General features: G+C 44.1%; 2 protein-coding genes across 3 annotated transcripts; one reads left to right on the top strand and one right to left on the bottom strand.

The window, feature by feature from the left end:
- Positions 1–24,852: 24,852 nt before the first annotated feature.
- Positions 24,853–122,246, bottom strand: CRACR2A (calcium release activated channel regulator 2A). Of its 2 annotated transcripts, none has more exons than XM_005307822.5 (18): positions 122,018–122,246; positions 94,361–94,591; positions 91,392–91,503; positions 90,869–91,043; positions 83,163–83,309; positions 73,376–73,466; positions 69,470–69,565; positions 55,842–56,029; positions 52,151–52,222; positions 50,361–50,406; positions 49,364–49,455; positions 47,365–47,692; positions 41,131–41,263; positions 39,638–39,719; positions 38,025–38,139; positions 35,305–35,406; positions 28,183–28,259; positions 24,853–27,043 (listed from the first exon to the last, which is right to left on the bottom strand). In XM_005307822.5, exons 2-18 carry the CDS (start codon positions 94,559–94,561, stop codon positions 26,953–26,955), a joined length of 2,148 nt encoding a protein of 715 aa, XP_005307879.1. In that variant the 5' UTR covers positions 94,562–94,591; positions 122,018–122,246; the 3' UTR covers positions 24,853–26,952. The 2 variants fall into 2 exon arrangements, with proteins under 2 accessions (XP_005307879.1, XP_042699102.1); XM_042843168.2 differs by lacking the exon at positions 122,018–122,246 and adding an exon at positions 121,781–121,964.
- On the top strand, positions 98,953–101,194 carry LOC135976303 (SRRM2 protein homolog rsr-2-like). Its single transcript, XM_065571351.1, has 2 exons — positions 98,953–99,671; positions 100,623–101,194. The coding sequence occupies exons 1-2, from the start codon at positions 99,092–99,094 to the stop codon at positions 101,069–101,071; spliced, it is 1,029 nt and encodes a 342-aa protein (XP_065427423.1). The 5' UTR covers positions 98,953–99,091; the 3' UTR covers positions 101,072–101,194.
- Positions 122,247–123,351: the final 1,105 nt, after the last annotated feature.

The following is a 123,351-nucleotide window of genomic DNA, read 5'->3' as shown; positions in this document are numbered from 1 at the left end:
ATGAAATTCAATAGTGCACAGTGTAAGGTCATGCACGTAGGCCTAATAATGAGAATTTATGCTACAAGCTGGGGGCTCAGCTGTTGGAAGTGACAGAGGAGGAGAGAGACCTGGGTGAGTGGATCCATCACAGGATGACTATGAACCACCAATGTGATGCGGCTGTGAAAAAGGCAAATGCAATCCTAAGATTTTTTTTTAAGCAAGGCATTTCCAGTAGAGATAGAGAAGTATTAATGCCATTGTACAAGGCCCTGTAAAACCTCACCTGGAGTACTTTGTACAGTTCTGGTCACCCATATTCAAGAAATATTAATTCAAACTAGAACAGGTGCAGAGAAGAGCTGTGACAAGGATTAGAGGAATTGAGGGGCTATCCTATGAGAGCACACTGGAGGAGCTTGTCTTAGTTAGTATCACAAAAAGATGGCAGAGAGGGAATATGATTGCTCTCTATAAATACATTAGGGGGTAAATACCAGGGAGGGTGAAGAGCTATTTAAACTAAAGGACAATCTTGGCACAAGAACAAATGGATAGAAACTGGTCATGAACAAATTCAGGCTAGAAATTAGAAGACGGTTTCTTCCCATCACAGGGATGAAGTTCTGGAACAATCTTCCAATAGGAGTTGTGGTGGCAAACAACTTAAGAGACAGTTGGACAAATTTATGAGTGCAATTGTATGATGGGGTTGCTTGTGATGGTGTGGGGCAGGGCTCAGCAGCCCTGGGGCTGGAGATGGGACACTGGGCAGTGTAGCGGGGTGATCACCCTGCTCCTGTCCTGAGGGGGTTAAAGCAGCCCTGGAGAGGGCTGTGGCAGAGAAATGCCAGGCTGATTGGTGGAAGCAGCCACAGGTGGGGCCATGCCCCAATTAGGCCACAGCTGGCCCTATAAGAGGGCTGAGGGCCTGTAGCGGGGTGGACACCCGCTCCTGCCAGGGAGGGCTGGAAAACAGCCCTGGAGAGGGCTGCAGCTCTAAAAGCTGGGCTGATTGGGGAAGCCGCCGCAGCTGGGCCACACCCCAATCAGGCCACAGCTGGCCTGTATAAAAAGGCCAGGGAAGCCAGGAGCAAGTGGTCTCTCTGCACTCAGAGAGAGATTGGCTAGAGACTAGGGTGACCAGATCACCCAAGACAAATATCGGGACACGGAGGGAGCGGGGGGGGGGGGGCGGGGCCAAAAAAAAAAAAAAAAAAACCTTCCTCCGCAAGTGCTGGAGGGAGGCCCAGGAGACTCAGGGGAAGCGCGGGGGCGGGGTGAGTAACAGTCCGGCCTGGCCCCGAGCAGGCAGGACTCAGTTGGGAGGTAGGGCGAGGAGGGGGGCGGCCCGCGGGGCCAGGCGGCGGCTGTTCTCCCCCCCCGGGCAGCGGGACTCGGGAGCAGCCGCTGCTGCAGCTCCCACTGCCGCGGGGGAGGAAGCGGCCATGGCGCTCGGCGGCTGCGGCTCTGGCGCCCCCGAACCCCCCGAGCCGGGGCCTGCTGCGGGGACCCAGCAGCACGTACGCTGGGCCCAGCCCCTGGCCAGGCGCGTCTGGGCTGCTGCCCAGCTGGTGCTATCCTGCGGCGGCCCCGGAGTGGGGGCAGCAGGCCCCAGCCCCCCCGTCCCGCAGGGGAACGAACGGGGCTGGGCTGCCGATGCCTCCACCCCGGGGCCGCCGCGGGATAGCACCAGCTGGGCAGCAGCCCAGACGCGCCTGGCCAGGGGCTGCAAGAAATAGGGCAGGCAATCCCCAGAGCCGGTGGTTTACTCTGTAATTAGATTCACCAAACCAGTAACAAAAGAGCTTCTGTAGCACCACACTGGTTAACCAGAAGCCAAACACAGTCCCCTTTAAGCATTCCAGTCCTTGACTCCCATCCAGGTTATTGAAAACCCATTTCACCATATGTGGAGGTTCTTTCTAATCCCAAAGGATCAGATGCATATCCCCAGGTCAGTATGAATCTCAGATCTTACCAAAATATCATACTGTCAGCCAATCTTTAGTAACTAAGCAAAGATTAATAAAAGAAAATAAGAGAGTTATAAATGGTTAATAGATCACATCCATACAAATAATTGCGAAGTCCTTATATCAGATTTGTAGCAGTGATGGAATGGACTGTTGGCTTGTGAAGTCTCTCTAGTAATTTCCAAAAGACTGGAAGGTCCTCAGTCCAAGATACTCCTTTTAGTTGTAAATCCACAGTCCAGAGAATCAGAGCAGGAAAGAGGCAACATGGAGATGTTTTAGGTGTCTTTTTATATCTTCTGCCATGTGCTTGGAAATTTACTGTCCTAAATAAAGCCCACAGCTCCGGTGAATGGAAATTTACTGGCCAAAGATGGAGTCCAGCATCTCATGAGCATATCACATGTCCTTACATGGTTTGCTGAATCACAGGAGGTAGCCATTGGCTCCTTGCTGTCTGAGGCATCCACAGGAAGACCTACTGGGTGGGATGAGTTTCTTCAATGGCCCATTGTGAGAGTGGAGTGTCCTTGATAGGCCATCCACACATAGCTGGGGGGACATGGATCAGTGTTCATGTCGTCCTCCCTGTCAGTACCCGGCCCGGGCCAGAGAAACTAATGATCCAACCAGCGGACCAAATTCAATGATGAATTCTGTGGATGCCACCTGAGGCATGTTGCGCATATGCTATGAAGACCATAACCTTAATGTAAATTCTATTGGGGGTGAGGGGGTGTGTTACCCAGGAATACCACATAGGTTTAAGATACAAGTACATAGCTAATTTTCATAACTTCAGATACAAAGATGATATATGCATAGAAACAGGATAAGCATGCTTAGCAAATCATAAATTTACCATTGACAACTTACATGACATACTTTGTATAAGATCTGTTGCAATTGTATAGCAGTGGTAACAATCATACAAATGGTCATCTTTAATCACACAGCTTCACAATGGTATTGTTATGTAAAGATTGCTCAGTACAAAAAAAGATCTTACAAAGTACTGTATTTCTCATTTCAAAATTAATTTTAACTCTTAATCCAATTTACAAGTCTAGATTTACTTGTAAATGCTCAAAATATTAATTCTTCACTCAGAGAGTGTGTTAAGATTGGTGAGGACATTATATTCTCCATACATAACAAAGAAATCAAATCCCTATTTTAATTACACAGCTCAATTCCACCTTAACAAAAGAGTCACGATCAGCACTTCCACAATAGCATCATTTTTTTAAAGGTTTATTGTGCCAAAACTGACATTTTCACTCAGTACAACTACATTTAATGATTTCACAGTTATTGCAGATTATCAGAGTATAGTTTATACATTCTTACTGAAAATGTCATGGGTTGTAGTTTCACTAGTACTACAGGTCTGATTCTAATCTTCCTTACATTGGTGTAAGATAAAGTCAGTAGGGCCTGATTCTGGTTTACACTAAGGCACCTTTTACAATTGTAAATCAGCTTTAAGGTAAATGAGAACAAGGCTCAATGCAGTTCTATTGGTGTAAACCCAATGTGCCTGAGAGGAGAATCAGTCCTTGTCACATAATCAATACACTCAATTATTTTCTATACTTGCACTGGAATTTTTTTTCATGATCAGAAATAAAGATGAACATATATTTCAATGGAGATGATCTAGCAATCAAAACAACTCAATATTATGCTTACTATCAAAATACTCTACACCTTTTAAAAAAAAACTACATGTTGGAAACTCTGGAAATTAACCTTCAAAAGTTTCTGGCAGTTCTCCCCTGCTGTATTATCTTTCATCATTCACTATCCTCCCACCTGCCTTATTCTATCAATCTGATCTTAATTTTGCTACCTTGTTTTTCCTGTAATGGAAATGTGCTGCTGGATGTAAACTGTTGATTTTATATATCTGTAACTCTTCTGCCAGGTGTTGTTGGCAGCAATAAAAGTTTGGTTCAACATCTAGTGGTTCCTCTTAAGAGTACAAAGAAAATAATTCAGGAAAACAGAACACCAATGACTCAAAAGTATGCAAATAATAAGTAGGTCACCCACCCCACAATATCTCGGGCAGTAGTCCTTTGCTTCAGTTTCCCCACCTTTTGGTGTGAAAATCCAGTGGACAAATATCCCTTTAATATGCCTCTATATCCTTCCTTTCACTGCACCCCACTCACAGATTGTTGTCAGATGTGAGCAAAGTCCCAGAGTCCTTGGGTGCATTCAGGTGGGTTCACCTCCAGTCCCCGGGGAGGAGGATGAGTGTGCTTGGCTCCTGTGAAGAGATGCTTTGCTGCCATTTTCTCATTGACCACTGGCACCTCTCATCATGCCACCTGGAGGAACTCAAATATGAAATTGCAGAACTACTAACTGACATATGTAACCTTCCATTTAAATCTGCTTCTGTACCAAATGACTGGAGGATAGCTAATGGGACACCAATTTTTTAAACAAGGTGCCCGAGGCGATCCTGGCAACTACAGGCCAAAAAGCCCAACTTCAGTTCCCAGCAAATCATTTGAAACTATAGTAAAGAATAGAATTGTCAGACACATAGATGAACATGATTTGTTGGAGAAATTTTTGTAAAGTGAAAACATGCCTCACCAATCTACTAGAATTCTTTGAGGGGTCAACACACATGTGGGAAAGGGTGATCCAGCGGATATAGTGTACTTGGACTTTCAGAAAGTCTTTGGTAAGGTCACTCACCAAAGGCTCTTAAGCAAAATACGCAGTCATGGGATGAGAGGGACAGTCCTGTCATGGATCAGTAACAGGTTAAAAGATAGGAAACAAAAGGTAGGAATAAATGGTCAGTTTACAGAATGGAGAGCAGTAAATAGGGATCTGTACTGGAACCAGTGAGGTTCAACATATTCATAAATGATCTGGGAAAAAGGGATAAACAGGGAGATGGCAAAGTTTGCAGACAATACAAAATTACTCAGGATAGTTAAGTCCAAAGCTGACTATGAGATCACACAAAACTAAGTGACTGGACAACAAAATGGCAGATGAAATTCAATGTTGATAAATGCAAAGTAATGCACATTTTAAAACTAATCCCAACTATACATACAAAATGATGTGAATAGCTCTTTGAAAACATCCACTCAATGTGCAGTGACAGTCAAAAACATTAACAGAATGTTAGGAACCAATAGGAAAGGGCTAGTTAATAAGCTGGAAAATATCATAATGCTACTATATAAATCCATGATACACCCACATCTTGAATGCTGCATGCAGTTCTGGTCCCCCCATCTCAAAAAAGATATATTAGAATTGGAAAAGGTACAGAAAAGGGCAACAAAGATGATTAAGAGGAGAGATTAAAAAGACACAGATTTTTCAGCTTGGAAAAGAGTCGTCTAAGGAGGGTATCGTAGAGGTTTATAAAATCATTAATGGTGTGGAGAAAGTGAATAAGGAGGAGTTATTTACTCCTTCACATAACACAAGAACCAATGAAATTAATAGGCAACAGGGCCAGCTCCAGGGTTTGGGCCGCCCCAAGCAGCCAAAAAAACCCAAAAAACCCGCAATCGCGATTGCGATCTGCGGCGGCAATTCGGTGGGAGGTCCTTTACTCTGAGCGGGCGTGAGGGACCATCCGCCGAATTGCTGCTGAATAGCTGGACTTGCCGCCCCTCTCCGGAGCGGCCGCCCCAAGTACCTGCTTGCCAGGCTGGTGCCTGGAGCCGGCCCTGATAGGCAACAGGTTTAAAACAAACCAAAGGAAGTACTTGCCAGGGGAACTGTGGAACTCCTTGCCAGGGGATGTGAAGGCCAAAATTATAACAGGGTTCAATAAAGAACTAGATAAGTTCCTGGAAGATAGGTCCATCAACGGCTATTGGGTGTCCCTAGCCTCTGATTGCCAGAAGCTGGGAGTGGACATTAGGGAATGGATCATGCAATAATTCCCCTGTTCTGTTCATTCTCTCTGAAGCACCTGGCATTGGCCACTGTCATAAGACAAGATACTGGGCTAGATGGACCATTCTTATGTTCACTTCTTGCTGCTGCAGCTGCTGCTACCATTACTTTTTGGCATCTCTCAACTCTTACTCTGCCTGTCTACTCTGGTCATACAGTCCATGAGCACCTACCTCAGCTATTAGAAATCATAGCTGTAAGATTGCTAAATAATGGTTGCCTCTCACCACTACCTCTTTGGGTGGTCTTTCATCATAGTGATTACAGTTCTAGGGATTTCCCTGGGTAGGAGAGAACCTCTCTGCTTCCTTTTCTATGCTATATTTCACCACAACACTATCTACATACCAAGTCTAAGGTTCTACTCTCTGGAACAGCTATTAGTGATTTCAGCTGTAATAATCACTGGGCCAAGAAAGGAACTCTCAGATGAGTCTGTTGAACTCTATCTTTAAATTCTGTTGAGAGGGTTTAAATAACATATATAACCCTTAACTAAAATCCACATCAACAAACAGAAGCACCGGTCTCTGCTTTCTTTCAATTGGATTTTGGCTCATTACCCAGTGCTTTGAAATTGAGGTATACATTATGGAGACCCCACAATCAGGGCACATTACATACAGTTCTGCTTCTCTTTGGGCACACAGTAGGGATAGCAACATTTCATTACTCATATATCCAAGACTGAAGTTAATTTTAACCCCAAATGGCGAAAAATGATTACCCCGGCACAGTGGATGTTGCCTTTGCAAATGAGGTTGGTTTATGAGGTATTTTCTTCTGCTCATCAATAGATGGCAGCAGAGAGCTCACTGAGACCATTGGCTTACGTACTTTATATCAAACGTTTAGTAAGGATTTTACAAATAATATAACCCCAGGGTTCAGTAATTAAGGCAGAGTCTATGGACTCTCATAGTACATTGTGTTGGTGGATTAGAAGAAAGTTGTTATGAGTAATCAATCTGTTTGGGGTATGAAATGTGTTGTTCATAAGTTGGTGTAGGTTTTGTACAAGTGCATGTAGTTTACTAATTTGTCTATTTAACTATATCATAACCTACCTGTATATAGGAGTTGGGTATTTTCTTTTAATATGTAAGGTGAAATCCATGTTAGTGTTATACTATAATAGATCCTCTGCACAAGAAGTATGATTTTATGTTTTTTTCCCTTCTGCATGTATTGTTTCAAATTTAGTGGACAAAGTCAATAATGGGTGGAATGGTGTAAGCGGGATGAGGTAATGTGATGATAGGCAGGAAGGAATAGGATGGATCCCTTAATGATTTCCAGACTTTGGAATATTTGAGTTTTTTAAAAGATGCATACTTTTTGTTCTGTAATATTTTTTCTTAGTTATCTGGTTCCCACTCAAACATACTTTCAACCTTAACTCTATTTTAACAAAGTTTGTGTTTATGAATTTTCCCATTTCTTTTTTTGTAACCAAACGTGAGCATTTTAAGTTAGGTTGCCATATAAGAACAACTTAATTTCCTAAGTTCCTTCTGTGCTGTTACAGACGTAAAGATGCCATAAAAGGGCAACTAGGGGGTTCCCCAGGACATAGGCATTTCTGCATAAGGTGAGGAAAGAGCATCACAGGGGCGCAAGTGGCAAGGCTGACGTGCGCTGCCTTCTATCAGCCTTGAGCAAGTTCTTCTCCTGGCCAGTCCTGGTCCTGTGGGAAGAACAAAGATGGCATAGGAGGCCATAGAAGCAGAGCTGCATTTCTCCAGAAGTTAGCAGATCTATAGGGAGTGTGTGGTGATGGGAGTTATGCCTGGATCAAATAAGGAGGTACTGATGGTGAAGGGAAATGAAGGAGAAAGGAAGTTTTTAACTACATGAATAATTTTAAGCACTCTGATCCACATCCTCAAAAGTAAAATTTAGGTCCCTATCCCATTGATAAGGCCCTACCAAATTCACGGGTCCATTTTGATCAATTTCACAGTCAGAGGGTTTTTTAATTGGTCAGTTTTGTGTTTTCAGATGTTCAGGGCCACCCATTCAGGGGGCCTGGGGCAAAGCAAATTCGGGGGCCCCTTCCATAAAAAAAAGTTGCAATACTATAGAATACTATATTCTCATGGGGGCCCCTGTGGGGCCCGGGGCAAATTGCCCCACTTGCCCCCTCCGCCCCCCGGGCAGCCCTGCAGATGTTTACATCTGAAATTTCAGTGTTATAACCCTGGGGGTCCCTTTTCTCGCAGCAGGGACTCGCAGCTAGGGGCCCCCGAGCTGGAGCACTTCCAGCAGCAGGGGGAGATCGGACCCACATCCACAAGCCTCCTCTAGTTGCAGGAACCTTCAGGGCTGTTGCCCAGCAGGGGGAGGCACTTGAAGGTGGGTCTGATCTCCCCGCTCCTGACCCTTGAGAGTTGCCATGCAAAGTAAGGACAAGTCCTGTCCCACCCCAGCTGGGTGGGGACTTGTAGCTAGGAGCCCCCTGGCTAGGGCACTCCAAGCAGCAAGGGGGAGATCAGATTTCATGGGGAAGGGCTTATTTCACGGTCCGTGACACGTTTTTCACGGTCATGAAATTGGTAGGGCCCTACCCATGGATTTGAATGGGAATTAAGAACCAGATTATCAAAGGTATTATGACTCCTAACTTCCATAGAAATCAATGGAAGTTAGGATCTAAATACCTTTAGGATCTGGGCCTCTGCCAGTCCATACTTTTGTCTCCTAAGGTCCACTGCACACAACCCTGCCCCCATATTAACCGTCTATCTCCTTGGGCCCCTCTTCCATGTCCTTTCTTTTTGTCTGATTTTTACCTAATTTTCCAAAAAGACTGCACACTAGAATGAGAAGTGGCATGAAAAATGTGAAGATACAGTTCTTTGGGGGAAGTTTGGAGGTGTAGTGGATGTGTATGAAAATAGGGCTTATGATGTAGTGATAGCTACAAATGTAATTATGAGATGACTACGTCCGCTCTCCCATGAAATCTTTAATTCTCAGAAAACACCCCATTTTGGGTCACAGCTCCATGATTCTGTCTGGAATTGCCAGTCTGTCACCTTTCTGGAGCACAAAATTATTTAAAATCGAGGCTGAGAAACTGATGATCTTTTTTTCAGTTGTGCTGTGGAAGGCAGCCATTACACCCTGTTCTGTCTTGGCAATTCAGTGCTGTACTTTCATCTCTGGTCCAGGTTCCTCTTTCACTTATACCTGTGTGAATCAGGAGTCACTCCAGTGTAAAACTGGCATGAGCTCAGAAGCAGACCCTTTGGATTACCCTCTCCACTGTACTTTAATCGTCAACTATACTTGACTCATCATTTTGTTGCAGAAATATGAAATGTCAGTCCAGAAAAAACACATGTAATTCATTAGATGAGCCATCATTTATCATGCTGATCAGTGAGCAGAAATATTTTAACATCAAACAGTAGCACATTTTTCACATTTATTGGCATGACAGATCAGTGATTAACTAATGAGGCCTGATTAAAGCAAACTGCTATTTACTTCCATATTCAACTGATTATCCCATAATTGCTGTTATCACACCACCACCACAGCATCTCAATGAGAGGAAACAAATCACTATTTTTTTTTAAATGGACATTTGCGTTGTGTGAAGCTGAGGTAGTGCGGTGTGACGTGTGGCACCTCTGGGCCAACAATGTGCACTTGCAACATGACTCTGGGTTTTAAGTAGCAAAATGAAGTCTCTTATTTAGTACATGGGTGTGGCAGAAAGTGCAACTGGTGTCCTCCACAAATCAGGATGTGAAGATCACTAACATGACAGAAAAGCTTCTCAGAATATGTAGCATATGTTTTAGAGAGAAAAGTTGGGAGAGGTAATATCTTTTACTGGATGTCTGTTGGTGAGAGAGAGAAGCTTTTGAGCTTACACAAAGCTCCCCTTCAAGTATCTTCAGCATATCTTTTGACAGGCTACCCACAGACAGTAAGTCCAGATGAGCCAATAAGATGTAATGAATCATCTGTCTGACATTTTCTGTGAGCTGTGTTGGTTAACTGTGACTGGTCAGATATGTCACATGGTATTACTTCTGTTTTTTGATTGGATGAGTGCACAGGCATTTCCAACATAAATGCTCACGTGTGAATGTAAAATTCATTTTCTTTGGCTACTTTTCTTTTTCTTTGAGTCTATCACTATAAATCATATTTTCCAATCCTTTAATTATTCTTGTAGCTCTTCTCTGAACCTGCTCCAGCTCACCAACATCCTTCTTGAATTGTAGACACAAGGCCTGGGCACAACATTTGGTAACAGTTGCACTTGTGCCAAATACAGAGGTAAAATAACCTCTCTACTTGTACTCAAGATTCCCCTGTTTATGCACCCAAGGATTGCATTAGCTTTTGTGGTCACAGTGTCACCCTGGGAGCTCATATTCAGCTGATTATCCACCATGACCTCCAACTCTTTTTCAGAATAACCACTTCCCAGGATAGAGAACATAACATAAGAACGGCCATACTGGGTCAGACCAAAGGTCCATCCAGCCCAGTATCCTGTCTACTGGCAGTGGCCAATCTCAGGTGCCCCAGAGGAAGTGAACCTAACAGGTAATGATCAAGTGATCTCTCTCCTGCCATCCATCTCCATCCTCTGACAAACAGAGGCTAGGGACATCATTCCTCACCCATCCTGGCTAATAGCCATTAATGGACTTACCCTCCATGAATTTATCCAGTTCTCTTTTAAATGCTGTTATAGTCCTAGCCTTCACAACCTCCTCAGGCAAGGAGTTCCACAGGTCGACTGTGCACTGTGTGAAGAAGAACTTCCTTTTATTTGTTTTAAGCCTGCTGCCCATTAATTTCATTTGGTGGCTCCTAGTTCTTATATTATGGGAACAAGTAAATAACTTTTCCTTATTCACGTTCTCCACACCACTCATGATTTTATATACCTCTATCATATCCCCCTTTAGTCTCCTCTTTTCCAAGCTGAAAAGTCCTAGCCTCTTTAATCTCTCCTCATATGGGACCCGTTCCAAACCTCTAATCATTTTAGTTGCCCTTCTCTGAACCTTTTTCTAATGCCAATATGTCTTTTTTGAGATGAGACCACATCTGTATGCAGTATTCAAGATGTGAGCATACCATGGATTTATATAAAGGCAATAAGATATTCTCCATCTTATTTTCTATCCATTTTTTAATGATTCCTAACATCCTGTTTCCTTTTTTGACTGCCGCTGCACACTGCGTGGACGTCTTCGGAGAACTATCCACGATGACTCCAAGATCGTAGCTAAATTAGTTTCCTATCCTGTAAGCATGGCCTATGTTCTTTGATTCTAGATGTATGACATTCAGCCATATTAAAATGGCTATTCTTTGCTTACAGCAGCTTACCAACTGATCCAGATTGCTCTGTGTCACTGTCCTATCCTCTTTATTATTTACCATTCCTCCATCTGCAAACTTTGTGTCAGTTGCAAACTTTATCAGTAATGATTTTATATTTTCTTCCAGGTGACTAATAAAAATGTTAAATAGTTAAAGGCCCTGTGGGAACTCCCCCTAGAAAAAAAACCATTTGATGATAATTCTCCATTTACAATTATGTTCTGAGATTTGTCAATTATCCAGTTTTTAATCCTGGCTATGTTAATTTTGTATTGTTCTAGTTTCTTAATCAGTGTCATGCAGTACCCAGTCAAGTGCCTTACAGAAATCTAAGTATATTACATCAACACTATTACATTTATCAACCAAACTTGTAAACTTATCAAAAAAGAACAGGGACTATCTTTATTGTGTGTGCAGTACAGCATTGAGCACGTTGTTGGTGCTGAACAAATGCTACTACTAAATCATGCCTTTGAAATTTCATTTCCCTTAGTATTGGTGCCAGTAATACTCAATCACCTGAATGCTCAGGGGAAGCACACCCCAAAGGGGGCACAAACATGGCAGAAATTAAGACATTTAAAAATTGGAGTGAATATTTGCAGGATATTTTTTGCACTATTCACCCAGCTCTAGCAAATCATCAGAGGCCACTTGCTTTTACCATAGGGCAAGGTTGCAGGACTGATATGAAATTTGAAACCTAAAAGGCAATATCCCCAAACTAAACTTGGTTTAGCCATAGATTTCAAAGTGCCTTACAAAGGAGGGTAAGTACCACTATCTCCATTTGACACAGGAGGAAACTGAGACACGGAGAGTTCAAGTGATTTGCCCAATGTCACACACACTTAATCAGTGGCAGAGCTGGGAATAACATCCAGAACTGAAATCCTGACCCCATTGAAGTCAATGGCAAAATTCCCACTAACTTCAGTGGGGCCAGGAATTCCCACAAGGTCTCTTCTTAGTTTGGTACTCTCTGCATCAGGTTATCCAGAGACAGCTCCAGGCACCAGCCAACTAAGCATGTGCTTGGGGCGGCACCTGGTAAGGGGCGGCCAATCTTGGGGTGGCGGGGGTCTCAGGGTTTTTTTTTGGGGGGGAGGTTTGGTCAGGTGGCGCTCGGGGTGGGTTTGTTTTTGTTTCAGCGACTGGGCATGCGGGGGGCGCTGGGAGGGGGGATTCGGCAGCGGTGCTCCGCAGGGGGTGGTGTGGTGGCACGGCGGGGCGCTCTGCGGGGGGGGGGGGGTGTTTGGCAGTGCAGCTCGGCGGTGGGGATGTTTGGCGGCGCGGTGCTCGGCTGGAGGTGTGTGTGGCAGCTGGGGGGTTCGGCAGCGCGGCGCTCAGCGGCGGGGTTCAGCAGTGCGGCATGGCGCTCCGCGGGGGGGGGGTGTTCGGTGGCGCTTGGCAGGGGGCTTCGGCAGCACGGCATTCGGCAGCGCTCCGCGGGGGGGGGTTCAGCTGCGCGGCGCTCCGTGGGGGGCTTCAGCAGCACGGCATTCGGTGGCGCTCTGCGGGGGGTGAGGGGAGTTCGGCTGCGCGGTGCTCCGCGGGAGGCTGGGGGGTTCGGCGGGGGGGTTCAGCGGTGCGGCGCTCCACGGAGGGCTGCGGGGTTTGGCGGCGCTCTGCAGGGGGCTGGGGAGGTTCGGCGGGGGGGTTCGGCGGCGTGGCACTCCGCGGGGGCGGGGTGGCGTCACAGTGCTGAGGGTGTGTGTTATGGCAACGCTATGGAGGGCAGCACTCTTTTTTTTTTGCTTGGGGCAGCAAAAAAGTTAGAGCGGCCCTGAGGTTATGTACTGAACTGCTGTCACTGTGTCGAGTATGCCTGTCTGGGGACTTTACCCAAAGCCCCAATGATCCAAAACCACCAGCCCTGCCACCTGAGCTTAACAAAAGTAGGGGTTCATCATTAAATTGATGCCCTTCACCATTATGCAAAGTGGCTCAAATGTGAGGTTATAAATAGTAATGCTTAATAGGGGAGCTGTGAGGCCAGCTCAGTTCCACCCCAGCATCCTCTCTCTTTCTGTGATCAGAGAACTGGCTAAATACAAGTCAATGTCTTTATTCAGATCATACTGAAGGAAGCCCTGTCACAGAAGAGCTATTTTAGTGATTTATGCCATGTGTCAAAGAGATGAGCACTGGCATTATTGCAGATCCCAAATGTGTGTGCATGTGATACTGGGTTGCTATGGCAATTGCTGATTGTTAATAGTTTTGAGTCAAAGGGCCTGTCTCTCTTCTGCCATGCACCTTGTACAGTGCGGTCTTTTCAATCTGGACAGAGCGAGTGGAAAACACTAGTAAATCAGAATGGTAGCATTTCCCATTCACTTGGCACAGCACACAAGGCTTTTGACTGAGCTATTCCTGGTGATCCCCTGCAGCTGTTTTGATCCCTTTAGGCCATTAGCAACTGGTGTAACTTGGAGCACCATTCAAGCTGTCACACCCTAGACCAGCTATTCCCAGATCAGGGAGGGCAAAGATGAGTTTTATGCCCCCTTTGTACACTTTCCCTTGACGCTTGCTGGATGTCCTTCAGCCATCACGCAGGATATTTTAAAAGTTCATGGTGTTCCTTTTTTGATTAACCATTACTATTGTTTGAAGGAAAAAAAAGCAAGGACTGGGGTGAGAGGATTAACAAAGAGGACCAGGACAATTCCAATAAAATAAGAATAGCAAATCATGCTCTGAAAACATACTGAGAAAAATACCAAAACCAAAGCAAAGAGGATAGAGAAACAAGAAAGAGTAAACAAGGGCAAGGTGATACAACATTGCATGGCAGAGAAAAATGTCACAGAGACCCAGCTAAATGCAATGGCATTTATCTGTAATATTTGTTTCTGCTCTAAATCTTCTTTAAATCTCCCAGGAAAGTTAGTTGCTTCTAAATGTAGGGCTCTTACAGGATTTTAAGGCCTTTCTCCTAATGGCACTGTCTGTATAAAAGGAGTCTAGCCCAATACAGAACTCAGGTGGTCTAGTGAGGTAATACAGTATGGCCCAATGGATAGAGTACAAACCTACAAGGTAGGACAACTGGGTTTAATTCACAGTTCTCCTACAGACAAGGTCATGTACAGCACTAGGGACAAGTAATAGTCTGTCATAGTAAGTGCAGAGATAGAGGCACAGTCAGAAGAGCAGATCCCCTTCTGGGGTAAAACGCTCCACTTGTTTAGGAGGACTGAAGCCATCTCTGGTAAACGACTGGTGGACTTTAGGTTCTGTCTACACACAAAGTTGCACTACGTGAATTAAATGCATGTTTTTAAGCCTTGAGTGGATTCTCTTAAACTGATTTCAACCTAACTGATATCAGTTTAGGTTAATTTGGTTATTAACCAATTTAAGCTAAGATGACATAAATAATTTCAAACTGATTTAAATGTCCACAATGGGCTTTGCAGTGGTTTAACGTAAATCAATTTAAAAAGTAATTGTAGTTAAACAGTGCAATGTTGTATAGAGACCAGGCTGCAGAATGGCATTACACCAGGACACCAGAGTTTACAACTGTACTCTTAGGCAAAGTGACAAGTAATCTTTAATGACCACAAATGGTCAGCCGGACCTTGCTTTAATCTCTCTCTCAAAATACTGCACCTCCTAGCACTTATGCTAGGGCACTGCTTTAATACATAAGGCCAGATTCCACTCATGTGTGGTGCTGTGTTGCAAATCGAGAGTAACTTCAATGAGTTCAGTCATTACCCCAGATTACTTTGGTGTAAATGGGAGAGAAGAACTTGGTCCTTAGGAAGTAAAGTGTTCCCATCTTTACCACTTGCTGCACCGCATAGGTTTTCCTATAGCAGTCTGCTTTCAGAGGAAAGATGATGCTTTACTGTAGAATCTAGCATCATCACAGATGGAGGTGGTGCAGGTGCAGAAGCAACATTGTATTCTAGTCACCTTGTCAGAGGGTATGTCTACACTACGAAATTAGGTCGAATTTATAGAAGCCGGTTTTATAGAAATCAGTTTTATACAGTCGATTGTGTGTGTCCCCACATAAAATGCTCTAAGTGCATTAAATCGGCGGACCGTGTCCACAGTACTGAGGCTAGCATCGACTTCCGGAGCGTTGCACTGTGGGTAGCTATCCCACAGTTCCCGCAGTCTCCGCTGCCCATTGGAATTCTGGGTTGAGATCCCAATGCCTGATGATGCAAAAACAGTGTCGCGGGGGGTTCTGGGTACATGTCATCAGGCCCCTCCCCCTCCATCAGAGCAACGGCAGACAATCAATTCGCGCCTTTTTATCTGGGTTACCTGTGCAGACAACATACCACGGCAAGCATGGAGCCCGCTCAGCTCAGCTCAGCTCAGCTCACTGTCACCATATGTCATCTGGGTGCCGGCAGACTTGGTACTGCATTGCTACACAGCAGCAGCTAATTGCCTTTTGGCAGTAGACGGTGCAGTATGACTGGTAGCCGTCATCGGCGATCTGGGTGCTGGCAGACGTGGGGCTGCATTGCTATTCAGCAGCAGCTCCTTGCCTTTTGGCAGTGGATCGTGTATTACGATTGATATCCATCATCATCATATTCTTCAGTGAGTTCGGTCAGAGGCACCTGGGCAGACATGTTTTGTCTCCTGGAGACTCGGTCCTGCCGGCAGTCCTATTGAACCGTCTTGACAATGATGGCTAGCAGTCGTAATACAGCATTTTCTGCCAAGCACCCAGAAGATGCTGACGGCTATCGGTCATGCTGCACTGTCTGCTGCCAGCTTAAGATGTAAAAAATAGATGGACCAGATTTGTTCTGTATTCATTTGCTTCCCCCTCCCTCCGTGAAATCAACGGCCTGCTAAACTCAGGGTTCTGAGTTCAATCTTTGGGGGGGCCATTCTGTGTGACAGTTGTTTGTGTTTCTCCCTGATGCACAGCCACCCTTGTTGATTTTAATTCCCTGTAAGCCATGTCGTCACTCACTCCTCCCTCCCTCCGTCAGACAATAGTTTCGCGCCTTTTTTCAGCCCAGACGCCATAGCACTGGGATCATGGAGCCCGCTCAGATCATCGTGGCAATTATGGGCACTATGAACACCACGCGCATTGTCCTGGAGTATATGCAGAGCCAGAACATGCCAAAGCAAAACCAGGTGAGGAGGTGATTGCAGCGATTGCAGTGCGGCGACGAGAGTGATGAGGAAATTGACATGGACATAGACCTCTCACAAAGTACAGGCCCCAGCAATGTGCAAATCATGGTGTTACTGGGGCAGGTTCATGCCGTGGAACGCTGATTCTGGGCCCAGGAAACAAGCACAGACTGGTGGGACCGCATCGTGTTGCAGGTGTGGGACGATTCCCAGTGGCTGTGAAACTTTCGCATGCGTAAGGGCACTTTCATAGAACGTTGTGACTTGCTTTCCCCTGCCCTGAAGCACCAGAATACCAGGATGAGAGCAGCCCTCACAGTTGAGAAGTGAGTGGCGATAGCCCTCTGGAAGCTTGCAACGCCAGACAGCTACCAGTCAGTCGGGAATCAATTTGGAGTGGGCAAATCTACTGTGGGGGCTGCTGTGATCCAAGTAGCCAACGCAATCAAAGACCTGCTGATATCAAGGGTAGTGACTCTGGGAAACGTGCAGGTCATAGTGGATGGCTTTGCTGCAATGGGATTCCCAAACTGTGGTGGGGTGATAGACGGAACCCATATCCCTATCTTGGCACCGGAGCACCAAGCCACCGAGTACATAAACCGCAAGGGGTTCTTTTCAATGCTGCTGCAAGCCCTGGTGGATCACAAGGGACGTTTCACTAACTTCAATGTGGGATGGCCGGGAAAGGTACATGATGCTTCAGGAACTCTGGTCTGTTTCAAAAGCTGGAGGAAGGGACTTTCTTCCCGGACCAGAAAATAACCGTTGGGGATGTTGAAATGCCTATCATTATCCTTGGGGACCCAGCCTACCCCTTAATGCCATGGCTCATGAAGCCGTACACAGGCAGCCTGGACAGTAGTCAGGACCTGTTCAACTATAGGCTGAGCAAGTGCCGAATGGTGGTGGAATGTGCATTTGGACGTTTAAAAGTGCGCTGGCGCAGTTTACTGACTCGGATAGACCACAGCAAAGCCAATATTCCAATTGTTATTGCTGCTTGCTGTGTACTCCACAATATCTGTGAGAGTAAGGGGGAGACATTTATGGCAGGGTGGGAGGTTGAGGCAAATCGCCTGGCCGCTGATTACGCGCAGCCAGACACCAGGGCAGTTAGAAGAGTACAGCAGGGGGCGGTGTGCATCAGAGAAGCTTTGAAAACCAGTTTTGTGACTGCCCAGGCTACGGTGTGAAACTTCTGTTTGTTTCTCCTTGATGAACCCTCCGCCCCCTCCCCCCGTTCACTCTACTTCCCTGTAAACTAATCACCCTCCCCTCCCCCATTCGAGCACTGCTTGCAGAGGCAATAAAGTCATTGTTACTTCACATTCATGCATTCTTTATTAATTCATCACACAACTAGGGGGATAACTGACAAGGTAGCCCGGGATGGGTGGGGGAGGAGGGAAGGAAAAGGACACACTGCAGTTTAAAACTTGAAAACTTAAACACTTATTGAAGGTTAGCCTTCTGATGCTTGGGCAATCATCTGGGGTGGAGTGACTGGGTGGCCGGAGGCCCCCCCACCGCATTCTTGGGCATCTGCGTGAGGAGGCTATCGAATTTGGGGAGGAGGGCTGTTAGTTACACAGGGGCTGTAGCGGCGGTCTCTGCTCCTGCTGCCTTTCCTGCAGCTCAACCATACGCTGGAGCATATCAGTTTGATGCTCCAGCAGCTGGAGCATCGACTCTTGCCTTCTGTCAGCAAGCTGACACCACCTATCCTCTTCAGCCCGCCACTTACTCTCTTCAGCCCGCGATTCAGCCCGCCACCTCTCCTCTCGTTCATATTGTGCTTTTTTGCACTCTGACATTGACTGCCTCCACGGATTCTGCTGTGCTCTGTCAGCGTGGGAGGACATCTGGAGCTCCGAGAACATATCATCCCGAGTCCGCAGTTTTCTCCTTCTAATCTTCACTAGCCTCTTTGAAGGAGAAACATTTGCAGCTGGTGGAGGAGAAGGGAGAGGTGGTTAAAAAAGACACATTTTAGAGACCAATGGGTACACTCTTTCACGTTAAATTTTGCTGTTCACGTTACACAGCACATGTGCTTTCGTTACAAGGTCGCATTTTTCCTCTTATATTGAGGGCCTGCCGGTTTGGTGTGAGAGATCACTCACACAGTGCCAGGCAACAGATTTCGGCTTGCAGGCAGCCATGGTAAGCCACAGTCTTTTGGCTTTTTTAACCTTCTTAACATGTGGGAATGGTTTCAAACAGTAGTGCCCTCATTTCCCATACCAAGCACCCGTTGTGTTGGCCATTTAAAATGGGTTTGCAATGTAAAAGGAGGGGCTGCGGTTTCCGGGTTAACATGCAGCACAAACCCAACTACCCCCCACCACTCACATCCAATTCTCTGGGATGATCACTTCACCCCTCCCCCCTACCGCGTGGCTAACAGCGGGGAACATTTCTGTTCAGCCGAGCAGGAACGGGCACCTCTGAATGTCCCCTTAATAAAATCACCCCATTTCAACCAGGTGACCGTGAATGATATCACTCTCCTGAGGATAACAAAGAGAGATAGGGAATGGATGTTGTCTGCATGCCAGCAAACACTGGGACCATACGCTGCCATGCTTTGTTATGCAATGATTCCAGACTACGTGCTACTGGCCTGGCGTGGTAAAGTGTCCTACCATGGCAGACGGGATACGGCAGCCCTCCCCAGAAACCTTTTGCAAAGGCTTTGGGAGTACATGAAGGAGAGCTTTCTGGAGATGTCCCTGGAGGATTTCCGCTCCATCCCCATACACGTTAATAGACTTTTCCAGTAGCTGTACTGGCCATGATTGCCCGGGGCAAATTAATCTTTAATCATTAAACACGCTTGCTTTTAAACCATGTGTAATATTTACAAAGGTACACTCACCAGAGGTCCCCTGTGTGCCCTCAGGGTCTGGGAGCATGCCTTGGGTGAGTTCGGGAGTTACTGGTTCCAGGTCCAGGGTGATAAACATATGCTGGCTGTTGGGGAAACCGGTTTCTCCGCTTCCTTGCTGTGAGCTATCTTCATTGTCTTCATCATCATCTTCCTCGTACCCCGAACCTACTTCCCTGTTGCGTGATTCTCCATTGATGGAGTCAAAGCACAGAGTTGGGGTAGAGGTGGCTGCACCCCCTAGCATGGCATGCAGCTCCGCGTAGAAGCGGCATGTTTGCAGCTCTGCCCCGGACCTTCCGTTTGCCTCTCTGGCTTTGTGGTAGGCTTGCCTTAGCTCCTTAATTTTCACGCGGCACTGCTGTGCGTCCCTGTTATGGCCTCTGTCCTTCATGGGCTTTGAGACTTTTTCTAATATTTTGCATTTCATTTACTGCTACGGAGTTCAGCTAGCACTGATTCGTCTCCCCATATGGCGAGCAGATCCCGTACCTCCCCTTCTGTCCATGCTGGAGCTCTTTTGCGATCCTGGGACTCCATCATGGTTACCTGTGCTGATGAGCTCTGCATGGTCACCTGTGCTCTCCATGCTGGGCAAACAGGAAATTAAATTCAAAAGTTCGCGGGGCTTTTCCTGTCTACATGGTCAGTGCATCTGAGTTGAGAGTGCTGTCCAGAGCGGTCACAATGAAGCACTGTGGGATAGCTCCCGGAGGCCAATAACGTCGAATTCCGTCCACACTACCCCAAATCCGACCCGCAAAGGCTGATTTTAGCGCTAATCCCCTCGTTGGAGGTGGAGTAAAGAAACCGGTTTAAAGGGCCCTTTAAGTCGAAAAAAAGGGCTTCGTCGTGTGGATGTGTCCAGGCTTAATTCGATTTAACGCTGCTAAATTTGACCTAAACTCGTAGTGTAGACCAGGCCTAAGAGAAAAGGGGAGTTGGTGAGGGGGAAGATTGTTACAGCTGGGAAATCATTTGAGTTTCTGTTTTCCCAAAGTTATACCCTAAGGGCTAGACTCACAAGGGGGATTTAAGCACCTAACTGACACTTTAGGCTCTTAAGTCCAACATTTTGGCACCAATGACATTCACAAAACCACCGCTCACCTAACCTTGCGGGTGCTGACATTGCCACCGGTAAAGTCCCCTAAGCACCTATATTTCTGCCAGTGGGTGTGCTCACAGCTGCCTAAAGTCCTGACATCACTGAGCAGCTCAGCACTTAACTCATGCCTAAGCCCTGGAAGGATCCTCAAAGTAATCATTCCCCCACCTATCTCGCCTGCAGGGTCCAATCCAGTAGGTGTGCTGAGAGCCAACCCCCTTACAAAAGACTGCCGGGGGCACTGATACCCCCTTACCCTCAAATAGCGTTCCTGGGATGTGCAAGGCCAATGTGTCCTCTAATTTTTTCCATCCATGTGTGGAATGAATTTTGTTATGTGCACCAATATCGAGGTACGTGGGGATGTCGCCACCAGTAGAAATAAAAAACCTAGATATAATATATATATTTTTAAAAGTTACCATAGGGATAATTACTCCAGCCAGGACAAGTTAGGCATTTTAGAACTCACTACTCAAAGAATTAAATTTAAGCATAAGAGAGAAATAAAATTATGAAATGCCGAGACCAGTCAAACAGCACTTCGAAAGAATAAAATTACAGAGAATATATGTGCATTGCAGGAAGTACCAAGAAGTAACACCACCACCACCACAAGTATGTGTTGGGAGGTGAGTGTGAAAGAGACTCGTGTGTGTGTGAGAGAGAGAGACACACACACACACAGATTGTGTGTGTGCTGGCTGCTGGGGAAGTCTATGAGAGACAGTGCACTGTCTTTTTAAGGCACTCACCAGAAAGCTCAGACCGCAGCAGCTGTCAGCAGCTCTCTTGCTCCTGAGCCCTGTCCCCCCACCTCCTCTCTGCAGAGATGGGGTACATGGGTAGGAGGGAGGTGGCGGGATGGGGACACCCGGACATCAGCACCCCTTCTTCCCCCCCTGCTCTGCACAGCAAGCAGGAAGGTCCTGGGAGCAGCTGGCCAGGGGCTCCAAAGCAGAGGGCGGGAGCAATGCAGCAGCAGAGCAGCGGGGGAGGGGCACCTGAACACACACCCCCATGCATGGCTCTGCTAACGAAGTGCACGGCACTTGATTCACTCCTTGGCGGCCGCACGACTGCACAGCTTAGAGGGAACACAATGCCAGACCTAGCTTCAAATCCTTCCTCTACCTGATTTGGAGCTGCGATTTCAACCCACATCTCAAGTGAGTGTCATTGGGCTATTGGCTATTGCAGGGAGGAGGAAGAGGGGCTCTCTCAGTCTCTCCTGTTTACATAAATATTTATTGGGCCAGAGAGCATGAGACTGACTCTATAGCCTGGTGGATAGCACGCTCACCCCGGAGGGATGCGACGCAAGGTCCAGTCCCTGCTTCAGTAAAATTGGAGTTAGACACCCTATGTTCCTTTTGAGGGAGGGGATTAGGCCCTACTTCTCTCCTCAGCATTTCCTATTGACTAGTCTAGGTGTCTTCCCACTCAGCTTCTAGCTTCTGTGAATCCCCCCCCTAAAGCTATGCCTGCTTTTGGAGCTGGGGGTGTACTTCCCAGCATGGGTAGATGTGCTTGCACTGGCTCTCATCTGAGCTAGCATGCTGAAAATAATAGTGTAGCAGGGTTAGCATGGGCAATGGCAAGCAATGGCACTGGCTAGCTGCCCAGAATACATAGCGCTTCTAGCCTGGGATACCATCGCTACACTACTGCTTTTTGCATACTAGTTCTAAGGAGTGCCAGTCCAAGTATGTCTCCTCGAGCTGGGAATCACATCTCTAGCTCATAGCGTAAACATAGCCTAATTCTCCCCATACAGTCTATGGGGAGTCTGGGCACCTAACTCAGGGCTGTGAATTCCACTAGGAAGCAGGGTGCCTAGAAGTTAGGCATTGCAACACCTACGTCCCCTTTTGAATCTAGACCTACAGGTCTAAATAAGAGGCTGAATTTTCAGGCTTTTTTTTTATTATTATTAAACCAGAGTAATAGAGAATTGCGAGAACTGCTCATTCCTCTCCGCCCCTTCACTCGCCGTTACGGCCAGTAAAAAGTGATGGGGTCATGTCCCCATAGCCCCGTCCCCATGTTCTGGTGCCCCCGCCCCTGGGTCAGACCTGGCAGAGTGAGATGGCCCAAATTCCCCTGCTCCCAACCACTGAGTGAGGTTGCTGCTGCAGAATCTAACCACTACTTGGGACTACTGCCTGTTCACGATGCCCCTTAAATTTAACCTGGAGAAATTACCTCTTGGAATGAAAAAATGATTGAAATCCACTCAATCCTAACATGGTCAGCTGGGGAGTCAGGTTTTTTTTACCCCTTTCAAATTAACAGAGCTTATGATGTTTTAGCTTTAACCAGGCTGAAGTACTAGCTTTTAAAGTTCTCAAAACTGCAAGTACTCATTTCTGTAAGTTTTGTCATTTTAAAGATCAAAAGGGCATCTTTCCATTTTGTCTGAGATGAGTTTAGGAAGGTGCTGCTAATCAGCTGTATTTGCATATATCTACTTTATAAAGCAGGTTCCCACTTGTGCTGACGATGAAGTGGAACTCTTCGTTAATGATCTCTGATGGAGTAATATTCTCCTGACATAGGATCGGGCATATAAAAACATCACTTCCAAAATTATTGTCACTGCAGTTAAAGTGCTCTTGATAATGTATATTGTAAATGAAGAGGATCAATCAATATCAAGTGCTTTCACACAGATTGAAATGACTCACTCTACTTTTCATTTAGTCTGTCAATCACACTGTCTCCTGTCAGTTAACCACAGCGTCACTGGGAAGTGATGCAAGTTGAATTGGGTCTCGCTTACTGTGCATTTGTGTGAATCAGAAATAGCTCCACTGATGCAATGGATTTACACCAGCGGAAGTGATATCAGAATCAGACTCACTGAATGCAACAAATACTTCTTCAGTGGAGCGTCTCGATCACGAGGTTCCAGCATCATTCAGACCCAGGGAACACAAGCTGATATTCATCCCTGGAGGACGTCCATTAAAATCAATACTTACACCAGGGCTGAATCTGGCACAATGACTAGTAGTAAATGTCTAATGGAAGACAGAAAATAAATGGTACTTAACGAAATCCAGTAACGGAACTGTTCGGCAGTGTTGCAGAGGTCTGGAGTCAAGGACTCTGAATCAGCAGTTCATTCACATCACATGATACTGTTATTACCCCCAACAAGTTGGCCTCCTGAATAGAAGTAGATGCACAGGACCCATTACACCTATGCTCTGCTCCCCCTACTGTTTCCTGCTCCAGTACCAGAATATTGTCTTAGCTTTTAAAGCATTACAGGAATGGCAGCAGGCTACCTTAGAGGCCACCCCCATCTGTGATCCTCAAGAGACAACGCTGTTCTTCATGGAACCAGAAATTAGGGGCCTGATTCTGGAGCTACATAAGGGGAAAGCCAGTGTTGGTGAGAGCAGAGTCAGGACCTAAAACCACCCTGCCAAGGCTAACAGAAACTGGATAAAAGACATTAAGTTCTGGTTACAGAAAGAGGGATGTGGGTGGCCATGCCCAGAGGCTGGAACAAGAATCAGCTGCCAGGAATAGGAGAATAGGGTCACAGATGCCAGAGCCAAGGTCAGAAATCAGAGCCGAGGGTCTGAGTCAGGTTACCTTGAGTAAGGAAAGGCAGTCGCTGGACTGGGAACAAGCAGGCACATGAGCTATCACAGCCTTAGGCAAATTCTTTGAGCAGCCACAAAACTGCTGCTGCTGCTGGGCTTAAGAGCTGGCCTGCTGCCTCTTCTCACCAATCAGGCTGCGCTTGTTTGGTTGCCCAGAGACTGGCTCTGCAGCTGGCCTATCTATGGAACTCTGAACCAGAGGAGAGCAGAATGTGCCTGAGTCTGAGGCATTGCTGCCCTGGAGATTTATCCCTCGTGTAGTTGAAAGGCAATGCCTCTCCTCGACCTGGTGACACTTACCCCAGTTTCAAGCTGGAGTAAGGAGCAGCTTTCCTTTCCAGATCTGGGCCCTGATGGCTGTCATTATGGCAAATCCTCAGTGGGAACAACCTTCAGAACCCAGTGCAACAGTAATGTGTCCCCTCCCCACAGTAGCTGACCTCCAGAAAATGGTTCTATATATAAAGACACAACCCTGGGAAGCCAAGGGAATAGCCTGCCCTCATTTGGAATGTTGTGCTGCTCTTCTTCACTGTATTTCCGTTGTTAAACACTGCAGTGGGGATTCTCAACCTGGGTGTCATGACCCACCAGAGAGGGAAAGGTTTGCAAGCAGGTGTTAGATGGTCATGGACCATATTGCCCATCTGACAGTGCTAAATAGGAATTAGGTCCCATCTTGATGGAAGGAGAGGTCCTGGCTAGACCTAAGCTATTTGGCAGAGTATCAAAGTGGGTTCGCCGTATGGAGAAAGGGGTTGCTCTAAGGAAAAGTTTGCGAACTCCTGTTCTACAGTGACTGGCATCTAGATGAATATTTTTGAGAGACAAATGTCCAACAGCATATTGAATTACTTTAAAGGTTTTATTCAAAAAATAAAATAAAATAGCTACATATACAACTAGTGTTTAGCATTTTGGTCTTTTATAAAAGCACAGTCTCTTATTTTTAATTAAATTGGTTTCAAATCTATTTATTCAAGTTTTAAAAAAAAACTTTTGAAAGTTAGAAAATGGATTGAAAATATAATTTATAAATCATCTTTCTTTTTTTATAGCAAATAATCTTCAGTTCTGTTCTATTGATAAAATAAACTGCGACAGGTTCTGTTTCTTCTGTGCAAGCTCATCCACATTTACAACAATTCTTGAAAGCACAGAAGTACCACTGTGTGCAACACAGAAGAATTCCATCAGGAATTATTCAGATTCTTGCTGGAAGGCCAGCTCTGAAGTTGCTCATTTCATTGATATTCCGCCAGGGTGTCCAAAGGGAAAAATGAATTCAGTGTGTTGTTCTAGGCCAAGATTTTAAGATGGGTTCCTAATGTTAGGCACCTACCCAGGCCCGCCGATGGGGGGGCAAAGGGGGCAATTTCCCAGGGGCCCAGACGATTTAAAAGGGCCTGGGGATCCCCGGTGGCTGCCACCGCTGCTGGCAGGACGGGGCATGGCCTCAGGGAAAGGGCGGGGCAAGGGGCGGGGCAAGCGTCTTTGGATTTGTGCAATTAGACAGTTGGCAACCCTACAGGCGGGGCATGTGGAAGCCCTGGCTATGCCAGAAGAGCATGCCCAGCAGAGCAGCCGGCGCTTGCTGGGCACCAGCCACTGCAGGCACAGCACTGCCCAAATGTCAGGTGGATCACGTCTGTGCGGGCGCGGCTTGTGCATGCCTGGGGGCCCATTAACTGTTCTGCCTGGGGGCTGGGAATTGCTGTCGGCGGGCCTGAACCTACATAAAGGGTGTGATTTTTCAAGTGGTGTGACCCCAGCAGCTCTGATTAAAGTCCAAGGGAGCTGCTGGCTGCTCAGCACTTTTGAAAATCAGGGCATTTATTTAGGTGCATAGTGAGGATTTTTGTAAAAGCACCTAAGGAATTTAGGAGCCTAAATCCCCTTGGATTTCAGTGAGATCTGGGCTCCTAAGTCCCTGAGATGCTTTTTGAAAATGTCTCCAAAAACATTGGTTTAACTTTAGGCAGACAGCTTCAAAAATTTTGGCCCTGGACTATCTTATGCTAAACCTTCTGTGATGGAGTCTTGTGAGAGGGAGGAGTTGTGTCAGCCATAAGTCTGATACAACAGCCATCTGCCAGTGACATCTAAGAGCATGGCTTGCTGTATAGGCCATTTGTAAAACCCGCACTGGCATTGGTGAAAACCTCTATGTATGAAGAGTCCCACAGGAATCACTGAGTCATGTAAAGGCACCCTAGCATGAGTTATGGGCCCACAATGAGGCTTCATGTGCAAAGAGTGTGACTAGTAATAAACATACTATAGATGTGTAGTGTGGATCAGTTAATGTTACTCTGAGAATCCTGACTATTTCTTTCCTTCATTCTTGTATATTGACACTCAAAACCTTAACACAGAGTTTTATATTTAGTTGTTTGTGCTTAAAATTTAAATAATAATAATTTAAAAAACCCCAAACCAGACACAACTAGAGAAGATCAACATGGAACCAAGATTTGAGGCTACAAGATTAGGGATCCAGTCCCGCAAACTCTAACCTTATATGAGTGATCCCACTGAAGCCAACTGGACTACTCAAAAGGTAAGGGCTACTTGAGTAAGGGTGTCTATGATCAGGCCCTATGAGAATTAGCTTCCTGTTCTAAGTAGATTTCTTATTCCTATTTCTTATTGGTATTGCGGTAGCATCTAGGAGCATAGTCATGGATCAGGGCCCCATGGTACTAAGTGATATAGAAACACATAACGAAAAGATGGTCCCTGCCTTGAAGTCTTTACAGTCTAAGTAATCCTAAGGCCTTCATCTTTGCAAAGAGTGAGAAGTGAGTGTGCACTAGGTTCTTAAAGGTTTTCTGTTGTTACATTCACAACGTAGCATAAGACATATTTTGAACATGAGGCAGATGTGTTGATGCACTGTAGTGTGATATAAGATGTATGATTGTTGTCTAAATTTACCCTAGTCTTCTACAGTCTGATACAACAAGACTTTTTCTTTGAGTCTTGCAGCAGCTGAACAGTCTTTTCTTTCACTTTATCTTCTTGTTCCTTTAAAATCCTAGGAAAGAAGCAAAAAGAAACTACTCTCAGAAAAAGGCAATAATACCTACAAGAAAAAAACCCACGCCATCATAGTCGGACATGGCTAATTTTCACTGATGACTGGGAGATTAATTGAAAACAACAGAATTTTGTGAGTTAATGAGTAAGTGAGCACAGTTTATAAAACAAGAATCAAGGCTACTGTATTGCAAAAATCTATTTTGTTCATTTACTTGGAAAACTGGAATTAGAGCGGATCATTGTCAACTTGTGAATATTTTTGTGAATCAAAGCAGCGAGTCCATTGCTGTTATTTGGGGGGTTTGTGTTATTCATTGTTGGCAGCCACTGGGTATTGGACACAAAGTTCAACAAATCCCCAAAGTTTCACAAATTTCCATAGGAATGATGATTTGCCTGAAGGTTCCTGCCAGGAAGTACTGTCTCCAATATCTGCCATTCATTATTAGTTTCTCTCCTGTTCAAAGTGTATTGGGGGAGCTTTACAAAAATGGCAATAGGATTTAGGAGCACAAGTCGCATTTAATTTCAGTCGGATTTGTGCTTCTGAATCCCTTAGGTACTTCTGAAAATATCCTCCTCAGTCTTTCAACCAGTTAGTAGAACTGAACTGGCATGGGGGGAGAAGCACACCCTGTACCCTGCTGAAGAGCATAGCTATGTCCATCGCTGTGTGCATTTCCCCAGCACTCCCATAGTCTGCCTTTGGGAGCCATCACTGTGTGTTGCGCCTCTACACACGTTCCTCCTCTCAGAAGCCCTTAGTTTGCAACTGACTCTGCATAGACGGACCCTCTTGCCTGTGCAGAGCTTCACTGACTTCAGTGGAGCTCCGCGTTGGCACAGAGTTCTGTCCACTTGGAGCTTCTTGCAGGATCAGCACTATTGACTATAACGTAAAAAGCACAAGACAGTATTCAGAAGGCGGAAGGTTGGTTCCTATCAGAGACAATTAATTTAGCAAATAGAATCCATTCAGTTGTCAGTGATAGGGATCAACTCAGTTCACTTACAAATCTTCTTGCATTGAATTTTCTTCTTATTGTGTCCTTTGCGGCCTTCATTTCACCTAGTTTGATTTTTTTACCCATACAATAGTCCATGTTTTAAAAAAGCAAACGATGTTTTCCTTACCTAGCTAAGTGAAGCACTGACTCATGAGTATTATGACCGGAACAGGCACTGCATTCGTAGAAAATTAAATTGTAATCCTAGATCAGACAGAAAGACCATTTCAGTCAACTTTGCATAATGCGCCAATCTAGCTTTACAAGGCGCCATGGAAACATTGGGAGATACAAGGAAAAAAGGAATACACATTGGTCATTTGCATCTCTCTGATTATGGGAAAAATTGGGAACCTATGTTCTGGGGTAAACCTTAGACAATAAATAAAGATGTCACTAGAACAACAACACAACCAACATCCATTTTTTGTCAGACATGGAGTCCTTTGCAGTTTACGCAGTGGTTTTCTTTGAGCCCTTCTATTTTAGAGGTGTGTTTTTTCAGTGTTTTATTTTCTACATTTTGATGAATGTCATGATTTTAATTTATTAAACTGCGCCTAGCGAGGCCTGATAAGAAAGAAAGAAAGATGGATTAGTAATATTGGTTTAAATTTGTATTTTTTGATAGCTGAAAAGTATGTAAAAGTTTGGACTATTAATGTGCTGAATAATTGTTATAATGACATTTTATATATATATATATATATATATATATATATATATATATGCTGAGGCTATTTCTAGCTTATCTAGGGACAGTTGGTGAAATTTCCTGGTTAAATAGCTTAATAGTCACACAAATACGAATTTGACATCTAATATAAGCTCAGGGCAACACTCTTTGTTCTTCCATATAAGAATGCAGTTAGACCTGTAAAAGGAAATCTAGCCAGCATGTGGATGATGCACATGAGCCTGACTGTGAGTGGCACTGGCCTTCCCTTGCTCTCCTACCAGGGCCGGCTCTAGGTTTTTTGCCGCCCCAAGCAAAAAAAATTTTGGCTGCCCCCCGTCCCAGCCCTGGGCTCCTCGCCGTACCCCCCTACGTCCCCAGCCCTGGGCTCTCCCCCACCACCCGCACCCCCCTGCTGCCCCAGGCCTGGGTCACTGGTAACTCGCTCCCAGGGCAGGTCATTCAGCAGGAATTTTAGATGTGCACAGAACACAGACAGGATTGGTTCCCATATGGTTACAGAACTGCAGTAAAGTGGAACAATTTTCAGCTTGTGTGATTGGAGGATATCTGGATGCATATTATAAGACAGTCCTCCATAAATGAGGAAAAGTTGAGGTGCCTTTATTATTCTTTTGTTCCACTCTTTCTTTCTATGGGGAATTTGCCAATGCAATATCACTGTCTTTCTTTTAAACAAACAAACAAACAAACAAAAAGGCAATGGCTGTTGAAAATAGCAATTCCAGTCCTAATAACAACTGGGAAGCATTTCTTGCTCAATTTTATCCTACTTTTTCTGCAGCAAGTTACAGTGGATCAGTATATTTGATTTGGGAGAAATGAAGTAACAGCTGCCCAAACTGAGCTTGAGCACTCCTGAATTTTGAGGTGTTCAAATCTGGAAGGCAGGTGCTGGGGGGTGGGTGGGGCGCTGTGGCTCCGCAGGGGAGCACGGCAGCATGTATGCAGCAGCATGTCTGGCGCTGCGCGAAGCCAGACACGCTGGTCTGAGTGGCACGGTAAGGGGGCTGGGGGGTTGGATGGGGCGGAGGTTCGGGGGGGCAGTCAGGGGCAGGGAGAAGGGGGGGTTAGATGGGTCAGGGGTTTCGGGGGGGTAGTCAGGGGACAGGCAGCAGTTGGATAGACATGGGAGTCCCAGGGGTTTGTCAGGGGACAGGTAGGGGGTGGGATGCTAGGGGGGGAGTTGGAGGGGGTCTCAGGAGGGGACAGTTGGGGACAAGGAGAAGGGAGGCTTAGATAGGGGGTGGGGTCCTGGGGGGCAGTTGGGGCAGGGGTCCGGGGAGGGGGTGATCAGGGAGCAGGGGGGTTGGATGGGTTGGGGTTTCTGTGGGGGGCAGTCGGAGGGAGTGGATGGGGGCAGGGTGGGGCTACCCTCCCTCCCCGTGGAGTGTCCTATTTTTTGAATGTTAAAATATGGAATCCCTACTCACAGTGCAGCTCTCCATTCACTGCAGCATGAGGTCTCAGCTTCCTCACTCCCTCCCCCCCTTTCCTGTTGGTAATGGCCAAGTGAATGCTGGGAAATGTAGTTCTTTCCCTGCTCCAAGGCTGGCTCTATAGGCAGGGAGCTAACCAAGGAACTACAGCTCCCAGGGCCCCCTATTGGTTCTCAGCTCCCATGCTGGATCCCTGCCGCCCCTGCAAATGGGCTGCCCCAAGTACGTGCTTGCTTTGCTGGTGCCTAGAGTCGCCCCTGTCTCCTACAGCACATCAGCATCTTGTATGAGGAGAAATCACACACGTGATACTGGCATGAATCAGAACTGATTTCTCAGCAAATGCCATGTGGCAGAGCAAATCCTTAATGTGAGATAATGAGTTACACCTAACTGATGCTAATCATTCATCTTCATCACATTGACAAACAGACCCTTCTCTTGACACAGTCAGTCCTGTAGCAGAAGGAGCCATGCCTTTGAACTTTGAAGGGAAAATTCACTGACAGCATGTACAGTGGAAACCCTCAGTAGCAGAAGGTAAGTTATGTCTAATTAACCATCTGAGATGCATCTTTCACTATCAAGGGAATTGGCTAATGAACGTATCGTGCCACTGACAATTATTTTTGAAAAATCATGGACAAATGAGGAGGCACCTAAAGAATGGGGAAAAAACAAATCAACAAACAAGGAGAGAAGAGGAGTGATCTTGGTGGTTACTGTCCTGTAAGTCTAGTTGTGGAATAGCCTCCTGAACTAACGAAGGCAGCAAAGCTTTGTTTGTCTGAACTGTTTACTGATTAGGAGACCAGTATGGAGATTTCTTTGTAAATCTACTAGAAATGGACTTGTCTTTTCTCTATTTTGCTGATAGTAGCGGTGACAGATATGGCAATTTCCCGCAATGTCCTTGGGAGACCCTATTGAATTGAGTTCACATATGTTTGGGGTCCATTGTATTAAAGGAAAGGTTTAGTTATTATTGTGGGCTGGGGTGGTCAAAGGACTATATCGAACAATGTGTCAGACAAGAATGGATTTATGGGACAATATGTGTGAAATGGATTTCCTGGGAAATACCTAGGGGGAGGTGAATGGAATTCCCCACCCCCTTTGCCTCTGGTTATGCAAAAAAACAAGAACAAAACCAATTCCTGCCTTTTGAAGCAACAGCTTGAGGAAAAGACCTTTGCCTGCTGATTACCTGTTCCGGGAGGCTGAAGATCAAAGGCCTAACCGGTATAAAGGAAAGACTAACTGATTCATGGGTGGGCTTGTTCTGAGACAAGGCTGTTATGAACTTGTAACCACAGAAAAAACATTCATTGGGGTTTGAAGGACTGACTCCTGCCAGAGCCCTTGTTGGAGTTGGGAGATCTCTGGTAAGCTTATTAATGTGCAGGTAGGTTCTTCTATTATTTTTAATATGTTTTTTGTCATCAAGATAGGTGATGGCTGGGAGCTGGAAGCCTGACTAGAAAAGGTTCAGAGAAGGGCAACAGACATGATTAAGGTTATGGCTTCCATATGAGGAGAGACTAAAAACATTAGGGCTGTTCATCTTAGAAAAGAAATGATCAAGGGTGGATATAATAGAGGTCAATAAAATAATGAATGGTTTGGAAAACAGTTAATAGAGAAGTGTTATTTACCCTTTCCCACAATACTAAAACTCGGGGTCACCTCATGAAATTAATAGGCAGCAGGTTTAATGCAAACAAGAGGAATTACTTTTTCCACACAACAGATAGTCAACCTGTGGTACTGATAGCCACAGGATGTTGTGATGGCCAAAAGTATAACTGGTTTCAAAAAAGGATTGGAGAAGTTCATGGAGGTTAGGTTTATCTATGGCTATTAGCCAAGATGGTCAGGGATGTATCCCCATGCTTGGGGTGACCCTAAACCTCTAACTACTAGAAGTCAGGAGGGGAAGGCTCTCCAAATTGCCCTGATCTGTGCCTCCCGCTGAAGCTGTTGTATCTGCTTCTGTCAGAGACAGCATGCTGGGCTAGAAGCATCACTGATCTCACACAGTATGGCTGTTCTTATGTTCTTAATGTGTTCACCTTACGAATAAAAGTGCTTGCTTAAAAAGAGCTGTGTCGTGACTTGTAACTGGCAGCAATTGTACAACTCTTCATAACCTCTGAAGAGAAAGCAAAGTGCAGACAGTGGCCTTTTTAGGCAGTCTGGCTTGCTGAGCATATCACAATGTAGGCAGGGAACCATGCAGTCTGGAAAAAAACCAGGCAGGAGTGAGTGAGACTTATCTCTGGCCAAGAGAGGGGATGGGTGGATGCCTGAGCATGGGAGCCCATGGAGGAGGAATACAGGTGCAGTTGCCCTGATCTGTAACAGTAACTCTACTGCCTTCTTAAAGAGAGCATTTTGGACACTATCAGATTTATATTAAACATGAGTACTTTTGCTTTGAGGCTATTGCTCCCATTCTGCAATGTCAAGTCTGCATACCAGACAGCGTTGATTAATGTTGGGGTGCTTGTTCTTTCATGTTGCTGATTAAGCTTTCTCATGGTCTAGCTGCCCCCCCCCATCATTCCCACCAGGGCCTTCCCTATCCTTGTTGGTCGTGCCTATCTCCCTTTATCCATTCCCTGAGGTATCGTACTGCATCCTCCAATCCTTTCAAGTGATGAGAATTTGATAGGACTTTCTCTGGTGTGCCAACATTGCAATGTTAGGCATCCCTAGGCACGCTAGAGGGGTTGCAGGAAGGCTGCCCTACAGCAGGAATCCCCAGGAAGACTTCTGGCTGATTTCTACACCACATTATCTAGCTAGTAAGGCTCCAGGCTTCTAATTACCAAAGTTTCATGAAGCAATGAGAGCTGCACTACGTGACCTCCAGTACTTTAAATGCGATCCACCAACGTTCTTGAAAACCTACTGACAATGAGCCAGATCCTCTGTTGGTATAAATAGGCTTAGCTCCTTTGACGTTAATGGAGCTGTGCAGATTTACACCAGATGAGGATCTGACCCAGTGCAGTCTGAGTGCCCGAGACGAGTAATTCATGTAAGTAAGCAACTCAAGTGGATTCGTTAATGGAGATGTCATACGTGGTTTCCTAGGAATTACATTGCCATTTAACAGTAATTAATATCCATTAAAATACATTATTATAAGCTCAACAGGCAAATTGCTATAATTTAATTAAATCTCTGCAGCTTTTCAGATGACAAATTGTCACTGATCACTCCTTACTTTTGCTCCATCAAGCAATGTATTCTAATGAGTATTCATTCATTTGAATGTTATCATTTTTCATTTGACATTGTTCTACGTTACTTTTGTAAAATGTTTTATTTCCTTACATGCCATGTTACAGCTAATGACCTGGTGGGCTGCAAGTTTTGCATCTCAGCGTGATTCATCTTCACTTTACTAGTTGCCCATTTTTAAAAAGAGCTAAATGACAAATAGCTACCCACTCCCTCCATTTACCTTTCGTGTGTCACTTGATTTTTGCATAAGGCTACAATAATAATACCTTGGAGTTTTTCCTAAAAAGTAACCTGCAGGGCCTGAAATTATACCTGCATTTGGATTCTTACACAAAAACCAAACAGATTTGCTAAATACAGAAACTTTTAGGTACTGAGTAAGGGGCTGATAATATGGGAATTGAAGTCAGTGGGAATTTTGTAACTCACTACAATGGGAGTAAGATCAGGCCCTAAATAAGAAAGCACCCTTCTTCATCTTATAAACACAAAATAAAAGCCATATAACAACACAAGGCCTATATATAGCAATGTATTATTATCAGTCTGTGTATAGGTCAAAAGTAGCATATAGCCCTAACTCTTTAAATTATATTTACAGGGCCAAGTATTGCTCTGTTATATTGGTGCAAATACAGAATAATTCCACTGACTTCATTGCATTTTGGACAAACTAGTAAATCCATTACCAATAAGTAATGAATAATGGGAAAATGTATTTACAGACATATTCATGGAATCAGATATCTGATTTGATTCAGTCATATTTCTGCCCCTTTTAGTTCATTTTCTCATGAAGATTTGGACAACTGATTTCTATGTAGATTAATCTTTTGGAGGTGTTGTTATTCATATGAATTCATATTTACTATACACCTGAATGCAAAAATAATGTGTGTGTAAGCAAGTGCTTTTGTTATTTGCTAGTCCATTTAGGGTGACCAGAAAGGAGGTGTGAAAAATCAGGACAGGGGATGGGAGGCAATAGGTGCCTCTATAAGAAAAGGCCCTGAATATCAGGATTGTCCCTATAAAATTTATTAAGAAACTGTCTACACTGTGAGGGGGGAAAAAAGAGAATCCCTAAGGAGATATACCATCATTCACTCTTCAGTGTTCATCATTCATTATTCTCCTGTTTAAAAGTTCATCATCCAGTCATGCAGAGGCGGCTCTATGTGTTTTGCCGCCCCAAGCACAGCAGTCAGGCGGCTTTTAGCGGCGTGCCTGCGGGCAGTCCGCTGGTCACGCCGATTCGGCGGCGTTTCTGCGGGAGGTCTGCCAGTCTCGCAGCTTTGGCGTACCTGCCGCCGAATTGCTACTGAATCCGCGGGACTGGCGGACCTCCCGCAGGCATGCCACCGAAGGCCGCCTGACTGCTGCCCTCACAGGGATCGGCAGGCCGCTTTCTGCAGCTTGCTGCCCGAGGCACGCACTTGCTGCTCTGGTGCCTGGAGCCGCTCCTGCAGTCATGGATCAGAAACACCACCATGTGATTAGGTGACCAACCACACATTAATAATTATCAGTAGTTACAATTCACAGGAAAACCACAGGCTGCAAGTTGTTCCGATAAATAATTTGACAAACAATTACAAATAATAACAAATGCAGAAAGAACAGGAGTACTTGTGGCACCTTAGAGACTAACAAATTTATTAGAGCATAACAAATGCAGGACATTTTTCAGGTAGCTCATTAAGAGACAAAATTAATCAAATAATTACTCACTAGAAATGATTCACCAAGATCGACTAGTAAAAATAATAACTTGTATTTCTGAGTTTCTAGATATAATCTAACATCCATTAAACACTTTCATCTTTTAGTTTTATTACCGATTCCCTTCTTCATACTGTACCTTGGCTAGATGTTCTCCTAGTCCACGAGGGACTTCTCGTTCTTTTTCATTGTCGGTTTTGTTACCCAGCAAAAGGACAGGTATATTCTCTCCAGTTGCCTCCTGCAGAGCAAAGAACACAACACCATACTGCACACAATATGTCAACATCATTAAAATATTTAAAAAAATGATTACAGATGAAGCAGAGCCGAGGCCCACCAGGTGCCAACATGAAAATGAAAATACTGAAGACGAATCAGACAAGTAAAGTGTTATTTTATGAAGAACTATATCAGGCAACAGAATTGGACAAAAGGAATAAAGGAGACATTCTGTACTAGAAATGCATTACCATCCTTGACATTCCTTGAATAACAGAACAGCTCAGAAATCTTTCAAACGTAAACAAATTAAAAAAAAAAAAAGAAAGAAAAAGAAAAGAAATACTGTGCTACATAAAACCACACCATGTGATTTAGGTGACCAATATGTTTGGCCTGCCTGTGGATACAAGACGAAAAGCTTTAAAGACATAAAACCACAGGTATCTGACCCTACTTTTCCAATTAGATAGGCATGAAAACAACTGCATTTGGATCCAATCATACCAATCAAAGTACATAATGTAAATGGAGATAATATATTTGATCAAATGTAATTCTGAAAAGTGGTAATATATATTACCAAGTAAAACACTATCAGAATGAATATATTACCAAAAGTACACCAGGGATTAAGTATGCACATTGCCGGAGTTAAAGACAATGGATTTGGCCATATGTCTTGAACTCAGTGCTAGTTAACATCTCCCAAAATTAGTCAGTCAAGATGAATCAAATATGTAAAATATTGGAATTGAAAAGACGACCACGTTTCCTTATCAAAATGAAAATTCTCTTCTAAAGCTATTTTTTAAAGTGCTGAATTGTTATAAATGTTGAATTGTTCAGAAAACATGTTAAATAAGGGCCTGATCTTGCAAATACTTAATACTGGGTTTACTTCAATGGGGCTACTGACAGTGGTAAATATTTGAACAATTGGGGCCTAACAAAGCCAGATTAACACAAGGACTTTAGGGCTGCAGTGTAGGGCCTTGGGCTAAGAGGGGCCCCGCAAAAATAAATCTCTAATTATATAAAATTCAGTGGTCACCAACCAGTCGTCGATCCTGGAGCCTCTTCCAGTCAATCGTGATCTGCGGGCCACTAAAAGTCCAGTGGCGCAGCAGGGCTCAGGCAGGCAGCCTGCATGCCATGGCCCCACGCCGCTCCTGGAAGTAGCTGGCTACTGGCATGTCTCTATGGCCCCTGGTGGGAGGGGAAAGAGGCTCCGCGCGCTGCCCCTGCCCCCAGCACCATGCCTGCAGCTCCCATTGGACAGGAACCAACCAATGGGAGCTGCAGGAGTGGCACTTGCGGGCATGGGCAGCGCACGGAGACACGCTGTCGCCCTCCTCCCAGGGGCACGCAGAGACCTGCCAACAGCTGGCTGCTTCTGGGAGCGGCGTGAGGCTATCGCAGGCAGGCCGGCAGCCTGCCTGAGCCCTGCTGTGCCACTGACTGGGAGCCGCCTGTGGTAAGCGCATCCTGGCCCGAGCCTGCACCCCAACCCCCTGCCCCAGGTCAGAATCCCCTCCTGCACCCAAACTCCTGCCCAGACCCCGCACCCCTCACCCTCTCCTGCATCCCAACACTCTGCCCCAGCCTGAAGCCCCCTTCTGCACCCAAAATCCTTCCCAGAAAGAAACTAATATAACTGCTGTTCTAAGGTAAGAAGCAGGCTATTTTGAATTAACTTAACTATATTCTACATGTTTTAAGATTGAAATGTAGCCACAGAATGGCTTTATGTTAATTAAAAGGCAAGTTTAATATAGCGTTAATAGCCTCGATGCCATAATTGTGATCATTTTGTTTTAAATTAGGAAAAAGACTTGTATACGGGGCCCCACAAAATCTAATAGCCCTGGGCCCACAGGAGAGTTAATCTGGCCCTGGGGCCTAACTCCAAAGTACAGTGGCCACCTAGTGGCCAATACAGGTAACAGTGTTTCATATGTTAGCATACTGTGCTTATTGCCATAAGATCTGAATAGACAATAGCATTTTTAAGTCGCAGGAAGCTCACTGGGGCAGGTACTATGGCTGGGTGTGGGCAGGGGGAGAAAAATAAGATATTCCACAGAATGTTTTTTCAGGAAGCTGAATCCTATAAAATAAACCAGTTTTACAGCACTTACTGTGGATACCATTGATTTACATGAGCAACCTATTTAAAATCTCCTAACTTAAAGATGTAGCTGTTGCAAAACTGTCTCTTATGAATTACATCACTGCACTGAAGCATCTTTCAACTCCAATGACAATGATCAATGTGTACTGATACAGGAAGCAGAGGAGTGCATGCTGGGAATTCTTTCCCTGAGATTAAGCCAGGTACCAGGAAAGAGGGACATACATCCAATCAATGGTGGCCACTGAAGAGATATACTCCTTGAAATTTTAGAATGACTATTGTTTTCCTATAAAATGGAAGTAGGGCTTCTGTAAAAAGCTGGCTTGGCAGCTCTGTGAACTGAAGTCCTATGTATAACAGAGTAATTGCTACAGCACAAGAAGTGGTAGGACCTTACTTCCTCCTTTTTGACCTACCCATAACCCCCACCTGGAGGGAACGCCTCAAGAAGTTAGAGCATGTGGCCAGAGTAGTTTAGATTGAAAGCTACGTCCTCTTACCTCAATGCTCACCAACCATTGTTTGACAGTTGTGAATGTGTCTTTTGCTGTTATATCATACATCACAATGACACCATCGGCTTTTCTGAAAAACTGCTTGGTAATACTGCGGTACCTGCAAACAAGAATCTGTTCATAGCCCTTTGCCTTAGAGCAGTAGCAATGTGACAATATGATTACAGTATAGTAGCCAGAAACTGTACACCAACCCTTCAGTCCTGCAGCATTGAAGAAGTATACACAGGGATCTAGACAGAACATTTGCATTCTTATAAGCTCAGTTTGGGCCACAGATATATGGGCATGTGGAGCCAAATATCTTCTTAAATCATGGCCCAGTTCTGCATCCCTTATTCGCATGTGTAATCCCTACTCACTCAAGTAGTCCTATTGAAGTCAATGGGATTACACACATGAGCTGTAACAACAGTACATCTATAGATCTTACAGTAATTTACAAAGGTGGTTAAGCTTATTACACTCATTTATAGATGCACAGTAAACGGAGGCATAGAAAGGTTTAAGTGGCAAGTTAATAGCAGAGATGGAAAAAGAGCTCACCATGTTGCCATACTAAGGTTTATTCACATAAGTAAGAGCTGAAGGACCAAAGCTTCATTTACTTAGCTTACATATGAATTTACATTCAGGGGACACATTTCTGCTCTCTGACGAGCAGAGTGGATTTTCTTCCTACTTATTTTACACATGAAACCTCCATTGTTATTGCTGACAATCCCATGTACTAGATGAGTGCAAAATTTGCAATAGAATGCAGTGTAGATCTGAAGGGAAAATTGAACTATACTGTGAAATTGGCGAGGGAACAAATGGAGTGCCTTCTGGATTTATCAGTCCCCTTTTTATCTACGCCTAAAGAGTTCATTCTTTTTCTCCTTCAATGGCAATCCCATGTATGGAACTCACAGTGTCAATGACTAAAAGATCAAGTAAACAAAAATGTGCAGTAAAGCGTTTTGAAAAATCCTGCTGCTGACCCTTTCCCTTGTCTTTCTGTTCTTGTATTACCGATGGTAGCACGTATGCTCTGACCCATGCCTCACGTCCTCCTAACCTCACCTTGTGTGTCAGTTCAGGAATTCCTCACTCCTCTATGTGAAAAATTATTCAGGCTTCAATTGAAAAAAAAATGAACTTTTCAATTGTCAGCAACTGAAAACTGCAATTTTTTTTCCAGCCAAATTAATGTTTTTCATTTTTTTTTTTTTTTGGTCTTTCAATGAAAACATGAAACATTTAAATGGAAACAGATATTTTGTGTGTGAATATTTCCATTTTGTTAAAAAGTAATTTTCTGTTGAAAAAACCTTTCTGACAGAACATTTTCAACCAGCTCCGCTCCTTAATAGTAGCTTATGGGACTATTTCTTTAAGAGTCTCTACAACAGGCTGGCAGTGTTTGCCTGAAACACCCCACCCTGTTAGCTGATATTGATCCTTCTGGGAAAGGATCAAAGGCCTGCTCTCACTTTCACTGAACTGAATGAGAATACGCCCATTTCTCCCCACTTCTGGGGAGCAGGATTGAGCCCAAGGCTGCTATTTTCTAAATGCACAGAGTAGGAGAGTAGAAAGTTAAGACATTTTCTCACCGTTCCTGCCCAGCAGTGTCCCAGAGTTGCAGGGCTATCTGGCTGTTATCCACTGTCACTGTTTTCACACTGTAATCTATACCTATAAACACAGCACAAGTTGTCTCAGGTTCATTCTGATGATCTGATCAGGTTCATGGTAGTTTAAAGTAATAGTGTCATGTTCAAACAAGCCACAAATATTTCTAACCAGTGTTCATTGGTTCAGAAGGCATGCAATAAATTCTGGCCTTTAACAACAGGCTGATAATAAGAACAGGCAGAAGCTTTTATTTGCCATAGTTTTAAAGTAATAACAAACATATTAAATGTAAATGTGTTAACAAATTAATTTAATTCATAAAAAGTCAGGATGAGTAAAATTTTCAAAAGAGCCAGAGTGATTTAGGATCCTAAGTCCCATTGACAGTCAAGGTGACTTAGGCTGCTAAGCCATATAGGCACTTTTCAAAATGTTGCCTAGTATGCTTAAATAAGTTCTCTCTAGCTTTGGTTTATACACTTCTTGGATATTTGTAATGATACTTGCTCTAACCATTAGGTTACACTGCCTCCTTCTGCAACATTCTTCTAAGATTGGCTCCTGCTAGACTGATGTCAATGGGAGTGTTGCCACTGAGTTTAATGGATCTGGTCTTAATGCCTTCAGTGAGTAATCAGAACATTCAGATGGATTGTGGAGGATGTTTCCACTATCAAAATCCAGTTTCATGGAAGTGGGTTTGAGTTGCATCTGGGTTTGTCAAGGTTTTGAATGACCAGCTGTTCTGCACAGTCTGCTCTGTCAGTCTTATCAGCAGTTCTTATGTTTATAATGTTACTTTTGGCTTATCTGTATTTGCAGGCCAGCCAAATAACCCACTTCCTGGTGTGACTCACACAGATAATGAGTGTTAGAGGTTACATTTAAAAACTTGCCCTCTAAGCTGCAGCCCACAACATGGGTACCTTCCTTCTGGAAGCCCCAGGAAATTATGCATATAGTCTGAAGGTCTGACTTGTAAGTGCAACAGTTGCAAGCACAAGCTATGTTGGCACCAATTAAGTACCCAGCTTTGTAAATGTATCACTAACATTTTTCTCTTTTGCTCCGTACAAAGCTTTTTTTCCTGGAAAATTAGGCAATTATGATTTCAGTGATGGTCACAAATCTTATTAATCTTTTGGGATGCAGTGTAATCTAGTGCCTTAGTTACTAGATGAGAAGCAAGGAGACCCGAGGAAAAATCCTGGCTCCACTGAAATCAATGGGAGTTTTGCCAATGACTTCAATGAGCCAAGGATTTCACCACTGGGTTCTAATTTCAGTTTTGCCACTAATATGCTCTGTGACCTCAGGTAACATCACTTCTCTGTCCCTTTGCTTCTCCTCTTTGGGACAAGGACTTTCTCTCACTATGCATTTGTACAGCACCTAGCACAACAGGGCCACAGTCTTGGTTGGAGCCTCTAGGTACTACTGTAATCATCATCATAATGTTTCTTAAACTTACCTACGGTAGCAGATGTGTTTGGGGAAAAATGGCCTTCACAGAATCGCCTTAAAAACGAAGTCTTTCCCACACTTGAATTGCCCACAAAAACAATCTTGAATAAGCGATCAGGGGCAGAGTATATTCTCTCCTCCTTCAAACAAGCACAAAAGTTAGTTGACAATTTAAACTCTAACTCTGTTGCCTTTTCCAATTTGTAAAGACTTAAAGATGACCTGCAAAGGGGAAAAAAAATTGAGGCTGTACCCTTCCTTCTTGGTGACTTATGAAATAACCTTACGAGTTTTTTGTCTGGTTGGTTGGGTTGGTTTTTTTTTTTTTTTTTTTTTAAAGAGTTTTGTTTGTTTTTTACCTTAATGATATTAGGAATGTCCAGTCTCGCCTCCCTTGGTTTTAGTGGAAGATTCTGTTGAGTTGTTAGCTGTGAATTGTGAGCCTTTTTGTCACATAACAGAAGGGGTGAAGTATTGAATTTTGATCAGAGTTGTATTTTTTCCCCAAGACTTTCTAGCATCTTTGAGCTCAATTTTTTAAGTCAACATAATTTTCTTTTTAGTCCAAAACAGAAAAAAATACAGCTCTCCTGCTGATTTTATAAGTCCATGACCTTAGCAATACTATCTGATTCTCAGCCAAATTTTGGGGTGCAAGCCCCATGTGAGCTGAAACAAAAAGGTTTGCATTTACCCCTGCAAGTCCAAACCAACAAGCTCTGCACAGCTCTGTTCAGAGCCGCCCCACACTAAACTTTATGCATATCATAGACTGTGTGTCTTTACCTAGAGAACACAAGCAAATTTATAAGCTGTCTTATAATTTGTATTGTCTGATTGTGCTCTCAGTTGCTACTGGTGTTGATCCAGGCGCTTCCTGATTTATACCTGGTATAAATGAGAGGAGAATCAGGCCCGGTTAATTAAGCTATTAATCTTTGGCAGGGTGAAGGTGATAACCTCTTAGCTTCTCAAGTATGAGGGAATTATCCATGTTTTGTAGATTAAACTGAGTGGGAATGCTGGAGAAGACTATTTCTGCTCTATTTTAGGTACATCATTATTCCAAAATCCCTTCCCTTGTATTTTCAGCTGCAGTGGTTTAGGGAAAAATGGAGCAGCACCAGTGAGTTTGCAGTGGGGGCCAGAACCATCCTGATGCTCTAGGATGGAGAGGCTGAAGGGGGAAGGCGAGGTGGGGAGCATGATACTAATTCTGTAGAAAAAGAGGCAGGGTGATTCCCCCTATAATGTAAAGTGAGCACTCCAACATATGCACAAGGGTGCTGGGGGCTGGCCCAGATCTTCCAGCAGGCAGCCTGCCTGGTGTTCCCTTCAATGCAAGGTAGAAATCCAGCCCACCCAATATTCTGTACTGCTGTGAAGAAAATACTGAATTATCCTGGGGAAAAAATAGTTGTATTTGTACTAGAGAAAAAGCCCTCCGCTGTGTCCCTTAACTGTAAGAAATCCATTCACCGGGGTCAACATTTGGAGCAAATATCTAGCTAGCTAGCTATCTTCATGTGTTAGAATAACAGCCATTGTTATAACTGTGCAGAGATCTCTTATCGCATCGCTCCCTTATCCTTTTAGATTAAAAACTCAAACTGCATTGCATCTTTAGGCTTTTAGCAAAATGCACGCTTCTATATATGTAAGGCAATTTCTCAAATCTGCTGAAAATCACCCTGAGCCTCTATCCTATTTCCAACAGCAATCATCATGGTGTGTGTGTGTAATCTGGGTGTTGGGAAATAATATTCACACACACAGACAGCCGCCCACTCAAGCTTGGACTGGAAGGCCCTAAACTGCATCTCTATTAGGTCATAACAATAGCTCAGTTAGCCAGCATCAAAAATCTCGTCCTCAGTGGCCACACACAAATTGGCAGAGTTAACAGCCTGAGAGCACCACTGTGACTTGGCTCAACCCACCGATTGCCCAGTCAGCCATTTCCCTATGAGATGCATCCGGCCTACTCATGAGGGAAACCTACCTTTGTAATCAAACATATGGCTCCAATGCCATGTCTAAACCGAGCATAAAGATGAGCCTCTTCATCCCCGGCTGAATACTTATGACAGGACTGAGCCATCCAACAGCTACTGATAGTGATTCCAGCCATGCAAGCTGCAAAGAAGATGCAGCTGCTAATGCCTCAAGCTGGTTTTTGTTGAACTCTTGGCTTCAGATGACTCCCTGCTGGATGCATCCGAAGTCTAACTCTATGCCCTGAAAGGACTGACCAGTCTGTCCTGTGGGCAAAATGTCTTCCCCCATCCCAATGTGGGAATCAGCCACTGCTTGGAAACCTCTGATCTGCAGAAACAAGTTACAAACTCTCCCCAGGTTATTAGATCTTGAATTGGAAAGGTACTTTGCCATATGCTATTGGAATATAAATTTCTTTTAGGACTACAATATGGGTCTCAGATTTTGATCTCGATGTCATGTGCTGTTAATGACCTTCCTACACACAGCATACAACCAAAGTCACATATGTTGGTTTTTGGCAGATTTAATAGAAATGTGTGGGGCGGAAGGCATATACTCAATGGACCTGATTCCATCTTGTTGGAGCAGAGAGGGGAGAACTGTACCTAACTGTGCCTGCCTGGCTTGTGGCTCCTTAGATGATTCACCAGAGGGAGTGCAGACGATGGGCTTTGGATTGAGAGCATAGTTTTCATCTCTAACTGTGTCCCCACAAAAGGTTGCCTCAGCACATCCTTGGGCACTCTAGCTACAACATCCCAGCCAGTGCCACCCGCTTTGAAGATGGGCTGCCCAGCTCTAGGCCCTTCAGCAATGAGGCGGTTGCTGGCACACTGCACTGCTTCAGTGCCCTCTCTGAGAAACTTTCCATCTGTGCTTGGGACATGATAACCCGGGAATGAAAAAGACTCATTCATTTCTAGAAGAGAACTGATTTACACAAGCTCTACCACCCTTCCGATAAGGAGCTCTCAGAGTTGATTTAGAATGTCAGGTGATTAGGGAAACTTACTACCAGCGACCCGGAGCTCTTTGTACTCAGTGCAGAAAGGGCTGAGACCACAGAACGTATCAACATAAGGGTGTTAGACTTCAGCAGAGCAAACTCTAGGGAATTAAAAACATCTAGGTCTCGATGCTCCCCTCCCCAAGGCAGAGTGGAGAACAGAAGGGTTTCACTGTTGAGAACAGGGCGTGGGTGGCCTTAGGGGAGGGCTATATGACTACATGGTATAATTCTGCCCCCATAACATAGTCACCTCTAGACCATGCATGGCATTTATATTGAAGATCCACTGTATAGCATAATATGGGATGAAATCGACTGGAGAAGGAGGGGGCCAACCACTCTTCAAGGCACATCCCCCAGGGGACTCCTTGAAACTTATGGTGCAGTGGCAGGAGCAATTCCTCCTCTGCAGCTTTAACAGACTCCAGAGGGAGTCTGCATGCACAGACAGCAGGCTGTAGGGGCCCTCACTGATGGAACAACAATGCCCCCAGCCCTGCTGCCAGTGCTGGTGGGAAAAGCCAGAAGGGAAAGAAAGGCAGAGTCCTAGCAGTGGATAGCATGAGATCAGAGTGGCTGGCCGCTGCAGTTTAAATGCCTTGACTGTGCCATCTCTGAGGCTATGGAGAGGTCTCTCCAGGGAAGAATGGAAAGTTCCATTGCTTGGGAAATGTAAAGCTAAACTAGAAAAACAAACTGAAATAGACTTCAGGGCCAGACTGTGGCTGCTCTGAGTAGGTGGACAAAGGGACAGGGGAAGCACTAAGAGCATCTAACGCCCCCCACACACACACCTTGTGCCTCACAGGCCGGCTCTGGTCACACTCGCAACTTCTAGGCTCCACTCAGTACAGGGACTGCTTACTGCTAGCGCCCTGCCTGGGGTGGTAATCACCTCAAAGGGAGCAGGAAGAAGACAGTGTCCTGGGCCCCCACCCTCCACACTTGTCAGCAGGCTTGTTTGACCATACAGGGAAACATGTGTTGCAGCCTCTTATGAGATATAGCAGAGGGCATGCTCTCTGCCCTGAACCATGCTTCCCAGGGAGCCTGCTGGGTGAGGAGGCTCTGCGTGACCTCCAGTACTGGGATTGTAGGGCTATAATGGGACAGTGCTTTACTGGGCTAGTATATAAAAAGCACCAGTGGAGCCAAATTCATCCTTTGGGTGCACATCAATAGCTGTCATTGATATTAGTGGATGCCAATGTACCCATGTGAGGGCAAAATTTTGGCACAGATATTCATTCTAGATCCTAGAACCCCCAGCTGAGGTTGGGGTCCCATTGGGCTAGGCACAGTACAAACACTCAGCATGAGGCAATGCTTGCCCCAAAGATCTTGCGCTCTACATAGACAGGACCGACAAAGCCGTGGGAGGGAAAACAGAATCACAAAGAGGGGAAGTGACTTGCCCTAGAACAGTGGTTCTCAACCTGTGGGCCACTTGCAGCCCAATCAGCACAAAGCTACAGCCCATCCTCAGGGCCATACAGGTAGTTAGATGCCACCCACATCACACATTGTGGGCCACAATGGTAAATAGTTGGGAATCACTGCGCTAGAATCACCCAGCAGGTCAGTCACACAACTGGGAATAGAACCACGATCCCCTGAATCCTACCCATGTGGCTGAGCCACTAGACTGTGCTACTTCTTGAGTAAAATTACTGCCTCTCTTTTCTGAAATATAAAGGACTTGAGAGAAATCCTGAGCAATCTTAATATTTTAAGTTCCTAGTATCAATTTGTTTAAGAAACCAGCTAATAGATTTTCCAATTGTCATTTAATGTTACTAATAAGCTGATTCTCTGATTTAAGTCTTTAATATACACTTTCTGACAGCTAACTAGTGCTAGGACATCTTACTATTATTTACGTAGCTAGTGAGTTCAGTAGCTTTCTTCTGTAAAAGGTCCACTTGATCATAAGTGAAGGAAAGATCCAGCTGTTCAGAGTAAGTAATACCCAGTAATTGAGGATACTTCTATTTTGAGAACAGTACAAAGTACCTCGTGGCTATATCACATTAATGATCTAAATAGTTTTGATCAGCTTTCCTTTTTTTAATGGAAAGGCATTTCTCTACCTAGGTTATACTTTGTAACAAAGTGCGCCAATTATAAACGTTATTATGTAATCATGGCATCATTTTATGATCGTTTTAAAGATGTGCATAGTACTTCTTTCTTTTAGAAGAGCAAGCTATATAATTAAGACTGAGTATACCTATTTTTCCATACCTTAATCTTTTTAATATATACTTCAGGAATCAAGCAATGGATGACACGTCATAGCTCTACTAAAATTAGCTAGTACGCTACAAGGGAGCAAGAATCTGAGTAAGGTTTTTGACTGCAGAGTCGCCCTTTCCTGGATATTATTTTATAAAGTCTGGACTGTGCACACAGTTCAGTTTTCTGATCTGAACATTAGAGTAGAGCTAGAAGAAAATTTCTGAATTTTGATTTTTCAGTGAAAAATATTGTTTGCATTTTGTCCCAAAAAAGCAGGGTACATTTTTCGCATAAAGTTTTGCAAAAAAAAAAAAAAAAAAAAAAAATCCCATTTTTTCCCCATCAGCTATAAAAACTTGTTCCAAATTTAATCAAAATTTCAAATTTTGACCAAAAAAAGGACAAATTTTCCAGGTACATGGTCACAAAGCTTCCTCTTTTTTGTCCAGCTCTACCCTTTAGTGGATCCTCTAGTCCCATTTCCCAGTATCATCATTAGGTCTGATTTCAATGTTCCTAAACAGTCCCTTATATTTGGCTGTCTGTCTCATCTCCACTTTGAACATATCCAGTGAGATTTTTCCATAATCACCTTTAGTACCTTGATTTGGTGCTGACCTGATTAGGATCTCAAAGATAGTAAGAAATGGCCTCATGCAATTATACAAAATGTATAATTTAATTCACACAATTGTTCGGTTCCTCACTATCATAATTCTTGGGTATATTTTCAGCTGATGCCTGGCTTCCCTGTTTTGCACCTTCAAAACGAATTTTAGGCACAAGTCTGCATTTAGGTACCTTATGCAATCAAGTAGCCAGAAGCCTAAGTAATCAGATTTGCATGAACAAATCGATAGGTGTCAAAATGTGCATCCAAATTGTATAGGTGCAACTTGTGTCTACAAAAGGGAAGCCAAATGATTTTGGCTTGTGACATTAATTTATTACATGATACCCTCCACCTCCATTTAAGGTAAGTTGTCCCCTTACATTTGATTGTGTTTCTTTCCCTACTGGTTGCTCTCTGAGAGACAATGGTGTGTGGTCTAAAGATGTCACAATTTGCTTCTCATCCATTTCCTTTTCTGGGGAGATGTCATTTTCTTCTGTCCACTTGCTGTACTGCTTCTCAACTGGCATCTCAAGAAGCTGGGGTAAGGGATCTTCTTCAATGGAGATTATTCTCTGCAGTTGTTTTGTTTGAGTCATGCCCCCATTAGTACCATGGTCAGATTCTGAAGAAAGATATCCATTCAAACCAATAGAATTCCTCCTCCTTGTTAAGTTATTGAAAACATCATCTTCTTCGGAGGATTGGCTAGATAAAGATCAGATATAAGTAGGTTACAAAACAACATTAGGCCTAATTCTTATCTCATTTACATTGGTGTAATTCCATCCAGTGGAGTTACTCCTGACTTAAATTAAATATAACAGGATGCACAATCAGGTTCATTACACTCTCTCTTATATAGAGAAGAGTTAGACTGTACAATCAATTGACTTTTGAAAAGTAAGTCAAACATCTATTATATGAGTGTTTGTATAAAATCAGTATAATACATATGTAACCCATACAGAAGGTAATATAACAAATATTAATATTTTAACTGAAAATTCAGAGATGAACAACAGTGGATTTAGGCTCATCCTAAAATGGTGAGATTAGAATGAACAAAACTTTCCATCTGCAACTTAATTCTGGCTTGAGCAGTACAGGCCAGATCCTCAACTGGTATAAATCAGCATTGAAAGCTATGGAGCTATGCCCGTTTATACTAGCTGCATGCCCGTATTCTGTCAGACTCTTGCTGTGGTCCCTATCCCCAAGGTGACATTTTACTGCTCTTCCCAGGTTCTTTGTTTGCCCAAAAGAAGCTTGTTAATATGACATGGAGGCCTTAATCTTGTTTCCATTTATTTCATATTTATGATCACATAATTCAGATTTAAATTCTCCATGGTTTTATGTCTTCTATCTATCCCATGTTCTTATGCATCCCAAGTAGTCGACTACTATCTGCAGTAAGGGATGCTGTGGAGGTGCACTCCTCCAGCAGAAGTTCCTGAAGATATCATGCCACATTAATGCTGATCCAAGTAACACCAGGTACAGGACTGGCTTCGGCTTTCCCACAATCTACCTATGCCCAAGCAGCATGGTCAGTGTATTAGCTGTAGCTGAAGATCTGACCCTAGATTTCTAATTTTTTAAAAGAGCTCGGTAACTGGGTTGTCTAGGCAGCCTGTCGGGGATGATTCCGCTACTGCAGGTCCCTGATGATTGTGTCACCCCTCGCAGATCTGGTGCCATGGTGCCTTAACCACTCCAGCTAAGGCACACTGGAGTCCTACCACTTCCAGTATGTTAGACGATAAAACAAAAAGTGACAAAAAACAGTGAACTAAAAATCAGGTGCATCTGAAGATTTGTTGGCAGGACGCTACCGTTCTGCTCCAGGCTTGTCTTTGCATGTCCTTAGTCCCTTCATGTCCATCTTCCTGGGCCTAGTCATCCCATCCCCCAAATGGTTTATCCACTTAGCAAGCTGCCTTATGCTCTTGACTACAGCCAGACTTGCCTTGTTGAGAGAAGTAGCAGAGCTCTGCTCTCCTTCCTGGTCAGCCCTCAACTGGACTAGATGTCCTCCTTTTAACTCCCCTCTCCACACCTGACATTGGCCAGAGGCATAGGAGGGTGAGGTCAGCTGGATCACAGGCTCTCCTTAATCCTTTTGTAGCCAGTGTGGAGTCTATCTGCCTCATTAAGCTGCTTGTTGCCAGTGTGGGGCCTATCTGCCCCCATCACAGATACTCAGACGACATACTAATCTGCACCTTAGAGATCGATGCAATATCAATATTACACTTACAATTCCAAGCTGTAGTGGTTTCACGAACAATCATGGTGAAATAAGCATTCTACATCTTTTGTGCACTTTCCCTGTAACTGTCAAACATATGCCAAATAGCAAAATTAAGTCCTTACCTCTTAAGTGATGCCTTTCCCTCTACATATTTGCCAATGATAGATCCTGATCTTTTTTTCCAGTTGGCTTTTGGAGCATTTGTTTTACTTTTCTGCAGAAATATATTATTTATTTTATTAATTACTCTTGCTATTCATTATGGTTAATAAAACAGTCTATTTGTTGCTAGTGTTTAGATAATACAGTGATGGGAGCGACAGAAAGTAATTGACGGATTAGCAGAGAGGCAAATGGTTCAAAATCTTGAGTGATAAATAAAAACATGGAAAATCCTGATTCTACAACAATTAATCTTCCTTATAGACCCAGTGGCCCAGACCATAAGCCAGTGTAAATCAGCCGAGATCCACTGAAATAAATGAAACCAACAGAGGTATGCGGATTTATACCAGCTGACAATCTGACCCAGTGTCACTCCTTCTTGGAGAGAAAGGAAACACAGACCACCTCTGCAAATGATTAGACATCATAATTCTGAATTATCTTTAGTAGAGAAAAGGAAGCCATGATCTCTCAGGTCCTGGGGACCTAGTCTCCTGCTGCAGGATACAAAGTCAATGGGATTGACTTGTATCCATTGGCAGGAGGATAGGACTCTTTGTTCAGTACTCGGATACTGCACTGATGTATACATGTTTAAAGAGATTACTGTTGATTGGATAGATAAACACTTGAATTTTAATTGTTCCATTTGAAGATTCTCTCATTCCCTCTTGATTGTCTCCTTAGCGTCTTATAAACTAGGTTCATTAGTATTCATTCCCTTCCCCTAAAATAGCTGGAGTTTTAGTAACCTAAATATTTGGCTTCCAGTTTTATTTAATAAATACCTTTTGTTGCCATAAATCTTGCTTTTAACTGGGAAGGTGGCGAATGCGGGAGGGAAGAGGAATGACACAAGAATCTCTTCCCTCCTACAACATTCTGGTCCCCATATTTTAGACCATTCTGATCTCTGTTTGATAACTTCTGAGTTATAAAATGGTATTTGTGTACCTGTAAAAACATGTCTCGTTCATCTCTGAGAAGTTTGTTCCTTTCTCTGTAAGGAAAGGAAACAAGTAAAAGAACCAGCAAACTATGGTAGAAATTTAGTATCAAACCCAGATACTGGGTTTTTACTTTAATGTTTTTAATATACTTTTACGTTGATATTTTTCCAAAGAATCATAGAAATGATAAGTCAACTAGTCTGGTCCCCTGCACTCAGGCAGGACTAAGTATTATCTGGACCATCCCTGTTTGTCTAACCTGTTCTTAAAAACCTCTAATGCTGGAGATTCCACAGCCTCCCGTCTCCTGAATTCTTTTTTCCCTTAGACTTGCTTCCCACTAGATCTTACCTACCAATTCTCTGCATCTGATCAAATCTGCCTTCTTGAAGTGCATTGTCTTCATTCTGCTGTTTTCCAACTTTGACTTTAACTCATCTATATTATCACAGGGCCAGATCCCCAGCTGGTGTAATTCAGTGGGGACTACACTAATTTAGACCATCTGGTTCTCAATCTAAAAATGTCAAAGCAAAAGCTTCTAACGTGGAAAAAAACCATGAACAATATTTCTTCATTTATTCTGAATCAAGGGGTTTCAAACTTTTCCATAGATCTTAATAGAGAGCTTGTTTGGTGCACGCCCTCCCAACCACAGCTGCATAGACCTGTCACGACCAGGTAACATCCCTGTGACAACTACCGTGATTGCTGATGTAGAAGAGAAGCTTTAAGAAAATAACAAATGTGTTCAGCTTCTCTTAATGCGATTTAGCTGCTGGAAATAACGGAGAAGAGGTGTTCCATGTGACAAGCCAGCTCTCTGCAGATCTAAGCCACACCCACTCCGGATGGTACTCTGTCACTTTCTCATGGCGGCTGGGTCACACAAAGAGGTTAATGGGTCTACTATTGCCTTGGCACAAAGAAAGACCAAGGTCAGCTAGCCAAAGTTCTAGCAGGCTCATCAACCTCTATCAACCTCATTGAGACCCAGTCACCAATGGAGGGGGACAAAGTGCTGTACATTGGCAAATGCACTGCAAACCAACAGCGGGTCTCAGACTACAATTTGGGAGCCTCTGATGTAATTGTACATGAGTCCATCTGAAATATTTTTAAATGCACATTGGATGAAAGACTATTGCTCAAATGCACATATAATTAGCTCATATAAATTGAATAATCTAGTAACAAAAATCAAGTGATAATATTTATATTAGATACTATTTCACATTACAAAGGACATTAAACAGTGCCCAGAACTAGCTTCCAATGCTGGCATTATACTAATATAAAAATGTTAGGCAGAAAATCAGCCATATCTATTATATATATATATATATTTAAACTAACAGTCTCTATTCTGAATGAACTACACTTGGTGCAGCAATGAAAGGCAAAAGGAGCTTTAAGCTGCCTTTGAATCTCCTGTATCCAAGGTCTGGCCCACTATAAAGTCAGGGCAGCCTCACAACTGTTTTGACCTGCACTTGGCTGAAACAGCCTCCTAGATATTATTCCACAGCACAGAATAGTCACAGTGCAGCATGCCCTGACAAAACCCGTCTTTCCTTGGCAGGCCCCCTCTGGTGGGGGGCAGGGAGCTCTGACAGGACAGATGCTGTAAGGATATTCCACTCTCTCTAGGCCACTGAGGAATTTCTATATGCTGGGATTCATCCCAAAATGGGATTTCTGCTAAGTTTGGGGTCATAGTTTACGAACTTTAAAATAAACACATAGTTTTATAAGGATAATGCAAGAAATCCTGCAAATGATTGTGTGTGTTACCTTAAGAAATCCAGCTGCTTAAGGAGTCCCGACTTCTCTCGCTCTAAAGTTTCTGTCACCCTGTATACCTCCCTACAACAGAGGGAAACAAAGAAAGACATTTTAACATAGTAGTTATAGGCTGCTTCCTACAACCCTTAGAAAATGCCACTTTAGGCTCAGTTTTGCAGTCCTTACTCTGGCTAACCCGTCAATAACATCAACGGAGCTCAGCCACCTAAGGACTGCATGATCAGGTTAGTCTCACTTTTTTTTGGTTAGGTTGGATTCTACCAGTAGTAACTAACAACCAAGGAGTTAGAAGATTGACCTTTTTAGGATTTTCATCCAGTCAATTTACTACACCGTGATACTGGGGCTGGAGTCTTTCAGATAAGACTTAAAATTAAGGCCCTAATCACTTGTGATCATTAAAGATCCCATGAAACTTTTCACAAGGCTAGAGGGGTTAACTTTCCTATGCTGGCCAAGTTTCAATACAGGTAATGACATTTGGCTAACCCAGTTTTCCCTTATTGGATATATTATTCCTCTCCATTTCCTGACCTAAACTGTTGTGCAGCATTAAACACATGGAGTCAGATCCTCAGATGATGCAAATCAGTATAACCCCACTGATTTCAATGGGGCTGCATGGATTTACACCAGTTGAGGGTTTGGTCCATGTTGTTTTCTGCCTTTTAATGGTGTGTGAAGTGCTACCTGTGTGTGGTCTGAACAGCAGATCAGCTTTTAACAGCTCAGTTGTGCCTTATAGTCTCTGGCCTGCCCTGGGGGCAGTGCTGAGCCACACCATTGCAGGGAAAGCTGGGCATGATCCACCGCTAATTCCATAAAGTATTTTGGAATAAAAAGTGCTTTACAAACTTAAAATCATCATCATCGTTCAGTAGTTTGACCACAAGAATGGAGAGCAGCTGAGATACCACTCACCGATTTCCTGCTGGTTTCCTCACTTCCTTTGGAATCAGCCTGCAACTGATTGCAACACTGCCTTTGTTCTATAGCTCATAAGTGAGGCCCTTCAAAGAGGAAATGGTCTTGCGGGGGGGGGGGGGGGGGGGGAGGGAAAGGGGAGAAATACTGCCATTGTTCACTTCAAAACTATAAATGAATCATACAAAAATGAGGCAGCATGCGAAACTCAGAGCTAGACCCTCAGCCGACAAAAATCAGCTGAGGATTTGGCCCTTGTGTTTGAAATGGGCTTGGCTTTGGGTGGCTATAGTCAAAGGAATAGCTCAGTGGTTTGAGCATTGGCCTGCTAAACTCAGGGTTGTGAGTTCAATCCTTGAGGGGGGCCACTTGGGGATCTGGGGCAAAAATCAGTACTTGGTCCTGCTAGTGAAGGCAGGGGGCTGGATTTGATGACCTTTCAAGGTCCCCTCCAGTTCTAGGGGATGGGATATCTATAATAATAATAATTATTATTATTAAAGAATACTCCTCATATGTTCAAAATAGATTAAATTAGCAATAGCTAAGTAGAGTTTGGACCAATGGCCTTCTGAAGAGAGGAAACACTATTTAGTCCAAGATGATGCCCCACCCTGAGAGGTGCTGAGTTCCCAGCACTGAGTTACATTATCTGCAGCTGAAATGATTGGATTTCGGGGAGAAATAGTCATGAAACTTTTGCTAATTCTGAATCCAATTTAGCTTAGCAATGTGCACACTTTCTCTGATTGTTTTTCATGAATATTAGTGGGAGGTAAGACTCATTAGGAATAAATGCTCATGGAAAGAGAATTTGAGGCCTGTAGCTGGCCTTCATTTAGCGTCCAGATTTTCAAGTGCTCAGGATCTGCAGTTGGGACCAGACTTTCAAAAAAGTACTCAGCACCTAGCTGCGCCTACTGTGACACTTAGGGTGTTTTTTAGGTACCCATATGGGAGCTAAACTCTTGAAAATCTGGCCCTAGTGGTAAAAATCTGAACCCTTCTAAAATTTCCAGCATTAAGGTATAATTACTCCACTGCCAGGGCCGGCTCCAGGCACCAGCCCACCAAGCTTGTGCTTGGGGCGGCACCTGGAGGGGGGCGGCGTGGCACGGTGCTCTGGCTCCGGCCGCCGGGGAGAGCAGAGCCCCAGCCGGGCTCGCTGCCCTCCCCCCGGCGCTCCGGCCGGTCGGGGAGAACGGCCCAAGGCAAAAAAGCCAGAGCCGGCCCTGTCCACTGCAGAGGGTCAACACAAGACTTGTGTTTCACTTCCCTCCAATTTCCATCCCCTAAATATTAGAGCTGGCTGGAAAATGTTTTTCCCTGCAGAAAATTTTGAGTTTTATCCAAAAAATTGAAATCCAAAATATTTCAGCTGAAAACAGAAATTCTGAAATGCTGCCACAATATCTCCAGGGAACTGCAGTTCGAGTGGCTCATGCTTTCATTTTCCTCTATAGGCTGAGCTCGCTGGTTGGACTACATTTTGCATGTTCCACCATGGTCTCCTCTCTTGATTACGGAAGATGGTGCATCATGGCAGTCCCATAGCCATGATGAATCATGGGAAATGTAGTATGACCAAAAAATCCACCCAATAGAGGAGAATGGTCTCCGAGGCAGCCAAACTACAATTCCCATGGGGAACCAAAAGGCATTTCTCAATCAAATTTCAGCAGAAATATTTTGGTTTTCAGCCAAAAAAATACTTTTTGGCTTTCAGGTCTTCCGATTTGTTTTAATGAAAACTTGAAATTTTCTTCAGAAAGCAGGCACTTTTCACGACAATTCTGCTGAATTGAAAAAGCCAATTTTCTGTTGAAAAATAGTTTCAGTGGAAATTTTTTCACCAGCTCTAATAAATATTCCTTTAAATGGACTTAAGTGTTGCACAGGCCTTGTTCTGCTCCTCTGGAGTCAAGAAAATCAAGAAACAAATGACAGTTTTGCCCACCTCTTCTGTGCAGCTGGCACAGCTCAGGATCTGGTTCCCTATGTTGTGGTGTGCAATATTATTAATGTTGTCTATTTTAGTACACAGCACGAAGAATTTGCTTCCTTAAAGCAAAATAATAATATTTAAATAAACATGGTACAAAAAGTGGAAATGATTCTCTACCACCTTGAACCGTCCGTAGTCACTATATGTAGCTGGTGAAAAGAGTGCGTTCAAAACAGGTGTAAAACTTTTGTGTTTTGGTAGTGCTTTTACAATTCTCAATAACTGTTGGAGGTCTGGCATTCAAAGCATACTCATAAAAGCTCAACTGAATTGATCTGGGCATCTCATACATATGGTCAACTTGAGAATATCCAAGGCCATATTGTATGGTTAGCTAAAGTCAAGCTCATTCTTATGATGGCTAATACAAACGATATAAAAACACACTGAAGTCAAACTTGACAGCATGTCAGGCTGACCCCCAGCAACTGGGAAGCAACAGCCCACAACAGTGCAAGGTGGCAGCAGAGTTGTCATTAACCACTTTGAAGCAAGGTACATTAACACCTTATGTGACAAATGTAAACAGGGTAAAGCAGGGATACAACAGCCTGCTATGGCTATGGACAATCTTGTTTGTAACCAAGTTTGTAGTTCTTGCATTGGTCTGACCTCACATATTACTCCATCAGCATTGCATGCATTTTGAACAGGTGTTAAAGTGCCTCCACAAGGTGCTGTGCATGTGGAGAATCAGGCTTGCTGTCGCTTCAAGCAAGCATACTGGGGCCACAGGCAGCTGTCACTTACATTTCTTTTTCTTCATGTAGTTTTGAAGCCTCTTCCTGGAGCGTCTGTAATTGTTGCTGGGCGACTATTAACTCCTGAGACGTTCGCTCCAGTTCCTGCAGCAGCTCTTGGTTTGTTAGCTTCAGCTTGGTGTTCTCCACTTTGGTCTCCTGTTTGTCATTGTGGAGTTCCTTACACTGACCCTCCAGCTAGAGGTGGTGGGAGGGGAAAAAAAGGAAAAGAGAAAATGCCGCTGACTCACTGAGCTATTTTAGCTTGGCATTAAGAAGGCTTTTAAATTTTAAAACCTAAATGAACCCATTTAAAATTATACTCGTTCTCCAAAGTGGAGGCAAGGAAAGAATGCACAGAATTTGATAAGAAGGTAACAGTAGCTGCTAGTGTGTATAGAAGAGTAGCACAATGGTTCAACCTGCTACTGCCTGGATGAAACAGCAATGGTAAAGTAGGTTCAGAGAGCCAGGGTAGCAACTTTGTTTGGTCCATGGTTTTTTGAATGCAGCATGTATTTATTTGATGTTAGGAGATGGGGCCTGTTACGTAATACATGTAATATCTACTTAGCAGTATTGAGGGCTAGATTGTCAGCTGTGCTCAGTAAGCTCTGGCTGCAGCTGATAGGGGTTGGGGAGGGTTTGAAGAGGGTGATTGTGGGACTAGTTCTATGCTGACCTGAGCCCTGCCTTAGTTTTTAGAACCACCTCAGAGGTGCTCTAAACCTGTTACTGCTTTTCCTCACCCCCTACACTAGGGCTTGAGGGGTTAGAATTACAGCTGACTACACCAGCTCTTCACCACTCGGGACTCCCTCACACCAGGAGAATTCCCATCTGGGTTGATCTGGTCAGTTTATGGCCCCTTTGTGCTGTGTGCTGGTTCAGTGGTGCAAAAGGCCCCTAGTGTGGGAGAGCATCTAACTGTGGCAGCAGGGGAGGAGAAAGATGTGTGGGGAAAGGGACTATGAACTAAAATCATAGACAGCAAATGCCATCCAGAAATACATAAATGCTCTTCTTGTGTTTTGTGTTGTTAGCAAACAAGTTTTTTAAAGGATGTCAAGTGCATTGCAAGCTTTAAAGTGACACAAGATCAATCTTTGAGACAGACACAGAGAACGAAAGGATTGGAACACAAACTCTGTATGTCTCTGAATTTTTGTGCTCTTGGAAGGCAGAGACCGACAGCTCCTGGGACAGAGTGGGCAGCTTTACCTACACAGCTCTGCCAGTTAGAGCTAAATGAATAATTGATTTTTCAGTTCAGTGGCTAAACCAAAAAAATCCAGAAACATTTGTTTCTATAGAGTGAAACAATTTGACTTTCTAGATGTTTTTTTCCTAGCTGAAATCATCTGCTGAATTTGACTCAAATTTAAGAATAGTTTTAGTTGACCTAAGACTATTTGTCCAGAAAATTTTGCCCAGTTCCTCTACCAACTTGTACCTCAGCCTCGAACACTTCTATTGTTCCAATCATGGGTCCCTGTTGAGTGTAAACAACTAGGCAAGGGTTTCTTCAGATGGATCACAAACAATTCACCAGGAGTATCTATTCCCTGACCATTGAAAGTTGAGCTACATTGTTTAGTTTTGACCACACAAGTTACAAGGCATTGTTTTCTTTCCCTGGGTGAATGAGGGAAACTTTTATAACTAAGCGAAGGCTTGAAGCTTTTGATACATTGGTACAGTAAATATTGACATATTTTATAAATGCTTGTATACCTATGCTAAAAGTCTAAATACTAAGATGGGTGAACTTGAGTGCCTGGTGTTAAATGAGGATTTTGATATAATAGGCATTTCAGAAACTTGGTGGAATGCTGATAATCAGTGGGACATGGTAATACCAGGGTACACAATATATAAGAATGACAGAGTAGGTTGCACTGGTGGGGGAGTGGCACTATATGTGACAGAAATAATATAGTCAAATATAGTAAAAATCTTAAATGAACCAAACTGTACCATAGAATCTCTATGGATAGAAGTTCCATGCTTAGATAAAAAGAGTATAGCAGTAGGAATAAACTACTGACCACCTGACCAGGATGGTGATTGTGAAATGCTCAGGGAGATTAGAGCGGCTACTAAAACAGAAAACCCAGTAATAATGGGGGATTTCAACTATCCACAGATTGACTGGGTACATGTTATCTCAGGACAGGATGCAGAGATAAATTTCTAGATGACTGCTTCTTGGAGCAGCTAACTTGGAACTCCCAAGGGGAGAGGCAAGTCTTGATTTAGTCCTAAATGGCGCAAAGGATCTGGTCCAAAAGGTGAATATTGCTAAACTGCTTAGTAATAGCAGCTATAATATCATTACATTTAACTAAATGAATTCTTTGCATTGGTCTTCACCCAGAATATGTGAAGGAGATTCTCACACCATTTTTTTAGGTGACAAATCTGAGGAACTGTCCCAGATTGAGGTGTTAATAGAAATAGTTTTGGAATAAATTGGCAAATTAAACAGTACTAAGTCACTAGGACCAGATGGTATTCACCCAAGAGTTCTGAAGGAACTCAAATATGAAACTGCAGAACTACTAATTGTAGTATGTAACGTATCACTTAAATTAGCCTGCGCACCAGATGACTGGCAATTACAGGCCGGTAAGACTAACTTCAGTACCAGTTGAATCTATAGTAAAGAACAGAATTATCCGACACATATATGAACATGATATGTTGGGGAAGAGCCAGCACAGCTTCTGTAAGGGAAAATATGCCTCACCAATCTATTAGAATTCTCAGAAAGGTCAACAAGTATGTGGACAAGAGTGATCCGGTTGATGCAGTGTACTTAGACTTTCAGAAAGCCTTGGACAAGGTCCCTCACCAAAGGCTCTTAAGCAAAGTAAGCAGTCATGGATAAGAGGGAAGGTCCTCTCATGGATCAGTAATTGGTTAAAAGATAGGGAACAAAGGGTAGGGATAAATGACAGTTTAAAAATGGAAAAAGATAAATAGACTCTTTACTGGGACTAGTGCTGTTCAACATATTCATAAAGGATCTGAAAAGGGGGGTAAATAGTGAGGTGGCAATGTTTGCAGACAATGCTAAATTATTCAAAATAGCTAAGTCTAAAGCTGACTCTGAAGAGTTACAAGGGGATTTCACTAAACTGCGTGGGCAACAAAATGGCAGATGATATTCAATGTTAATAAGTGCAAAATAATGCACATTGGAAAAAAATAATCCCAAATATTATTACGTATCAAACAATGAGTTCTAAATTAGTTGTTACCACTCAGGAAAGAGATCTTAGAGTCATTCTGGATAGTTCTCTGAAAACATCTGCTGATTATGCAGCACCAGTGAGAAATAGCTAATAGAATGTTAGGAACCATGAGTAAAGAAGTATATAATAAAACAGAAAATATCATAATGGCACTACATAAATCCAAGGTATGCCCACACTTTGAATACTGCTTGCAGTTCTTGTCACCCCACCTCAAAAAGGGTATTAGAATTGGAAAAGGCAACAAAAATTATTAGGGGTATGGAACGGCTTCCATATGAGGAGAGATTAAAAAGACTTGGACTATTGAGTTTAGAAAAGAGATGACTAAGGGGGTTATGACAGAGGTTTATAAAATAATGACTGGTGTGGAGAAAGTGAATAGAGAAGTGTTATTTACCCCTTCATATAACACAAGAACCAAGGGTCACCTAATGAATCATAGAAATCTAGGACAGGACTAAGTATTATCTAGACCAGGGGTGGGCAAACTATGGCCCGTGGACCGGATCCAGCCTATCAGGGCTTTGGATTTGGCCTGTGGGATTGGTCTGCACGCTGCCCTCGCCTGCAGGCACCGCCCCCCGCAGCTCCCATTGGCCGGGAATGGGGAAACAAAGCCAATGGGAGCTTTGGGGGAGGTACCCACAGGCGAGGACAGTGCGTGGAGCCCTTTGCTCCCCCTCCCCCAGGGGCCACAGGGACATGGTGCCGGCCACTTCCGGGAGCGGCGCAGGGCCAGAGCAGGCAGGCAGGCAGGGAGCCTGCCCTGGCCCCAGTGCACGCCGCTGCCACCCCAGAGCCGCTCCAGGTAAGCGGTGCTGGGCCAGAGCCCAGAGCCCACAGCCCGAACACCTCCTGCACCCCGCACCCCAACTCCCTGCCCTGAGCCCCCTGCCGCAACCCTCCTGCACCCTAACCCCCTGCCCTGAGCCCCCTCCCGCACTCCTCCCTGCACCCCTGCCCTGAGCCCCCTCCCACAGTCCGCACCCCCCTCCTGCACCCCAACCCCTTTCCCTGAGCCCCCTCATACACCCTGCACCCCCTCCCACACCCCACACTCCCTCCCGCACCCCAACCCCCTGCCCCAGCACCACATTCATGGCCCTGCATGCATTTTCCCCACCCAGATGTGGCTCTCGGACCAAAACGTTTGCCCACCCCTGATCTAGATCATCCCTGACAGGTGTTTGTCTAACTTCTTATTAAAAACCTTTAGGTCTAACTTCTTATTAAAAACCTTCAGTGATGGAGATTCCACATCCTCCCTAGGTAATTTGTTCAATAGCTTAACTACCCTGACAGTTAGAAAGTGTTTCCTAATATCTAACTTAAATCTCCCTTCCTACAGTTTATGCCCATTACTTCTTGTCTTGCCCTCAATCGTTAAGGAGAACAATTTATCACCCTCCTCTTTATAACAAACTTTTACATACTTGAAGACAGTTATTATGTCCCACCTCCATCTTCTCTGGTCCAAACAGACCCATTTTTTTTTCAATCTTTCCTGGCAGGTCATGTGTTCTAGACCTTTAATCACTTGTGTTGCTCTCCTCTGTACTTTCTCCAATTTGTCCATCTTTTCCGAAGTGTGGTGCCCAGAAGTGGACACAGTACTCCAGTTAACGCCTTATCAGTGCTGAGTAGAGCAAAAGAATTACTTCTTGTGTCTTGCTTACAACACTCCCAATTATACATCCCAGAACAATGTTCACTTTTTTTTTGCAACAGTATTACATTGAAGATCCATATTTAGTTTGTGATCCACTATAACTCCCAGATCCCTTTCTGCAGTACTCTTTCCTAAACAGTCATTTCCCATTTTGTATTTATGCAATTGATTATTGCTTCCTAAGTGTAGTAGTTTGCATTTGTCTTATTGAATTGCATCCTATTTAATTCACACTATGTCTCCAGTTTGTCAAGATCATTCGGAATTCTAATTCTGTCTTCCAATGTGCTTGTAACCCCTCCCAGCTTGGTATAGTCTGAAAATGTTGTAAGAGTACTCTCTGTGTCATTTAAATAATTTATGATGACATTAATAAGACCCAGGACAGATCCCTACAGGAACCCACTTGATATGCTCTTTGAGGCAATTATGAACCATTGATAACTACTCTCTGAGTACTTGTTTCCAGCCAGTTATGAACCCGCTTTATAGTAGGTTCATCTAGGCTATATTTCTCTAATTTGTTTATGGGAAGGTCATGTGAGACAGTATCAAAAGTTTTACTTAAGTAGAGATATCAATTAATAGGCAGCAGATTTAAAACAAACAGCAGCAAGTACATCTTCACACAACAAACAGTCAACTGTGAAACTTATTGCCAGGGGATGTTGTGAAGGCCAAAAATATAACAGGGTTCACAAAAAAATTAGGTAAGTTCCTGGAGGATAGGTCCATCAATGGCTATTAGCCAAAATGGTCAGGGATGCAACCACATGCTCTGAGTACCCCTAAACCTCTTGTGCTGTTCTGTTCATTCCCTCTGAAGCATCTGGCACTAGCAACTGTTGGAAGACAATACTGGGCTAGATGGTCTGACCCAGTATGGCCAGTCTTGTATTCTTATGTTCTCTCAGGGAGAGGAGCAGTTTTGGCAGAGTTAGCAGAATAGCATAAGGGAATTTTAGAAATGCTCATACCCTCTCTTTCCTGGCACAGGTCCATTTTCATCTAGAAAAATTAGGCTTGTGTAAAAGGTATTGTCTGGGTGAACAGCTGAAATTTAATTTTTCCCCTTCATATTCATACCAAGTAATTGCACATGTGGTCCTATTAGTGGATGGTGCAGTCAGATCCTTGCCTTAATTAATTTCTTCTGTACCAGAGCTCTGGTGAGAAGTTAAAGGAACACCATTCCCTTTCTATGGTGCATAGTGTCCTATCCCATTCAAAATGCATCAAGAGCCTTGATTTTCAGAAGTACTGAGCACTCACAGCTCCCACTGAAGTCAATGGCAACTCAGTTACTGTGAAAAATCAGGACCAAATACATTTCATTTGCTGGTCTGTCTTTTTCTGTTAGGGATACAGAACAGTGGTATCTCTGCACTGTCATCTTTGCGGTCAGCAATAAAGTAATTGCATTTGCCTCCGAGCATGCAGGCCTGGCTGTGGAGTGTCTAGTCACATGCTTGTCTGATTGTATTATTGGCTCTCTGCCAGGTGCTCAGGTATTACAAGGCTCGGGACCATGCAGGTATATAAATAGAATAGTTAGGGGTTTTGGCATACGGTTTTGGGTAGCCTGGCCCACAGCAGTGTCCTGTCCCATGTAAAATGTAACATTGCCAGTGCACATGCACAAGAGTGCAAGTTTCAGATTTGCTTTCCGCGAGATTCTTGCAAGTAAAGCAAGACTGTGACTGTTCACATCCCTGCATGGAGGACAAGCACAAGGCCTATTCACCACGTCAATCAGGGGTGGCTTTACCAAGGGTACATGGATTCAATTGCACCCACAGAAATGATGAAACCCAGGGGCCAAACCCGAGTGGTGCTGTGACCCCATGTGCCAAGTCACAATGCCTGGAGTGGGGAGCCAGGCCCAGCCCTGCGAGACAGGAGCCACTGCTGTGAAGTGAAAGTGGAGCAGGCAGGAGGTGGGAAGAAAACTCACTCTCTAGCCCCTCTTCCTCCCCGCCCCAGCATTTCTGCCACACAGGGCCAGGATTAGGAATGCAGTGCCAGGGCAAACGGTGCTGCTGAGAGTGATCAGTGCTCTGCTTGACTACAGTAGAGTGCACCCATTGAACGGGGAGGGTACATCTGTCCCTGACTGAAATCCCATGGAAGTGATGAAAGTGGGACTGGGGTGAATTTTGCCCAAAGAGCAAACAGGAAAGGGACACGAGCACGGCCCAAGCAAACTCACTGGCACATTCGCGTGAATACTCACAGACAATGTTTTGCCATATTCACCCAGCTTTGCTTGTGAATTGAATCACAATCGGAATTGGCTCTTGTCTCAGCAGAGGAAAGGTTACACACAGTGGTTCTCAACCTATTCACCAGCGTGGGCTGCATTTGCAGCTCTCTATGTGTTATGTGGGCAGCATCCACACAATATATATACTACCTGTATGACCCTGAGGATCTTACATGGACTGCAGCTGTGTGCTGATTGGGCCACGAGCCGCCCACGGACTGTGGGTTGAGAACCACTGGGCTGCGGCATTAATCACTGTGCTTCCATCAAACAACACAACACAATAGAAAGATGTGTATTAACTTGATGGATAGATTTGGTTTTGATTAAAAATGACATTACTGGATTACAGGCAAAAATGTAGTCATGGAAAATCAAGATTGCAAAAAAGTGCAATTCCAACAGCAATGATAACTCACATTGCTAACATTAATTTGGCTGCACTGAGCATCTTGCATACTTTTTTTACATTTTATAACATAACAATGGTGAGATAACAACTAGGAAGCAGGAATAGATAATACTGAATGCCAGTGCTACAGGCAACACAGGTAGCACAAAACTTTCTTTTATAAGACCCTGTTTTCAGTTGCTTATAACTTTGCCAAACTTAAATATGGAACAAAGATCAGTTAAGATTACTATTGGAACTTTAACTTTTGCATTTCCTAAAATTTTGTGATTTTAATTATACAATCGTAACATTGCACTAAAGTAAGGGTTTGGTTTTGTTTGGGGTTGGGTTTGTTTGTTTGTTTGTTTGGACATTTTTAATGTAAATTCATGTTTTAAGCAAATAAAGAGAGGAAGAACATTTTTCCTTTAGTTAACAGTTTGAGCATTTGAATGTTCAAAATTGAGCTTTAACATTCACACCCCATTGAGATAAGTGTAATAGAGCTTATTGTTATATTGACTGTGCTGTATTTCTGGAATGAGAAAAGACAGAGGGCCTGGAATACTCTAAGTGGGGGTGCCAGAACAGGCGGGGCCAGAAGGCCATGGCCCTCCCACTTTTTACTGGCCACAAGGGTGAGCGATGAGGGGGAAGGGGCGGACAGGGGTGAGCGGGGCGGGGGCCTTGTGGGGAAGAGGTGGTGCAGGAGGGGGCTCTCAGGGGAAGGGGCGTTGCGAGCGCGGGGGCTCAGGAGAATGGGCAGCATGAGGGTGGGGCCTCAGGGAGAAGGGGCAGCATGAGGGCGGGGGCTCGGGGAGAAGGAGTGGTGTGGGGGTGGGGCGTATGGGGAAGGGGCAGTGCAGGGGCAGTGTCTTGAGGGGAAGGAGTGGCAAGGGGGAATGGGCCCTGGTCTGGGCTCCGGTAGCCCCCTACACTTTTAGGAAGCTTCCACTGTTCCTGACTCTAAGTATATAAGAGCTACCATACTGGGTCTGACCATGGTCCACTTTACCCAGTATTCTGTCTCTATCAGTGGCCTGTACTGGAGCTTCAGGGACAGCATACAGAACAGGCCAATTATGGAGTGATCCACCCATCTTCCACTCCCTGCTTCTGGTGGTCAGAGGTTTAGAGTCACCCCAAACAGGGCTACATCCTTAACCATCTTGGCTAATTCTATCCTCCATGAACTTATCCAGTTCTTTTTCGAAGTCAGGTATACTTTTGGCCCTCATAAGGCAATGAGTTCCACAGTTTAGTTATGCATTGTGTGAAAAACACATCTCTCAAACTGCTTTGCACCATTTCAGAGATGCAAAACTGCGGTAAACGCACTATAACTGGCTGGTTAAACTGGGGCTTTGACTGCTTTGCATTACCAGAGTAGCAAAAAGAAGCCAGAATTCATCAGTGAATCTGGCCTAGAAACTTACTTTTTTTTAAAATGAAACCTTAAAATTTGCAGAATATTGGAGAATGTGGAAAAAACTGCTGAAAGACTCCAAAATTGTGGAGTCCAAGTCTCTCTCTCTCTCTCCACCCTCTCCCCGCCCACCCACATACCAGCAGTGGTCTCCCATCCTCGATGTTAAGGCACTTTTTTTTCTTTCAGGAGACAAGATAAAGAAGGCTGAGGTGTGGTGTTCATGCCTGTTTTGCTTCAGTCTTCACATTGTGACCAGACAAGGGAGAAAGAACAACAAGAGGACAGGAACGCAAACCAAAACAGGGAAAGAACAGGTTAAAGAATACTCAGATCAGTTAGATGTATTCAAGTCAGCAGGGCCTGATGACATATACCCTAGGATACTTAAGGAACTAGCTGAAGCAATCTTGAAACCATTAGCGATGATTTTTGAGAACTCATGGAGGACTTGTGAGTCCCAGAGGACTGAAGAAGGGCAAACATAGTACCTGTCTTTAAAAAGGGGAACAAAGAGGACCTGGGAAATTATGAACCAGTCTGCCTAACTTCGATACCTGAAATGATACTGGAACAAATTATTAAACAATCAATCTGTAACCACCTAGAGGATAACAGGATAATATGTAATAGCCAACATGAATTTGTCATGAAGAAATCATGCCAAAGCAACCTAATTTCCTTCTTTGACAGTGTTATTGGTCTAGTGGATGGGGGGAAGTTGTAGACATGATATATCTTGATTTTAGTAAGGCTTTTGACACAGTTCCACATAACAGTCTCATAAGCAAACTAGTGGTTGAAAGACTGAACTCAAACAGTAGTTGTCAATAGTTCCCTGTCAAACTTGGAAGATGTATCTAGTGGGATCCTGCAGAGGTCAGTCCTGGCTCCGGTACTATTTGATATTTTCATTAATGACTTGGATAATGGAGTGTAGAGTATGCTTATAAAAGATGGGAAGGGTTGCTAGCACTGTAGAGGACAGAATTATAATTCAAAATCACCTTGACAAATTAGAGAATTGATTGGACTTCAACAAGATGAAATTCAACAAAGACAAATGCAAAGTACTACACTTAGACAGTAAACATCAAAAGCACAACTACACTATGGGAAATAACTGGTTAGGCAGCAGTACAGCTGAAAAGGAGCTGTGGCGGGGAAGGGTGTTATATCAGATCACACACAGTCAACAATGTGATTCAGTTCAGAAAAAGGCTAATATCATTCTGGGGTGTATTAACAAGAGTGTCATATGTAAGACACAGGAGGTTACAGTCCCACTCTACTCAGATCAGTGAGGCCTGTGTCCATTTCTGAGCACCACACTTTGGGAAGGATGTGGACAAACTGGAGAGAGTGCAGAAGAGAGTGACAAAAATGATAAAAGGTTTAGAAAACCTGACCTGTGAGGGAAGGTTAAAAATGGGTATGTTTAGTTTTGAGAAAGGAAGACTAAGGGGGAGCTGATAGTCTTTGCATATATTAAAGGCTGTTATAAAGAGGACAGTGATCAGTTGTTCTCCACATGCTCTCTCTATGCTGAGCCCCGCTGCCTACTTTTTGAAATGCCAGTCTGATATGGATTTGGGGATATTACAGATAACACCCCTGTTATGCAGGATGGGAGCATGCTGACAATTCAGGAAGGTGGCAGCTGGCAGAAGGGACTGAGCCAAAGAATCTGTTGGCTTGCACTGGCTCACTGTCCCTGAAGCATGATCTTGGACCTACATTTGCAAGGAGATAGGCCCCTCTGTATTTGCAGAGCCACACTCTCTTGGCCTCTGGGTTCCCTGTCAGCACAAGTTTGGATCAGCATTTAATCCACCCTTGTTCATAGACAGCAGCTCTGCCAAGTGATCCCTAAGGGAGCCACCATCTGGCTAAGTCAGTAGGAGCAGCCCTGAGCATTTCTCGGCTGGCAGTTTCTCTTCACATATTTTACAATCCCTCACGCTACAGGAAAAAAAAATGTAAGAACAGCTTTGCCTAATTAATGGTTTGGAAAAAGGAATTTGTATTATTCTCAAGAGGTTCTTTCATAATCCAGCAAGGATGTTGTAATTAAATAAAGTTACCATCACTCATTTAAAGAATAAATGTAATTGGCAAAAAAAGTCCATTTCAATTTAAGAGGAAGAGAGAAGGAATTGACTAAGGCACAAATTAAACGCTGAGGGCTTGATTTGAATTACACCGATGCTGGTGTAAATCAGGAGTAACGCCACAAAATCATGGACGTTATAGCCTTATAAAAACAAGTGTAAGGAAGAAGGAGAGTTGGGCCCCAAATGCTGGACATGAGGAAAGAGATAAATGTGAACATTAAGCTCTGTACTGACTGCACTGAATTATGCTGTTGGGTGGAAAAATCTGAGTGGACTATTCAGATGGAGAGCAGTCACATATTATAATTTAGGCTGGCAAAGGGCACCACTCAGCTGTTAAAATGACAAAAGTTTCAAGTGCAGTTTATGATCTGACTAAATATACCTTTCAGTAACAATAAAAATAAAAGAAGAAAATCCTGTCTATCCAGGGATGGCTTCTTTTCAACAGCATGCCCATAAAAATAAAAGGGGTGTTTAGATTTTATAGTAGTGAATAAATCCTATCCTTCCACAGCCTGGTTCTTGGACTGGTATGTATGTGTATAAAACTGTCATTTCAGATTCCTCAGTTAGTTGTTGGGGTCAAAATCATGACGTCCTTACTCAGACAAAACTTCCACTGAAGTCACTGTAAATTTTGTCTCAATAAGCAAGGATTAAAATCCAAGTATAAAGATTTCAAGTTTGCCCAGGCTCCTACATCAAAAGGTTTAGAAGATACATATATAGAAGAAGACACAGCTAAAGGCTTTCGAAGAACAACCTTTGTGTAACTCATTGATAATGGATGTCTAAATGTACTTGGAAAGGAAAAGATAGCAAAGATTAAAATAAAACCATTATAAAATGATGAGTAATAATATCTTACATATATAGTCAGTTGCATCCTGGAAGAACCCAAAATGCTTTATAAGCGTGCGTGCGCGCACACACACACACACAAACACACACACATACACACAGAGTTCATTTAATCCACTGCTGAAATACAATTACCTCTTGGGTGGAATGTGGCAGATATTTAGCATGCAGCACAGCACAACAGGCTGCAACAGGCAATGGAGAACAATACTACAATTTGTAGCGATAGGGTATGTTTACATTGCAAAGAAAAACCTGTGGCAGCAAGTCTCAAAGCCCAGTTCACTTGACTCGGGGCTGCAGGGCTAAAAATAGCAGTGTAGACATTCCAGGTCAGGAACCGAGCCTGGTTTTGGACCCTGGGCTCCAACCCGAGTGGGAATATCTACACTCCTGTGTATAATGCTGCAGCCCGAGCCCCATGAGAGTCAATTGACCCAGGCTCTGAGACTAGGTGTTGCGGATTTTTCTTTGCAGTGTAGACTTATCCAAAGGTAATTACCATCAGTTGGCTGTTTGGCGACATATGAAATAAAATGATTGTCTTAGTTCAGTTCCCTTGGGGGCAGGTCTCCACATCACACATAAAAATGTGCTACCACAACCAGCAAACTAAAAACCCAGTTATCTCTCTGGTACCCAGGTGCAACTCCCATTGACTTCAATGGGAGTTGGATCAACTCCTTAGAAGAGAATCCAAACATTGCATAACCAGTGGAGCCTGAACTTCTCTCGCTCCTCACTAGAATGGACCTTCAGGTCAGCACTGCCAGAGAGAGACGGTTATATTTACTCTATAGTTAAATAGAGGAGATTTATCTCCAGAGCTGTCAGTCTCAGGCCTTTCACCAGCAGTTAATTCACTTTTTAAATTGTATTAAATCCGCCCCCCTGGATATAGCTTGCAGGGATTTATGGCAATTTTACAGAATAAAAGTACTGTGCTTCCCCAGACTGTGGAACAAATTACAGCAGGCAATGATATGGAAACAGGACAGGCTGATGAGAACTGTGAGCATCATTGCATTCTCACCTATGTGCGTGTAAATTGGGGCTCTCCAGTGGAGATACCCTGTATGTTTATATAACATAGCACATGTTAATATTGTATTATCTCTTTGTAAGGAGATGTACATGCTGTTCAATAAAAAAATCAGTAAAGAGAATATATAAATTATGACAGGATCCAATGGTTGGAAGTTGAAGCTAGACAAATTCAGATTGGCAATAAGGTGTAAATTGCTAACAGTGAGCATAATTAACCATTGGAACAATTTACCGAGGTCGTGGTGGATTCTCCATCACTGACAGTTTTTACATCAAGATCAGACGTCTTTCTAAAATATACGCTCTTGGAATTACTTTGGGGAAGTTCTACAATCTGTGTTATACAGGAAGTCAGATTAGTTTATCTCAATGGTGCCTTGTGGCCTTGGAATCTATGAACCTCTGTGAATTTATAGAGGACTTCAGTGTGGAACTGCAGCTTTCATGGTGACCAATCACTTCAAATGGCTTTTATTTTAAAAAAATTCTCTGAGTTGAAATATTGCTAAATATATGAAGGAAAGAAGAGAAACTATGAAGGAAAATCACAGGGGCAAGTCAAAATGATCTACAGTTCTCTCTGTATAATGCTGTTACGTACCCTTTTCTGTTTTTGAACCAGTTGTTCCAGCTCTTGTTCTTTTGAAACGAGTTTATGTTCCAGAGCTTGACTGCGGGACTGAAACCTCTCTGTATCCTGCGAAATCAAAAGATATGAACATTAAGCAAAAAGGCATTAAGCATCATCAGGGCAGCATGGCCCAGAGGACAGGGCATAGGACTAAAAGTCAGATCTGGAAGTAAGGGGTAGATTTTTAACAGTGAGGGTTACTAGCCAATGGAACAGGTTACCTAAGGTTGTGGTGAATTCTCCATCACTTAGGAGGCCAGATCCTCAGCTGGTGTAAATTGGCATAGCTCCATTGACCTCAATGACTGAAGTTAGTGCATCTATGCTGAGTAACACCAGCTCAGTTTCTGACCCACATAGGAGGTAAAATTTTCAAAAGTGCTTAAGGGACTTATGTTAAGCCCCATTTTCAAAAGTGATTTAGGCACATCTGAGCCTATGTCTGTAAGACTTAGGAGTCTATGTCACTTTTGAAAATGGGTCTAAAACTGCTAAATTGCTTCCACGTGTTTGAAAATTTTACCCTGGGTCTTTCTAAAGGATTTCCTGTAGTATTACCGGGCTCAATACAGGTATTACTGGGTGAAATTCTATGGCCTTTCTTATGCAGGTTATTATAAATGGTGCCTTCTAGCTTTAAAATCCATCACTTGCAATTGTGTGAATCAGGAGCAGCTCCGCCGAAGTTAACAGAAGTGGTGTAAAATTGATATAAGTGAGAAGAGAGTTAGGCCCTGGGTATTTACAGACCTCTCAGTTACTGCAGTGCCCCACAAGCAGGTGATTACCCAAATATTCTATAACAGCATTTGAATAAATGAGAACCCCTCCTTCTCTCATTAGGAATTACTCCTTGGGACAGATTCTCAGATGGTGTAAACAGTGGCGGATTAGGGGTTTGTGGTGCCCTGGGCCAAAGGAATTGGGGACCCCTCCCCACCCCTTCCACCTGCAATCCTCCCCCCGCCAGTGGCAGATTAATCACTGGGCCAACAGGCCAGTGCCCAGGGGCCCCGGCCATTTGGGGGTCCCTGAAAATGTGTGCCCCCGCGCCCAGATCTGCTTGACCCGGTGCTCCTGCTGGGGAGCAGTGGAAGCCCCCACATCCTGACCCCACTCTCTGCAGTAGTGCTGGGGAGGGATGCGGATGGTGTGGGGGGGCCTACAAACTTGCTTTGGCCCAGGGCCCAACAAACCCCATATCCACCACAGCCCACTGCCCCCAGCACTCCTGCGGGGAGTGGGGTTGGGGCATGGGGACTTCCCCTGTTCTCCGGCAGGAGCGCTGGGTGGGTGGGGGGAGTGGGGCAAGCCCCTGTGCCCTGCTCCTGCTCCTTGGCAAGAGCACTGGATGAGTGGGCGGAGCAGGTCTGGGTGTGGGGGCGCCCATTTTTCAGGGGCCCCCCAATTGGCCAGGGCCCCTGGGCACAAGCCCCATTGGCCCAGTGGCTAATCCACCACTGGGTGTAAATTATCATTGCTCCAGTGGCTGAGAATCTGCTCCCTTAGTTCTTCAGGAAAATTCCTTTAGAGAACGATCAAACCTCCCTCAAGGGGGTGGGTGCAGGAACACTGAAATGTTCCCCCACTCCTCCTCTCACTCCTAACAATATATTTAATGAGGCAATTTAATGTACATTAACTGGCTTCTTATTCAGAAAAATACCTATCCAAATGAATAAGACATAATAACCATTCCTCTAACACAGTCCTTAATCGGCAGGGTACCAAATATCTTAAATAGCAACAGTTTGTACTTATTTGCCTTCTTAAAAATTTCTTTTTATGTATTTTTCAAATGCTATGCTTTTCCAGAAACAGGCAATCATTTTCTTTTTCAGATGGCATCCGTATGTCTCTGCATTCTGTGGGGCCTTTGTGAACTTTTGCTTTAGGGAAAGAACTTAAAACTCCAAACACCCAAAAATAAATTAGTCACACGGAGAAATAATACTTCTTGAGTGTCTGTGGCTGCTGACTAACTTTTAAAGAGCTAAACTGAGGTTTACCTGGAAACTTACAAAGGCCTGTGATAGGGATTAATAATGGAATTGATTATGCTACCTTAATGTTAAAGTTAATTACCAGTTATTGGTAATACAGTTTCTTATAGGTTAGAATCTTTAGATCTTATTTTTGGATTTACAGTATAATTTAAATAGTGGCACTCTTTTTATTAGAGCATACAAACCAATCTCTTGCATATCAACCTTCATTATAAAAGATAATGCATTTTACAACTTTTCAAATGCTACACAACTCTATGCAAGGCAATCATTTGACCCAATATTGAAATTCACCCAGCTCTGGAGTGGAACCCAGCTGCTGTGTAAGGGTCTAATCCAATGGCCAGTGAAGTCAATGGAAAGATTCCCACTGTCGATAGTGGGACCTAACTCTGCAAAATACACACTAAACAACAGTTTAGGGCAGGAAGTAAAGAAAAATTTATCCAGTTGAAACTACAGGGCAACTTTTTAGACAACGTGTGACATACATGGCATTGTTCTGTATTTCTGAATACTGTGTTCGCCAGATTATTGGGATGTTTACTGTATTGGTTTAATCCAATAGGGATCTGTATGGAAAAAACAAGCAGGAAGTGAAACAATGGCTCAAGATAAAATACTAGGGGGTTAGGAGACAATGCTGGATAGAAAAAGCCTGGACACCAGAACATCAGAGGGACTATGTCAGTTTAAAAAGAGACTCTCTCTGCAAGGGTGGGTGTGGGGTGCTGTTTAATAGTTGTTGAGGAGCTCTTCAGGGAGGAATCAGCCTGTGACAGCAGCACCCATTGGGGTGTCTGAAGAAACTAGGCCTGCGTAGATTATCATCAGGGATGGTAAGCCTCTAGGTACGATAGATGTGCTTGTAGACTTTTTGTTGCTTTAAAATCCTTTTTTTCTTATGGGGTAAATACTTTGGTTTGAGACGTCTGTCTGGTCACTCTATTCACCTCTGGCCACAGATTCCCAAACGGAAGGTCGGCAGGTAATGAACCCAGTTGGACTTGCTGGGTGAGCACAGTAGATACACAGGGCACTGTAGGGCTCAGTCTAAGAGTGCGAGAATGGTAGAATTCCACCCCAGGATAGGTAAAGTCATGAGACCTGTCACCTGAAGAGGTTCACTCAGAGAGACCAGGAAGGGGACAGAGGTACTCTGAAAGAATGATACCATAGAAATTGTTCAAGAAGGAATTTGGCCAGGACATTGAGTCTAGTGCTGCTGTGAAAAGTTCCAGGGGATCTTTTATGATCACAAATGGTCAGGACCTTGATTTTTAAACCCATGTAAAGGATGGCACCTCCACTAGCAAAGTGGGCTATTGGTTCGGTAGTTATTCCGAAGGCAGGGCCAGCTCCAGGCACCAGCGCAGGAAGCAGGTGCTTGGGGCGGCCAATGGAAAAGGGCAGCATGTCCGGGTCTTCGGCGGGAATTCGGTGGCGGGTCCTTCAGTCCCTCTCGGCGGGAAGGACCGGCCGCTGAATTGCCGCCAAAGAATGAAGCGGCGTGGTAGAGCCATTCACGGCTTTATCTTTTTTTTTCTTTGCCGCAAAAAAGCTGGAGCCAGCCCTGTCCGAAGGAATAATACCACCTCGTGAATATCACCAGCACCACTTAGTGCAGTTTGTGGGTGCGCCTTGGTCTCCCATCCAAGTAGTCAGCCAGCCTGAGCTTGCAATCTGATGAGATCACTGGGTGAGGTAGTAAGTGAAATGATGCTTTATCTTATATTTCTCTGTAGACTGTCATTTTGGGGGCTTTCTTTTGCTCTCACACTGGCTGAAATCAATGGAGTTACCCTGGTGTAAAAACTAGTGGGAGAGCAGAATTAGGCCTTCCATATCTATAATAAAGAGACACAGTCACCTTCAAGAGAAACTGTTCTTTCTCATTTTTGATTTGCTGCTCCATTTCCTCATAGAGATGTTGAATTTCTTCATCATAAGCAGCAATTTTCCTAATAAGAGATAAAAGCACACTGAGTGGGTCTTTGTAGCATTATTTCAAGTAAAAGGCTCACAATCTACCAGCTTAGCATCACATTTCTGTTTTAGCACAAGACTCAAGGGAATGATCCCAAGAGCAGAAAAAAGTATTTACATACAGCAGGGTCACAGATAAAAACCAAATTGTTTCCCATGGGGGAGAGCAGTAACTGCACTAAAGCTAATAAGGCTGTTTATTTGATATTTTAAAATTGCCGGCACAATATATGATGGCTGTTTATCAGGCACTCTTAATAATTGTGGAACCTACAGCCTAAGGAAGGGAGAGCCTAGACGTGACACTAATAACAATGAAAATACTGGAAACAATGTTTCTAAATTAGAGCTGGTCAAGTAGGAATGAAAGTGATTTGTGAGTATTTTCAAGTTGCAGCTTTGCTCTACTGTTATTTATAAGACTGCATTATTCATGAGTATTCCTACAACTAATGATTTATTTCTGAAACCACTAATGCATCCCAAAAGTTTCAGCACAAAGAACGACTTGTCTGAAAGTTCATATGCTACTATGTCTTTATGTGTCTTTCTCTATTTTGACACTTGTTACACACTTGTTTAAAGTTTTAGTCACCCCGTCAGGGAGCAGATTAAGAGCACTTTGCACAAGTGCACACGACTACACAAAGAACAAGGGATTGAATAATCAAGCCCACTTTTTTTGGATTAAGATTGGAACAGATGGATTAGGAATCTAACAGGATTGAGACGGAAACAGCTGCAGTTTGGCACCTGGCCTGGACAGAGCTTGCATGGAGAATTAGAGAGACTTTGCTAGCTTTTGGCTGGGTGGGGCAGGAATAAAAATATATTTTTCTGAAATGATCAGCAATTGAAAAGTCATTTCTCAGCTCATTCAGAGGATTTTTAGTAGAGCCTCTGTAACATCACTGAACATTCTCCCCACATGGTCTGGCGAGGATGGAGATGGGTTGTTACTCAGGCAATTTGCAGAGTGTAACTGCCCAGAAATCCTCAAAAGTCTTCAAATCAGGAACAGGAGGAAAAATAGGGGGTACAGAAAAAAATCACTGTATGATTTGGGAATTCCCCTGTGAGTTTTCCTATATTCTGCAAATTCTCCTCTGAGTTACACCATAGCAAATCAGGAATAACGCCAGTCAAGCTAACTGATATAAGAATCAGGTCATTTTTCCCCCTCCAAATGTTCACAATGCCTGTCATTTATAACTTGCATTTTTCATCCCCAACTAGAAAGGTCAGTGTGTAGTCTCAGAATTGACTCTAGTGATAAATGAATGTTGCACTATATTGACACAAGAAAACAAAATTCCTTAGGGCTGATGGTCCACTGCCTTGCACTTTGCATGCTCATTTACATCTATGCAAAATGAGTTCAAGCTGTGTGTTAAATGCAGACCCCCTATGGAGGCTGCTAATCCCCATCCTCCCTCATGAAGCAAGTAAATAGTGAAGGAAAATAAAGGGACATTTTATGCTTCCTTACTTCCATTCATAGGTGCACAGTCAGATTTACATTCTGGCCCAAAATATCTAAGGCACTCTATTCTAAGAAAACTATAATCCATAGAGCAAATTCAGAGCTTCCTTGAGTGGGTGGAATGCCATGAAACCATACAAGACTTGATAATCATTTAACAAGATAGCACATGAATGCCAAGATCACATCTGTAAACCCTGTATTTGCCCAATAATATGTCACATTGAGCAGGGTTAGGCTGGTTATATAATGAAAGACCCTATTACGGTGTATATAAAGAACACAGTAGTCAATGTTGCCATGAGAACCATAACTGAATTTTCTTGCTTGTGCAGGTTAAAAGGAACAACTTGAATATTGAATTCATACACTATTGTTTTTAGCACTGGATTTTCTCTAACTTGTGTTTGCAAGGACAGAACAGGGCTATAATCTGAACGTGACATTTGAGAGACATTTTAATATCATGTTTGTTTGTTGTCTGCTTTAGCATATTACCAGGGGATGACATCTGCAGGATAAACACACCCAAAGTTTTAATTAGTGGTTTAGTCTCCATTCTTAAAGCTGGTCAAATAATAATAATAAGATAATTTATCATCATTATTTAAAGCATAACTTAATCATGAATAATTTATCCCACAAGTAGTGGGGAAAATTCATCAGATAAATTATTTGCTAGATATTTGTCAACCATCTGCAGAGGTGGTAGAGTAATGGAAAGAAATTATAACAAAGTAATTCATTTAGTAAAAAAAAAAAAAAAGCCAAAATTCATCATCAAACAAACAACAGCAACAAAAACCCCTATTCACCCTGAATAATTTGACCAGCTTTAACTGTTATATAATTCCAACGCTAGTGCTGTAGTGCTGCTTTATCTTTACAAGAATCCTGTGGATAAATGTTTTTGTTTTGTTTTTTGTTATAACACATTTACCAAACTAGACCATAACTCTGGTTAGGATAGCTAAAGTGACATGTTCCGGTTATTATGTTCTGGTAGTGAGGTTAATGCATACATGGGATGGTTTCATTTCTGCCTATTATTTTAGATGCAGTATTTGAATTTTGTCCATCATTGTTCACACAGACATTTGGTCAGCACAGCCGTTACTTCAAATGAAAATTGGTTAGTGTGTTGGGTGCTTTATGGGCTGATCCTACAAGGTCCCAAATGTCCTCAACCTTCTTTGAAGTCAGGCTCTGCTACTGACTTGCTTTTGTAACCTTGGGAAAAATCACTTCACTTTTCTGGGTGGCATTCATAAGATGACTATGTCCAATATTTAGGAACCATTGCCATTCACAAAACCCCCACTCATCTGCCACCTAACCCGGTAGGTGCCTATGTTTCCAAATGTAAAGTCCCCCAAGGTGCTTAAATTTCAGCAGTTGGGCACGTGCACAGTCCTAAGTAGAGGGGTGTGCCTATATCCTAACACCACCTCCCCAGATATGGGCTATAGGGTGTCCTGGGGAAGGTCTGTCTTAATGTCTCCTGTTGAAGTGGTGCCGCTGTGTATAAATAATTAGATATTCTTTGGGCCAGAGAAAGAGTGAGAATGACTCTCTAGCTCAGTGAGTAGGGCACAATCATAGGACGTGAGAGATCCAAGATTGGCGATCTCAGTTCACATCAGGCACATGGTGGAACTGAACCTGGGTCTCCCACACTGAACCCTAACCACTGGGTTAAAGATTATAATGTGGGGAAGGAGGGACTACATCTTCTTCTGCCTCCTCCTCAGTTTTTCCTTGAACAACTGCTGACTTGACTCAGGGCTTGTCTACACTACCGCGCGGGGTCAATCTAAGATATGCAACTTCAGCTACATGAATAGCGTAGCTGAAATCGAAGTACTTAGATCTACTTACCACGGTGTCTTCACTGCAGTAAGTCGACAGCTGACGCTTTCCCGTCAACTCCGCTTGCATTTCTCATTCTGGTGGAGGATCGGAGTCGACGGGAGAGCGCTCAGCAATATACTAGACGCAACAAATTGACCCCTGCTGGATTGATTGCTGTCTGCTGATCTGGTGGGTAGTGTAGACACTTAACTCCAGGAGAGGGTTCACAGCTGTGAATCCCAAGTGAAGGGAGGTGCCTTAGACACTTAACTCCAGGAGAGGGTTCACAGCTGTGAATCCCAAGTGAAGGGAGGTGCCTCCTTCTGGCCTGAAGTTAGATGCAAGGGATCTGGAACAATTTGTATAGTGGGGGTGCTGAGAGCCATTGAACTAAACTGTAAACCCTGTATATGATGGAAACCACTTCAAGCTAGGGGGTACAGCAGCACCCCCAGCATTCCAAGTTCCAGCACCTATGATTAGATGCCTAACTCCTTTTGTGGGGGTGAGATCTAGGCCACTTCCCTGTACTCAGCATTTCTGTTGGCTAGCATAGGCATTAGGCAGCTCAGCATGCTAGCTTTTCTGAACCTCTCTTTTAGTTGCCTAATGCTCTGGGAATCTAACTCGGGATTGTGAATTCCACCAAGCAGCAGAGCACTAAATGTCCTCTGTGAATCCTACCCTGAATGCTCATGTTTCTTCTCCCACCCTTTGTTTGTCTGTCTTGTCCGTCTAGACTGTAAGCTCTTTGGAACAGAGAATGGTCCAAACATTATGTGTTTGTACACATTCACAAGCACAATGGAGGGCCCAGTCTCAGCTGAGGTGCTACTGCCCAATCTAGGTGCTACTGTAATACAAATAAATAATATCAAATGTTGATATTTGCGTTAAAGCACAGTACCAACTTTGTGCACAACACTATGGAGGCTGTGAAAGCCTGGACTCCAGTCAAGTTTATAAACCCTGAAGGAACTCCTGAAGAGATTATAAAAGGCACCAAAAATTCCATAGAGATTATGAACTCTTCAAGGACCTATCAATAACACAAATATATTATGTCTTTTCAAGCCAGCAAGATATAAGTACATCAATAGCTAAAGGGATAACCCCCATCAAAACATCATTGTGTTGTCCAAAACATCACTGTATGATTTAAAAATAATTATTACCACCAAGTATTTGGAAGCCAGAAATTCTAAATTAAGATAACATTTAAAAGAAAAAATGTTGGAAAGTGAGTTAACAAACACTGGGAATATAGAACATCAAATACTGTGTAAACGCCAAAAGCATGAGTTTTGGATTTGACCCGCTTGTTTCATGTGTTTGGCTATTACTCCAGGTGGCTATCCCAGGTGTGTGGCTACCAGCCCAGCTATCTCTTTGAGTGGAGATGACATACATATAATATTTGGTTTAATATATTCTTGTGGGGTAAATCTTTTCTAGTATTGTATAAATCCAAAAAAAAAAAATTACATAAAGAGCAGGAGGTCAGACTAGATGATTATAATGGTCTCCTCTGGTCTTGAAATCTATGAAATGCACATCACACATTCATTAGGGAGAAACTCCAATGGAAAAAACATTTTGGGTTACAATGCTACCAGTCTGATTTATTTTCTTTACGGTAATTCAGTTTTCCTAAGCCATCTGTCTTCAGACTGTGATGGTATTTAGTTTGGAAAGACTAACAGGACTTGCTCTGTGTGTGCTCATTTGAAAATTCAGTCCAAAACAGTTTATTTTCTGTTCAGAAACCTTTCATGGAGTTGTCTGATTAAGTGATAACCCTAATAGAATGTGAGTTTGTGCTCCAGTAATGATCTAGAAGTGATGACAGAAAAATATTGAGGGAAACCATTATCATTTATCTAAAACCAACAGCTAGCAAATACAGAAAGGTTCAATTTAGATGAAACTATAGACATTTAGTGGAGCAAAATCTCTCATTCTGGTTATATTTGGCAAGATTGGTTGAAAAACAGACATGAAAAATCTGTGTTTCTATGGTTCATTTCTTCAGAGGACATCAATACTAAGATCTGGAACTATGTCAATATTAGCCAATCAAATCACATATGCAAATGTCTTCTTCTTAATTTGCTCCTCAGAGACCAGTAATAGTTTTTTCCCCCAAGGACCACAAACTTTGTTTACTGTTTAAAGGGTTAGAGTATTTTTAAAAAAAAACATGCTATGTGTAAGAAATTCATGATTAGATCAGATCTACTTTTGCGCCAATAAATACTAACATGCATCTAAACACAAGCCATATGGATGAATGCAGTTCTCAGTGAAATCAATGAGGTTGCACAGGTGCACAAGTAGAAGTTGTCCCAATATGGGCTCATTACACTAAGTGAACATAAAAATCACATAGAAAAACCTACATTCAAAAAGATAAGTTGGAAAAGCAGGGAATACTAAAGTTAACATTGCCTGTGGATCCTTAACTCTGCCCCGTGGTACATATACAGAATGATACAGTCTTTAACTACATGACCACACAGTATTTTTTCTTCAGGATCCCTGCCCCATTCAGTGCATAGATGGGATGGTGCTTAGCAATGAGGCGGGTGTTCAAAAGTTAAATTTATCCTTATTATCCAGAGTGTGGCCTCATGCCTCATATTCTGCATACCATCCAGCACCAGCACTGAATGAGGCAGGTCTCCCAGATTCAAAAGTGTATGATTGTGTAATTAAAAAGACTGTATCATAATGTATTCACACACGGAGCAGGGGGAAGGATCTGTTAGGGTAAAGGTTTTATGGGATACTTGGACATTTCCTGAACTTGAGTGCTTCATTTTGCAACCTTAAGGTTATTTTAATATATATATTTTTATGGAATTTCCTGGGAGTTGGTTTTTAAGAGAAAATAAAACAAAGAATTTCCATCATGTGCAACTATTTGCTAGACAGCAGCAGAATGATCTGTTCTGTCCTATACACTATATACGTTTTTAGATATCACATGAAATGAAGCAGGGCTCTTTTGGAACTTGGTGTCCTTCTTTACACACCATCACAGATCATAACCTGCAGCAGGGACTTGGCCAGAATTGTTCTAAGGAGGGGGCCCACAGCTCTCCCTCCCCTGCCTCCATCAAGCCCCACACTCTCCCGCTGCACCCAGCCCCAGACACTCCCCTACTGCTACCCACACCCAGCCCCACACTCTTCCCCCCACATTGCCCTGCACCCAGCTTCAAACTCTGCTCCCTCTACCTAGCTCTGAGCTCTTCCCATCCCACACCCAGCCCCAAGCTCTTTCCCAGAGAGGTGGTCAGTCTGAAGAACATCATCCCCACCAGGGGTCAGGCAGTTCTGGGAGCCCCAGACCCCCTTCCATCCTCCTGTGTCTCCACTTCCCCTGGAAGCACCAAAAGCTGGATCCAATCCTCTCACCCTCCTGCAGACTAGGGGGTTCCTGGTGCCCCTGCTCTGCTTCTCCTGGAGTGTCTGGCACCATAGCTGCTGGAAGGACTGCAAAGATGGGGGTCCAAGCAGGTGCATGGGGTCACTGTGCCACTCATATTCGGACCTGTTGCCCCTCTGTCCTGAGGGGGTGTGTGTGACTGGGCCAAATTTCAGTGTGTAGTATTGTGACCCAGCACATGGGGTTGTAACACCACTCAAATTTGATATGGCCTCCCCTCCATCCTGATGTGGGGGTGGCTGAGCCAAGTTTGAGTAAGTGGCGTTGTGACCTGGTGCATGAAGTTGCAGTGCCATTCAAATTTGGCCTGGCCTCTCCTCTATCATGACAGAGGGGCATCTGGGCCAAATTTCCAGTTCCCATCAGTGGCCAAAGGGCAGGGAGTGGGCTGGGGCCCCCTGCCTGCATACCTTGTAGTGCCCTTGATCCAGATACACCTTCATAAAAAAAATGATATTCCACTCAATTTACTTACATATTCACAATTCCAAAACACTGTTAAAAGATTACCTACTCAATGGAAATGTGACTGACTGAGTGAGGGAGCCCAGCTGAGAAGGAAGGAGCTGGGCTAGGACTATAAAGACAGGAAATTGGAAGCAGAAGGGGGCTGCTGGGAAAGGTTGCAGTCACTCTTTGGAAGAAGGAAGGAGTGTTTGGAGGCTACAGGGACAGGCAGCTTGTAGTTGCTCCGTGGGAGAGGGGAGTAAGGAGGCTGGCAAACCCAGAGAGGATGGAGTGCCAGATGGTAGGAGAGGGCTCAAGGAAAGCCAGTAAGGTCCAGGAGGGAACCTTTACTGCTGGCTTGAGAGGGTCCCTGATCCAGAACGTGAAGTGGATGGTGGGCCTGGGTTCCCCTGCCAGCTACTGAGGGAATGGCACCATAGGGCAGTGAAGGAGAAGACCGCCTGAGACTGCTGGTGTGGAGAGACACTTTGAAAGACTTTAAGTATCAGAGGGGTAGCCGTGTTAGTCTGGATCTGTAAAAAGCAACAGAGAGTCCTGTGGCACCTTTAAGACTAACAGATGTATTGGAGCATAAGCTTTCATGGGTGAATGCCCACTTCGTCGGATGCATGTAATGGAAATTTCCAGCGGCAGGTATAAATATGCTGGCAAGAATCAGTCTGGAGATAACGAGGTTAGTTCAATCAGGGAGGGTGAGGTGCTCTGCTAGCAGTTGAGATGTGAACACCAAGGGAGGAGAAACTGCTTCTGTAGTTGGCTAGCCATTCACAGCCTTTGTTTAATCCTGAGCTGATGGTGTCAAATTTGCAAATGAACTCAAACTCAGCAGTTTCTCTTTGGAGTCTGGTCCTGAAGATTTTTTGCTGTAAGATGGCTACCTTTACATCTGCTATTGTGTGGCCAGGGAGGTTGAAATGTTCTCCTACAGGTTTTTGTATATTGCCATTCCTGATATCAGGAATATACAAAAACCTGTAGGAGAACACTTCAACCTCCCTGGCCACACAATAGCAGATGTAAAGATAGCCATATTACAGCAAAAAAACTTCAGGACCAGACTCCAAAGAGAAACTGCTGAGCTTGAGTTCATTTGCAAATTTGACACCATCAGCTCAGGATTAAACAAAGGCTGTGAATGGCTAGCCAACTACAGAAGCAGTTTCTCCTCCCTTGGTGTTCACACTTCAACTGCTATCAGAGAGCCTCACCTTCCCTGATTGAACTAACCTCGTTATCTCCAGACTGATTCTTGCCAGCATATTTATACCTGCCCCTGGAAATTTCCATTACATGCATCCGATGAAGTGGGCATTCACCCACGAAAGCTTATGCTCCAATACATCTGTTAGTTTTAAAGGTGCCACAGGACTCTCTGTTGCTTTTGAAAGACTTTGGTGTCCTGGAAGGGGGAAGCACATAGAATGACCTAGCTGGAGGGCTAAGTCATGAAGAGGCAGCAGCAGCACGTGCAGTGAGAGAGGGGCCACTGACTTAGAGAGAGAGGCAGGGAGATGGTGTGCAACTGTGGGAAGGGGCATTGACCTGGCTAGGGAAGCGTGACCAGAAAGTGCCATCCTAGCGGTGAGTGGAACATCCCATCACACACCACATTCCACTAAGGTGCAAGAGCCTGTCTCTTATTTCACTCTCTTTGTTCTTAAAAATGACTACATCATTTCTGCTCAAACTTTCCAGGAAAACACACTCCTAGGCTGGGAATAAATTTGTTAAATTTCAGCCTGAAAGGTAAAAGCTTGCCAAAGTTATAAGCATCTGAAAATTACATTCTATAATGATAACATATGTGGAACTTTAACTATGAGCATCACTATGCACTCCACTTGTTTTATGTATGACTTTACTCTTCCAGAATTTTAATTGAGTATAAACGCTGGTCTGTGTTTTCATAATACTGGGCCAGATTCACTGGAACTTTTTGATTGCTTTGTGCTGCTCCATCATCATAAAGCAGCTGTAAATCCAATATAACCAGCAAGTTAAACTGGGTTTACAGCTGTTTTGTATGGTGGCCAGAGTGTACCAGTGAATCTGATACATTATATTCTTGTAATCATACTTTTTTATGTTGGCTGTCTGGGAATGGCCACCATAATTGTAGCTGTAGTTTGTTAAAACCAGAATGAAATAATAGACATTTGCGAAAGAATTTAGACAAGGCAATTAGTGAATAGGAAAGGAAGAGCTAAATTCAGCCAATTAGTTCTGTGTTACAAATAATTTGACCAGCTCTAGTGATGACTGGCTAATGTTTGCTTTAAAATATCTCTGATCAGAAGATAATCTTCAATTCCCCAGCAAGCTGATTGGTTGACGAAACCCCTGTTGGATTCTGATGGCAAGTAGAATGTAATACAGCTGAAGCACTACAAAAAGAACACAACAAACAGATGTACCAACTTTTTCAGGGCACACTCCAATTCATTCTTTTCATTATCGGCTTCTTGGAGCTGGGAGAAAACTCTGACCAGGAACTCTTCAAAATTGGAAAGTAAACGAGGTTCATCTTTTCTCAGCTGCGACCAAAGTTGTCTTATATTGCTCTCGCTGAGGGATGAAAAGAAAAGAGAATAAAGCATTTGTTAGGAGATAAGATTTTTCAGGCTGGAGTAAATTTTTGCAGCAGCCTAGTAACACAAAGAAAATTTCAGCAGCTCATTGGTCAGAACATGAGGCTTGTCATCCGTGTGGGCTATATATACAGGTCCTAATTGTGACTGGCCCTTATGCGGGCACCCAGGATGGGATGGTTGGAGGCAGATGCAGAAGGATTCTTCCCATTACTTGTCTTGGCAAAGGGGATCATTGCAATTTCCATCCCTGTGCATGGGGGAGCTCCATGCACCCCAGGGCACATCTCATCCTCCAGGGGGCAGGAAATAGAGAAGGTGGGGGCCATAAGTCTTTATTCTCTGCATAGGCCCACAGAGCAAACTGGGGTACTTAGAGGAGTGGACTTCACCACCCGTGTATTCCCCAGTTCACCAGGAAGCTTGGGAGGCGGCGGGGAGGAGTGGGGAGGATTGTGTCATCTATCTATCTGCCCCTTTCCCCCATCACTACTAGTCTCTGAGCACCATATACGTAAATAAACAAAATGCCACACTTAAAGTATGGACTCTCAAAACATGTGACTTCTTTAATGAACACACAGAACTATATTCAGTTCTCTTCAGTCATAACAATACCTGTCAAGAATGTGGGGTAGGGTAGATATTAAAATCCTGTTTTCCATGCACTGCCCTTTTAGTGCAAGAAGATTCTGTCTGCCCATTGTGGAATAGTGTGTATGAGCTATTTCCAGATGTCTGTTACAGAGTAACACACTTTGCACTATCTAGGCCTGATACTCAGCTGCCTGGTACCTGCTGTATTTATTTACACCTTCATAAAGGGAATATAAATGGGGGTAAAACACCACCACTGTGATTTGGTAGCATTTTACACCCACTTTTCATAGTGCAGGGCAGTGGAGCATCAAGCCTTCTCCCTCACACTTTCTTGGAGAGTTGCATTTATTCCTTCTTTGTTCTCTGCTTACCTTATTCTGAAATAAAAGTCATGCAGATGGGAATTGCGTGTTTTGCTTATTAGGCTTAATTTCCAAAGCTATCTATGTATCTAAAGAAGCACATAGGCATCTAATCTGACAATTTAAATGGATTAGGCAAACTGTAAAGGCAACAAGGAAGAGAGACAGTACAGAATATCTACCTATAGGGGATTACATTGGAAAGGAATAACAAGCAACTAACAGTTACACATGAAAAACTACTAGGGTACAGTGTATTGTATTTATAATTAAAAGACACATTTGTATCCAGGGGATAATTTGGAGACTTTTGTGGGCTGAGTTAGTTCAAACTCAAGAAACGGGAGCCAGCCCATAAAAAGTATTGGATCCCTACTGAAAACCTGTACTAAAATGCCCAGGGATCAAAATTGAGCTTACATGTCAATATGGACCATGGCTCATTTTAAACATCCTCCTGAGATCAGAACACCGAGCCAGATTACAATTCTGAATGAGTCGTGAAGAACATTCACTTCTACATCCAGCCAACGTTTGTAAGCAGAATCACACAAACACACACCTAGGGCCTGATCCTGTGAGGGGCTGAGCATCTTCAGCTACAGTGGGGGTTGAGTGCATTTAGCACCTTAAGAGAGATGTTCACCCTCTGACAGAATCAGGCCCCTGAAGTCCTGAAGCTCAGCTTGAACTCAAGATATTCACTGAAGAAACATATAATCCTACCAATTTAGTCTGGAGAGCTAAAATAGGACTTTGCCATAAGGTTCCCTATATTATCCAGTCCAAAATAGCAAATTATTATGCCAACATTGTTTCCTTTAATCTCTGATAAAGACAGATTTCATTTATATTCAGTGATATACTTAGTCCACCTGAAGAACATATGGAGTCAAATTAGACCTAATTATCTTAGGCCAATTCCCATTAATCCCTTTCCCCACTCAATTAGAAATCTCTTCCCCTAATTTAGAACAAACCAAAGACATTGGGCCAGATTCTGATCTCAGATGGACTAGTGTAAATCAGAAGTAACTTCACTGAAGTCAATCGAGTTACCCAAATAACTCAGCTATGCACTTGCCCCATTAATTTTGGGCATCCTACTCTGAAAGTTTGGCTTCTGACCAATTTTTCATATCACTTATTAAGTGCAGGTAAGTAGCATTGTAAGAATCTGGAATCTCTCCTGTGCAGCCTCACATCATAGGATTTGCCATACCAGATCAGATCTTTTTTCCATCTAGTCTGGGATTCTCTTTCTATCTGAGGACAACACCTGGTGCTTCAAAGGAAAGTGAAAAACCTGCAGGGCAAATGGGAAGAAAATATCTCCTGCCCCTGTAAATTATCCTCGTATTCCATGAAGTATGGAATTAGATTATTTATCTGTGATGCTGCTTATATGACCACTATTACTATAGCATCTGAACACCTCACAAACATTGACGATATTGATCCTCACGACACCGCTTTGAAGGGGGGAAGTCTGATTATTCCCTGAAGGCACTGAAAGCCTGAGGGCTGGAGGCACAAGACTCTTAGGCCTGGTGATGCTGAGCATTGCCATGCCTAACGTCTAGGTGCCGAGAAAATCACTGAGATTCACAAAGCCTCAGTTAGGTGCCTTGGTTCCCTATACAATGAATGGGGAGAGATAGACACCTCAGAATGGGATTCACTGAAGTCAGCATAGAATCATAGAATATCAGGATTGGAAGGGACCTCAGGAGGTCATCTAGTCCAACCCCCTGCTCAAAGCAAGACCAACCCCAACTAAATCATCCCAGCCAGGGCTTTGCCAAGCCGGGCCTTAAAAACCTCTAAGGAAGGAGATTCCACCACCTCCCTAGTTAACCCATTCCAGTGCTTCACTACCCTCCTAGTGAAATAGTGTTTCCTGATATCCAACCTAGACCTTCTCCACTTCAACTTGAGACCATTGCTCCTTGTTCTGTCATCTGCCACCACTGAGAACAGACTAGCTCCATCCTCTTTGGAACCCCCCTTTGGGTAGTTGAAAGCAGCTATCAAATCCCCCCTCACTCTTCTTTTCTGCAGACTAAATAACCCCAGTTCCCTCAGCCTCTCCTCATAAGTCATGTGCCCCAGCCCCCTGATCATTTTCGTTGCCCTCTGCTGGACTCTCTCCAATTTGTCCATATCCTTTCTGTAGTGGAGGGGTGGGTCCCAAACTGGATGCAATATTCCAGATGTGACCTCACGATTGCCAAATAGAGGGGAATAATCACTTCCCTCGATCTGCTGGCAATGCTCCTACTAATGTATGGTTGGTGGCTCCAAGCCTAAAATAGCTAATGGCAGACGGCAAGCTGAGGGGTGTGTGCTAAGCCCTTCTTAGCTAAGCCCTGCTTATCAAATTGATAAACTAAACTGTAATAAGTCACTGGGACTAGATGGTATTCACCCAAGAGTTCTGAAGGAACTGAAATGTGAAATTGCAGAACTACTAACTGTGGCTTGTAACTTATCATTTAAATCAGCTTCTTTATCAGATGACTGGAGGATAGCTAATGTGATGGATGCCAATTTTTAAAAAGGGCTCCAGAGGTGATCCCGGCAATTACAGGCTGGTAAGCCTGACTTCATTACTGGGCAAACTGGTTGAAACTATAGTAAAGAACAAAATTGTCAGACACATAGATCAACATAATTTGTTGGGGAAGAGTCAACATGTTCTTTGTTTTCTACTAGAATTCTTTGAGGGGGTCAACAAGCATTTGGAGAAGGGGGATCCAGTGGATATAGTGTACTTAGATTTTCAGAAAGCCTTTGACAAGGTCCCTCAACAAAGGCTCTTAAGCAAAGTAAGCTCTCATGAGATAAGAGGGAAGGTCCTCTCATGGATCAATAACTGATTAAAAGATAGGAAACAAAGGGTAGGCATAAATGGGCAGTTTTCAGAATGGAGGGAGGTAAATAGTGGTGTCCGTCCCAGAGGTCTGTAGTGGGACTAGTACTGTTCAACATATTCATAAATGATCTTGGAAAACAGGGTAAACAGTGAGATGGCAAAATTTGCAGCTGATTCCCTGCTATCTGAGGAGGAGAATGGATCTGAAGAGAGACCTGCCACTTCTCAGATGAGTGCTCCAACCATTAGGCTATGAGTTCTCCCTTGGGCTCTCCTGTTGAAGCTGCTCCACTGTGGGTAAATGATCAGACTCATTGGCCCAGAAGAGAGAGCGCGAGCAGGCATGAGAATGAATCGGTAGCCCAGTGGTTAGAGCATTCACCTGAGAGGTGGAAGATCCAGCGCCCCTGCTTCAGTGACACTTTTAAATTGTTTATATACAGTGGAACAACTTCATCTGGAGAGACTGAGCAAGGTCTACATCAGAATACCCTACAGTCAGTGGTTACGACACTCATGTGACCTAAGAAGTAGCAGATTCTAGTGCAAATCCCTGCCCCTTCAGGTGGAGGGGGGACTTGAACCCGTATTCTCCCACATCCCAGTTGAGTACGCTAACCACTGGCCTAAAAGTCATGAGGGAGGACCTCCCCCACCTGCCCCCCTATTCCAGCCATTTTGTGTAAGCCCACCTATAGGGGCCCATTCCAGTAGGCAAAGTCTGAGTGCACTTACCAGATCGGGTTGCACAGGCAAGTTAGACAGAGGAACACCTATCTTCCCCCTGTTCATGCATCACGCTGGGGCGTAGGCATCCAGACACACTGGCTGCAGTGTGCATGTGCATGTGCAGGAACACAGGCACAGATGAAACTTTTACTGAAAAACGTATGCAGTGAGTGAGTTTAGGTGCCTACAGTGTTTGGGGCAGCTGAGCAGGGGTTTTGTGAATCCCAGTGGGGCCTGATTCTGGGATGCAGGTGCCTAAAATGGTAGTTAGGCACCTATGTCCTTTTGTGACTCTAGCCTGAAGGGATTTGCCCAGGTCACACAGGACGTCTGTGGCAGAGCAAGGAATCCCAAGTTCCAGGCTCGTGTCCCAGGGGACCATCCTCGGTCATCCCTATTATCTTACCTTTCATAGCTACAAATGTTAACTGCGTTACAAGCGCTGGCTCCTATATCTTCTGACCCTCCTCGTTCCTAATCTTAGTTATTAGGTCTTCTCTAAATGCATGCGTCATTCAGAGCATCATTGGAATCCCTAGACTGTGATATAAAACCTCTTAGACTGTTTACACAAGGAAGGGTCAGAGCTTCCTTTTGTAATGGACACCACAGAAACTATACCTAATTAGTGGTTGCAGAAGATTTAGCATTAGGCTAGAGAAGAGATATGTTTTATTACTCCTGATGCAGGACCTGATCCAGCTCTGATCGCAATCCGTGGAGAGACTCCCACTGCTTCCAATGGGAGTTGGACAGGGGGCAAACTCATTTGAAGCCTTTTTCATTGAAACTCAATGAGACGTAAGCTCCGAAGTGCCAACTTGGGCTCCTAAGTCACTTAGGCACTGAAAATTTTAACCTTGGTCTTCTGCTTCACCAATTATGTTTGATCAGCTTAGTTCCAGGGTGGGACTGTTTCAAAATTGAAGCATTTCATTTTCAGAAATCTCCCATTTCAAAACCAACACATGTTTTATTTAAAAACAATTTTGCCAAAAATGAAACACTGGATCATTGCAAATCACAACAGGATAGAAGACACTTTCAGATTTGCCAGAATTCCTGTGAATTTCTTATTCTGTTTTTCTGACCTGCTCTACTTTGCATGCACATTCAAGGCTCCATCCTGGACAGTGCAGGTGTGGAGTGTTGCTTGTATAAATTCAAGGTAAAAAGTGATGAGAACGACAGGAAAAGCAGGGGAATCTGATCCTGCAGTAATGAAAGCCCTGCTGCACAGTTGCCAACCTACTCCTGCCTATGACAGGGAGTAGGTTTTAGAGAGGATAGCTAAGAACCTCTGTAGTATGAAGAGGATCACTTAAGGCCACATCCTGTGAGACTTGTCCATTCTCCACCCACACCCTGTCTCTTTTCTCCTGTGCTCATGCAAATCAGACCATGAGCATGCAGAGTGCTTTTGTTGCTCTTCACTGTAATGTAATTAATTACACATAGTCCTCAACCATACATGTGCACTTGCATAGCCTCCATTCCCACTTGAACTAGAATATAAGCTTGTTTACCACTTCTGCACACCAGGAAAGGACCAAGGCCCTGGAGGAGCAGAGACAACCACATTGTAAATTAATATTCTGAACTCTACCTTAGAATCAAGTACCTAGGGACTGAGCCAAAGCCCACTGAACTCCCATTACTGACGTTAGTGGACTTTGGCTCACACACCACGCTGCTCACTGATCACAACTAAGGAGGCTCTTGCATGTCCAGCATATTTTTTCAGACAATTTTCTGCACATCATTCCATTAGCTTATAAATATATCTTGTAGATGACCTTGTCTCAATTATATGCAGCACAGAACCAGGCAGCATGAAACACAAAACACTTCACAATTATTCTAACTCTTAAAAAATGAAAGTAAGGTACAGCCTATTGGTGTAAGCTCAGATAGGAAACTTGTCTTTCAGTGAATAAATGAGTCAAAGCTAAGATCCGTTTTCTTGTCCTCCGCACAATTTCTTTACATCTTGTTCCCCCCACAGATGGGAGCTTTCAGAGAATCACTAAACTCACAGTTTGTGTTTGAAATGCCCCACAGGAACATGTAAGACCTGATGGCTATTTTAACAATCAGCATGTTCCTGAAATAGTCTTACTGTACAGTATGTATCTGGTGTTTACTGGATAATGCCTGGTAAGCTTCAGTGGAGGAAAAACAAACATACTCATTCAAAATAGTTTGGAGATATCAGATTTAAATGATATTAGATGTAAAAAGGAAAAAAAATCACAGCATTTAGCATTCTGACAACTTGGTATTTTACATCAGTAATTTTATTTCATTGACAAATGTCACACAAACATAGATTGAAAGCCCCTTTGTTCTGTGTTTATACAACACCTAGCGCATTGGGGTCCTGGTCCCTCACTGGAGCTCGTAGGTGCTACCGCAATGTAAATTATTAATGATTAATCATTAATAACTACACCGTTATGAAAGAGAACTAGTGATTTTTGTTATTCTTAGTTGATACAAAGGCAATGTAAGCATAGTCTTTGCCAAAGGAATGCTCTCTAAGGATTCTTTATTTGCAAATAATGTCATTTTTGGATACACAGATAGCATATCAATATTACCGTACATATTTTCAGAACATGTGCCACATTAGTGCTTCATTTGTGTTGCTCTCAAATGCATGTGACTATGAGAGTTTAACTGTGTTATCCTCATGGGGCACAAATGTGTGGCGCTCAGGGGTTTTTTTATTTCATTACTCGCAGCAACCAAGGAAATGGATCTGAGATCGCTACATCACAAGGGGCCCTAGTTCTGATCTCTTACTGCAGTTAGTCAAAAGCATCTCCACTGAAGTCAATGGTGACACACCAGTGCACAGTGGGTGTAAATGAAAGGAGAATCAAGCCCAGGGTTTTCTAGCAAATGTAGAGCTAAATCATAAAAGATCATGAATCGTACATTGTTGATATTGCAGCTGGTATGACTTACTCTTCTAAGATCTTGTTTGTTCCAAGCCGGTCCATCAGATCTGAGAACTGCCGGTCCTCATCTTCATCATCATCAGCTTTAGCATAGCTGTCTTCCCACTTAGACTGATAGACATTTTCATTGTCAGACTCGTGCATTTCATTCATAGAGGCCATCTGCCCAAACAAAAACTGACCTAAAATTTAAAGATGTACATCTTTTTAAAAATCTGTTTATAGAGTAATTAGAAGTCATTAAAAGAAACAGTGACATTTATTAGCAGTCTCTCCCAGGCTGTGTCTACACTCAGAGCTGGGGGTGTGATTTCCAGCTCACGTAGATGTACTCACACTAGCTGTCATTGAACTAGAGCTCTAAAAATAGTTGTGTAGCTGGAGTAGCATGGGTAGTGGCCTTTTGTGCAGGATTCACTGCACGCATCAGGACTACACTTCAGGTTCCTTAAGGAACCATGTCTCCTTACCTGTCTATGAAGTACTGAACATGGATGGAGGTATACACAGATTTGCATTCCAAAACTCACTTAATCCTGTCGTGAACTCCTCTGGCGTAAGTGAACCGTTGCCATCTGCATCCAGAGTATCAAACACTTTCTCCAGCTCCTCCAGGCTAAGAGGTAGCTGACCATGAAGTCTCTGAAATGACAAATCATGCCTCCATTACACTATTTATTATAAAAGTGGTTAGTGGAAGAGAAGAATCTGAAGAGCAAGATAAGAACAACAGTAATTTAGAATGACAGAACTCTAAATTTCCTGCAAAATGCAAATTCCTCTCGCCCCCCAAAAATATCCATTTTGAAAAGTTTGAAATGAAACATTTCAAATTTTTCTAAATAAAACATATCAGTGTTGACAATTTTATTCATTTTAGGTTACTATTTTATTTTTAATTTATTTTACTTCTCTATTTTATTATTTTAAATGTTATTTTTATTTCATTATTGAAATATATATATATGTATATTTGTACATTATTTTCTAGGGTAATTTAATTTTTAGTATAGCAAACATAAAAGTATTTTATATTACAGTTTCTTTTTCAAGGCATCTCCTCTTTTATTTGGAAACTGAGCAAATTTGATATGGATTCAGTGAGACAAAAATGGATCAGAACAATATTAAAGTCATTTAAAAATTAGAGTGACATAATGGGATATAAATTAATCTTTAGCATATGTTACTGCAAGAGTCTGATATCACAGACGTAGAGTTGTGTTCAGGGATGAATAGATTATGGGAGTCAAAAAGAAGTTGTAATTAAAGAACTAGCAAGAGCAAGACTCCCCTCATCTGAATGGGTGTGGTGGTTACCTAGCTTTAAAGGATAAACAGGGCTAGATCTGCTCTGTATATTTGGATAGGATATTGAGAAGATTCCCATTGATTTCAGTGGAGCAATATAAGGCTCTGGTTTGTCCTCAGCCCACAAAGGACCCACTGCCATACCCAGAGTCTCTTTCCAGGCAGTTTTATTTTACAAACATAGGTTTAAAAACCCCAACGCATGAAAACAGTTCCTCAGCCCACCCTAGGCTAGAGCTCCCAGGGGATTTTCCCTTTGCCTCTCTCAGTCCTTCCTGCTTCAGAGCCAACTGCAGGATTCTCCTATGCTCTTTTAACTGAGCACCAGTTCCCTGGACTTTCTCCCTGGAGACCCTTTTCCCCCAGATCCATGTGTTGCCCCTCCCTCCTAACTGGCCAAGGTGGGAGCACTTGTTCTACCACAGGGGAACTGGACCTGCCTCATTTAAAGGGGCCAGCCACTCTGTGACAAGCAGGCTCCAAGTATCTGAGCTAACACTAATGGAGAAACTGTAACTTTCCAATTTGCTGGCCTCTGTATTTTTTTAATTCTCAACTTTTGACCTCAGATAGAATATAAAGTCAAAGGAAGAGATTTGATCCCACCTCAATTTTACACCAGTGAAACTGCATTGATTTCAGTGACATTACTCCTGATTTACATAATGGTTTAGTGAGAGAAGACTCAGGCCCGGTGGTTTCAAAAAGGATGTTTTTGTAATTTCATCTTTAATCCACTTAGCTAGAAACAAAAATAAGCATAATGCAATGCCATTTCAAGTGGTTTCATGTCACTGTGTCCCAGTGCCCTTTATATCTATTTTTAAATGAATTGGAAATTTACTCATATATAAAGCTCATCACGCATGCTAAACAGCTCCTGAAAGAGCTGTTTCATGTTGTGAAATCAAAGACAAAATTATGTTCTCTTTGCAACTCAAACAAGTTCTCTGTCATCCTTCTCAGAAGCTCGCAGCAAATAGAGTTACATTTCCTCTGTAAGTGTTGAACTCAGATCTGAATGGGAATAAATATCTTTTACCCTCCTTGTAGCAACAGACATTAAAGTTCAAAAATATGTGAGGGTTCCCTTGTATTAAAAATTAAATCCTATTTTCTTTTTACCATTTTAATCCATATACATAAATAAAACAAAATGGTGATCCAGGAAGATGCCTAATGGTCCAAACATTCAAACATTTACTACCAGGAATAACACATTTACTACTGTGATTTCAATTACTTCAGTGGGACTACACAGTGTAGTAAGCACTACAACCAACAGTAAATGTTTACTCTAACATTTTTTTAAAACTGTGCAGCCAGTAAAACAAGTAATTTGAAAGAAAAGAAAAAAAATCCATAAACACACACAGCAGAAAACCTGCAACTGGCAATAACCTGAGCATTGATTTGTTTGTTTTTTCAGAATGGGTAATTCTCAATGTGTTGGGCACTGTTTACTATTACACTAAACAGCTTTGTATGTGATGGTATTAAATCCTCCAAAAAATTGTATTTAAGACATTTCCACTGTCACTACTTTGCTACTGCTCCTAAATTCTATTTAATCCATTAGCACTGAAGTAAAAAATTAATGAATACATCCAAGGAGTACTCTGCATGTAAAACATGAATAGCTGCAGAGTGGGTTGCTGTTGTTTTCCACAACATACCTGATAGAATATCCCTCTGAACATTTCCACAGCGTGGGCCTGATCCCGTTCTTGGTGGAGTCAATGGCATTTTGCCAATGACTTCAATAGGATCAGAATTAGGACCCTTAACTTTTAAAATTATTTCCACAAAACGTTGATTTAATAAGCACAATGTGAACATATCAAAATAACATAGAATATTCTTTTGTTTGCATAAGTGTATTTAGAAAAACGTTCTGACTGAGTTTTTGTACCATTTATTGGTTGGGGAAAGCAGAGTGAATGGCTTGGAATGGCATTTGTTGACAAAATCTGTAAGAGAAAATAGATGAACTAAACACATTTCTGATTCTGCTGTAAATCAGGAGTAACCCCAATAAAGTCAGTGGAGTTACACCAGGTTAAGTGAAACGTAAAATCAATTGCTTTGAGTTTTATAGATTTTACATTTGCTTTGAGCTTCCATTTTATGTGTTGGTTTGTATATGTTAAAACGATTGTATTGCATCATTTCACCAATTTTGCTTTACCTGCATATCATGTCGAGTGATGAAGCCTTTGCCCTCCACATCACAGATCTGAAAGAACCCCAACATGGCTAGTTGTTGCCCTGGGTCCTGTTCTGTCCTGCTCGACTCTGTATCTCCTAGTGGCCCAGGACTGGCACAGTCCCCTTTTATTCTGTCCGTTGTCACAGGTCTGGTCACAGAAGTATTTTGGGACGCTGCCATCCCATTTACTCCCAAACTCTGGTCCAAAACCTGTATGCCGAAGGTAAGAAAGAGAGCACATCAGAGCCTCTCAATGATGCTTTCCATCATCTCTTAGCAACGACCTCTTTAATTAGCCACTGAAGCCTAGGAGAAGAAAAAGGCTTTTTGAAAATGCCTACCATGATCTATTCCATTAATAGACTGCACTAGAGCACACGGAAAATGGGATGGTGAACAAGGAAGGGAAAAAGATCTATGACTGAAAGGAATCTCAACACAAAATCAGCCCGTTTAATGAGCAATGTAGACAACTAATTAATGTGAACAACAAGAAAACACAAAGTATGGGCAAATTTTTTTAAAAAAAGGAAAAGAACAATTTATAGTCACTACAAGTACTCACTTGGCATTCTTTCTGCTTAATTATCTACTTCCAAGACTCACAGTTTGTGTGCAGTCCCTTAAGCTTTTGGAATATGCAAAGTAATGAAGACTGATGGAAGTCGATGAACCAGTTTTTTTAAAGGAAATAAATGGAGCTGAGAGAGAACAAGAAAATGTACATATGGAATTTTGAAATATATATTTACAGCATGTGTTTTTGAATATTCACTGGAACAGTAAGACTAATTATACAGTCCATTTTCTTGGCATGTTTTGAGTTGATATTTTGAATAGTACCCAAACCCTTTCCCCAGCAGTGTTTGGAAAAGTACATCTTATACTGTCCATAAGAAAATATTCTTAATCAAAAGTTTGGAGTTATATGGTTTTTATCTTAATTTATTCTGAGTGGTCTGATATAAACAATATTGGATTTTGTTTTTCTTTTTCTATCTAAACCAATTTCAATTATGCTACACACAGCATCAGTGCAAAAAGAAGAGGATTTGCAAAAGACAATTTTAAAAAAAAAACTTTATGCCTACGGCTCAGACATAGTTTGATTTCCTTCATGTGAAGTTTCTTTCCATATTTTGGTCTGTTAAAGAGAATAGGTCTGATCACACACTGGTATAAATCAGGAGTAACTTCGTTGAACATAGTGCAATTACTCCAATGTAAAACTAGCATGAATGAGAGGGGCAACAGTCCCCTTCTTCTATTATAGTGAAGTACAACAGTGGACTGTACTTGGGATTGAAACTGAAATCCAAGAAAAACTGCAGCTTGTCCATTCCGCAGTGCCTGCCTCCCAAGGCTATGTCTACACTGGTAATTGAATGACAAAACTTTTGTCTTTCAGAGGTGTTAACCCCCCTCTCCCTCGAAAGACAAAAGTTTTGCTGATGACAAGCGCCAGTGTGAACAGCGCTTTGTTGGCAGCAAACGCCGGTCATTGGGGGTGGAGGTTTTTTGTCGGCAGGAGAACCAACAAACAGCAGCTACACAGTGTGACTTTTAGCAGCACTAAAGGCTGTGTAGTGTAGATATAGCCTTAGGCCTTGGCTACACTTGTGAGTTGCAGCTCTGTAAAGCCGCCCCCAGTGCTGTAACTCACTCCCCGTCCACACTGGCAAGGCATTTGCAGCGCTGTATCTCCTTGGTTGCAGCGCTGCATGTACTCCACCTCTCTGAGAGGAATAGCGGGTGCTGCGCTGCCACTCCAGCACTGCGGTGCCAGTGTGGCCGCCCAATGCGCTGTGAATGGCCTCCAGAATTATTCGGCAGTATCCCACAATGCCAGTTCTAGCCAGTCTGGTCCTCAGTTCAAACTCTACTGCCCTGGCCTCAGGTAACCAACCATGTGACCGACCCTTTACATTCCCCGGGAATTTTAAAAATCCCCTTCTTGTTTGCTCAGCCCAGTGTGGCGTGGAGTGCTATCAGCGAATCTTTCCAGGTGACCATGCCTCCACGCACCAAGCAAGCCCCAGCATGGAGCAATGACGAGTTGCTGGACCTCATCAGTGTTTGGGGGGAGGAAGCTGTCCAGTCCCAGCTGCGCTCCAGCCGTAGGAATTACGATACCTTCGGGAAGGTATCAAAGGACATGATGGAAAGGGGCCAGGACCGGGACGTCCTGCAATGCAGGATTAAAGTGAAGGAGCTGCGGAGTGCCTACTGCAAAGCCCGTGACACAAACGGCCGCTTGGGTGCTCCCCCCGTGACCTGCCGATTCTACAAAGAGCTGGATGTGATACTTGGGGTTAACCCCACCTCCACTCCGAGCACCACCATGGACACTTCAGAGCCGGTGTGGGGGGGTGGAGGAGGAGGAGGAGGAAAACGGGAGTGATGGTGGTGGGCCGGATGGAGACACCCCAGAATCTCTGGAGCCATGCAGCCAGGAGCTCTTCTCGAGCCAGGAGGATGGTAGCCAGTCGCAGCGGCCGGTACTTGGTGGAGGACAAACAGAAGAGCAGGTTCCTGGTAAGCGGGTTTTTTTCAGGAAGGAATTTTTTCGGTGCGGGCTCTTTGGGAGAGGAGGGTTAGGCATGCATGCCTAGATGCGGAATAGTGCATTGATGTGGTTTATCACATCGCGGTAATTGGCCTCGGTAATCTCCTCGAATGTCTCATCCAGAACGTGTGCAATGCACTTGCGCAGGTTTATAGGGAGAGCCACTGTGGTCCTTGTCCCAGCCAGGCTAACGTGTCCGCACCACTGTGCGCGAGGGGCGGGGGAACCATTGCTGCACACAGGCAAGCTGCATATGGGCCAGGGCGGAAGCCGTATTGCAGTAGAAGACCCTCCCTTGCTTCCCAGGTCACCCTCAGCAGCAAGATATCGTCCAGGACGAACTCCTGTGGAAAATGTTGGGACAGTGTTCAGTGTAGGTGCCCCCTGAAGCTGTTGGCTCTCCCCAAGGCACAGAAACCCAGAGGACAGTGCAGCCCTGAAACAATCAATCCCCCTTACTCACCATTTTGAGGCTCCCGTGGGATATGTGCGCTCTGTTTCAGACGGGAAAATTATGCTATTGTGTAGACCCTGTTTATTTTCTACTCCTTAAGTGCGGGGGGAATCATTACTCTGTCTGGTATAAACAATGCTGCCTCTGTTAAATGTTGCATTTTGCCTATACAGCTGCATCAACCTTGAGACCTCAGCAGTCCCTCTTATCGCCTGGTCAGAGACTGCAAAGACTCAGGAAGAGACCGCGAAAAAGCAAAGAAGACATGCTGCAAGAAGTGATGCGGCAATCTATTAAAGAGAATGAGAAAGCACAGGACTGGAGGGAGAGAGAAAGCAGGATCTGCCAGGAAAACGCAGCGCACCGGCAGCAAAGCACTGATAGGCTCATCAGCATCCTGGAGCGCCAAGCAGACGCTATCCAGGAACTGGTAGCCCTGCAGAAAGAGAAGCAGTACCACAAACGCAAACGCCACCCCCCCACAGCCCTTGTCCCAAAATTCTTTCCGTTGTGCCCCACTGTCACCTCCAACCCACTTTCCCCAACTTCCGTGTTCTTCACGCCACTCGCTGCCTCCAACACCAGTATCTTCATCACCCAGCCCTGAAAACCACGACCCTTACCCTCTGCACTCAACCCCCATCACCATGCAGTATAGCTGCCCTGAAGTGCAGCACTCACTGCACAGCACACCAGACAGGACATACACGAATCTGTGATTGTACTGTTCCCCACTCCACCCCCTTGTTTCTTTTCAATAAATAATTTTTTTTTCTTTTCAATAATGGATTCTTTGGCTTTGAAAACATTCTTTATTATTGCATAAAGTAAAAGACTCTTTAGCCCAGGAAATAAACAGGCACTGCAAGTCTGCTCGTCTGCTTAGCAAACACTGATTCCTAAAGATTGGAACTACTGCACTTCACTCCCATGCAGTGCACCAGATATCACTGCTGGTTTTCAGCCTCAAATTGCTCCCTCAAGGCATCCCTAATCCTTGCAGCCCTGCGCTGGGCCCCTGTAATAGCCCTGCTCTCTGGCTGTGCAAATTCAGCCTCCAGGTGTTGAACCTCGGAGGTCCATGCCTGAGTGAAGCTTTCACCCTTCCCTTCACAAATATTATGAAGGGCACAGCACACGGATATAACCGCGGGGATGCTGTTTTCAGCCAAGTCCAGCTTCCCATACAGAGATCGCCAGTGGCCCTTTAAACGGCCAAAGGCACACTCCACAGTCATTCGGCACCAGCTCAGCCTGTAGTTGAACCATTCCTTGCTGCTGTCAAGGCTCCCTGTGTAGGATTTCATGAGCCACAGCATTAACGGGTAAGCGGGATCTCCAAGGCCTGGTCTACACTACGACTTTAATTCGGATTTATCAGCTTTAATTCGAATTTACCCTGCAACCGTCCACACAACGACGCTATTTATTTCGATGTAAAGGGCCCTTTAAATCGATTTCTGTACTCCACCCCGACGAGCGGAGTAGCGCCAAAATCTATTTTAACATGTCGAATTAGGGATAGTGTGGCCGCAATTCGATGGTATTGGCCTCCGGGAGCTATCCCACAGTGCATCATTGTGACCGCTCTGGACAGCAATCTAAACTCGGATGCACTGGCCAGGTAGACAGGAAAAGCCCCGCGAACATTTGAATTTCATTTCCTGTTTGCCCAGCGTGGAGAGCACAGATGACCACAGATAGCTCATCAGCACAGGTAACCATGCAGGCTGATAATCGAAAAAGAGCACCAGCATGGACCGTACGGGAGGTACTGGATCTGATCGCTGTATGGGGAGAGGATTCAGTGCTTGCAGAACTTCGTTCTAAAAGACGAAATGCAAAAACTTTTGAAAAAATCTCCAAGGGCATGATGGAGAGAGGCCACAATAGGGACTCAGATCAGTGCCGCGTGAAAGTCAAGGAGCTCAGACAAACCTATCAAAAAACAAAGGAGGCAAACGGTCACTCCGGGTCAGAGCCGCGGACATGCCGCTTCTACGCCGAGCTGCATGCAATTCTAGGGGGGGCTGCCACCACTACCCCACCTGTGATCGTGGATTCCGGATTGGGGATAGTCTCATCAGCTACACCTGAGGATTCTGCCGATGGGGGAGAGGAGGAGGAGGAGGAGGAGGATGAGCTTGCAGAGAGCACACAGCACTCCGTTCTCCCCAACAGCCAGGATCTTTTTCTCAGCCTGACTGAAGTACCCTCCCAACCCTCCCAAGCCAGTACCCAAGACCCTGACCCCATGGAAGGGACCTCAGGTGAGTTTACCTTTTAAAATATAAAACTTGTTTTAAAAGCAAACGGTTTTTAATGATTACTTTGCCCTGAGGACTTGGGATGCATTCGCGGTCAGTTCAGCTACTGGAAAAGTCTGTTAACGTGTCTGGGGATGGAGCGGAAATCCTCCAGGGACATCTCCATGAAGCTCTCCTGGAGGTACTCCAAAAGCCTTGCCACAAGGTTTCTGGGCAGTGCATCCTTATTCCCTCCTCCATGGTAGGACACTTGACCACGCCATGCTTGCAGCAAGTAATCTGGTATCATTGCCTGACAAAGCCTGGCAGCGTATGGTCCTGGTGTTTGCTGGCATTCAAGCAACATCCGTTCTTTATCTTGTTGTGTAATCCTCAGGAGAGTGATATCACTCATGGTAACCTGGTTGAAATACGGGAACTTAATTAAGGGGACAGAGGTGGCCGTTCCTACTGGGCTGTTTGCCTGTGGCGGAAAATAAATCCTTCCCTGCAGTTAGCCAAGCGCAGATGGGAAATTGGCCCTGAGCTTTTCGCGTTTGGCTAGCAGGGATCTTCCCTGTTACCAGCCACGCGGTGGGGGGAGGGGTACAGCGATCATCCCAGAGAATTCATGGCGGGAGGGGGGGGGGTTAGTTTGTTTTCTGCTGCTGCTGAATGTTAACAGAAAAACCGCAGCACTCTACAGGCTATGCTTGGTATGTGGGAAAGGAGGGCGCAGAAGCTGTAAGACAATGGCTTACCATGGCCGCATGCAAGCCGAATTCTGTTGCCCAGACCTGTGATCTCTAGCAGCAAAGCCACAGGCACTCAGCATTAAGAGGCAAAATGCGACCTTGCACAGAAATCACATGTGCTATGTAATGTGAATAGTGTTGGTCACCGTGAAAGAGTATAAGCATTGTTCTGCAAAATGTATCTTTTTAAACAATTCTCTCTTTTTTCCCCTCCCTACAGCAGCTGCAAATTCCTCAAGCCTCCCTCCTCCATCCCGAAGGCTATCACAGATAAGGCGTCGTAAGAAGAGAACGCGAGACGAGATGTTTTCTGAAATTATGGAATCCAGCCGCAGTCACAGAGCTCATCTGAATGAGTGGAAGGAAACGGTTGCAAAGTATAGGAAAGATGCCAGTGAACGTGAGGACAGGAGGGACCAACGTGAGGACATGAGGGACCAACGTGAGGACAGGAGGGACCAACGTGAGGAGAGGAGAGACGCTCGAGATGAGAGGTGGCGGCAGGAAGATCAGAGGAGGCAGGATGCAACGCTGGGGCTGCTGCGTGAGCAAACAGACATGCTTTGGCGTCTGGTGGAGCTTCAGGAACGGCTGCAGGAAAACAGACTGCCGCTACAGCCCCTGTTCCACCCTCCCCATGTTCCGTATCCTCCTCACCCAGACGTGTAAGAACGCTGGGGGGAGGCTCCGTACACCTTCCCATTCCACCCCAGTAGACAGCCCAAGCAAAAGGCTGTCATTTTTTTAACCTTTTTTTTAGTGGCCTTTTCCTTCCCACCGATCCTCCTCCCAAATCCCACCCGGGTTCCCTCCCTCTTTTTCTAATCTATTAATAAAGAATAAATGATTTTTAAATGATAGTGACTTTATTTGGTTTGAAAGAAAGCTGCGGGAAGGGGGAGGGTGGGTTCCTTACAGAAAATCAGTCAATAAAGGGGGCGGGTTTTCATGAAGGAGAAACAAACAGATATTTCACACTGTAGCCTGGCCAGTCATGAAACTGGTTTTCAAAGCTTCTCTGATGCACAGCGCTTCCTGGTGTGCTCTTCTAATCGCCCTGGTGTCTGGCTGTGCGTAATCAGCAGCCAGGCGATTTGCCTCAGCCTCCCACCCCGCCATAAAGGTCTCCCCCTTACTTTCACAGAGATTGTGGAGCACGCAGCAAGCAGAAATAACAATGGGGAGATTTCTTTGGCTGAGGTCAGAGCGAGTCAATAATGATCGCCAGCGACCTTTTAAACGGCCAAATGCACATTCTACCACCATTCTGCACTTGCTTAGCCTGTAGTTAAACAGCTCCTGACTCCTGTCCAGGCTGCCTGTGTATGGCTTCATGAGCCATGGCATTAAGGGGTAGGCTGGGTCCCCAAGAATAACTATTGGCATTTCAACATCCCCAACGGTTATCTTCTGGTCCGGAAAGTAAGTCCCTTGCTGCAGCCCTTTAAACAGAGTAGTGTTCCTGAAGACGCGAGCGTCATGAACCCTTCCCGCCCAGCCCGCGTTGATGTTGGTGAAACGTCCCTTGTGATCCACAAGTGCTTGCAGCACCATTGAAAAGTACCCCTTGTGGTTTATGTACTCGGTGGCTTGGTGCTCCAGTGCCAAGATAGGGATATGGGTTCCGTCTATCGCCCCACCACAGTTAGGGAATCCCATTGCAGCAAAACCATCCACTATGGCCTGCACATTTCCCAGAGTCACTAACTTTCGTAGCAGCACCTGAGTGATTGCTTTGGCTACTTGCATCACAGCAGCCCCCACAGTAGATTTGCCCACTCCAAATTGATTCCCGACTGACCGGTAGCTGTCTGGCGTTGCAAGCTTCCACAGGGCTATCGCCACGCGCTTCTCAACTGTGAGGGCTGCTCTCATCTTGGTATTCTGGCGTTTCAGGGCAGGGGACAGCAAGTCACAAAGTTCCATGAAAGTGCCCTTACGCATGCGAAAGTTCCGCAGCCACTGGGAATCATCCCACACCTGCAACACTATGCGGTCCCACCAGTCTGTGCTTGTTTCCCTTGCCCAGAATCGGTGTTCCATGGATAGAATCTGCCCCATTAACAACATGATCTCCAAAGCACCGGGGCCGCGGTTTCACAGAATTCTGTATCCGTGTCCGTGTCCATGTCCTCATCATGCTTGTCGCTGCGCTGCCGCCGCCGCTGCCTTCTCGCCTCGTTTTTCTGGTCCTGGCTCAGCATAAACTCCACGAGAACGCGCGAGGTGTTTACAATGTTCATGACTGCTGTCTTGAGCTCAGCGGGCTCCATGCTTGCCGTGGTATGGAGTCTGCAGTGTTCACCCACCCAGGAAAAAAGGCGCGAAATGGTTGTCTGCCGTCCGTTGCTTTCATGCAGGGAGGGAGGGAGGGAGGGAGGAGGTGAGGCTGTACCCAGAACCACCTGCGACGATGTTTTTTGTCCCATCAGGCACTGGGATCTCAACCCAGAATTCCAATGGGCGCGGGAGACTGCGGGAACTATGGGATAGCTATGGGATAGCTACCCACAGTGCAACGCTGCAGAAATCGACGCTAGCCCCGGTACTTGGACGCACACCGCTGAATTAATGTGCTTAGTGTGGCCGCATACATTTCGACTTTATGCAACCTGTTTTCCAAATTCAAATTATATAAATTCGGATTAATCCCGTAGTGTAGACATACCCCAAGGATCACAAAGGGCATTTCAACTTCCCCTACCGTGATCTTCCACTCTGGGAAAAAAGTCAAGTGTTCCGAAAGATGCGTGCGTCATGCACCTTTCTGGACCAGCCTGTGTTAATGTCAGTGAAACGCCCACGGTGATCCACAAGCGCCTGGAGAACCAGAGAGAAATACCCCTTCCGATTAACGTACTCGGATCCTAGGTGGGGTGGTGCCAGAATAGGAATGTGCGTCCCATCTATCGCCCCTCCACAGTTAGGGAACCCCATTTGTGCAAAGCCATCCACTATTTCCTGCACGTTACCCAGAGTCATGGTTCTTCTGAGTAGGATGCGATTAATGGCCTTGCAAACTTGCATCAACACGATTCCAACGGTCGACTTTCCCACTCCAAACTGGTTTGCGACCGACCGGTAGCTGTCTGGAGTTGCCAGCTTCCAGATTGCAATAGCCACCCGCTTCTCCACTGGCAGGGCAGCTCTCAATCTCGTGTCCTTGCGCCGCAGGGTGGGGGCAAGCTCCTCACACAGTCCCATGAAAGTGGCTTTTCTCATCCGAAAGTTCTGCAGCCACTGCTCGTCATCCCAGACTTCCATGACGATGTGATCCCACCATTTGGTGCTTGTTTCCTGAGCCCAAAAGTGGCGTTCCACGGTGCTGAGCATGTCCGTGAATGCCACAAGCAATTTCGTGTCGTACGCATTACGCGGCTCGATAGCATCGTCGGACTCTTCACCCTCACTCTCACTGTCACTTTGGATATTAAGGAATAGTTCGACAGCCAAACGTGACGTGCTGGCAAGACTCGTCAGCATAGGCCTCAGCAGTTCGGACTCCATTTCCCGCAGATAGATCGCGCTGCACAGAAACCGTTGAAAGATGGTGCCCAAGGTGAACGGAAACAAAGGGATTTCTGGGATGCGAAGCGATGCTTCACGGGGCATTGGGACAGGACCCAGAATCCCCCGCATCCACGCCCCCTTCCCACAACCCACGGCGCCAGAATGGGAAGAGGTGCTCTGTGGGATAGCTGCCCATAATGCACTGCTCCCAATAGCACTGCAATTGCCGCAAATGTGGCCACGATAGTGCGCTGGGCAGCTGTCAGTGTGGACAGACTGCAGCGCTTTCCCTACTCAGCTGCACGAAGTCAGGTTTAACTCACAGCTCTGTACATCTGCAAGTGTAGCCAAGGCCTTAGTGGAACAGGTCAAAGAGAGCATGGAACATATATGCTTGTTAGCCTGCACTGGCTTCCCATTTAGTTCCAGTTCTGGTTCTGAATATTTGTCCTGATCACTAAGGGCCAGATTTACAAAGATATTTAGGCACCTAAGGTTGCAGATAGGTGCCTAATGGGATTTTCAAACGTGTCTAAGCAGATTGAGTGCCTAACTCACATTGATTTCAATCTGACCTAGGATTTAAGTGCCTAACCTATTCAGGTGCTTTTTAAAAAATGTAGGCACTTGAGTACCCCTGAAAATCTAGTTTCTAAGGCCCTTAATGGCCTAGGCTGGCACAATCTTGGAAACAACTTCTCTGTTACCTGCTGGGACAGCTTCAATCCCTCCAGGACATTAGAGCTGACCAAACCCTGGCTCAAACTCTCAGCAGCCAAAATCAATGTTTTCTGCACACAAGGCTCCAGGCTACAACCCGCCCTACCAAGAGAGACAGAAGGAGCCTGAGTTATACCACATTCAGGGCATGCCCCAAAACGAAACTTTTTTCCTGAGACAGTCCCCAAGGGACAGAGTGGAAGAAGACCCAGTGGGGTTCTTCTGCAAGACAGTAACTGGTGGCTAAAACAGGGTCTGAGAGGAAGAGTTTGGTCTCACTTTGGAGAGAACTTGTTCAGCATAAAAAGAGAGAGAGTTGAGACAGTGTAACATCCCGGCTGTGTCCTCTCTCCACAGGGACGGTCCTCTCCCACCAAGCACTTCCTGAGAGCAGAGCTCTCTAATTTTCTAGATGTAATCACACAATAATGTCCCCTATTGGGAAACGATTTATCATAACAGAGCTCACTTTGAGTTCTAATAATGTAACAAAACTTAGATATTACAGTAACAGGAGCTTTTCAAATGCAGAGATCAATTCCTGAGAATGCATATAGCCCAAGGGTGGGTAAACTTTTTGGCCCAAGGGCCACATCGGGGTGGGAAAATTATATGCAGGGCTGTGAATGTAGGGTTGGGGTGCAGGAGGAAGTCCGGGGTGTGGGAGGGGGTGTGGTGTTCAGGAAGGGGCTAAGGGCAAAAGGTTGGGGTGCAGGAGGAGTGCAGGGTGTGGCAGGGGGCTCAGGGGAGGGAGTTGGGGTGCAGGAGGGGTGTGGCAGAGGGTTAGGGGGCTCAGGTCAAGAGGTTGGGGTGTGGGGTGAAGGAAGGGTTCAGGGAGCGGGCTCCGGCCCGGTGCAGCCTACCTGAAGCGGCTCCAGGGTGGCAGCAGCGTGCAGCGGGGCTAAGGCAGGCTTCTTGCCTGCCCTGGCCCCGCGCTGCTCCCGGAAGTGGCCAGCATGTCCGGCAATGGCTCCTGGGGATGGGGTGGGGCATGCGGCTCTGCCGCATGCTGTCCTCACATGTGGATACCACCTCCGAAGCTCCTATTGGCCACGGTTCCCCGTTCCCGGCCACTGGGAGCTGCGGGAGGCGGTGCCTGCAGATGAGGGCAGTGCTCAGAGCCCTCTGCACCCCCCCCCCCCCCGCTCCCCCAAAGGTCACAGGGATGTGGTGCCGGCTGCTTCCGGGAGCGGCGCAGGGCCAGGGCAGGCAGGGAGCCTGCCTTAGCCCTGCTGCACCACGGGGCTGGCAATCCCGCAGGCCGGATTGAAAGCCCTGAGAGGCCGGATCTGGCCTGTGGGCCGTAATTTGCTCTCCTCTGATATAGCCTGTAAGAATGAGGTAGTATTCCTTTCAATAGTTTGTAAGCCCTCTGGTGGTGCTAACTGTCTTCTGTGTTTCCGAAGTACAGTAGGACCTCAGAGTTACAAACACCAAAGTTACAAACCGACCAGACAACCACTCACCTTGTTTGGAACCGGAAGTACGCAATCAGGGAGCAGAAAAAAGCAAGGTAAGGAAACTGTTTCTGTGCTTGTTTCACTTTTAAAAGCAGCATTTTTCTTCTGCATAGTAAAGTGTCAAAGCTGTATTAAATCAATGTTCAGTTGTAAACTTTTGAACGAACAACCATAATGCTTTATTCAGAGTTACGAACATTTCAGTGTTATGAACAACCTCCATCCCCGAGGTGTTCTTAACTCTGAAGTTCTGCTGTAACCAGAACCCTGCCAAAGCAGCACTGTGTGTAAAAAGTTACTAAGTCACACCTATTGTATTTGGTTAGTAAACGTGAATGTTTGGACTCCATTATGCCTGTGTGTTGTTTCTTTAAAAAGCAGACAACACAGTGTAGTGGGGCAGTAACCCCACTCCTGCCCTGAAGGGCTTAAAACAGCCCTGCGAGAGGGCTGTGGCGGGGAACCAGTAAGCCTGGGTTGATTGGGGAAGCAGCTGCAGCTGGGTCGTGCCCCAATCAGGCTGCATCTGGCCCTATAAAGGGGCTGCTAGGCTGGTGCTCAGGCAGAGTCTCTCTCTAGCTATTGAGAGAGATGGGCCTGACTGTTTGGGAGCTGAACAGAGTACCTAGAGTGGAGCAGGGCTGGGGGAAAGGTCAGAATCGCTGGGGAGCTCTGGCCTGGAAAACCCCCAGGCTGCAGGCCTTGCTAAAGGCCGGAGAAGGTACTGGGGTTGCAGAAGGCAGCCCAAAGGTAGGCAGAGGCAGCAGGTCCAAACCTTCCTTGCTGATGATGAGTGGCAATTACACTGCAGTCCGCCCCAGTGAGTGGGGGCTAGATGGGGACTGGCAGTAGCCAAAGACAGAGGTGAGGTGGGGATAGGGTGTTGGGGGTTCCCCAGGGAGGGGAGACCCAGTGAGACTGTGGGGTACTCTGGGGGAAGAACCCTGAGAGAAGGGGCACTGGGGTCCAGGAGGAACATGGGGGCTAGCGGCAGGCGAGACACTGGCCGGCAGAGGGCGCTCTGGAGACTGGTGAGCTAATTCCCTGGATGACCAGCAGGAGGCGCCGCCAGGTGAATAGTCGCCCCGCTATTCACAGCAACACAACACTGAAAGGTAAAAGCTGCCAAAGACAGGGATCTTGCACCAGTAAGGTCTTTGGTCTTTTTGTTCTATGTTCATACAGCGCCTAGCACAGGGGTTCTCAAACTGGGGGTTGGGACCCCTCAGGGGGTCGCAAGGTTATTACATGGGGGGTCGTGAGCTGTCAGCTACCACCCCAAACACTGCTTTGCCTTCAGCATTTATAATGGTGTTAAATATATAAACAAGTGTTTTTAATGTATATGGGGGGTCGCACTCAGAGGCTTGTGAAAGGGGTCACCAGTACCAAAGTTTGAGAACCACTGGCCTAGCACAATGGGGCCCTAGTCCATGACTGGGCATTACAGTAATACTGGAACTACACTAATACCGGCACTACGTTGCCATTTTTGGCATTATGGTAATACAAATGATTAATAATACTGAGAGACAAGATTACACAAAGGGACAGAGAGGAAGCCACTGATAAATGATCAGAGGGCCTGGGGAGGGGAGTAGAGAAAACCAAGGCTCATAGGGTATATTGTAGAAGTCCATGGAGGGCTTTTTTGTTTGTTTGTTTTTGTTTTTGTTTTTTAACTGGATCCTGAAATGAACTGGCGGAGTTGGAGGAGTGATGCGGTGCTGTTTCCTTCTGTGAGAAGGAAGGCAGCAGAATTTTGCAGATGCTGAAGTCTGAAGCTGTAGGATTTGGAGAGGTGATAGTGAAGGGAGCTGCAATAGCCAAGAAATGAAAATGTAATAGTATATCATGTATAGAATATGGGCTGGATTGGCCTCTCACACTGATTTTACACTGCTGAAACTCCATGGGCTATAATGGAGCTATTCTGGATTTATGCCAGTGTAAGAGAGATCAAAATTTGGTCCGCTGGGTTCAAATTCTGCTCTCAGTAACCTTGATGTAGATGGGATGTAACTCCACAAAAGTAACTAGAGCTACACCTGTGTAAAACTGGTCTACATGAGATCCCAATCAGGCCCAGGGGATATAGATCTAATCAAACTGTCCTTTACTATGAACCGTAATGATTTCTCAAAGAGCCACAATTGCAGAAATAGTCCAAGCTGAGCACCACAGCAAAAAGTTTCAATTCCTGTGGTTTTTATAATGTTCTTTAGACTCACTCTAAAAGGAGAATACTTTGATAAAGCTTAATAGTCAATGGTATATGAAGCAATAGAAATATGGGAACAGATAAAGCACTGATGCAATAAAAAGATGCCATTCATTGTTTGATGATATTTACCTTTTTTTCATAGGAGAACTGATGATTTAAAAACACTCCACCTTACTTTCAAAATATGCCTGCACCATAAAACAAAATGATTTGCATCACTGGAGCCCCACCTTCCATAACTATCATGTACACTAGCTATGTAGCAAGCGAAAGTCACATGGCTTCTCCAAGCCAGCCAACAGAAAATGAAATTAAAGGCTGAATTAAATCCCTTGATACATAGAGCTGCCTTCATATCTGGTCCTGTTCATCTGAATTCCTATAATGTGCTGATACCTTGCAAACACTGATAATAGCCGAGATGAAAAATTGTAGTTTGCTGCATGTTATTGGATGGATAATTTAATTAGTCAAGGTCACTTCTAAATAATAAAATGGGGCCATCCAAGCATCCATCCATTAAAGAAAACTAATTGTCTGCTTACAAATTCAGGTTGTCTCCCTCCCTGACTTCAATAGATCAGCACAGACCTGACTTTCCACTCCAACCCTGCACCAAGCGTTGAGATACACATAAATGGGTACAGCATCAACTGGTGTAAATATCATCAGCTGGCTTAGCTCCATTGAATGCAATGGAACTACACCGACTGAGGTTTCTCACAAGCTGCTGAATCCTGAGACGTTTAGGGACTAGTTTTCAGAAGTGCTGAACACCCAGAGCTGAAATCCATAGTGTTTAAGGCCAGAAGGGGTCATTGTGATCATTTAATCTGACCTCATGCATAACGCAGGCCCAAGAATTCACAGTATTCCTAAATCTAAGTATTCAAAAATGACGAGATTGCCTCAAAAACCATGGGATTTTTAAAAATAATAAAGGAGGAGTTCTTTTTATTTATTTGCCTTCTGGTTTCTGAGTCTTTATGGTTCACGTGGGTCATATTTTCAAGTTTTTTTCTCTGAAACCATGAGGGCTAAACCCTACTTTTTTTTTTTTTTTTTTTTTAAATGAAAGCTGAGATTCTCATGTTATCTCTTCATTACAGCAGGCGGTTCTTCAAAAAAACTTCCCAATATCGCAAGACTTGTGATAAAATTGTAAGAGTCGGCAACGCTGCCTTCATTCAAGTAACAAGCTGGTAACTCCTGTTTGAGTTTGAGTGTATTTTTTAGAACAATATCCAATCTTAATTTAATTTTCACTGATCTAACTGCAATTCATGGGAGTTGTGGGTGCACAGTATCTCTGAAAAAATAAGCCCAGGAACTCTAAAGCAGTGATACTCAGACCTCAGCTGTTCAGGAGCCAAATTAGCGATCATTACCCAAAAAGAGCCGCACTAGTATGAATTCATTGTTTCATTTACTACAGTACTATATATTCATATTTAAACAGTATGACAGGAGAAATATTTAGTGTGTATATATATATATTATTCTCACAGCAAAATGAGAGACCAAGAATTATTATTTTATCAGTTACAATTGGCTAATAACATAGTAAAAACATGCTGATTGGTTAATAATTAAACCACACAGTGTTTTAATGCCATGTGCTGCAAAGAACCTCAGGAGACACATTAAAGAGCCACTTGTGTGAGCCTCAGTCTGAGTATCACTGATCTAAAGGATTTGCTTAGAAAATAACCTGAATAGCAAAAAACCCAGATTTTTTTCTTTATTTTCCCCCTCTGAATACTATGCCTCTATTACAGAGATTAAGCAACATATCCCCCTTATATCATAACATATAAAGTGTTGAATATGCCAGATCAGCAGACTAGGAGACCCATATCTTCTGTTTATGCACGGGGTATGTATGGCATGGGCAGCATTAGTGCTAGCTTCTCTGACACTGCCCACCGATATGCCTCATCCCTGGCATGGAAAGTAACCATCTCTAGGGCTATGGGTGTATTGAAATCACAGGGTGTGATTGACGCTCAAGTAGATGTACCTGAGATAGACAGGGTGCTGTAGCACAGCAGTTGTGGCAACGCCTACATCAGCGCCCATGAGTAAATACCCAGGGCTCTGGGCAGTTTGTACAGGAGTATAGGAATGAAAGGGTAGTTCAATCTCCATGGCCCTTTTAATGCTTGGCTTTTCCATTGAGAGAACTAACACATGTGCTTGCTGTGGTGGTAGTTTATGGTTTGTGATTATATGCCCACAGGGAGCACAACCAAGAGCCACCCAACTCATTTCAAACATGCCGCCAAAGAGCCATCAGATGGAAATGACTGTCAGCCACTACTTGCAACTACATTTGTTTTTATAAATACAGGTGCATTAACAGTGGTGACATCATCAGGTACAGCATTATTCCTTTCATTAACATCTCTTCAAAACAGACAATGTTCTTTCAAAGACATAAAACCAGTGATCACAAGGAATACTATGCAAATAGAGCCAGAAGATCAAGACAGCAGCAGATTAGACTTCCAAGCAAAGTGAAGCCAACATCCAGCTGTCTGAATTTAATTTCAGAATGTATTCGTTTCACTGTGCCAACTGTGAAGGCAAATGTGAATCCTCCGAATGTGATGTCACATTAGTGAAAGATATAACATTCAGTTTATCCCCTGACTGGAATAGATTGTATCATATTGATCAGTACGGTATGTTACTGAAACTTAGTTTTAGTAATAGATTATCTCTGACTTAAACAGTTATTGGCAAAGGTTTAGATAAAGTAGAAGACTTCAACAAAAAAAAACCTTTTCAATTATTTCCATACTGATTTCAGAATGATTTGATACATTGGGTGATTTTCAGCTGATGAAAATTGGCATAGCTCCATTGATTAGACCTGGATGAATGAAATGCCAATTATTTTTCAAGCAAATTTTTGAAAACTTGTTTTTTTGCAAAGGTTTCCACAGATTTTTTTTGAAGTTTTTAACAAAATCAGGAACCAACAAATTTTTGGTGTTTGAAAATCAAAAACTGATGTTTCAGTTTTTTTGAAATTCAAAATGTTTTTGGTTTCTATTGTTTCATTGAAAAAAATGAAAAATTCAACCTAAAGGAAAGTTTTCATGAAAATAAAATTTTTCATTTTGGTCAAAAGTCCATTTTAATATAAATTTTCAATTAAATATATCTGCCAGGCTTATCCTAGCCTTCAGTGAAGCTGCACCAATTAACTAGATCTGTGGAGCTGATCCATGCACATTAATTGTGTCAGTCTGTGACCTGTTATAAGCATTTCTCAGGTTATTTGGTACTTCAGCTGTAGGTACTATTCATTCAAAAAATACTTCACGCTTCAGTTTTCTTACGTTTAGAGTTGCTGCAATTAAGAGCCTGATTCTCCATACTTTTGCTCTTGGAAGTGATCTTTCTCATGCAAGTCACCCCATTGAAGTAAGTGGAACAGATTATACGAGAAAGGTCTACATGGGTGAGGATTAGACCTCTAAGGGTATGTCTACAATGAAATGTAAGCCCAGGGTTAGTGGAACTTGAGGTATCAAACCCTGGGTTTGTTAACCTAGGTCTTGAATGTCTACACTCCTGTATAATCCCAGGTTAGGAATTTTTGAAACCTGTGTCCCAACCTGGGGCTCCATCATCTATACTGCATTAGATCGACCCAGGTCAACCGCCCCGCCCCCCCACCCCACCCCACACACACACACACACATAACCCAGACTTCCTAGCACTCTCCCAAAATGTGACGGCTCTAACCCTTTGTTTGTGGTGCAGTGTGGGGAAAACTTGACTGTCCACCGACCTCAACTGTCCAGAGGACAAAGTCCACCCCTGGGGCTGTGGAATACTTTTGGCAGACTCCCAGAGCATAAGTGTGATAGGGCTTTGTCTATACTGCAAAGCAATAGGGCTTGAAACCTTGGGTCCCCAACTTGACTCAGGCTTGGACCCTCTAACCCTGTGAGGTCCTGGGTCCATGCCCTGGGTTAGAGCAACTCATCTCTAGAGAGAAGAGGGGTTAGGATTGAGCCTGAGTTTTAACCCTGGGTTTATGTTGCAGTGTATACATACCCTAGGACAGTGTTTCCCAAACTTGGGACACCGTTTGTGTAGGGAAAGCCCCTGGCGGGCTGGGCTGGTTTGTTTACCTGCCGCCTCCGCAGGTCCGGCCAATCGCGGCTCCCACTGGCCGCGGTTCGCTACTCCGAGGGACGTACTGGCCGCCGCTTCCAGCAGCTCCCATTGGCCTGGGGCAGCGAACCATGGCCAGTGAGAGCTGCAATCGGCCGGACCTGCGGAGGCGGCAGGTAAACAAATCGGCTCGGCCCGCCAGGGGCTTTCCCTACACAAGCGGCGTCCCAAGTTTGGGAAACACTGCCCTAGGATATGTCTACAATGCCTCTGGGAGTACACTTCCCAACACAGAAAGACAGATAGACAATGCTAGCGTTGCTCAAGCCACTATGCTAAAAATAGCAATGTAGCTGGGGGTAGCACGAGCTGTAGCACAGGTACTGGGCCTGAGTATTTACCTGTGGTCCGGATAGGTTTGTACTCAGGTGGCCAATCTGAGCCGGCACCCTTGCTACCCACCAGCTATGCTGCTACTTTTAAGGACTAGCTCCAGTACAACTAGTGTGTGTGTGTGTGTGCGCGCACGCTTAAGCTGTGAAGCATGCTCTCAGCTGCAATGTAGATTAGGGTTGCCATCCCTCCAGGATCGTCCTGGAGTCTCCAGGAATTAAAGATTAATTAAAGATTATGTCATGTGATGAAACCTCCAGGAATCTGACCAACCAAAACTGGCAACCCTAGGTAGCTTATACCCTCTGTTTGTTACAGTTGTTTTCCCCTTTTATACAATACACCATGTATCTTTACTGTCGTCTTCACCCAGGAACATAAGGTATAAAAAAAGACCTCAACACTGTTTGTTCTGTGGGGCTTGGCTATTCCAAATAAGGCATAGGAAATGTATACACACAGATCCACTTATCTGTATTTGATTAGCAGGTTGTGTGTGCTTCTGGTTCCTGGTCAGACCTGCAGAAACATATCCTGCTATCACAAGGAACTAGTAATGTATTGCTATGGATTCTGAATGGGCGTTTAATTCATCACTATTTGCAAGTGGAAATATAATTCTAAATTCCCTCTCCATGAGATAGTCAAAGGTCATAAAAACTAGTTCTGGAGGAGGGTCTTCAAAATGCTCTTTGCTATTCCCCTCTATGCTCCACAGGTTCCATAGCAGGCTGACCTGTGCCTGTGAATGAGGAGAACTGAACAAGGAGCAGTTCACCTCACCGTTACTTCCGGGGACCAACATTTAATACATCTCCCTGTCCTGGGAAGTGAGGAGCGGGGAAAGGAGGAGGGGGATTATCTACATGCTCTAGGGAAGAGGCACATTTGCTCTGGCCTGCGCATTTGTTAAAGTGTATTGGCTTATAACCCAGCCAGTCCATGCCTGGAGCTTATCCATTCTCACCCGGGGTTAGATAGAGTTGCTATCATGACTAGCTGCATAGCAGAACGCATGCTGACCCTTCTGCAGTGTGCTACACTGGGATAAGATCCACTACAGCAATACAGCCCCACGCCAGCTTTTACCCAGTGTGGTGGCTTGATGGAATAACCTGGGCCTATATAATGAAATAAAATACATGCCCACTCTTTAATGGTGACTGCATATTTACTCCCCGTGCCTGGAAAGACTCTGAACAAGTCATTGATGTGTGGGGAAAACATAATGTTAATTTCAGCCTAACCACAGTGTGAGGTCTCTCGCTAAATGATTTCAGTGTTTGCAAAACTGAAAGACAGTAGAAAATGAGTTTAAAAAAAACAATGTATAAGGTTTTTTGAAAGTACTGGTAGGGGAAAGACTGAAATATAAGGATAATATCTAGATACTGCTCTGCTGAATGTCCCTTTTTTAATGCAATCCCATAAAATAGTTTGATTTTCCTTTAACATTCATTTTATACCTGTGTAATTCCATTGACTTCACTGCAGTTACTCCTTATTTTCATTAGCACAAGCAACAGTAGAATCAGGCTCAATATTAATACATTTTATAACAGTACTTTTTGCCATTCTGTTTCCTTTGAATACATAGGGCAGAATCCTTCCCCCTCACCCCCATCAAAGTCCTATTGACTTCAGTGGAGCCAGGATTTCAGTCTGATATACAGTCATAGATGTGACAAGGTGGAAATACCTTAAGTCTTTTGGTCCATCTCCCTCCACTTAGTGCAGGGTTATTGACAGTCATAATTTTGCAAAAATAAAAGTTACTTCCTTCTCCATGACTATCACACGCTTATCAGGCGTGTCAGCATATGATGTTACTCATAGAACTGACAAGTAAATATCACTCCACCTTTTGGTCAGACAAGTCAAGACAACCACTTAAATTAACTCTTAGCAGAGCTTTTGTCATATTCTTTTTTATACTCTTAGGTCTATTGAAGTTATCATAATTAAGATCTAACTTATTTTTACCGGAGCTTTGTTTAAAAAAAAAAAAAGAATAAAGTGAATTTGGTCCTAAAGAAGGTGTCAGACTGACAGCTCGAGAGACTGACTGCTTCTGTTTGTCAGAGGAAGAAGTACAGCATGTGCAACAGCAGGGTTAACATGTCCTCTTCCCTAATGTGATTCATCCCTGACCTGGAGAGACCTCCTGTAGGACTGAAAAAGGAGTTTGGTCACAACAGACCATTAAAGCCTTATATCCAGATTTTCACAGGAGCTCAGTGCCCAGTTAGGTCCCAAGCTGAATTGGCCAGCTGTTTAAACGTGCTCAGCTCCTACTGAGAACAATGAATTTGTTGCCATGCACTTTTGAAAAGCTGGTGACTTAAGCTCAGTGGCTTAATGGGGGCCCACCAATTCTGAAAACCTGTACCCTTGTCTCTGAAGAGGCTGGTAGCAGGGTTACTATCACGGGGTGGTGGCTTTCTTGTGTCGTGTTGACTCCTCCTGACCACTAGGAAATGGACTGGGACTGCTAGCTGTAAATAGTTCAGAAACACTCAATCACCCAATCTAAATCCTAATTCATATTACAGCGGCCACTGAATATTGTGCTGCACGGTGTAGGTGGCTGCTAGCAAGCATGTATTTTGATCACTGGGCAATCACAGATCTTGCTGTCGAGCATGATATCCACCTTTCATTCAGGCTAAATGGAAGAAGCAATTAAACTCCTTTATGGAATAAAATAGCTGAAGTAATAGAAGCCCCCAAGGCACTGGGTCACTTGGGAAGGCCCGAGCAAGAACTAGCTCAGGGAGAATGAGAGGTTTCCCTGAGACTGATTGCAAATGCAGGGGCTGGGGCATTGATTGATCTGTCTGTGTGTGTCAGAAACAGGGAGTGACCAGAAAGCCAGGAGAAAGACAGAGAAGTACTGGTGACTGTAGCCCTGGGTGGAAGCCAAAAGAAAGAGCTTCTTTGGGGGCACAAGAATGGCTGGAATGCAGCCTTTGACTCTGAAACAAAGAAACCACCTCCTGTTTGTTTCTATTATGTTTAGGGGAAACGGGACTTTTTTGTACACCTTTGTAAGTAAGCGGGATTGCACCCAAGAAAGACTTGACTCATCATCAATTTCCCTTCATAATGGAAACAACCCAGCAAGGCCCCCCAAACTACCCAAGGGGCAACAACATCTATCAGATGGTAACAATATTAATTCACTACCAATCTGGACCACAGTCAAATGAACAACCTTGTGGTGAAAGGGTGCATATCTTAGTACTAGTTCCTAAAATACCCAGTCCCCATCACTCAGTATCTTTTAACTTTATCTAAGATATAGTTTGCATTTTCTTGTCTGATACAGAAGTCTGTAATACATTTCTAGCAGCTCAGCACTTCTTGGCGCTCAAGTTCATTAAAGATGGTTAAAGCTTATTCTGGAAGATGATCAATAGAGGTGCTCCCAAGTGTCAGAGTTCAGCAGTGCGTGCATTTTCACAGCTTTCCCTGAGGAAGTGCTAATGATCAAGATGTTTCTAAAAAACATCAAAAAATCTTGCCTACTGTATATAATTCTTCACTTCATTTTCAGGCCTCTGTCTCTGATCTTGTTTATCAACATTGCCTTGTTTGCGTGTTTAAATATCATGAAAGAATTTGGTCACAATTTTTCATTAAAACTGACATTGGAGACAGGCAGAAGATGAAAAATTATTCACACCTGGAAAAATACCTTATAATGAGAATAGAAAACATTAATTTACCTGACTAGTTACTGGAATGGGGAAGTTGCACCACACGTATCCATGTGCCATCAGATACACATGGGAGGGCAAATCATTAACTTCTTTATAAAACAGAGTGAATTGAAGAAAGATTCTAAATGAGGATTTCAGCTAGTGGGCCAAATACTCTGCTGATGTAACTCCATTGACATCCATGGAATTATACCAGTGGATAATTTGGGCCAGAGTGTGTATTTGGTGTAAACTATCTAGCTGGTTTCAGGCTCAAAGTAGATAGATGGGCACACTTCTCCACTTGGTTTTGGATTGGAATTGGGAAAATCTAGGTGAAGACTACACCTTTGTGATGGCCTGACTTTCACCGCCTTGTCTTTGAAGTCAGAACACACCTTTGCCTGACCTTGGAGGACCTGTTTTACTGTCTACCCATGAAGGCAGATAAATGTGAGTCATTTTTAATTGTCTCTAAGGGACAGTACTATACAGTCAGTGGACTGCTTGAATGATGGCCTGTCCTTAGCTATCCATAATGTCTCCTAAACATCCTCACAGGTCGCCTGCATATACAGAGGCCCTATAACAAATGAAACACATGTGGCTGGAATACTGATCACTGCATTGAGACCAACTGATTGTCACATATTATTACTAGGCAGACAGTAGCATCCAGAGATCCAACCAAGATCAGAGTCCCATTGTACAGTCCTGTACAAATGTAACCCTGCAGATTTTACAATCTAAAGATGACAAGATGTAACAACTGGGTGTAACAAATGATTTGTAGAATCAAGGCAGGGAGGATAAAGAAAACTGTTAGAAGAACAAGTGTTATGTAGGCCTGCAGTTGGCAGTTTTCTGATGGTATCCAGGTCGGAATGGGCCTGGAGGAAGGATTTGAAGGACAGAGTATCTTATGGATTTGTGTGAGGAGGGTGCTCTGGTCAATATGGTATTGCATGAAAACATGTAAAGTTTCTTGTGGGAGAAGCAGACAAATGAGCAATCAAAGCTGGCATAATTTGTGGAGCAACAGGGTCAGGGCAATGTGATAATATTCCATAGCAAACAAATATAGAGGAACAAAGTTCTGAAGGGTCTTAAAAGAGGGGAAAAAAACAGAATTTATATTTTATGTGGTTGAGAACTGGAAGCCAGTGGAGAGACTCAAAGTGAGGGGGAAGTGACATGAGGAAAAAAATAGAAACAGAAGGCTATTTTAGCAGGAAACTTGTGAATGGACCTGAGCAAAATAGGTAGGTGGGATAGAAGGGGAGGAGAGGTCACATTGGATCTTCTCAATCTTCTTTTTGAAAAAGTTCACAATATCCTGGGGGTGGGCGCGGGAGGATGGGCTTATGAAGGAGTCAAAGGCCTTGAATAAGTATCTGGCATAGCAGGTGTGGGATTCAGTCAGGGTGGAGAAGTGAAGTTGCCTGACCAGGAGGATGGCAAAAATGAAGGAAGAAAGAATGATTTTACAGTGGAGAAACTCTGTGAAGACATGGGATTTTCTCCAGAGGTGCCCAACACCACATGAAGGGAAGTTAGGGTTGGTGGGACACTGGGCTGAAGAAAATTCTGATAGTGGAAAGAGCGGAGTGGAGTGAACTGACAACCAGGTCTATGGAGTAGACAGCCGGACAGAGAGGGGTGGGAGTGACAGATAAGTAGTGGTCATTGATCTGAGGTTGTAGGAGCACTGGGTGGAGGGCCAGAGGGCAGTTGGGTGATGGTGAAAGAGAGGTACCGGTGGCCAAAAAGAGAACTCAGCTGAGAGATCAGAGAGGAAGCAGTCTTTAATGAAAAAGAGGACAAGTGAGAGGCCATTTTAGCAAGTGGGAGAATTGATCTGGGGCTGAATCTCAAACAAGGCAGTGACAGCAAGGAGATGGGAGACTGAGAGATTAGGCAAGATAGCGATGTGGCCTCTGAGGCTGCACTGAAAATGATGGAGAGCGGTTTTGAGTAGAGGAACAGGGGCAGCCAGGTGTCAAAACCAGAAAGGAAGGTGGATGAAGAAGAATCAGAAAAGTGGTGGTTAATGGCTACCTGGTGGGGAAGAGAGGAATAGAGTTGGATGAAGAAGCAATGAGGGAACAGAGCAATGGAGGGAGAGTAATTGGAATCAGCATGAGCAGGAGAAGAGAGCTTATAAAAACCTCTGGTGTGGCTGTCATGAAGTAAAGAAGATTTTCGTCTCTATTAGTAGTGTTTGCAAAATGTCATCCAGGGGGATTGTTCTGGGTGATGTACAATCTGGCCAGGATTGGCTGCTGTTGCCTGGAAACAGTCAAATATTAATCACTGTGATGAGTTTTCTATCTTCTGTGAAGATAAAATTAATCAGATTTGTCCTGGAATGGCTGTTTCCAAGGGGGCAGATCTGTGTCTAGAGACAGCCTCATCGTCTCTAGCTGAGTTTCAACCAGATTTTCCTCACACTAGACCTATGCACTGAGGGACCTTCCAGTTGCCCTTCATAGCTGGTTAAATCAAGCAGTGTGGCACTGGGTCTGTTGGATGAAACCATTAGCAGCTCCTGAGGGCAGGGCAGGGTGTCAGCTTCCCTAGTGACTTATACACCCTTCTTCTTCTTAAGGTGGTGTGTGGCCCTTCAAGAAGAATTCCGCATTCATTCATCCTGCCAGCTTTTTTTTTTTTTTTTTTTTTTTTTGCCACACCTACACACCAATCCTTTGCAAGGAATTGACTGAAGCCTTTAAGAAGTACACCCATATCTTGTCCCCTTTTCACACCAACACATGAGGTTGTGTTGTCTCCAACAGAACCTTGTCTGACCACCTGCTCCACTGCAACCACCTGGCAGGCCTACAAATTGGAGGGCACATTAAGGTCTTGAGATTCTGGAGCCAGCCACATGAAGCAGCCACATGGCGTTCTCTGCTTATCTTTGAAAAGCATCATTAGAGGATTCTTCCTGAAAACAGGACTTAAGAGTTGAGCCTATTATCAGTATTATGAAATGGGATGTCCCTGGTTATGTCTGTTATCCAGGTTTAACTAGGCTGTTATTACAATCAAAACAAAATTTAAAAAAAGGTCAGAAGTCCCCAACCACTGTGCAGTCCCAGGGAAAAAGCTACACTGGGACCACATGGAGGGGAAGACTAGCTAAGCAGCATGTTCTTCACTTCTCCATGTAGCTACCATTCCTCCACTCAGCAAAATGTAAGAGAAAATGTCAGTGGGGCCAGAGTGGGAGGGCGAAGAGCCAGAGAAAAGCCTCAGCAAGTTGCTTGCTCACCTTGCAAACTGAAAATAAGCCACAAGAAAAGTCTGCAGATAGTGCTTCTTGATGCATTAACTCCTGCTGTTTCCTATTATTCTCCACCCCAGAGCCACAAAAGGAGTGGCCTCTGCCCAAGACCAGTACACTTCTTTCATTGGTGACTAAAGTCAGTAGTGAACCCAGAGATGAAAGACTTGTGAATGACCATTATTACCACCACCAACGAACATCAGCACCTATTCAGTTACCGGCAATTTGCATATATCATTACCAAGACTGTAAGCTCTTGCAGGCAGAGCTGCTATGTATGATGCCTTGCTCTTGAAATATTGATGGAAGGGTGATTTTTTTTTTTAATTTGCTTAGTTTTTTGCTTTGATCCTAAGCTGTTTTCGGAAGATAGACCTTTAATTTACACCCTGTAAATAGCCTGCAGTTAAAAAATAGCAATTACACTACTGAGGGCCACAGGGCAAGTCCCCAATAACCCAAACCTCCCATTATCTGAGGGTTTTGGACATCTCCTGAGACCTCTGAATAGCTGGAGTTTACTTGTATTGTAGAACAGAATAATTTAATCTACTTCAAATGGGACAAGCCCCGTTACTAAAGTGAAAGTAACGCACAGTCTACTGAAATAGATGATAACATTGTTAACCACAAAAAACTATGTTAAACTAATCAAAAAGATGAAAGTATGTCTTTAGATGAAAGACCCATTGACGATTAAAAATACTGATAAGAACAGTTACAGAGGGGTCAGATCGACTGGACTGAGAAGTTATTTGAACTTTAGTTTAAACAGCCAAAATCGGACCTATTGATGTTGCAGTGAGAAACGTTTCATATTTTGATGGTAAATGGTGTCTTCCTATATCTTGACTGTACAGTCACAAAACCATTCAAAATTACTATCTGCACCATTCAAAAGACTGTGGCAACCAGAAGGAAAGCTTACTTTAGGACAGTGCCATACTTGTGATATAGGAGTGCAACTCTGGCACCAAAATGTTAAGGGGACTAGACAAATACCTTTTTGCAAGCATCAGTGTTAGCATTGCTGTTGGTTTCATTGGGTACTCTGCTGGTCAGCCACTATATTTAACACAACAAATAGCCTGTAATCTAAGTTAATGTCTCTTCCATTAGTAGAAGGTGCACTGAGAAAAATAGCTACACAATCCTAAAACTAAATCAGCAAAGAAAGGCACAGAATAGTGATTTCACTATGACCATATTTATCTGGATCTTAGCATGACAGAAACATTTGGCTCATAAATAAAACCAATTAAATAACAATATTACAGTGTTGTTGGTACAGACACTTATAAAATATCCTTTATCCAGAAAGTGCCAAAAAGCATCTTGCAGACCATAATAATAGTATTTTGCTCTTACATGGAGTTTCTCATCCACGTATCTCACATAACTTTTCAACAGTATTAGTAGTATTGTTTTACAGATGGGAAAGGTGGGGCACAGACAGGTTAAGTGAGTTGCCCACATTTTTATGGTGAATCAGAGGCAACGCCAAGAACAGAATGAAGTCTGCCAGTCCTCCTCTAAACACTAGCTAGTATTGCCTCATAATATGAAAGTCAGACAGCATTGTCTAGTGATTAGAGTCCTGACTACACACACACACACACAGTGGTTAAGTAGATTGAAACAGCATGCCGAACTATCATCACAACAGCCAAGAAACAGGGAGTTTGGGAGAAACATTCCCCCCCTTCCACTCCCCCCTGTCAGGGGGTGAACAGGAAACTTCTTCTGCTTCTAGCACCCTCCCTTCCCCCTGCAACACACAGACTAGACACACACAATTTAACCCCTGAGCATGTGTTTTATACATGTGTGCATGCACACACACACATACACAGTTCTCCAATATAGTAGTCTCCTGGGTGACACACAGCCCCTGTTTAACAGCAGGCAGCCACACCACACAGCAGATTAGGATAGGAAACGTCACTCACTCTCTCAACCTTAGCCCCTAGCAGAATCTCTTGATGCCAGGCCAGCCAGCTGCCAGGCCCCATTGCAGTGGTGCCATCCTTAGCCGGGCAGTGCCTAAACAACACTGCTGTCTAAAAAGAATTCAGTCACCACCGGAAGCATGCTGGCTGCTGCATTGCAACACACTGAGAAGAGAGGAAGTGGAGCTACTGATTGAGACACTGCACCCTTTCTTCAACACTTGTTTAAGTTGTTACCTGGTATTTATTTCTGCAAACAACTTTGCTCCAGGGGATGTTTCCTCTGCAATCCCCCTGGCTACTTTCACCCAGCTGCTGGGCCGCTGTTACTTCTCTGTCCACAGATGCCCATGCAAAGGGGCAGTGCAGGTCCCAAATGGCCTTTCCCAGCCAGCTGTGGCTGAAGAGAGAGGAAGAGAGTGGACAGCTCAACACGTCTCAGACTTGGCTGAGGCATCTGTGGCATAATCAGGTGGAAAGGAGGCTGCAGTGAAGTCTGGGGGCGGGACTGGAGCAAGTCTAACTCGTTCTTCCTCTTCTTCCCCACAGCACCCACACCCACCCTTTAGCATGTGTGTGTGTGGTTTTGCAACAGGTTTCATTTTGTGTGCTGCTCTTCAGCGCTCCAGCGTGAGACAGCTCTGTCAAGCCATGACAGCTTGAAGAAGGGAGCAAAATCTCCCGTCCTAAGGGAGAGCCACTGAAAGAAACCCTCAAGCCTATATTCATTGCTTTCCCTCTCAAACCCTTTCTTGAGGGGATTCCCTTCAGGTATTTTTAGCTCTGGGCTGTGTTTAGTGCCCCAAATGTTGTATTCGGTGCCCTGTTTAAGGTCCCAAATGGATGATTCAGGGCCCCATTTAGTTCTCCAAAAGGTGTGTGCAGGGGCCCCTTTAGTCCCCCAACTGTATTATTTAGTGGCCTCCTTAGTGCTGAAGGGTGTATTCAGGACCCTGCTTACTGCTTTGTGAATGTCATTGTAACCCTTCTGCCAGGTGCAGCCGGCAGCAATCAGGGCCGGGTTCAATACCTAGGGGTTCCTTTTCAACAATACAACGCAGAATCAGCTCGAGCCCCAACCCAGTAACCAGGGAAAATTACACACCACCCCTAGGCGCCTCAGAGAGGCAATACTTCCCCACTCGCAAACACAGTCTGAGCGTAGAACAGAAACTTTTAATGAACGAAGGGAAGTCACTTGCCATTAATTAGGGAAAATGCCACAAGTGGCATTCATAATCATAAATGAGCAGGACACTCACCCCAGTGTGCGTGGGGCAGTGCCTTCCGCCTCATGCTCTTGAGTTCTACAACCAAAGGTTCCTTTTCTGTGCCCCTCTCTGCTCCCTCACCATCCCCCACTCACAGTGATTGTCCTTGGTCAGTGGGACCCAGGGTTCAGAGGTGCATCTGTGTGAGTTCACCTCCCACCTGGGGAAGAAGGCACCTTGCTTGCGCTTGCTCTGGCTGGCCGCCCCGCCAGCCGCTGCTCCTCTCTGCTGGCTGCCCCGCCAGCCGCTGCTCCTCTTTGCTGGCTGCCCCACCAGCTGTGGTTCCTCGCTGCCTCGCCA

Source organism: Chrysemys picta, chromosome 1, assembly GCF_011386835.1.
Source record: "Chrysemys picta bellii isolate R12L10 chromosome 1, ASM1138683v2, whole genome shotgun sequence".
Lineage (NCBI taxonomy): Eukaryota > Metazoa > Chordata > Testudines > Emydidae > Chrysemys > Chrysemys picta.
The sequence above is the reverse complement of the archived record's forward strand: the minus strand, read 5'-3'. Positions and strand labels throughout refer to the sequence as shown.

Excerpts from the sequence above, each read along its gene's own strand:
- LOC135976303 (XM_065571351.1), top strand. The coding sequence starts at position 99,092 with ATGACCACAGATAGCTCATCAGCACAGGTAACCATGCAGGCTGATAAT. Across the intron at positions 99,672-100,622 it reads CCCCATGGAAGGGACCTCAG|CAGCTGCAAATTCCTCAAGC; the intron begins GTGAGTTTACCT and ends CCCTCCCTACAG.
- CRACR2A (XM_042843168.2), bottom strand. The coding sequence starts at position 121,843 with ATGGGGCCTGGCAGCTGGCTGGCCTGGCATCAAGAGATTCTGCTAGGG. Across the intron at positions 49,456-50,360 it reads AACGAGACATGTTTTTACAG|AAAAGTAAAACAAATGCTCC; the intron begins GTACACAAATAC and ends ATATTTCTGCAG. Across the intron at positions 47,693-49,363 it reads GGAAAGGCATCACTTAAGAG|CCAATCCTCCGAAGAAGATG; the intron begins GTAAGGACTTAA and ends ATCTTTATCTAG.